Below are 144,179 nucleotides of genomic sequence, written 5' to 3'. Positions count from 1 at the left end.
ATCCCACCAAAACCCAAAAAAGACAACAAACCACTCCTCCTTTTTCTAGGTTTGCTAAAGATAATTCCCTTCTCCTATCTGGTTTAGCCGATCAAAATAATTTTACTATAGCAGCAGCGCTGTTTCCTAAGAATCATGGTATCAAAATTGTTTGAGTTGGAAGGGACCTCAAAGCTTATCTTCTTCCAGGGACACTTTCCACTGTCCCAGATTGCTTCAAGACCAGTCCAGCCTTGAACACTTCCAGGGATGGGGCAGCCACAGCTTCTCTGGGCAGCCTGTGCCAGTGCCTCACCACCCTCACAGTAAAGAATTTCTTTCTGACATCTAATCTAAACTGTCCTCTTTCAGTTTAAAACCATTGCACCTTGTCCTACCACTGTCTGTCCATATAAAAAGCCCCTCTCTCTCCTTTTTATGTCTGGATTTAAACCACACTCTGCTGTTGCTGTTGGACATTTGTTGGCAAATGTCTTTGAATATTCTAATGTGCTTCATGTCTTTTGTGCTAAAGAGGGCTCTAGTCTAAACACTCAAAACATTGTCTGCTCCAGTGGAAGCAAGGGTTTTTTAAAAGAATTCTTTCAATGATTACAGTTTTAACCTTTTTCCAGGTTGCATTGAAGATTTAGGGACAGTTTCTGTTATTAAGGGATGATGTTTCTCTTGAAAGAAGCAGTAGGGTTTTTTCCTAGAAAGTTACTGCATGCATTTTGCATTGTGAAAATGTTCACATGGAGAAGCAATTCATAGAACTGAGAACTAGGTAAGAACTTAAGTCCCGAACTGGCAAAAAATGAGGTGCTCACCAAAGCATTGTTCTGCTCTGGGCTTGGGTGAATGATAGCACAGTCTGATAGCTGAATATTTTTGCATCAGGTATTCACTGAAATGTTCATACACTTAAGAAATATAGTTAATTTCCTTACTATAAATTAAATATGCTTCATAGATGTTGCCTCGCAGAGGTAAGGTTATCAGTCATATATTTTGATGATAACTGTAGTTCCACTGGGATGATATTTTCCTACATTTGTCTTTTTATCATATAATCTTTTCTTCTTCTCCTCCACAGAGCAGAAGCACCTCTGTGAACTTCAGCCAGTTACAACTATGACGTGGTTTTGGTTCTCATTATCTAGTCATCCTCTGATTGTTTAATTACTTTAGGCACCAGTGCTGTGGAAATAGCTTCTTAAATCTTCTACTCTACTAGATCCACTTTCTTAGTACCATATTTTTATTTGTTCTTCGCCATTTCCATTAGGCATGGTGCTTGGAGATGTGATATTTGCAGAGAAAAGAGCTAGGTGGCTCAGCCTGATTTCTGTTCACAATAATTTTTTATCAATTTCCTGGCTGATTCTTGTTGATTTTTTTTTAGGGGACATAGGCATGGCATGAGTGCTTGCTATAATTGTTTTAATTGTTTTAAGATTTGGTAACATCATCCATTGTAGTCCAAAATGAGAAAAAAATTCCAAAATTCCAGGCCACCTGATATTTTTTCCTTGCAGGCTTTTCTCTGAAAACAAAAACCATAAAAACTAAAAAAACAAAACAACAACAACAACAGAAAAACACAAAACACCTTCCCCCCTCAAAAAAAAAAAAAAACAACCAAACAATTTCTTCTCCACCTGATAAACCTCCCAAAACTAAAAACAAAGCATGAAAGATCTTGCAAAGGTCCATGTGTGTATTCTAACTTTTGTATATATTGGGCAAAATAAGTCTCAGATGAATTCAAAACTGAGCAAAGGATATCTGTACTTTCAGCAGTGTCCTTCACTTGAAATTAAACAAGAGCCTCTCACTCTTCTGTTCTCTTCTTACAGGGACATCTCGTACCTTGTATTTTCACATGATGGGGTTCTTATTAGTTTGACACAGATGGACTAACATATAGTGTTAGGAGGTTCTCTGTGTGACATATATTTTTCTATTTTTAACAAAATAATCTGGTTTATAGACATTTTTACAAAGCTATAGCATCTCTGGTTTTGGGACTTAGACATTATTCCTTATATTAAAGCTTGATTTGACTCTTTGCATCTTAAGGAGCTTTATTGATATTTCTTAGTGGATACTAGACCGATTACTAAGACATGGTACAAAAAAAGTATTATTTGTGAAAACTGATTCTAGACATAGATTTAATCCTGTAGCTTCCATTTATATTCTTCCCTTAGAGACAGCATATGCAACATAAACTATTGTTCATCAAAAAGAGAGTGCTTTCATGCTACTCAGATATTATTTTTTATATGAGGTTTTACAGCCAAACTATGTGGTTGCAATAATACTCTTTCACTGCTTGGATAAGTTTCTAAGTGATGATGTCAGATGCTATGACTATTTCTCATAAATCTGAGTATTTATTATAGACCCAGTTTCAAACTGAAACTGCATGAGTTATTGTCTGAGAATATTCCGGAAAACTCCAAAGTGTCTCTATGCCTTTTTCTTCTGTTTTCTGTCAAAGAGAACTAAAATAGTCATATTTTTTCCCACTTGAAGGGCCTTTATTGCATAACATCCTGACAAGACATCCTTTTCTGTAGCAGAATTTTTTCCTGCAGTTCCCTGAGTTCCTGCTTCAAAACCTGCATTTCAGAACCTCTTTATTTTATAAACATGAAAACCTTCCTAACAGACTGTTTTGTCCTGTCAGCTGTGAAAATTCCTCCTCTGTCATGCCAAAGGTCTGATGCTTTCCCTTGCACTGAGATGGGGAGGCTAGCAGGTGTTTTTTCAGTGTCTTTAGTTTCAAGTGGCAGTTTGGGGTACAGAGTGCTATTTTTTTCTCTCTCCCAAATGTGCTGCTCAAACCAAAGTAATATATGGGTATATATGACAATAAATACCTTTGCATTTGTCATATTACCAGGCTGGCTCTACAGCTAGGTTTGATCATAATTTGTACAGGCAAAGACAATTTTGTTCAAACTGGTTATGTGTCTTGGGATGTGCAAGAGTTCCTCCATACTTGACCTGTAGGCATTGCCTATATATATATATATCAGAATGTGCTTTTGTTAGATCACTTCTTCTGCATCTACCTGCTTAGACCAGGCTTTTGCGGAAATACCTTTAGTTGTTCTGTACTGACTTAAAGCCAAGTTCTTCTTCTGTCAAATTAAGTTCATTTATTGGACCTCCACTTCCTTCTGAGAGATGTTAGGGTTCATCCACATCTTATGTTTTCTGATTCCTGCACTCTTCTGCCTGCACCCAAATCTCCCTGGACATCGTGCACTTTCAAAGTGGTTGCTGTAAGCTCTTCATGACTAGATTGACCAGTAACTTCCCCAGACAGCTTAGTACAGATACCCAAGTTTCATTTTTCTGCTAGTGATAAGTTACATTCCTTCCTCTTCCCCTTCCAGATCATGATGATTGTGCTGCGTCTGACAAATCATTTGTCAGATAGATTGTGTGACTCCATCATTGCAGTTAGTTGTCTTTTGAATTCAGTCGCTCTTTAGGGACAGAAACTGTCCCTAAACTCCAGGCAAGAAAATATGATTTCTTATGGCTGAAAACGGATGGTGGTTTGCCACAGAACAAGCAAACAGACATTACTTCCTATTCTATCTGGATAGTCAGTCTTTCATTCTGATTTTTCCTTTAGTTCTCCTCACTTTAGTGAATGATCTGAAACGACACTGCATTTTTACTTGGATTTTTTTCCAAAGCTGTGCTCAGTGTTTCTCTTTTGTGTTACCCAATTCAGAGACAGACCATGAGTTTCCTCACAGCTTAACTTCATATCTTGTGCAATTACCTCTGCAAAGGCTAAAATTTAATCATACAGAGGTGTATATGTGCAAAGGTGGAGCCTTTCCTCTACATTTACATAATGTATTCCCATTTATTCATTGCTATTATCCTGCTAACACTCACTGAAAGGTGTCCTGCATCTGTAGGAAAAAGTGGGATCTGCAATGTTTTCTATGACTTTACCTTCCCTACAAGGATTTTAAATGGGCTACGTAATTCTGTGATGACAAATGAGGTAACAAAATCCAAATTTTACTTTAAAAAAATCAGGAGTTTTAGAAACAGAATAAAACATATTTCATCATTTTCAAGAAAAGATCAGGAAATGGGTTTAAAAGTCAACATGACAGTACCCAAAGCAACTTTTAGAAGTTCCTTTAATGCAGAATAGAAGTTTGCCTGGGCACACGGGAGAGTGAACATGCTTTTGTTAACCTCTTTTTGTTAAGTCTAGTTAAATCTTTTTGTTAACCTCTGACTCTCTCTAATCAAAACTTCCTTATCTGCAGTGAAACAGACAAATCTACTCAGGGACTTGCCTGAAACATGATCACTTTTCAAATCAGAAAATTGATAATTTCTTCAATGCCAAATTCCTGTGGGTAGGTGAAGATAAGGATGACATTCAGGCTGGTCAAGCTTCTATAAATCCTTGGGTTTTATTATCATCACCATGCACTGTCCAGCAAGAGCAGCTCAAGCTTGGACCTCATGAGCTTTCCACTTCTGTTCTGCTCCATTTCTGCAGCTGGGCTGAGAGATGTCCTATAGCTGTGGAGCCCTGCAACTGTAGCAGGATTTTTTTCTTTCCAGTGTTTGGGAAGAGTACAAGAAACCAACTGGAAGCTGCAGTTTCATGATGATTTCAAGCTGTTAGCCTTTGTAGCCTTTGCACAGTCAGAAATTCACTTAGTGCTTAAGGTTGTGTGTATAGGTGTGTTATCTATCTATCTATCTATCTATCTATCTATCTATCTATCTATCTATCTAATCTTAAGGTGTGTCTATATATAAGTGTGTATATATATGTATATATTGATATTCACAAGTTTTGTTAAGAATCCTTTAAATATCTCCTTTGGATATTTCTCACCTGAATTCCCTTCTGGAATTCAGATCTGCTGCATAGCAAATAAACTTCTAAACTAAAAAAAAAAAATAAAAAAAAAAAAAAAGGAAATATACATCCTGAAACTGCCAACACTGAACTCTAACGCCTTTAATCTTTGGGCCAGGATAGAAATTATCCATTATTCAGGATTCTGAAATGACTCTTTCTGGACCTTTGATACCTCTTAGGTCAGTGTCATGAGTGCCTGCCCAGATCTTTGTTGTGTTGTCTGTCACCTTCTTAACTTGCAGAATAAATATGGGATGGCACCCCAGGCAAAGGATGTGAAGATTTATAAAAAGCCACATAGTTTTTTTGTCGAAGATGTTGGCCGTTTCTTCCTCTGGCAGTTTCTATTTTTGTCCTGAATAACTTCCCATATCAATAAAAGAAATCAAAATTTCTGATGGCAATCCATTTACATACATATCAATATCTCCGAGAAACTTTATTTAATAAATGAAAACATTTGGGCTAGTAATTCAATGTCAGTAGGCTTGCAGTTCCCATGCATTAAAACAGGAATTTCTTCTGTAGAAAGAATATATTCTCTAGATATTCAAGTGAATGAATATGTCACTGTGTTTATAATTAGAAATTCTGGGTTGGTTTTGGATTTTTTTTCACAGTAAGAAGACTTTTAAAATATTTGTTTAATTCTGCTAATTTCCAAATTACTGAGTCCTTGTTGCATTTTGAAGTTGCATCTGAGTAATATCAAGTCTGTACTTCCAGAGGATTTATAGAGTTAAAACATATAGCAGAGTCTTAAAGCATATAGCAGAGTCTTGTTCTTATTAGACAACATATCTCTGCATCAGTCCAGTGTAAGGCCTGGTCACAAGAATGAGTTTAATTAGGCTACATCAGGCATGACACAGTTGCTATAAAGATAGCTGATGAACACAGGAGACTGAGAAATATGTGAGTAAATGGTTATGGAGATGCAATGATAATGCCAACAAAAAATAGTAATCTCATGTAATCAAATAGTCTGTGTTGTAGTAAGAGTACCAAACAATTTATTTATTTTATTTTATTTTTTAATTCGCAGTATCAATGTTTTATTGGTACCAGTTTGAATACAGAGACAAAAAAAAAAAAAAACAGAAAAAAAAAAAAAAAAGCCTTGAGATGGATGAACTAAATTTTGGAAGAACTTAGAGTGAATGAAAATCTGAAGAGTACCAGAGCATTGTTACAGGAGTGGGAACCTGTGTTGTGTGCATGTGCATTGTGTTTGAACATTTCCGGGTGTCTTCCCAAAAGAATGTCTTTGTGAAAAAAAGCCCTTAATAAAATTAGTGTAGCTAATTACAAAATGTCTTACAGCCCTTTTGGTCACAAAATTGGCCATATTCCCTGCTCATTGCAGGTGGCACTAAGTTCCTTCCAACTCAAAACTTCTATGATTCTATGACATACATATTTTTAAAAAATCCTATGCAGTTTAATTTAGAAAATTACTCTCAATGAATTTCTCACCATTTTCTGATGTGTGGTATAAGCAGGAACAGATGGACCTGTTGGGGAATTCATTTTTTTTTTCTCTCTTCCACCAGAACAAAATTAGTTGGCTTTTTTTTTGTTTTGTTTTTTTCTTTTTTTTTATAAGATTGGTAGATTTCTGTTTATGGTTTATTTAGAGAAAGCTATATGTTGCTACTGATAATATACTTGAACATTGATACTGGCATGGGGTACCGTGGTAGAGAAAGGAAATTTTAGACAGGGAAGAAATGAGAATTGTTAGAACTGAGACTCTGCCTTGTACTTGCAGGGTGAAAACTGATGTTTCACCTCTTGGTGTCACTGCAGCACTTGTTATTTGCAGTTACTAGCTCCTGTTACTGCTGGATTTGAGTTTGCTTTTTTTTCCCCTTTGGTTTCTTGTCATATTTGCTTTGGGGGCTTTTAAAAAAAAAAAAAAAAAGAGTGTAGTCACTGCAGGTGCTTTTTAATAAGTTAGAATGAAAGGTAACGATTAAACTGGGAGCTGCTAATAGCTCTCAGATCTGCCAGTGAATTTTGTCAAGCATTAAACCAGCAGTGTGAAGCCTCAGGCACCAAACTGGTTCAGAATGAACATGATTCAGAGATGGATAGGAATTACTCAGTTTGGGGGTTAGAAATATGTCAAATCTGTTGTAGTAATTTGTGAACTTGGTGAAGTCCATATTACTCTTCCTCTTACATCTATACCTTTTCCAATTCTTATTAAAAAGTGGGTGTCTTCTGATACTTCTACATCAATCTTCTCTCTATGATGTGGACAGCATTTCACATAGAACATGTTTTCTTTAAAATGCTATTCAGACTCTAAATTTATTTTAGGCAGTGATTTTTTCTGTGCTGTGTCCAATGCATGTCTTGCCCAATGACTCTGGGCATTAGAGCTAAATTTTCTCTGCATTGAAGAAAGAAATATAAGAATAAAAATATTCTACAAGGATTTTAATGTGTCACCTGAACCAAGAGCATCCTGAAATAGAGGTTGAATAGATGAATATGTGCTTTACCAGTGGCAGAGCAAATATATTCCTTAGTGTCCCTATGTAGCTGGCTGCAACAGATTTTTTAATTTGCTTCTGCTCCTTTCCTAGCTATTTTTTCTCACCTACTTTGTCTTACTGGCCTCATCTCTTTCTTGAATGTATATATTTTTGTACTTTTTCCTCACTGGCCTCAAAAATGAAAAGGAAGAATGAAGCATTTAGCTGAAATACAAGATTAATATTGTCTTGATCAGATTTTCTGACAAAGTGATTTCTTTGTTCTCAGCTGGAGAGGACATTGCCACCATGGACTTTAAAGCTTTGCAGTGTTCTGGTAGACTGTCAGTGCAGTGCTTGAAAGCACTGATGGAGGAGAATTTCTGCCATCCTCAGGGAAGGCTGAGGAGTGAGGGACTTAAAGCCCACTACAATTACCAGTGTTTGATGTAATGCAGTAATGAGAGAAACAAGGCAATGTACTGGTACTGGCAAAGGTGCTGTATCTGTGAAAAGGGAAAAGGAGATCACAAAAAGAATTTTTTTCTGCCTACATTCTCTCAAAGAAAGAGGCAAGCAGAAGAAGCACCCTTTACATGGTAAAATGTCAACTCGTTTCTCTTGAGTCAATCAAATCAATTTGATTCCTCTTCCTTTACAGCCCTAAAATAATGCAAGGTAATGTGGCTTTGGAGTGTTTAAAGATAATGCCAGTAGGGAAAATTGGTCTGTTGGGTCTTTATTCCCACCTCTGCAATCCCCTTCCCACCAAAAGGCTGTGAGGAAAATTAAAATCAGCTGAGGATTCATTATCCCCTGTCTCTGCATAGGCAAAATACACAAACACACATATAGAAATAACAAGAACCACTCTGATTTTCAGCAGCTTTAGTCAGAGTGACCTTGAAAGAGTCTGAATTATTTAATGTGTCATGAAACACATAAATATAAAAACAGGCACAGGTATTTTCCAATTCTGCTGCAAAGATAAATGAATGAAAGATGAATCTCATGAGAGTATTAGATTATGACTACTAAAAAGTGTTCAAAAGCCTTAAAGCATCTTTAAAATTGGAGGAAATGTGTCACCAGGAAAAATTAAAATTGAGCAGCTATGAAATCTCCATAAACATGTTGGTCGGTATTGGTCTTAATTACTCTAATTTAGAAATTACCTTGTCACACTGTACTTTGGGAATAGGTTTTAAAAATATCAGACTAAAGTTCCTTTCTGAAATTATTTAACACAGGAGATCATGAAGAATGTTACAATTGCCTTGTTAGCTTGTCTGAACTCTTGGGAAATGTAATTTAAAAGTATAGGTGCATTTGTGCTCAGTATATTTATATTGAACTTATCGTGGTGCTGTCATTGCTAAACCACGAAAATGGAATAAATTACTGGGATAAATATTCCCCTTTCTGTTTTCTTTTTTTTTTTTAAGAAATCATATGGTTCCCAATGGAAAAAAAAAAGTCAATAAGCACTATGCAATGTAATATTGCATTTCAACAAATGCAATTATTATTAAAAGATAACAAATTTTTTTTTGGTGGATTAGGTAACTGGAGACAGTAATTGCTTTCCCAAATTTCCTGTTCATGATACATATGGAAAAGTACTTTTCAGGGCTGGCTTTTTTTTTTCTTTTCCCCCATAGAACATTTCTATCTGTAGCTATACATTTGGTACAGTTCCAAACTGTGCCAAATATTTCACGTAGACTGAAGTGTTTAATTCTCTTAAATCCTCTAAGTGACAGTTTTTACCCCAAACAATCAATTCATTCATTCCTGGCACCCATGCACATACAGATTCTTCCCCTTGAAAGTGTTCTGCAGTATCTGATCCAGCAGAGACTTTCTTGTGGGAATAAATGTGGATAAGTGTGTGTGTATATATACATACCTAAAATATGAATATATTTAATATGCATATATTCATACACAAACAATATGTCTGTGTAGCTAAACAAATCAAGGAGTGTGGTTTTTTTCAGTCCTGAGAAAATTCAAAACCATTGATATGCCCAACAGCATATAAGTCATTTTCATTTCCTAAATTAGCCATGCACCTGGAGTGATCCCATTAACAAAGCCAGCATGCCTCTTAAATTAACTATTAATTTAACTTTAATTAAGTATTCATTTGAATCAACAAGGAACCACAGGACACATGAAACTTTGGAGGCTGTTTTGCTGAAAGGTGCAGATTGAAAGTTAGGAGCAGAAGTAAACACACCATTAACTGGACTTCGCAGAAGCCTCTGAGCCTGTCCACTGAAAGAGGTTTTCAAAAGACCACATTCACATGTGATGATTCCTTGCCTTTATCTGGCTTTCTAGCAAGTCAGCAATAGAGATAATATAGAATATTATAAAGCACTGTCAGCAGGGTAGAGTATAATTAGTGATTAAAGCATCGTACTGGTAACTCAGTTAAAGATCCAGGCCAAAGCACAGAAAGCTTTTATTGTGGGTGTTCTTGCATGAGTTGATATGCTGAGGCTGAGTGTGCTTTTGGGACACAGCTGGGATATCACCTCACCCACACAGCCAAGGGTATCTGTGGGGCAAAGGAGTAGATGACTTAATTTTTTGGAGTTCAAGGAACTAAAACCACTGTTTTCACATTGTAGCCAAGTCAGAACCTTATTGAAAGGTCTCGAAAAGGGCGTTGGGAAAGTCTTTGCCTGTAGCAAAGGAGGGGTACTGTCAAGTGTGTGAGGCTTTGAGGGTCAGGGAAAATATTGACACAATTGTAAGATGAGGGGCTTGGCTGCCTCATGCCTGATCTCCCAGCACACTCAGCAGAGGGCACAGACACAAATTAGGATGAGGAACATCTTCCAAGGCTGTACTACAGCCAGCCAGGCTTTGTGGGTTATGTAGGAAATGGAAATAAGTCCCAGCCCCTCATTTCTGTGGAAGTGCCCTTTAGCAGAACTGTGAGCACCTCAAATATTTTGGCTCTCTTTTCCTTTGCAGACTATGGTTTAAGATTCCAAAAGGAGGGGAGTAATGCTTTTCAAAGGGAAGCAAAATATATTAAATGATAGGGGATATGTTACTTAAGAGACTTGTGGAAGAAAATATATGGAGTTCAAAATCAAGTTTAATAAATATGTATTTCTTGCTGTCAGTGTGTGTATATAACAGCTCTGAGACAAGAAAAAAATGAGACTGCACGTCCAAGAGGAAAAAATGTGTTTGAAACACTAATGCTAGGGAAACAGACATAAGGAAAAAAGATTTTGCATAGACCATGCTCAGTCGTCCATTTCAGCCCACAGCTCAGATGAAGACAGCATTTTCAGTAATGAAACAAACAAAGCCCTCAGGTCTGGGTTTAGGAATGCCCTAGAGGTGCTCTAGAGCAGGGAAACCGTTTCTCCTCTCACAGCCCAGTGCTGCAACTGCTGCCAAGGGATCTGCAGCCCAGTCGGAGCTGCCCAGGCAATAAAGTCACCTGCATCTGGAGGCTGATGTGCTCCACCAGGTGCTGGCAGAGCTGTCATTGGGAAACTAATCTGAGGCTTGCCTTTCTGGCAAACGGGTTCAGTTTCAGTAAAATATTTTATGTCCCCTTCTTTTGGAGAAGAACCATAATTTCATATATTTTGCTTCACCTCAGCAATGACAGTTGCAGTCTGCAGGTCTCAAGAAAGGAAAGAGAAAAAGTAAAAGGAGAGAGAAGAAGACAGAGAAGTAAAGAGAGGAGAAAAAAATATTTTTGAATATTTACTGAATCTAGGTTCTTCCCCTATTCAACAGCTTTTTTCCAAGTGCTCCAGCAGCTCTTGTAGGCCGTATTCCCAATAGTTTTGCATTCTCTGAGTGTGGCTGCTCTGTGTTGCCTAAAGAAAAAAAAAAAAGAAAGAGAAAGAAGAACAAAAAAGCCTACACACTTCTCAGTAAAAAGCATCCAAGCTTTGTAAGTGTAATGAGAACCGTGGGTAAAACATATGGCATATCCTCAGATCTGAATGGAAATGTAGCAGAGCAGACAATACTAAATTAGATATGAGAGGTTCAGATAGCTATCAGGAAATGAAGAGTGGATTTTTTTTTTTACCTTGAACCAGATAAAATACATTTGTTTATCCATCTGTGGAATCTTAAATTATTTTCCAGCCAATCTGATCAGAATTTGTGCCTGGGCTATGTTACAGGAAGTTATGATTATTCGCTTTGCCTAGACTTCATCAGGACTCCTGATGTGTGATATTATCCATAATGGAGTCAAGTTTTCAATTTTTTTTTTCCTGATCTCCTAGAGACTTGCACCAAATGCAGGATTTTCAAATCCTAAATATAGATGAATTGGCCTTTGCCAAGGTAACAACCAAAATCACAAAAATTTCTATGTCCTAAACACATGATTTTCAAACTGGGTAAATCAAGGGATAGTTTTAATTTTTGGTGATGCCATTTGTCTTTAAGTGAAACCCACTTTCTAGCATGCTCTGAATGAGGGAGAAGAGACATCATAGATTATGTGGATGCTCTTGTTTTCACTGGAGCCAACCTCTGGCTGACTGAAAATCTGTATTAGCTGAGGCCTTCAGTGCAGCTTCAAATTGATTGTACTCATGAATCATAATTTCTTGGATTTTCTCATGGAAAAATTAGATAAATGGAAATAAAATTCCAATAAAACATATTTAAAATTAAAATAATTTCAATTGTTGAAAAGCTGAAGCTGACATTTGGTTTAATTGAAATAGAATTTAAAATAAATCCTCCACTTAAACTTCCCTAAAATGAGCTGTTCATTATTTCTTGATTTGAACTCAGGGCTTTACAAACACTTTTCTCATTATTAACAAAGAAAAAAAAAACCAACCAAAAAACCCCGAACTCGTACTCCAAACCCAACAGTTTTAATAGTTCCTCTGCTAATTAGGCAGTAATTCAGTTGTGTTTACACAATTTGCTGAGGTCAACCACTGTAGGAGATCTAGTGCAGTGTACAAGACAGATAATGAAAATAGAGACAAAACGTCTTAAATTACCTGAAAATTTAAAGGGCTTTCATCTATGGTGCTCAGAAATTCACTGATGGTAATAAAATAGTGAGAAAAATTTACTCATAGAAATTTAGGCACAACTCAGTTCCAGTTTAAAAAATAGTTTACTGTCAATAGCCAGAAACCAGATTTTTATTCTGTAGGCATGATACCATTTTTAAGCAAGGATTAAGTAAGTCATCAACCGGTTCTTGAGGCATTTTTTATTTGACACATGAAATGATTTAGAGAAAACCTCCTTGATCCCAGAAGATTTGTAAAAGTACATTTTCAATTATAGTCAAATCTCTCTTTTCATCTCTTCAACACTTTGTTTTATTGCACCACATAACCTCAACAGTCCCATTACATAATGCATTCATGTTTACAAGTTTGGTTTTTCATAATTATAATGGATCCCTTGTTGTCATGACCTTGTTCTTTATCTGAGCAAAATGCTGGAAAGAGATTGTTGCTGAAGACAACTTAGCTGCCTAATTGAGAAGAATCCAGACTTTACAATCCAATGGATTCCTTTAATTAAGAGGAGTGAAACCCATACATTATTCTCTAACGTAGCTGATTTAAAGTGCTTAAACAGACTGAAATTTAACTCTGAACTGTTTTATCTATTGATTAATACACACCAGTCCTCTTTATTTCCTTCAGCTGGGTGAGAGCATTTGTGGTTAATCACTGCAAGTATTGTGACTAAAAATCCCATGACTTTTCAAGCCCAAGAACTCAGTCATCTAGAAATTCCAGTATTATATTCTTACCAAATTTCATGGTCTCTACAGCTTAACATAATGATCATGAAAGGTCATAGCTGCTTTTTGTTTAGGAAAGCAGAGATCTGGGAGAACCAAGTGCAGACAAGCCTTCTGTGAAGATAAGCAAACACTTATGAGCGAGGAGCAGGTAAAAGGAAAGAGGGACTCTGTTCCTAAGTTGTTGAACTGGGCTGCAGCACTGCAGGATGCAGATCTTTCTTTTGTTTGTGATAAATATCAGTCTGTTTAGCAGCTTCTGAATTCATAGGCTAAAGTGCTGCCTTCACAGGAACTTCTACAGATGATTTTGAGTTAATCTGTCAAGTTAAGGACTGATTCAGACATCCTGTCTAACAAGACCAACAAATTTTATAAATAATGTTCACTTTCCATAAACAATTGCTGTTTCAGAAAAAATAAAAAAGCTGACATACTCTTCCTGAGGCTTACCTTACTATGTCTTATTTATTTCTGCCCTGAAGACACCTGCAGAATTTAGACAAAAAGCCAAACATGCTATTGGTAGCCTCATCACTAATTTTCAAGAAAGGAATCTCAATTGCAATCTTCTATCATAGGCCATAACAGTAACCATTCCCATCAACCCCAAATGTAGCTGTTTGCAGCACTTTTAAAGTAAGTGGCTTCTTAGGAAGGATTAGACTGGTGAGGGCACAAACATAGACAAGTGATATGGCACCTGGTTTAGGTAATAATAACCCAACATTTCTACATTTATAAAAAGTTCCCAGCTAGATTTCGTTGCTCAAATCAGGGCAGAGAGAGGAACTGGAGCCCTTGGGACAGGGTTTTGTCTGGTGTCTGATACCAAGAATCAGCCTGAAACCATGCTTAGACTAAGTATTTCCAACACTTTCTTTGCTCAGGCTAAGACCTGAAAAAGAGCAGTAACCGGTGTTCCATGTGTAATGCCATTCTGCAGTGACCACTCTAGTAAGGTCCAAACACAAAAACTTAATGTTTTCAAAGTGCTTTCACATTCTTTTTCACTCTTGTTGTGGTTTAACCCCAGCCAGCAGCCCAGCCCCTCACAGCTGCTCACTCACTCCCCCACCAGTGGGATCAGGGAGCGAATCAGAAGGGTAAAGCTCGTGGGTTGGGATAAAGACAGGTTAATAGGGGAAGGAAAAGCTGCTTGCACAGCAAAGCAGAGCAAGGAATGAATTTCCTGCTTCCCGTGGCTGGGCAGGTGTTCGGCCATTCCCAGGGTCCCTTCGCACATCACAGTGACCTGGGAGGACAAATGCCATCATTCCACGTGTCCCCCCTTCCTTGCACCCCCCACTGGTGACACTGGGGATTGAAAAAGGCGCAGTTAATTCAGAAAAGGTTTAGACGTGTTCACAGAAGGAATTGCATCATGGATGGGTGAATGCAACTGATCATGATGTCACATGGTCTGGAACATCCCTGGGATCAGATGGGGTCACCTGTTCCTGGCTGGGTCTCCTCAGCACGAGGAGCAGCAAAGGCCTTGGCTCTGTTCAATCCCTGCTCAACAAAAACGCTGTTGATACTTAATGGCTGTAAAAGAGTTTTTGTTTTTCCATAAAATGTTGGCTGCCTGCAGAGATTTAACAGGAAGGTAAAGAGGCAAATGAGATGTCTCTTTATTTATTTTTTTTTATTTTCTCATACAGCTGAACAAAATAGGCAAATTTTCATTAGCACAGACTCTAGAGTTGGAAGTAGATACAGAACATTTCTAAAGTCAATTGTGTTGAAGTAACATCCTTGCATTTATCAGTGTGATATGATATTTACTACAAGATGCATGAAAAGGTTTGCAAATGTTTACTACGGTATGCACAAAAGGTTTCATCAACAGAGAGAAACCCCTTCTTTTAATGTGTCGATAAAAAAGCCATGTGTTTTCTTTTACTGTTGATTTCTTGCATAAATTTTTTAAAGTTTTTACTCTTAATAAAACATTTTGGATGAAAATATAAAGCTAAAATGCAAAGTCTGTGAGATATAGAAGATGGTTTTTTTTTCCCTTTGTAATAATATAATCTTTCTGGTTTGAATGGGATATATGATTATCATTCATGGGAGTGAAAATACATATAAGAATAAATTTGTGGCACAATTACTCATTATCAAAATTAACAAAAAACACAGAAAGAGGAAACTGAGGAAACTTACATATTAGGTAAGTGTACAGTTTTTATTCTAAAGATTGTTTATCCCTTGACTGAGCATTTCCTTTACTATTGGAAGATTTACTGAAAAGTTAACTGAAAAGAAGTAAGAACCTGGGTGTTTTACCAATAACTACATGTGAGGTCTTTTTACTGTTCACCCAATTTCTTACAGGATCAGGACAGGCTGCAGTTTTCCTGAGCTACCAATATAGTATGGTACTAAAAGGATGCACAGGATATCTTTCTACACACTTAAATTTAGGAGTATAATTCATTGCTGCAGGATATTGGGGATTGAAAAAGGCGCAGTTAACTCAGAAAAGGTTTAGACGTGTTCACAGAAGGAATTGCATCATGGATGGGTGAATGCAACAGCTCAGATGCAACACCCAGTTCAGTAATCCCCTAGATGCCAGGATCAGGTGCAGGTTTCTGGAGGAAAGGTCATTCCATGTTTGATCTTTTGTTTCTGCTCTGTTCCTGAGGGCCATGCCATGGCAGCTGGCTGGTAATGAGCATGGATGAGCAAATGTTCAAATCCAGGGCCTCCTTGCATCATACCCAAATCTGACTTTTATACTGTGGAAGAATTAAAGTTGGTGAATTTTATTTTCAAGGCAAGTCTTACTGAGAGAGCAGTATTGCTAACTGTGGTCAATTATGCTGTGACTATAATTCTCAGAATATGAATTAAAGAAAGGAAAAGAAAGAACTAAACCTTTTTTTTGTTTGTTTTATTTATTTTGTTTTTGTTTTTCCCCTCATTCTTTCTTCATCCCTTGAAGATATTTTGAAAGCTCCTTGGGTAACAGGTGACTGCAAGATTAGCCTTCTCTCAGTGGTGCAGTGACAGATAGTTCAGTCAGACAAACTATTAATGCAGAGTAAAATATAAAGAGAACAAATAAAAGTTTTTTCCTCTGTAACAGGAGGAAAACTGCCAGATCTACAGACACAGAAACAGCCTGGATCTACAAAACAAGAGTGTCAGGGCTGTCTTCAGAAGTCTGCTCCTCTTGCAAGTCCTGCTAAATCAGAGCAACATTTCTGGGTTGTACCAGTTTAAGAAGTTATGGGAAAGTGGGGAAAACCATGGAAGCGAAAAATGAGCTGTGAACAAAATTGTCCATCCACACTGCTGTCCAAGGGAAGGCTGTGGCTTGCACAAGACTTAGTACCACTGTTATGCCTCCATTCACACAATTGCAGCCCCAGAAATATGACCTGACTGCCTGGGCTGCAGCAGGGCAGTGCAGGATTTCATCCTTTCTGTTGTTTTTAAGCCCATCCCATCACGATGATTTCTAAAGTGATGGAAGTGTAGCACTGACAAAGGAAGAAAAATAAAAGCTGCATTTTCTATCTAATCAAATTTGTAACAGACCTCTGGATAGTGGCTCTACATATTGCTTTTTCTCTTGTGCAATCAATACTCCTGCCTCACCACGGCTGCACCTCAGGTGCTCCGAGTAGGAAATTCAGCTATCAGATTGCTCCTGCTGTTTTACAAAAGGCCTGCTGCTCTTTACTGTTCCTTCCCAAGCTTTCTGTTCTCCTTGGGTTTGTGTTCCCATTCAATAAGTGTCAGAGTTTCTCGCACATTTGGGGTTATGGAGTTGTGCCACTGATGCCAGCATTCTATTCTGGCTGCTTCCTTCTGAAGGGTTTTGGGAGATGTTTGCAACACTGGCTAACAACTATTGCTAAAAATGCAACTAATACTGATGACATAAAATTAGGAGATGCAGAAATAGCACTGAAAATAGCTGAAGAGTTGAAGCAGGATGGTGGTTTTTTTACATCCTGCTGCCTATGAATATTTCCTTCTTGTTGTTAAATATCCTTGTCTAACAGGTGCTGACCACTGTTTTAAAAGTAGACCCAAACCCTTATTTATTTATATGTTTTATATATTTGCATATGTTTATATATATTTCTATATTTTGTGTCTATATGAGTAGAAAATTATTACTGATTGTTTTTTTCCCTTTTAAAAAAAAATCATAATTTAACAAAAAACCAAGGATTATATATGTGCAGAAAAAAACTATGTACTCCCTGAGAGAAATTTCAGGCAGAATACAGAGCAGGTTGAGGGCAGACATCACCTCACAATGAAGTGCTAAACAGTATATATTTTTGAGAGCCTGCAATAGAAACATTAAAAGATAGTAAGATAGCACTCTTTATTGTCTCCAGAGAATCTCATCTGAATGGAACAAAGAATAAGACAGCTTTTTATTATGTAGCCATTCAATTAGCATTGAGAGAAGCACAGCATCCCAGCTCTCCACCCATTACAAAGCACTTTCAGGATAATGGGCTTTTCAGACTGCCAAAGTCTTGGAGACAAAACATTTCACATCACACTGTTTGGACGAACTAGCAGTCTCCAAAATCCAGACAATTTTATACTCAGGGGGAACAAATATCTGAAATTTCCCCAAATAGCAGGAAGATATATTCTTGGCTGTAATAACTAAGTTTGCTTGTGGAAATCCCAGTATCCTAATTTTGGAAAAGCTAGATCTCATATGGAATTTGCCAAGCAAACGTCCTGAGTCAAGCTCCTCATTTATACAATTCCCTCAGATCCCTCTAAGTCTGGTTCACCAATTCAAATAAACAGATTTTCTGTTGAAATAGCAGAGGTAAAAGCCTGGACTCTAATGTTTCCCTAACATTCACCTCCTTTGTCCCCAAAAATTTTCTTTTATTTTCTCTTCTTGGTTAGTTTATCTTACAGGCAAAATGCTGCATGGGTGTCACATGCACAAGAAATCATCCTTTTACAGTAATTTACAGTAATTCATCTCAGATCTGCCTTGGACAAGTTCAACATCAGAGAAAAAACAATGAAATTTAACTCTTTTTATCCAGTAAACATGCAGCTGCAGCATGGAAGACGCTGACATTTTTAGGGTCTCAGAATATTTTACTCAGGATTAGGTAGTAGGCAGCTCTTCCCCCATGTAAATTAGGGTTAATTGCATTACTTTTAGTGCCTTGTCATGAACTATTGAGTGAGGTGGCCTGCATAATTTTATTTCCTTTGTTGTTTTCAAATCAACTCTATGGTAACAGCCAAGGCAGACTGAGACAGAGTATTAGTCAGAGAGTGATGAATAAATGAAAAGAGAGTCCAATAACCACTCCCTCCTCCTGCTCTCTCTTTCCCTGTCCATAAACTCCTAGAGTAAATATGTAGCTGCTCAGACTAGAGAAATGTCTCTCTAGTAAAAACAGAATCACAGGGGAAAAAAAATATTTTAAGAGACTTCTGGAAATTATCTCATCCTATCTCCTCCCTGGAGCTGCCTTAATCTCAGTGTTAGATTAAGCTGCCCAGTGGGGTTTGGGGGCTCTCTTGTGACAGAGGTTACATAATGGTCTTGGCAACAGAGACTAGAAAATTACCTGGTATGGATATCCAGTAGATGGGGTGGTATCCATTGCCATTTCTGTCAAGCCTAACCCTTTTCAACATAAAATTATCCTAAATTCCCTGATAGTCCTGAGGGAAAGAGCTTCAATCTAAAGGTGTGCATTTATGCACCCATCCCTGCACCACATCCACTCAGCTGTGCCATTTATGTCTAGTCTCAAGCCACTCTTATTTCAGTCCCCTGGGTTGAAAAATAGCATTTTCCATGCCCGGATCTACCAGTAATTATCATCAGCTGCTCTGAGACCAAAAGAACTGACTCTACATCATCTTTTCAAGAAAAGACAACCAGAAGATTTTGAGGAAAAGGATTAGAAATTTTTGTGTTGCAATTATCCCACTGTTATCACATATTGTACCCAGAAACTGTCAAATACACAGACTTATTAGAGGGGTTTTGTGCATCCTCTACAATGAGCTTTTCAATGGCCTATTACAAAAAAGCAGCTCATTTTCTGTCTCCCTGAGTTTCACTTCAAACAGCGTTGATCAGAAGATAACAAAATATCTCAGAGGAAAGCTGTTATTCATATTTTACAACCAGTTTCCGAACTGCAGCACTCTGAATGGTTTAATGATACTTTTTTTTCCATTACCTTGGGCATAGCATACCATAGAAGAAAATATTTCCACAAGGAAATCTGAAAATGGGAGACACATGGATTCCACTGTGGGAAAGAAGAATAGGGGAAAGCACATTTTTGAGGAGTGAGCAATTAGGGACTTTGGAAGCGAAATTGCAATAATACCATTTCTGTAAGAATAGAAAGACTTGTTTTTTTTCTTTTGAATATGTGATTTGGGCTCCCAGTACAAGACACTCGAATTTATGATCAGCGCAAGATCCAGACTCCTTAAAACGTGCCAACATTATACTGGTTTTTGGAAAATTAGGTGTACTTTTGGTTCTCAGCTAAATAAAGCTCACAAATAGTTCCTTCACTACCTTGAACCCATCACAAAGATTGGTCTTCTTGGCTTCTCTTTCAAATAGTCTTTTTAAAGATACGTGTTTCAATTCAAGAAAAAGACGAAAAAAGAATAAGCATTATGCAATGTCTTTTGGGAGGGAAAATGTAGGAGTTTTTCAATAAAATAATGCTAAAGCAGAGAGGAAAATTGCTACATTCAACTGTGGAGAAAAATGCAAAGAAATAATTTGATAAACGCATACAAAAGATGAAAGGAGTGATAAAAAATATACTACCATTCCAGCCAGATATGGCCTTTCATTTACTTAAAATGAATTTTATAAAATAATTTTAAATTAGGTTCATTTCAGCAATTCATTTCTTATGCAATATTATTCTTGTTTTTAAAGGGATAAAAACTTTAATTTGTATCTCCAAAGATATAATTTAACCATCTGTAATGTGGCTTCAGTAATGCACCCACTGCACTTCCTCACTCTCAAGGATCTATCTTTTAATGTGCAGCTATGTGCAATCTAGCAAAGTAAAATGAATTTTTTTATATAATTTTTTTAAAAATAGCTGATTTAAATGAACTTTTTTCACATGGTAATTAAAATTTGCCTATCTCCTAGTGGTCCCATGTAAATAGGTTGAGACTTTCAAAGCTGTCCAAAAGATACATAGATCCAATTCCCATCCAAAGAAATTTGATTTATCATTTAAAATATCTCCAATTGAATATCTTCCTCTTATATACTTTTGAATTAAAGCCAAGCTGCGTAAAGTACTTTAATAAGAAACTAATTTGAGATTTCAGTAATAATATATTTTCATACAGTTCAGTAGACTTGCAGATAGCTTTTAAGTCTGAGTTATCACTGCTTTGAACTCCTTTTGAAGATGACATGGAAAACAACCCTAATAGTTATTAGTATCCCAACCAGATTTAAAATATCTATTAATCCTTCATTAGCACTTCACATTTAAGATTATTAAATGATAAAGCTTTATCTGTCTCATCTTTTATATTCACTGGTAGACTTTAGACTGTGATAGAAGGGTTACCTTTCTTTAAGAAACGTGGGCAGGTCTTTTTGTCAATTTCTGTTCTTTGAGAGCAGAGACAAGTGTCCTTTGCTCCTATCAGACAGCATGGGAGGCCCTCTTGTTTCAGGAGAAATTAAAGTTTGAAGTTTTTGTTAACACCACATTATGGAATCTTTTCCATTGGTCTAACTGCTACTTCAATCCATACTGTTTTTACTTTGCTGCCGCAGTAAAGAAAAGTTATGCCTAATAAATAATCTTTTCTGGGATTATATTTCTTAGCAAAGTACCTTCTTATTGTGTAATGGTAGAAGATTTGGTACCAGCAGCATGTCTTCTTTACAGATTGTGGGTAGGAAGGACAAACACTTCAGAGAAGAATGATATTCCTGGTCTTTCAGTTCCCTCTATGCAAAGCTGCAGAAATTGATATAGTGCTAGTAGAAATGTAATATTAATGTAGAAACTCATTTTAAACTATTTTTTTTTTATCCAAAGTTCACCTTGCATTTGCATCTGTCAAGCTGTGAGCAATTAGATGCTGAGCTTAGTTGTGCTTAGGAATGCATGATATGAATATAAAAAGTTGTCTGAGAAAGTAAAACTTCTTTCATTCCATGGTTTAGCAATCCTAGAGCACGTTCCACATAAAGGGATTTTGGAAAGGTGATTTATGCTTTTGCTAAGTGCTTAGCGTTGGTTGGTTTTTGTTTTTCTTCTAAAAGATGGAGTTTTCAGCTTTCTTCTGTCCCCTATCATCATTCTTTTCCCCATGCCATCCCAGCAGCTCTGCCAAAACAAACGCTTGTGTAGCATGCAGTGGATCTAGCTATTATCTAGAGGAAAAGAAAAAAACCTAAAAAAAATAAAAGGAAAGGAGGAGGAGGTTCTTCAGAAAAAGGTCATGGGTTTGCCCTGTTTGAGAATAAAAATCACAGTTTTCTAACCATGAAAGGGAACTGAGCTATAAGAACACAATGCTGAGGGGAAGGTTATATCTGGACTTGTTTATGTTCTGCTTTCTGTATTTGCTTCACCTCCTCTATTTAAAACAATCAACAGCATCCCAGTCATGTCTGCTTCTCAGTTCTCTCTTGCAATCTTCTTTTGTGGAGCCTGTTATGTGTGAAGGGCCACTCCAGAGATCTGTCTCACTGCTTCCTGAAGCAAGAGTCAGCCGTAACAATGGAAGTGAGAGCACTACTCGCCCTGCTCATGATAATACTTGAAATAAGGGTGAAGTTTGGAAGAAAAGTGTCTTCACAACAGATCACCTGTTCAGTTACAGGAGGTGTCTCACCTGCTCCTGGAAATTCTCTTGATAAATAAGGGCTCCAGCCAACAAAAAAGCTTTTTATAGAGAATGAGCTTCCTGTCTGCATCAGCTTCATAGTTTCCAGGGGGAAATTACTGTCCTCTATCTGTGGCTGTATTGTAGCTTTCCATAGAGAATTTTGGAGAGGAGGTTTGTTATTTGTCTTGAAAATCAGGCCTGATGCCAGCTGAACTGTACAAGTCAATGTCTTCCCTTGCCTGAAACAGCTGTGTGTTGATTTGATTTGGGCCAGAACCACACTCCAGAGATAAGCAATGAGTTGTGAGGAGAGACAAACAAGGAGCTGAAGGGAAAACACCTTAGACTTTTTTGAGAAAATGGTGTTAGTGCAAATAAGGATCCCTCTTTCCTGCACATCCACCCCATGTTATACCCTGGGCAAGACTGCTAAGAGTGACTGCCTCAAAAAAACATCAGCTTCACAGTGACCATGCTCTGGTTTGCTGCTGTAGCCCCTGGGAATGGCAGTGGTAACAATTTCCCAAAAGGCACTGGGGAATATGCCTTGATCTGGTGTGCCTTCACTGTGGACCTCCTCTCCTTGTAGCTTCTTTAGACCTTTTTATCCCTCACTGAAGAGCTCTGTGCTGAGAGGGGGAGAAATAGTGTAGGGATGGAGATAAAGGACCAAGAGTACAAATTCTCCCTTAGGAGGCAAAATAGACAAATGTTGTAATGTAACAGCTAAAGGATTAAGCTTCTTCCCAATCCTTGGGACCCATGGCCTGCAGGTAGAAAAGAACTTCATGAAAATTCTTTAAACGGTGAAAGATTAATTCCATACCAGCATATTGGATCTGGGAGTCACATGAAACATCAAAGCCTCTCTATCACAAATGGGAGTTTCCAGCAGCTTACACCAGTTTAAGCAGGCAAATGGTCCAGCCTGAGGCTCCTTGCTCAACTCCCTGACTGTTTTCCAACAGGGAGAGGTGAACTTAAACTTTCTGCATTGATTCCCTTTTAGGCTGGAAGGTCATTGCTCCTGGAGTGTCCCACCTGACATCCTGTCTGTAACCAAAAATGCTTAATTTTCTGGCTACTGTAAAATGCTGATTTTTCAAACAACACCATCATTCACTCTGTTAGAAGGTCAGTCCCAAAGCTGAGTATTCTCACTGGCAACTGGATCATGTCTTCATCTGAAGATGTCTCAGATGCTACTGGGAAATAATATTTTTGGAAATTCATTGTAACTTGCTGTAACAGCCTGGAAAGTGGCCATAGCTGATTTTTTGGTATGTGTTTTGTTTTGTTTTGTTTCTAGGTTGGAGTTTGTTCATCTTTGGATTGACAAGTCAGAAATGAGGAATTTATTCCCTGTTCTTCAGGGCTACAGCCTCACTGGCAGAATTTCAGATAAACTTTTTTATTTTGGTGACCCAGGCAAGCAAAATGTGCAAGAACTCATCCTAGCCAAAACTAGGATGAGTTCAAATGGAATGGTAAAGTGCAAAGATATGTGAAAAGAAAGACCTGGTTGAATTACTGGGTGTGGGGAAATAAGAATATAAGGAGAAAATGTGATTGGTGTCTATTGTATATTCAAATATTGAATACTGTGTCCAATTCTAATCTTCCCTCTCAGAAAAGGTAAAAATTTATGAAAAACAGTGGTAAAGGGTGTCAGGCATTGTTTTCTGTTTAAGGAAACAGTAGATTAATCTCTTCAGGCTGGAAGATGATCAGCTGAGATAGGATGTTAGAGGGAATGATTGGGAATGATTGTTCACTATAAAAAAAAATCCAGGAGATGACAGGTAAAATGAACACATAGTGAGTTCAAACCAAACAAAAGGATGTATTTCAACACTGTATAGGTAGCTAATCACTGTTTTGCCTTCCTTACACCCACTTTCCAGGAACTACCTCAGTTCTGCTGGCACAAGCAGAGCCACGCTGAGGAGCAGCAGATGGGAGATGGTCCCTTTGTTTTCTTGTCATCAATTCTTCTCTGATACTTTTTCTGCCCTTGCTATTGCACCTGTCTGAATCCTTACATTTTCAACACAGGTAAAAACTGAGTCTCAAATGGACAAATATTCACATAGATAAAACAATTTCATTTTGATTAAAGGGTCTTGAAATTGCATTTATCTGATGCACAAGAAAAGTGACAGTTAAATAACAAGCTCATCCTTTCTTTTCATTTAGAGTTTACTAGGGACTTCTTTTACATTATAAATTGAGTTTTTCTGCATTTTGCTAGAGTGAAAGATCAGGTTGCTCACTGGATTAGACACTGCTTCAGAGTACCTTTCTTTCTGAGAGCACTTAAAAAAAAAAAATTCCTTTTAAACAATCAACCCAGGAGTCTGTCATTGACAGAACTTGACTGGAAGTGGTTCTGGACAGAAGCTGTGCTTCCATTAACAGGGCAGAAATCTGCTCTCAGCATAAAGGATCAGATGTGGAAAAGAAATATATGGTCAAATAAAATTATACTGCCCCAGAAAAGCCTCTGTAGCTGTGCTCTCAGTCTGCATCTCATAGCAACATTTTAGCTTTGGCTTCATGGGGGCACTAATTTATATTCTTGGGGGAAGGATGAAGCCAGAAACTCTAGCTAAATACATTTAACACAAGGCATAAATGGCTCTATGAAAATGACCATTTCCTCCAGACTTAGACACATTGTAATTCATGTCCTCCAGCTCACTGGGTTTTATGCAGCGCTGCTCTACCTACTCTGTTTCTTTCTAGGATTATTGGTTTTATTACATCCTTGCCTGGAAAAATAACATGTTAACCCCTTAGGTACTAAATATAAACGTCCCTATTAAATCTGATTCTTCTTTCTGTAGCCTGCTAGGTGGAGTAATGAGCTGAAATCTACTAATGAAGCAATATAAACCCAGGGAAAGTGCTCTTTTAGTTGAAAAGGCTCAGGAAGCACAGAACCAGATTTTCCAAATGCCTCAGCTGCTCCTTTTACTCTTTACTCTCATTGCTGTCAGCTTTACTGTGTCATGAATCTGGAGAGAGAAGCATGGCATGGGTTTCAATAATGTCAGAATTTCTCTTCCTTTCTCTCCTCCTTTCCTGGGTTCCTCACCAGAGAGGATGAAATTAGAACACGAATGGTGACTGGTAGGTATTAGTGATATCACTTAGTGTCTAATCAAAGACACAGGAAGGATTCATATGCCTAATTTCATTGCCTAAGGGAAGGGCAGATCAATCTGTTGCACACAATTTCCTTACAGGCACTGGGGAGCATCAGCTCAGGACTGGGTGCAGCTTATTTCACCCTGAAGTCTGCACATGATCAGAAAAATCCCTTCCAGAGTTTGTTGTCCAGATTTGTGCTGAGCCTGACTATGGAATGGCCTGAATGACTCCCACCTTCAGGCTCCTTGGAAGTAAGGGGTGTTGGAACCTGCCTGGAAAGGAGCAGCCAAAATGAGGGGGGTATCTCTGGGCTGGAAAAGGAGCTGTTATTCCAGAATATGACTGTAAGCAGGACCCTCACTGCCCCCTCTGCCTGGGATTGTCCACTGAGGAGGAATATCCAGGCAGTCAAAGAAGGTGGGCTACGATAATTATTTGCAGATAGGTAACTAAATACAGCTTAAATTACACTCTGATATTTCTCTCACTGATATTTCACTTTCTTCACAGAACTAGTGCCATCACGTTTGTTTCAGAGCAGAATTCTTTTTAAAATCTCTTTATAGGCTCCTCTGGAAGGCCTCATAGTGTTGTCACAATGCTATGGTGCACCACAGCACGCAAACATTAATAATTTCTCTCTCCATAAATATGTGATAGTAGTTCAGTGGCCCTTGGGATGGGCACCTGCAGCATATATTTCTAATAAAAATAGAACAATTTTTAAAGCAAAGAGATATTTGAAATAATTCAGGGCCAAGTTCAGTTTTAAGAATGTGCCTTTTGCAGTAAAAAATTAAAAAAATATTTTTCTTAGAACAATACATTTATAATTTTAAAATTAAAAAAAAAAAATTTAGATTTTCTTTTCCTGAAAGTATAGTACAGAAAGAAACACATGAAAGAGGAGATAGACACATTCTGAGTCTTTAGAGCTGGAGTAAAATTCTCAGTTTAAAATGCCAGGCAGATTTTCAAGCTAAATTTGAAGAAAACAGTCTGTATCCAACATACAATTAGAGCTACAGTCAACACTGTAAGGAGCAAAGGTCCAGACATAAAATAATTTGGTTTTGTTGTTACTCTAGTTATGTTGTCTTCTCTTCCAGAAAACAGGATAAGGGAAACAAGACAATTTACTAATGAGAATCTTGTTAACATTCTGGTAGAATTTAAAGTAAAAAAAATAACGTGGGTTTTGTGACAAAAGCTGTGATATCAAAGTCATTGAGAGAACTAAATAATTTGGACTGTGACGTATCCTGAGTACTCACCTCCTGGACTAGTTCCACTAGATTACTGATGATATTTTATGCCTGCTAACAAAACAGCAGATCTCTGACCCTCTGTGTGTTGCTTCCAGTATCAACCCCCAGCTCTGAGGTCCCCAGCATGGGAGGACATGGATCTGACTGAGCAGACAAGAGTGATGGAACATCTCTTCTACAGGGGACGTCTGAGACAGCTGGGATTGCTCATCCTGGCCAAGAAAAGGCTCCAAGGACCCCTTATTGCCATGTTTCCAGGCCTAAAGGGGCCTTTATGGATAATGTGGACTGCCTTTTAATAGGGCACGCAGCAATAGGACAGGGATAACAGTGTTACGTTAAAGAGGGGTAAATTCAGACTAGAAGGAAGGAAGGAATTGTTTATTAGGAGAGGGTGGAACTCTGGCACAGGTTGCCCAAAGCATTGGTGGATGCCCCAGCTTGAAAACATTTGGTGCTGGACTGGGTCCTGAGCAACCTGGTCTGGTGGAAGGTGGCCCTGCTTGTTGCAAGGATTTTGGACGAGATGAGCTTTGAAGATGCTTTTGAACCCAAATCATTCTGTCATTCTGTAAATGCCCTGTCTGATTTGAGGTGGTGGTCTGGGATCAGCCGCACGGTTGGTAGCAATTCCTTTTCTTTCTGACTGGGGTGAGTCTGTAAGTACAAAGGTATTTAATGAAATCTGAAGTATGAAGGAATACTGCAGTTTGTTTTCAGAGCTTTGGAACACTGCTGCACTCCCCAAAAACACCGAATGAAGTGCAATTCAACAGGCTTGTCACTTCTGCGATATTTTGCTCTTGGCTTTAGTAGCTGCAATTCATAAATTTGATAGTTTTTGGTAAATTTGATAGGTTTTGGTAAGCTTTGGTCAGAGCTGTGTCCAGACAACACCTTTTACTACTCTGTGTGATGCAGCAAACCTTTTGTCTTCATGATGGCTCTCCCATCTTCCACGTTCCTTCAGATCAGCCACCTTGGCTATTCTGTGACTCTGTGTCTCTGTGACTCCATGATGTACTCTCATGGCAGAAAAACCAACATAGCTACAGTAAATCTGTGTAGGGATTAGGATTGCATGGCCCTTGTGCAAGTGACTAAAATACCCTTTAGAATCCACCAAACATGAGATTTGAGTTTTAATGGTAACTCCAACCAAAGAGCAAAGCTATAATGAGCGGCATTCAACTAGTAGACTTTGGCACTGGTTCAAAGTAATTTCCTCCAATTATATTTAGAGGAAGTTTTCCTTTTGAAATAGTGTTTAATCTAAACTGAAATTAGATTTCCCACTTAAATAGCTATTAGGAGCAACACAGTTCAGTTGACTGATTTTTTAATAGGCTTTTATGGTAACAGAATTAGTTCTTCAGTGTTATAGAATTTGCATTGAGATACATCTTTTAGCATCATGATGGTGGTGATGGCAGTTTCTAAATAAACTAGTTGAATGTTTATGCAGGAATGGCATCTAAATAAGTAATGCAAACCAGTAATTTCAAAATCTCTTCTCATCTGAATATTCTGTGAGCTTCTGTTATAAAGATTGTGATTATGAGGTCCTATAGCTGGAGACAAGCTTTCTGAGATTTATATGCAGATCCCTTAGGAATTTTTCTTTAAAAACAATTTCAGGCAGGCATGGATTTACAGTTCTGGATGGGATCCATCCCATGGAATAAGAGTTGAATAGCCTATTTTATCAGTGGATAATTTCTGCAGAAATAATGACCACAGTAATATGATGTGTGGAGATCAGGATTAATCTTCTAAATTTGGATTTTGAGGGGAAAGGAATGCTGTATCCTAAAAGAAAGACACCTTCTGTTGCACAATTAGCAAGCTGAAAGGGCTACCTTGCATTAAAACAAAACTTCCAATTTTCCTGATTAGGTGACAGAAGAAGTTGATGAAAAATGTTTTGAGATCATTGAAAGGTAGGAATTATTGTTGGTTATTTTCCAGGAGACATAAGTGACTTGGTGTGTTTTAATGGAATCCCTTTCTAAAATGTAATTTTTGTTCTAGTTGAGCTAGCACATAGGGGCAGAAAATCCTTGTGGGAAGTGGGTTTTTTTCCTGTGTTAACACATTTCGTGTCTTGGCTGTCTGGCTAATATTGGTCTGTAATTACGAAAAAAGATTTTATAAAGGACTGCTGATTAATTTATTAAAAAAAATACTCAGAGGTAAATGTTATATGGTAAGAATTTAGAGTGCTCTCACTGAGAACTGAAGTAGAGTACTAGGGTTGGAAGCCAGTGCATGTCTAAACAGTAATTCTCTTAGGCCCTGGGTGAGTGGTTTACCCTGTTGAGCAGGGGTTTAACCAGCTGGGGAGCTCCAGACAGACACCCACACCCTGCTGAATTTGATGGACATAAGCAGCCACTTGGAAGTTGAGCATGTGGTTAAGTGCTTTTCTCAGCAGGGGCTCTGGATGGGTTTTGAATGTCACTGTTATATGCTTTTCCAATATAAGAAAAATATGTTTTCTGCATCTCTTTATTACAGAATCTGTTCATTCTTTTGACACTCTTATGCTCCCTTTTCCCATAAGAAATTAAATTGCCTTTTCTACAACATCCTTTTCTACTACAGCCAGTAACTCCATATTTGAAGAGTCTCAGGGATGGAAAGCAGAAGAACAGATGAACTGTTAAAAAACTTTCATTCATATGTCCTTAGTAATAAAGTGCAAGGGGAAAGGAATTCAAACCGTGTGCAATGCATAAGTAGAATGATTTCTAAATAGGATTGTTTCCACATTTTCTATGAGCCATCAATATCTCTTTAATGGTCCATCCCCAAATCCTGAGAGATGGTAGAATGTGCATTGATGCCCATCTGGTGTTCTGATGGTGTCCCATGATAGAGAGAAGCATTTCTATTTTACTGAGGCTCTCCAAGAACATATTCTTTTTCTTTCAGCACAAAACCCTGATTGCAAAAAAATTACTCCCCCAAAAATATGAAAAGTATCTTAATAACTTTTTCTTTCAATCAAAAACCAGGTGAACTTCTTCATAAAGGGGGTGTGGATGCGCATAATTCAGATGCCAGATATTGCAAAACTGAAGAAAAATGTCTTTTAAATTTGCATGTAGAAACTTTAGGCTGTGAGACATCAAACAAGGTCAGTGTCTGCCAGTCAGCTGACATAGTCTGAATTATAACCTGACTCTGTGTACTAACACAGACCCAAACTCATTTCAGAAAAAAAATGAGTTTGCCTTTTTTTTTTTTTTTTTTGAGTCCTAAGATAATAGGTGCAGGTTACCTGTGAACATGGATTAGAATTTTCATAATTTTGCAAAGTGAGAGTTAAACATAAGTCTAGGTTTAATACTTTGCATTAGAAGTACACATAAGTGGCTTTTAAGAATGGAGGAATTTTGCCTTTGAAGCAGAATGATGACTGTTGCAGCACTATCTGTAATTTTGCAGTGTATCCTGTTTGTCTGTGTACAAATACCAAAGATTTGGCACCTTCTTCTTTTCAGAAGGTGAGAGGGATGATTCTGTGTGTCTGATGTCCAGGTTATTTGGTATTCTTTGATCTCAGTTTTGATGTTTTGGTCAACTCTTGCCAGGTTCCTGGCTTTTGTGTTTTGTGTGTGCTTGCCAAGGGGGGGTGGAAAAAAGTCCTGGTGACTGCTTAGACATTTATGGGCTGCTTCAGACACTTTGGAGGGAAGGAGGAATAACAGGTAGTTTGACATAGAAACTGCGGTGATTTGTGATTTCATGCTGTTTTGTTCCTGTCCCCCCCTCACCCCCCTCCCACCATTTCTAACCTTGCATATTCTTCCCCTTAATGAGGTTATTATTGCACCTTTTAAAGAAACTGAACCTCCCTCAGAGGAGGATAACAGAATCTCAAGCTTTAAGTCCAGTCAAGTGATTTACTTGAATTGCACAGCAGCAGGAAGAGCTGTAGCTGAGTACCTCTGGGGAAGCAACCCGAAAAAAAAAAAATTCCTGGGCCATTACACCTCTACAGTCAGAGTTTCCAAACACTTATGTAGCAGTTCAGACCAATAATATTGGGGTCTGGGGTCTTCTTGTTGCTCAGCGTGTCTGTCTGTTGTCTCTGGATGGTCGATTTTTCAGTGTTATCTCTGAGGCTGTGTCTTCTGCTGATAGCTGGAACTTCCTTATCTTCCAGCTCCAGCCATCTCTTGGGTCCCTCTTTCAGGGAAGTAGATAAAAGCTCTAAAGTTCAAGATATCTGCATGAAAGTTCACAGCTTACAGCCTAAGGCTTCAGAAGATTTAGTAACTAGTGATAAGCTGTTAATTCCAAACAGCTTCAGACCTGTATCCAATATTTCTTAACAGCATCCATCACAATCTTCTTACTCTTCACCAGTCTTGGTGGTCATCTGGCTGGAACTCCTCTAGCTTGTCATCCCATTGAAAGAAATGTCACTTAAATGGCTTGCCATGGAATGGGAAACAAGGTGCCAGAATAAAAACTTCATTACTTACATGAGAGTTGGGGAATTAAATGTTTCTTTACTGTTCACAAATCTGCTGGATATAGGACAAAAATGAATTATATTCCCACCTGGCAATGCTCTGCAGCAAAATTCTGCTAATACCCTGTGGAAATGTGAGTTTGGCCTTTAGATGGTTGTTGGCTCAAGTGCTGGGATTTTCACAACATATTTAGGTTATGTGTATGGTCGTCATAAATTGAATGCCCAAGACTTGTGGCTGAGGTCTGTTCTAATTCTTACTTGCTTCTGTTGTATTGTTTCTGTGTTTTTTGTTTGTTTGTTTGCTTGGGTTTTTTGTATGCTTTACAGTGAGTTATGCACACATCTGAAGGAAGATGGAAGTTTCTGCCCTTCTCTGCTGCTCCCTGCAGTCTTTATCTTCCCCCTGTGGATAGTCCATGCAGGGAGATGGCTGCAGACAAAGAGCAACCAGTACAGGTTCAGCTGTACAGAGAAAATACTCAGCTAATTGTAATCAAATAGGTCCCATCCTAAGAAGACTTCATGGTCTACTTCTCTGTAGAAAGCTTCTTGCCAACACTAGCTCTGCTGAAAGAAGAAGAGATCCTATGGGCAAATAGGGAGACAAGCACTGTGAAATACACGTGTGTGGGGACTCAGCGCATCGTCCAGAGCTACCGAGAGAACCCTTGGGGGGCTCGGGAGCCTTGGAATGTTGCCAAAAGTACCTGGTGGCTCAACTTTGACCCTTCAAGAGATGTACCACCTGTATATGGGGATATGAGAATCACTGGGGTTTAAAGGATATAGAAATAGTACAATTACAGGTCAAAACACAGATTTTAAGATTTTGGTACAGGGAGGGTTGGAAAAACAAGATGGAGGGAGTTGGGGCCTGCCACGTGGCTCTTCTTCCTTCTTCATGTCTTCCATTTTCTGTGTGACGTAGATATTTTTGATAGGTCCTTAGTAAAGGTACACTTGGTAATAAAAATGATAGGTATTGGGGACAAAAGATAAATATAGTTTACGTAGTCTTTGTTATAAAAAGATGCGACCACCCTGTGGGCAGTCAGAGGGCCTTTGGCTGCCTTGCTGGTCAGACCCCGGCTGGGCAACAGAAACACTTTTTAGATAAGAAATAATAAACAACCTTGAAGACCGAACCTGAGAGTCCAGCCTTGTCCTTTGAAGCCCGATAGGAGCGAACCCATCTCACGCGTGTCTGGGCAGAGACCAATAACAGCCAGCACGGACACATGTGGTAAAGTGAGCTCTAGTAGTTTGCATTTCGGAAACTCCATCCTTTTGCAGCAAGTGAAGCTGAAGGCTTCTTGTATTTGAGGACCCTCATTGACTGTGATGATTTCTGGCTTGAAGGAATTGTTTATTTTGGTATTCAAGAGATTGTCCCTCTTTGCTTTTTCTGTGTGGGTATTGCAGAAATACACTTCTGCCCTGCTCTGACCAAAGCTGAGTGCACCTCAAAACTTTTTGCAGAGCATGTTCACATATCATGTTGTATATTTTTTATTTAATTCATAACCACAACAACGACCACAAGACTTTGAGCAAAATCGTTGCCTGATTGTGTAGACAGGAGTAAAGTTTTGTGCTTAGGAGGCCAATCTTTCTCCCTATCCACCTTCCTTCCTTTTTCCACCTAAATCCCCAAAAATTAAATCACTTTAAATGTCTGAAACAGAGTTGGCAGACATGTTGCTGGGGTTTGCCCCTTGCCTTTGAGGCATGAGCAGAAAGCAAGCACAGGGGATACTCTGATGTCAGCCAAACCATGCTACAGCCCCTGAAGGAAACAACCAGTTGGAGGCACCTAAAGGAGGCACAACTGGAGTTACAAACAAAGCACCACTCTGTGTTTGGGGGTGGATTGAAGGGGTTGCTGCCCAGTGTTCCAATTTACTCTCCATAAGATGAAGTGGGAAGTAAGGAAGCACAAGACTCAGCAGATGGCTTCCCTTTGTCCTCTTACTGAGCACAGGAGCAGCTCTGACCACTGGGTAAATTGCTCCTGGCTTTTTGTTGATATGGCCCAGCAGTGCCCACCAGGTTTAGCTGCAGATTTAGCTTTGACTTTCCACTCAGAAACCTGTGAGCGACCCTGTCTCTGATGCTGAAGGAGAGGACATCATTAACCTCACCCAAAGCATTCAAGATCCTTGTAGGCTGAACTCCTTTTAGGCAGCTAAAGGCAGCTAAAGGCTCCAAACAAAACGAATATACTATTAATTAGGCAAGAGAGACAGTGAACTAAGGTTAAGAGAGAGCTTCACCACCTCAATGTTATTTCATTGATTGATCTTTAAAGCAACAGTAGTGCAGCAGAAAGGCACCTGATGGTTCCTGGTTGGAAAGTTGGGTCTGAGCCAGCAGTGTCCTGCAGCCAGGGGACTCATTATCCCTGTCCTGGGGGCACCAGGACCAGCACGGCAGGCTGGCCAGGGAGGGATTGTCCTGCTCTGCTCTGGGCTGGGGCGGCCTCACCTGGAATATTGTGTACAGTTTTGGATTTTTTCCTTTTGTTCCTAGCACCAGCAGGAATACAGATATCTTTATTCCTCTTTTCTTTCTCTCCCTCCCTCTTTTAATTTTTTTTTTCCTTTTTTTTTTCTTTTTTTTTGTGTGGTGGTAGTGATGGACTTAGATGTTGCACTGAATGCAACATCTGACATGGAGAGATCTATGCCTTCCACACCCTAAAAATTTTAATGCTCTCCATTAATGATCCCCCTTTGTAGAAGCCAGAAGTCACTGAAAATATTACTTTTGCTCTGAGAATAATGTTCAGGGGTGATGATGGGAGAAAGCAGATCACTCTCAGTTCCATCGTGGCCTTTGACTCCCTATTCCAAGAAAGGGTGTTAATGGCATGGAAGTACTTCAAGGGCTGAAAATACCAATGAGACAGTCACAATAACCCCCCTTTTTGGCCTACTATATCTATACTATATCTATAAAGAACTTCACTTCCCCACAGCATGAGTCCAAGCTGTCTTTTGTGCTCATTCCACTGAAACCAATGAGCTCCTCCATGAGACACGTAGGCATTCCCAGTTTTAAAATGAAGGGCACTGGTCAAAGAAAAAACACAACTTTTCTGAAGGTAAAAAAAACCAAAAAATGGAAAAAAAGGGAAAAAAAAAAGAGGCCATAAGCAAAATCATCAATAGAAGACAGATCTTTATTCTCAGGACACTTCTACGTCTTGAAATCCACACTGCCTCTCAGATGCTTCATTTGGTAATTTATATATGCCAAGGGGAAGGAATATGAGACAAGACAGGTGCTCTAAAAAGATGTGACTGTACCTGTGTGTTTAAAATAATTTCCATGTGGCTCAGTATCTGCTTAGGGCTTTATACCCTGATGATTGATAAACCTCTCAGCACTAGAAGGAAGAAAATAAAAGCTTTTACTGTTGCAGAAGGGTTTCTCTTACAAGTTCACAGTCCCATGGTCCTCACCCAGTGGTCCTCACCATTTCTTCCTCCACCCCATGTATTAATTTTTTCAAAAGCAAGAGCATGGGAAACAAAAATTGCAGTGATTTTAGTGATTGTTACTTTTAGGAAGGCAGACCAGCAATCTGGTTATCAGACATGCAAACAGAGGCTGCTGCAGGAATCCAGGAGACATTGCAAAGGCAGCCCTTCACTTTTCTGCCGAGATTATAAGTGCACAACTGAAATTTCACAGTGAAAAATCTCCTGGCTCATTCTTTTGAATTGTGAAGCACAGTTGTCTTTGCAGTAATTGAACACATGAGTTTTTGTGACATGATTACACCTGCATCCCACCCTTGAAAAAGCACTTCAAGTTTTCAACTGCTCCAAGGGCATTAGTAGAAAGTCCAGGCCTTACCAGGGGACTCATTATATTGGGAACAGACTTAATTTTTAATCTGAGTTGCAGAAATGTCCCTTAGTGTCCTGATATATTTAATATTTACTGCTTCAAGCATGCTGGTCTCAGGGGGGAGAGAAGAGTAATTTCGTTCTGCATTCCACGTCTGCTGGAGTTATTTTTAAATCTAGTTAGGGTGGTGAATTTCTTGCAGCTGCTTTACAAAAGGAAAAGTATGTGGTGTGTGAATCAATTTGAATCGGGTCCAGGGGGTTACAAAAGTATAATGTGCATAAAAGCTTGGCTTTCCACTTACTACTGTCTCACACAAATATACCTTCTTCATATAATTTACTCATTTGGATACAGCAGAACCAAACACTCTTTTTTGGCCCTAGGGAGTGCTAGAACCACTTTTGAAACCAGCAGCAGCAAGAAGAAATGTATTTGCCTCTCTGGTCCTGTGTATATGTATATATTCAAGAGACTAAAATAAAAAAGCCTCCGACTCTGCATCTTTACCTTTATCCATGCTCCTCATTGCAGTACCTGATTTCTCCCTGCTGCAGAAATCTTGTGAGCTTCCTTATCCAGAAAGCTGAAGTTTCATCTTTGTTACCTGTACAGCATAAACATGGTTGGTCTGGTTGTTTCCTTTCCCACTGCCATCAATGATTCAGCTACTTCAGATCATCTCTCCCCTTTGCCTTTACAAAGCCTGCTACTCCTCTTCCCTCTGCCTTTGTAACCTCTCAGTATTGCTTCTTTATTAAAACACACAAGAGACTGTGAAATTCTCTGTGCTATAGGATTTTTATAATGCAATCCCACATCACTCCCAGAAATGCCAGATGACAAACAAAGCAACTTAGATGGAAAAAGGGAAACTTTTGCCATTAGTCTGTGATGTTGGCTTGTGAGCTGTAAGATTTTATGTCATCCAATCAGCCTTTTTTATCCCTTCATTTTGACTGCTTGGTGTTGGAATGAGGAAAGCAAAATGCTGTAATAGAGCAGCTGTGTGAGATGTATCCATATGTCTGTGGTCCTCTGCCACTTGAATGGGTTGACCTTATTTTCTAAACTAGGTCTCTGAAGCAAGTGAAGGATAAGAGGATGAGAAAATGGATTTTACCCTTTGTAGAAGCTGATATGTGTAACCATCAACAACAGTAAGGAAATTACTTTCATATCTTACTTTAATAATTGATCTGCTTAGCTATTTGCAGACCTCCTTGCAGGGTCATCACCCATGGGATCTGTCTGCTGTACTGATCCAGCCACCAGAAAACAGAGTTCATCTGACCTCTGTGTGGAAAAAAAAAATGGAAAAGGCTGCGCCTTTCATGGCTTCTGCTGATCTCCTGTGCTCAGTCCTGCAGTCAGAGCCATCCCAGGAGATGAACCTGAGAGTGAACAAAAGGACCTCCCTCCCCAGCACAGACTTTTTGCCAGCATTGAGCAATTTGCAACTTGTGCTTCATCCTAAGGAGCAAATCCTGCCCCACTGAGTCCATGTGTTCTGAGATCTAAGAACCAAACAAAATTAGGTGTAGCACCTCCAGACTCTAGAGCTCCTACATTTGGAGACTCTGTGCCAGGGGTTAAAGCCAGCCAAATTCAAAGCCAGCCAAATTCTTTCCTCTGCAGGATTTTTTGAGTCTTTAGGGTATTAAGTATAAGTTAAAACACCTGGGGGGTTTATCTTCCTCTCTTTCCCCCTCTTCTTCCCTGATTCATCTAGTTAAATTGATCTCTGCATTAGGAAGATAAAGTCCAGCTCACAGGAGTCTACCTGAGTGAGGTTTTCCATCTCATTCACCCTGTAAAACTTCTCCTGGATTTCAGCTCTTTTTCAGAACCTCATTTCTCTGTCTTTGCTTTTGTGTGCTCAGGATGTCTTCTCTTCTCTTAAACTTTTTGCTTATTAGCTGAAGCCATAATTCTTATGAAAGTGTCTATAGGAATGAAAATGGTACAAGGCAAATGCATCCTTAATTTAAGAATGTCGTGTCAGGGAAACAGGAGAAGGTCATAAATCCTAGAAGGGATTTCTGACTCCACAGACTAGGAGAACAGTCTGTGGGAAAACAAGCCCTCTCTGCACCCAGCTGTGGCCTCTGACAGCAACCTGCTGAATCCTGCAGAGCTCCTGCTGTGGTGAGGTTTCTCTGTAAGGAAACACACACTGTTTAAGTTCCTTATGGGTTTCTAATCCTCACTTAGGAATAATTCCAGAATAGTCTCTGAAATTATGTTTGGAGTGTTGGAGTATCTTTCTTTTCCTGACCCCTCTTCAAGACAGATTTTTAGGGTTAAAAATGTGTCACTGAAATTAATGAGCAGATCTGGGACTTCTTCTGAAGAAAGATGATGCCCCTTCACTAACTGCTATGTAGAAAATCATGCTTATTGTTGTGTGTTCACTATTCTCTCACACACCAGAGTGGAGGCATGTGCTTGTATAGGTCTAGATCAAGTTTTTGTGCATGACTTCTTGTAAGCTGATTGCCTTCTGTGTCCCTCTGATCTGGAAAAGGTTGCTGATATGATCCCTTGTGGATTCAGACTTGGAGTATTGAATGTAAAACCCCTTTCTTTTTTTATCTTCCATGAAAATTTTTGCCCTGCTTGGCTTTTCTGTGAATCACAAATGGTAGTAACTGGAGAACAGGCAGGATTTTTTTTTTTTAAGATGAAATTTAATTTGTTCCTTTCAGGGTATGAGGAACCATCCATTTTTGGAGCCCTCACATTCTTCTAGTCCAGGCAGAAATGACACCCTGAACTCACACAGATGCTTTTTGGCAGCAGCTGACTTGCAAGCAGGAATGTGTGCTGCAGCTGAGTTTGAGGCCTGATATTCTGACCTGATGCAGAGGAAATGTGGCTGTGACTGCTGCTCAGTGAGGGGGAAGAAGCAGGAAGAAAAATGGCATTCAGATGTGAATTTCTTGAATGTGGATAATAAATTAGGATCCTGGGATTTGTGCGAAAACTAGAAACACCAAAAAAGTGCTATAAAAAGTTAATTATTTGTTTCTGTTGATAAAGAAGTATATTTTTTATTTATTAATAGAAGATACGAGGCAGTCTGGCTAAAAACATCAATGTTAAAACCACAATATGCTTCATATTGGACTCCTGTTCACCCACCTCCACCTACACACACACACACAGAACTTGACACCAAGATATAGAAATTTGGATTCCTCAAAAAACTTTGAAGTCTCAGCTTGATATGCAGAAATCCTTAAGGATATATTTGAGATGTGCTCTGCTTTGAAGAAGACTGTGAAATGTTTGCTGAAACTACTCGGCCAAACTCTACTCTCAATCCAACCAGGTACCCAGCAGTGTGTCACAGAATCACAGAAGATTTCTGCTTCTGTGCAGGAAATCAGGAGCTCAGTATGGCTTCATGATCTAAAGAGGTTAAATTCAAAATCCATCTTCGCAAAATTTCATCTATATTGTAACTAAAAACCATGGATTTTCAGCCATTTCCTTGTCAAGTGAGATTTGTGTGGCTTGAAACAAAATAGTGTCTTTGTTATAAACATTTCTGCAAGAAGAGATGTGAGTGAACATTTTGATGCTTAGGGTGGAGCTTGGGGATTTGCTGTGTGCATAATATACTTTTAAAATACCCACAGACTTGATGTAATTTATATTCTTTATCAGTACCAAACTCTATGTCCCCTCTTCCTCCCTTGCTTGAAAGTTTTGGAACTCTATCTGCTCCAAAACTTGCATTTCTTCCAGCACCTGGAAAGTGACATTTTACAGCAAAATTGCCAGGGGTGTGAGTGTTACATGAAATGCAATATCATCACATCCCATCTTTCCACCCTAGTGTTTTGATGTGCTTATCATGAGGTCTTCTTCAAGTCCCAGATACTTCTTGTTTTGTACACATCACCTTGTGTTCTGCTGCCTTGCTTTATATTTTTTCTTTCTTCCCAAGATGAGGGCTTGAATATTTTTGAGAATTGAAGTTGTTAGAATTTGCGGGTTTTTTTGTATTTTTTCTTTCCTGTAGGGGTGGAGAGAATGGCATGAGGACATTTAATTTGCTTATTTGATTGTTTTGGTAAAGTACTAGTCAATTTTTTTAAGTATAAAACCAAACCAAAGAAGATAGGCTTTCTTCATGGGCAGCAAAAATCCACCATGGTCACAGACTTACCTATAAAATTATTACAGCACTTTAAGACAACACACTTAATTATCAAAATGGTGCTTTTCTGCTCCCTCCACCCAATGTGCGAAGGTTCTCAGTTTGTTCATTGATCATCCCTGGTGTTCTGCTGTGACTTGGGGCTTCAGGGTTACAACTCCAGCCACCATTCCCACCCAGATTCTGCTTTTGATGCTACATGTTACACTCTGCTAGTTATTTAGATGTACAGACACTGAGAGCAGTCTGCTGGTTTGGTAATCAGCAAAAGATTGCTTCAAGTGCCTACTTTTCCAAAAGATTCCATAAGCTTACATGTGAATCTACTAAATTGTTTTTTCTGTGCTAAATTCCTTGAAACTGCTTCCTGAACTGTAGCATTAGTGCATGTCAGGTAAAATAAGGAGGGGTTTGGCCTTAAAGCTGCATGCTTGCTAGTATTACCACAAAAAAAGATTTAAAAGTGTAACTGCCCTGCAGCAACATGGACAGTATTTGCACAGAGTGCAAAAGTTTTATGCTGCAAAAAGCTAAGCTCTACACTGCACTTTTACTTAAAGCACAGAGCAGCAGCTGTTAAAAATTAATATGTTTTCTGGCTTGCCATTCTGTATCATAAATCATGGTTAATGGAGTCTTACAGGCAAAGTCACTTGGGGATTAGTCTTGGTACAGGGAGCAGGAGCCTCTTGATCCATTGCTTCTGCTGAAGCAGTGAAAACCATGAAAAACTGATCAGGAAAAAGTGGATTTGGGTCTCACATCCCCAGTGATACTTAGTCCATCTGTGTGAGAGAATGTATGTACATGTTTGCCATAAGCAAAAGAAATGTACTTACCTTAGAGGTTCAGTCTGTTGTCAGGATCAAGGTGAAGCTCTGGGGATCCCACTCCACTGACAAATTTTTATCCTCTATATGATGGTAGCATTTGTGGGATGCTGCATGTCAAGCTGGGCATGAGAACAGGAATATGTCTAATTCCTGATGAATCTCTTTGGTGCAGCCATTGGCGGTATAAGACTCTGAGAGATGCTTTCATCCTGATGGAAGTGTTTCCATGGCCCAGCAATTAATACCTCATATAATTGCAGGAGCACCAGACCAGAAGACTGTTCCAGAAAATACATGGGAAGAAGGGAAAATGGTGTAGCAGAAAATAAAGTGCTTTTATTCTTCAGGCTCAAGTGATGATTTCAAGTCATGATGATTGATAACTTCAGTAACATTCTTACAGCTTTACCATACAAATATGCTTTCTTCCCATTTTTTTACCTTGGGCTGGTGTAATAATTTTTCATGGAGAGGCCAAAGGAAAAATATACAGAGTATTTGTCAAAGTCAGTAGAATACTTCCTTCCTTCCAAATGAGTCTGCTCACAGGCCTTGCATTTCCTCGGTGTGATCTGCTTAGAGAGGCCTTGGGAAGTAAAAGGACTTTGGATTCAATATATTGTAGCAAAAGTCGAATTTTGTTAGCTGAGTTGTACGCTTTTGTCCAACAACTAAGATCAGTTTTGGAGAGGTAAATTAGAGGTTGTGAACTGTTATGAATATAATCAGCCTTAGGGGTTTGTTCTGTTTATTCTTGTATTTTTTTGTTTGGTTATTTTATTTTATTTTATTTTATTTTATTTTATTTTATTTTATTTTATTTTCATTTGGAGGTTTTGGTTTTGGTTTTGTTTTTTTTTTTCTTATGGGAGCCCGCAGAAAGTGTGACAAACTTTAAATATGAAAGGAGTAAGACCGATGTAAAAACACTTACTGCAGGAAAAAGGCTATGGTAGGTTAATTACCTCATGAGTTATTGTAAGAAACAGCTACTGGCCTGTGAAAAGAAATGCTGCCCAACCAAAAATGGGGAATAATTAACACCTTTCCCTGCGTGGTAACAGATAACTTATCAAAGGGAAAGCAGACGGAAGGGAAATCGCATATTTTAATTGTCATGTTTAAATGAGACTTAATGAAACAGGTGTCCTTCAGATTTCCTCCCAAATTCATCCATCACTGTAAGTTTTTGCTATTTTTAACGGTCTTCTCCCAAAATTAAGAAAAGGAGACAGCATGGGACTCTGGAAATGTGAGAACTTTAGGAGGAGAAGCAGTCATCCGGATCACCGAGATGCTGAGAACGCTTTATCAATACTTCACTGAAATTAGGATTAAATGTATGTTTTGTTCTGTCATGGTCTCAGCATAACCCTTTTCCCCTGTCTCCCTCCTTCTCCCTTAGAACCTGATTTGGTTAAATATCTGTTGTATTTGGTTACAGGGCATGGCTGCTGAGGCTGGCAGCGCTGCCTGGGGCTGAGAAGGGTGTAGGTGACGCCTGCCAGGGGCTGGAAAAGCGTCCAGTGCACCAGGGGCTCCACACCACTCACCACACAGCTCCATTACACCTGATGCAAACCTGCCTCTCCCAAAACTTGCAGAAATGAGGTTTCAGATGGTGACAATTTGTCTAGAACAAAATCACTTGAGCACAGACCATATTGCTGCTTATAGAGATACTTGCATGCGTTGAAGATGCTCCTCTGACGCTCGCCCTGAAGAATCATCTTGTTATTGTGAGGGATGGGGAATGGCAACAAGGCTGCAGTTCATTTGGCAGGTTCTGAGGACAGCATCCATCTCTCTGAGCTCAGATCAACTAGCACAGGAATGGCAGGCTGATTCAGCAACACATTAACTTCAGAGCTATAAAATTATTTATAATGGATGAGTAACTTTAGAAATAATGGAAACCATGAAGATAATTCACAATGCAAGCAAATAGAAGTCTGCCACTTTTCTGTGAAGTCCTACCTTTAATGGAAGAGTAGAATTTCAGATTCTGCAGAAGTCAGATTATTACAAAGACAATGTTTCACCTGGTCACAGTTAATAGTGATGTAGTGGCCAACTCTCCTGGGGAACCCAAGAGTTTGGAAGTAATATCCCATGTCCTGTTAGACTAAGGCCTCACATTTGAACTGCCTGTAGATCCTGTTAATGCTTATGTTGGGAGTAGTGTGCATGCACCAACGGGGGTGATGAGTTTAAGTGCTTGCTCTCCAAAGATATCTCTAGGGAAATGCATGCCGACTCCTACAGCTGCTCTTAGTCTTTTAAGAATGACTAAGCCAATTTGAACATCAAGCTTTCTGGTCCCCAGCATTTCAAAAAATACATTTCTGCTACAGGAATTGTTTTAACTAACTCTGTCTGGAGGATAGCACATGCTCACTCAAAGTATTTCTCCGAAAATGTTTCCTCTCTCCCTATTCTTCTGACATATTTTAGATTACTGTTTGCCACAGTACCCTGACCTTCAACTCTTCTGACTTCTATAACAGCATGACCATATCTAACAGGATGATGATATGCAGGGTCTCATCCTGGAGGAAATGCAGTTTGGATTCTTCTCTACTCTACTCTGACTCGGAGCTGTTGTTAATGGTTTTTTTAAGGAACATATTTATTTGCAAATGCTTGTGCTGGTCAGTATAGTCCTGTTCTGCCTGGCAGAAGGCATGTAAAACAAATACTGAAAGAATTTCAGATTTATCTGACAAGAAAGTGGTGCAATATCAATGAAATCTGAACAACCAATATTCTTCAGAACTCATCTATATCTCAAACTTATATCTCAATGGAAAAGAGTCAAGGTCTATAAAAGAGATCATGGGCTGCATCTTGTGCTCCTTTTGCTATCTCATGAAGTGTAGGAAAGATTCTTAAATTTGTGTCTTAAATTTGATGATTCCCTTCAAACATCTCACACACATCTAATCCACTGACACTTTTGATGTCTTGCACTTAATCCCTTTTATAAAAGTAGCTCTTCTTTGAAGCAGCTTGAGCAATTTGGGCTCTGCTTCCATAGGTCAACTTATAAATAAGTGTTGGAAGGAAATGGAGCCTACAGAATAGATTTGACTTTTTAAATTATACTGATGACTTAAATTGTACCTTCTGTCTTTGATGCAATCACATTCTCACATCCCTCACACTCACAACTAGTCTGCATTAAAACTGCCCATGAAATGGCTGTGCTTGTAGGAAAGGATTCTTCTCTCACTGAAATATTTCAGTTTCTTAATTCGCTGTAATGAGCAGCTGCTTCCAAGCTGTCTGCAGTTGTTCTTCACAGTCAGTCAGAACTGTTGTCTTATAGTGTCTGCATAATGTAAAGTTTTCATTTTTCTTCTACGTCTAACTCAATCACAGTTTGCTGGAATTTTATAAGTGTATGCTGATGGGATTTAAATAAGTTCCAGGAAATGTAATGATTTATTAGCTGATGGTGTCCAGACTACTGGAAGTATGGTACAGAGGAAATGTTTTTTTTTTCTTTGCTTTGATGTGGCCTTTGTTTTGCCACTGTTTTTTTTTTAATGGAAAGTACAAGCAGCAACCCTCTTTTTCAAATATTATACCAATCAAGGAAGGCAAGTTCAGAAGCACAAAGAACACTTAGAACACTCCAGTATTGCAACTGCTTGAGTTGCTTCCCAAAACCCATGGATTCAAATATCTCAATTATGTACAAATCAGGTTAGGTCTTAGATGTTTGTTTTCCTATATATTTAGCTTGAAGTTGAAATTTAAGTATTGTTCTTGACCTAAAGACCTAAGTTCTACCTTAAGAAAAGACTTGTAAGATTAATTTCCTTGGAGGAGACCAAATCAGTGTCTTCTAGTGCCATGCTCCAGTCACCTATGAGAAAAGCATAATAAGCCAATTTATGTAGGATTTTTGTGCTTATTCTTTGGTAATTTCCACTAAGAAAACTTCTGAACTGTACAGAGGGTTTATTTCTGAGATGGTGAATGTGCTTCTGAAATGTAGGCACTTGGATGTGATTCTGCAAATGGTAATGAATTTTTTGGAGCTGCTTTCTGATTATTGCAATTGTGCATGCAATAATTAGGTCATTAGATGACAAGATAATTAAACCTCGATTAGAAAATGAAACATAGCTGCCTATAATTCTATTCCAGCAAACCATACTATTAAAAAAGAAATTAGCATTAAAGTGATGGATTAATCACGAAGTTTTCACACTATAGATGTTTTGCAGATTAACATGCATTTTGCAGGAAACCTTCCATAATGTAACATAATAGTACAATATTTTTGAAACACAGCCATCAATTATAAAGGGATTATTCTCTTTTTTAAAATTAAATGTACTAATATCCACTATTTCTCAAAAGGAGTAGGGAGATATAGGCCCACAATGTAGTTTCGAACTACAGCCTCTGACAGTATTACACATTTTTATTTTTGTTTCTTAACCTGACATAGAAAAAATATCAGGTTGCTTACAAGCAGCAGTCTGACTCAGAAACAAAATGAATCCTTTCATAGAAGACTGATTAAAATTTCCCTTTAAAATGAAAATTTTGGTTGTTCTTTTTTGGTTGTTCTTTAATTTTCTTTTAAAATTAAAATTTTGGTTGTTCCCTTATTTACTGTGTTGTGAAAGACAGTATAGCCCTGTTAATGGATCATGAGAACTACTCAGTCTGATAAATGCCATGAAAGGGTACCACAAAAATACCAAAATAAAACAATAATGACAAAAGAGTGAAAAAACCCTCAAAAAACAAACACAAGAACTGCCCCCAACTTAACTACTCTTTCTTTCATTAACTTGAGATCTTCTGCAGTTTTTTCATCTTTTGATTTCAATCTCCTCATGATGTATCTGCTGATACCATCTTAGTACTAACTCTGCTATAATACAGCCTGTGTTCAAATCTCTTCCCTCTGATTACTGATAAATAGCAGAGCCTTTCACTAATTTAGCCTACAAACAAGCCATTAATTCACTTTACTTAAGAAATTACTCTGTTTGAGCCTAGATGGTGGTTGGTATACAGACTAATGGACACCTCGCTTTTATCCCATTTGGATTCCAGCAAACTGTAAATAATTTTTTAAAAATCATCTGTGTGCAAGTGATGGATTATCTTCTGTGAAAATGAATGGGAGAGCTGCATTTGATTGAGGGAACAATGCTAAATTTTACTGGGAGAAGATTTTTGCCCCTGCTGAGTTTGCTTACCTGCTGTTAAGGAGTGCTTTGTTCTTTATTCCACTTGAAGAAGTTCTAGATAGAGAACAGCAAACTGCTTGCCAAATGTTCCTCTATAGTCCAAAATATTGAAATTTTTGTAGACTGCTCCTAAAAAATTACTTTTTTTAGTGATTTAGGCATCGCTAAAAAATAACTTAAGTTCTGTGCTGAGAGCTTGTTGTCTCAGAAATAGACTGTTTTGCTTCTTAAAGAAGAAAATTTTTCAGTTTTAATATGAGTTTTTTCAGCAATTTCAGTTTTAATATGAATTTTTTCTGCTTAGTCTAGGTTTTTATTCCTAGCTATTTTTCTGGCTCTCTATCACCAGATGCATATCAAGAAAACACATTACTCCTCAGCCCTACCATTTGCTTTGTGTCAGTACCCCAAAAAACAAACTAAAACTACACACCTGCTTTGATTTTGGTTATAAGAAGGAAGTGTATAAAAATCAGAGAACGTAAATATAACATGACTGAAAAAAATCTGGTTTAGCCTGCTTGCTTTTCAAGCATGTTTACTAGTGGAGCAGGCTACTGAGGGCCATAGCATGGTCTGCTTATTTGCAAGGTTTTCCTTTCTTTGAAAAATGGTAGTTTATCCTTTGTACCTGAAAATATTCATATTTTAATATCCTGGTTTGAATTTTCATTTTTCACCAGTCAGCAAGCGCTGGGCAATTGTATTGTGTGTCACGTGTGGGTTTTGGGTTTTATTTCTCTCTTTTTGTTGTCTCTTTGTTCATTACATGAAGTTGCTGCTCTTGTTGGTTCATTTTCTTTCTGTTATTAAACTGTTCAACTTTTCTTATCCCAACCCAACCCAAAAGAATTTACCTTTTTTTCCAGTTCTCCTTCTCAACCCATGGGCAGATGTGTGTGAATGAGCATGGTGCTTAGTTTCTGGCTGGAGTTAAACCACAGCAGTATTATAAAGGATTGTTTTATCTTTGTATCTCCTAAAAAGTTATTGCCAGATTATGCATACTGCTCTTTTGCTGTATGAAGCTTGTTTTGTGCTTAATCAGCAAATGCTTAAGCTACTAAGCATTACTAAGAAAATTATTCTGAATTACACTTATCGCAACACTTTGCAGGGGTCTTTTTTAATATTATCATCATTATTATTATTATAATCAGAAGATTCTTCTAGTTCTATCTCCAGGCTGCTGTTACAAGAGAGCCAGCCTATTTAGAGAGATCACAATTTGGTTTCTGTGGTATCTGAAGTGATTTTCCCACTAGGACAAAATGTACTTAACTAAAAAGGACAGACATTCATTAACACATTTTTAGATGACTGTATTCTCTTTGTCCCGTTGTGCCAAATCCACAACACCTAGATTGAGGGCAGTGATGGAAGGTACTTGCAGAATTGTTCATGTTCACCTGAATTTACCTATTTTATTATAAAACTCAGATGGCAGAGTCACAAACCCACAAATCCATAGAGTGGCTGAGGTTGGAAGGAACCTCTGGAAGCCGCCTGGTCCAACCCCCTGCTCAAGCAAAGTCACCTGTGGGAGGCTGCCTTCAACCACATTTAGACATTTAGGCTTTTGAATAACTCCAAATATTGGAACCTTCATGTCCTATCTGAGTGATCTGTGCCACTGCTTGGTACCCTGTAGAGTGGAAAAGGTTTTCCTGGGGTTCAGACAGCACCTCCTGTGTTTCAGCTTGTGCCCAGACCTTTCATTCACATGTGTGGATCACCTGATCCACAGTCCTGGATCAGAATGGAGCTGTAGTTGAAAGCACCATAAACACCCTCTTGTTTAAACACTGTTCTAAACCAAGGAGGAATAATGCTGCTGCTGATTTGGCTGTTTTCTGCTCTAATCCTTGTCTCTGTATCTGCACATCCAAATCCAAACACTTAAGGGCTTTAATTCCCTATTTCTGAATGCTACAAAATCATTTGGCTCCTTCCAGCTAGCAAAAGCCTGGAAAGTGAGAATCTTTTCATGCAGAAAACTTGAGAAACTTTACCATGGAAAATGAAAATGTGAATTCATGAAGAATTAATACTGTTTCCCTGTGCTTCTCCTGTGCCCATCAGTATGCTGTAGGAATAGACAATGGTTAAACTGGTTGCCTTTTCTGGCTTGGCAGCTCAGTGTTTAGGAGCACAAACCAGATGGGTTCAGAGACTGTGTTGCATGTTTCCAAAGAGCTGTCACTGCTAAAAAAATCAAGAGTTAGAAATACTATATTGTACTGGGAAAGGCCTTAAAGCAAAAGTTGAAGTTTTATGTCAGCTGCTTTGCCCGTCTCAAGTAATTGAAAAAAATAAAAGCACACAAACAAAAAAAACCCTCAAACCCAACAAACCCAAAATCCAACAAAACCCCAACAAGGGCTGAGTACATGAAAAGGACAAGAACAAGTTTTTTTCTATCCCAAAGATAAACACCTATCATTGGCTGTGTTTCATCCTAATCATTGAGCCCTGTTCACTGGACACCATAGCAAACCCTATGAGAGATAGTTTTTTGCTTGCATTTGAAATGTCATTGTTGGTCATTCAGATGTTTGAAAAAAAAATATGCTGCTTTGCTGCAAAAGTGTGGAAGAGGCTGTCCAGTGTGACTGGACAGTCTCTTCCAGCTCATTTATCAAAGCTCTCTTTGCTCTCAATTTGAGGCCAGCTTTGAACAATATACAGTTCTGACAATGCCAGCAGCACTCAGGGGACCAAAGAGCTTTGCATGAATAAAACTCTCGTGGTTTTGTTTTTTGTTTTTAGTTCTGATATATACTGCTCTGCACAGGGAGCCTTTCCTTCCAGCATCACTGAGAAGAAGAAAGCTGAAATAAGCAGCCCTACTCATTCGGAGAGCCTGTCACAACAAGGTGCAGAAGAAATCAGAGAAGCTGAATGCTAATGTTTTCATCATGAAGAGGAAAATATGGTGAAAACAGCAAAGCCTTGAAAGTACAGAAAATACAGCTCTTAAGACAACTGTTGCCAATCAGATAACTTTGTGAAGCCTGTTTCTGAGGTGCTGTCATTACAACTGCATGAGGAAAAACCAAGTTAGGACTAGATACTGATCTTTGATGCACCAGTGTTACTGCAGCCATGAGCAGTTCACTTGCAATTCCTTGCAAGGTTGCATGGGTTCACAGCACTAAAACAGAGAGCTTCCCTTGGTAAACCACAAACTTGTGGAAGCCAGGAGATTTCGTTTACTTATATTACACTGATATATAAGTAAAAATTTAGGTTGGATATTAGGAATAAATTCTTTTCTGCGGGGGTTGGGAGGCCCTGGCACAGGGTGCCCAGAGAAGCTGTGGCTGCCCCTGGATCCCTGAAAGTGTCCAAGGCCAGGCTGGGCAGGCTTTGGAGCACCTTGGGATAGTAGATGCTCCTGCCCATGGAAGTGTGTACAACTGGATGAACTTTAAGGTCCCTTCCAACCCAGACCATTCTTTCATTCTATGACATATATATGCTTAAACATCACTGTAGATGCAGTGGTGGAAACCTTTGGGGTATCCAGGGGTTTTTCTTGGCAGTCATCTAAACCTGAAGAGGTTGGTGAACAACTTTTCTGAGTTGTTTTCCTGGTGCTAAAGTCTGAGCATTCACATCAGCACAGGTGCAATAATTTCTACTGGAAAATAATTTAGATTTTCTTGCTCATCCTGCAAGGCATGCTCTATTGAAGGCTTTAATATAAGCTTGAAGAAGATATTATTTTCCTGACTTTCAGTGTGCTCATCTTGGCTTCTTGTTTAGAATAACGGTGTATGGAAATGGATTAATCATCTGCAGCTCACCCTGCTCCCTCATTTCACCGCCAGCATCATCAGCAAGCAGCTGCCATGTACAAAGCCTGCCTGACAGGCTGGGGTAGGTAGGTTTGAAAGAAAGATCTGACACCTGGGACAGGAGGGGCACATCACACACTTTTGTGATTCTTCACAGTAAACCTATGCAACATTACCACTAAATGCTTCTATGGAGAGCAGAGGGAAAGAGAATTCAATCTTGTATGCACCAATTTCCTTCTTTCAGTATACAGTGCTACATAATGGAATGAAGAAAGATGAGGTTGGGTGTAACTGCTGAGCCAAGACTATAGAAATTGCTGTCTGATGTTTAAGAAAGCTAAAATTCCCCAAATCCTCAGTGTAAGTGTTCAACCTACAACAACTGGAGGGTACACTTCACCTGCAACGGTGCAAGTTTTATGAAAAGTGAGACAAAGGCAGTTGCATGACCTTAATGTCTTTAGATGAATTTTTCATTATTTTCTTTTCTTTTTCTCTGTGAATGCCAGACATTTCCCACCCATAATGACTCAATTTTCCTTCTTATAGATATTCCCCTCAAGAGCAGAACCCCTCACCTAAGCCTTTTTTCCTTTCTCACCAGTCAGTGGATCAACAGGAATTAATTTTTCAAAGGTCAGGTGGCAGAATTCTCTTCCTACTTCAGCTGGCTTTCCATTTCTTCCCATTGTGTTCATAACACTTTACAACTGATATAGGTCAGGGCTTATTTGATGATTTGGCTGTCAGTTCAAGCCAGAGAAGGTCTAGGTTAGTTGTAGCTTGAGCAGGAGTCGCAACATCACTGTAAGGATGTGAACTTTGTTAAAATGCCAGAATCCAGTTTAACATTTCCCATTTCCCATTTGAGTGGTACTTTGCAGGGTAAAATAATCAGCTGCAATAATCAAGCAGAGGGAAGTGAGTGCCATTTTCTCAGATGTCAATTTTTCCCTTTCTATTTTTAACTGGACAGTCTTACATGCAATCTTTTATTTTAAGAATAATTTAAGAAGGAGAGCCTGTAGCCTGCACAATCAGAAAGAGCTGGGAGAGTGGTTTTACCTCTTACAGTCTTATTTCTCTTCATCTCTTCCTCATGCTTAAGGCTACCAAACTGTAACTACCCAGGTTCTTTGGATCAGTGAGCAAGTACTGTCCTGAGGTGGGATATTAAAGGGAATTTTGAAGAGGGATCATGTTTTTCCAGCTGTGCTTCTGTCTCTGGGTATATGTACTGGTTCATGTAATAGGAAACTGAGCGAATCAGATTTAAATTATGTCAACAGCTCAACATACGCTATGCTAAGACTCTGCTTTCACAAAAAATAATGCTTTTCTAATGGTTTGAGCAAAAATCTCATTAAAAGAGTACGAAAAGCTGCTATCCTTCAGTTTTATTCTTTCTCCCTCTCCATTCATAGTCATGTTGTATAGGATCTTGAAGAAAGTCATTAGGGATATCCAGCCCCTTAAATAGAAAGTGTCTTGTTATTATGTGGACCAAGGTGTGGGTCATCTGGTCTTTCATAGCACAGACAGCATTAGAGCTGCCAGGCAGAATGCTCAAAGCAAAAATACTAATTGAGAAAGAAACAGATATTCTTAAACTAGATCATTGCTAGCAATTACTAAGTAAAATAATCAAACTTTTCATTACCCAAAACTGAATTGTGTGAGCTGGAGTGCAAACTTTAAGAAGTTTTCTGCCAGTGTATGGAGCTCTTTTCTAACAATTTCTTTTTTTTGCTGGCTTCTCTCTCTATACCTTTTCTTTCACTTGTTCAGTGGATCATCAGAGTCCTAATAAAGTAGTAACAATTGTAAGTTTCTTTCTTCTTTGTAACAAAATTGATGAAGAGGTTTTAACTTCTTTAAAATAGGTTTTAACTTGTGTGGTTTTTTTGCTTATCCTCTGTCTGACATGGTATCCAAAGTCAGAGGCCATCATGTCAAGACCTTGAGGAGAGTGATTGCTCTCTAGCTATTTTCTGTTATGCTCTGCACAAAGTCAGTAAGCCTTTAGCAGATTGAAGACATTCCTCAGAAGAAAACTGGGTATTTTGAAGAGGCAATTTGTGAAATATTCTGTAAGACTGATGTATAATTCTGTCAGTCTAAAGCTGTTTTCTGACACTGAGGATTAGATAACTCAGAAAAGGCAATGCGATTCACTCTGGGTTTGTTTTCTCTTTGAAGGGGTACAGAATACTTATTTTTTTGTGTGTGCTAGTGACAGAAGTGTAATGATAAGCTGAAAGGTGGCGTGAGATATTAATGATGCTCACACACAGGGACAGAAGTGGTGGTGTCGATCAGTGGCATTTTTGTGAGGTGTTACTGTATGCCCTGTAGTCATGCTTGCCCTGCACAGAAAGATGTGATATTTCTAAAAAGGAACTACATCTTTTGCTCAGATTTTACCACCTTTATACTGTATACAGCAGTTCAGGTTTGGCTTTTTTTTTTTTTTGTTTGTTTGTTTGTTTTGCTTTGTTTAGTTTTGTTTCAGTTTGGTTTGGTTTGGTTTATTTTACACTAGATTTGCCCCAAAACAAAGGTTCTCCTGTGCAGGTTCATAGAGTAGCCTGTGGTTTCCATGAGATTCTTTGGTCTAGAGGGGAGTTTTAGTGTATTTTCCCGCAAATACACTAAAAATTCAGATGCAAAGACAACAGGATAGTAAAAAGTGTTACTGTCTCTGACTCTGCAGCCTGAATGTGCCGTGGAAGACACCAGGAAGTGAAATCTGTCCTGGTCAACATGGTGATGGATGGCCTTGCAAAGCTTTGCTGACAGTGACAGGACAGACCAGCAGCAAAGAGCTGCCCAAAACAGTTACAGGAAAAGCATTTTACATAGAATTCAATGTAGATGAAGTACAGCAATGACAGCATGAGAAGAACAACTCTGAATGAAACCACGGAGGTGCAACAGCTGCTGGCACAAAATAACTGCCCTCAGAAAATATCAGAAAAAATGAATTAATTAGAAGTTATGAGGAGAGGGAGAATAAAATAGTGCTGCTATTTCATGTATGACATGCCCAGATCTTGGATACTTCAAGCCACTCCCTTCCCTCCCACCTCAAAAGGGATCTATTTTAACAGAAAAAGATTGTGATAATGGCAGCAGTCAAGATCAGAAACAAAGAGCTGTTGTTGAATGGACTCGGACTATCCAGCCTGGAGAGGGCAGCAGAAAATCACCAACTTTAACAAAGGGCTGCCCTGTGCCCCTCTCAGAGGAGAGAGCTCAGGAGGGAAGGATGGAAGCTAAGCCTGGGAGAGGGGGAAGGAGAGAAGGTTTAGTGCTTGCTTTTCGCTGCCCAAATCTGTACTTTTTTGGCAGTAGATTAAACTAATGCTTCTCAACCTGAGTCAGTTGTGCTCATAACATTACAAATATCCCTGTCTTTATTGTGGTGCATGAGCTTTATAATCTGGTTTTAGTCTGTATTTTCTGCCTAGGACTCACTGAGCAGGGGTAGTCTGGCCATTAGCTAAGGCTGACACACCAAAGGTGCTTCTGCATTTCTTGAATCAGCACCACTTAAAAAGTCAAGGCACTACAGAGGAAAAGGGAAGATCTATCTCTATTATACTGTCAGGGCTGACAGTTGCTCCACTGGGTCTTGTACTCTTAAAATCAATTATGCTAACACAAAATAGTTGTGTAACTGCATATCCTGAAACTCTCTAGGAGAGGTTTGTCAGTAAGCAATGGGATGGATTTCACCCACAAAAAGTTTTCATGATAGTTTGAAAGTTTGTCTTTGTTAGGTAAAAATCCCCTGCAAATGAAAATCAGGTCCTTTACTTTTTCAATACTTAAAATGTGATTTTTATGCTACATCGAGCTTCTCCAGTAATTGGCACACTTTGCAAGATAAAGTATTCAGAATGGATTTTCAGGTGGGCTACTTTAAACAAATAATTATCCTCCATAATGCTAGTTTTATGAAAATATTATTAACTTTACGTATTGTTCATAATGAATAACTAATTCAGGCCTCCCTTCAGAACCGAGGAATTAATTGTAAGTTTATCATTATATAAATGAAGCAAAGTAGTGTGGCTTTGTGGCTTAGTTGCTTTTCTGAAATATCTGTTTTAAGAGGCCTTGGGCAAAGAAATGTTCAAACATTTATCCTTTCATTATAAAAAATAAAGCACAAAGAGGAATGCATAGCTAATTTTATAGTCTTGAATTAACTAAAAATAATTTGTGTGGGAACTGATAGCCTTGGCAAACAGCTAAAAAAACCAATGGGAGCCATCTTGTATATTGCTATTTACATTTACTTGGAAACATGTAATTATTACTCTCTTCTTAATGGAGTTCTCTTCTTAATGGAGCCAGGATTTAGGCTGGGACAATCTCATAGAAAATATTTAAATAACCTGAAGTCTTCCTCAATTTCAGGTAGCATGACTGTGAGGATTCCATGGATTGGTCCCCTTATTTTAAGCAGAAAATTTTTTTTTGCTTCAAGTTTACAATATTAGTGGGGTTTTATTTTGTTGAGTTTTGGGTTTTTTTGTTTTGTTTTTTTTTTTTGGTGTCTTGGGTGTTTTTTTTTGGGGTTTTTTTTGGGGTTTTTTTTTTTGGTTGGGCTTTGGTTTTTCTTTTTTCCACTGTCTCATGGCTTTCTAGAACTGTGCAGCACTAGTAGGTCCAGCTTGGGAAGTCACTGAGGCAATTCAGTTTGCATGTGGTCTTTTACAGTTAAAACTATCCACAAAATAAATTTCACCCCTGTAACTGACAAGTACTTCGATTAAAGCTTCACACACAGATATTAGGTTTTAAAAAAAGGCTGATACCACAAATGGCTGATACTACTTTCCAGCAGAAACTCTAATGGAGCTACTTCAAAGGAATGTTCTTGTTTCACTGTGGTTTTTTTGAGGAAATGGGATTTTATTTGAGTGATGTTATTTTATACTTGCTCTCTGTATGTGTTATATACAAAGATAATATCTGTGCCAGCTGCTGTCGGATACTTAGAAGAGGCGGGAAGAACACAGAAGGAGAAAAGATATCTGTTAACATCTCATGGATAAAAGGCTCACAGAGTAGCCTGTGGTTTCCATGAGATAAAAGGGGCTTTTGAATGAAACCTAATTAATTTCTGCATCAATCATATTTTCCTGCATTCTTTTCACACATCCTTAATATATGAAACTGGCTCCACAGTTCTGCATGTGGCATGGGTGGCCTCATTCTAATCAGCAGCTTTATATAATGGGTGTATTAATTTCCAAAAAGATTTTAAGAAGTTGTGCATGTTTTAGTTGCTATATGTAGTCTTCCTATAGTGCAGACCTAACGTGGGAGATAAAATTAGCTGCAGCTGAGACCTGTCTGTGACTGGGGAGGTAAGAGTGGCCGAAAGGAGCAGATCTTTGGCTTGGATGGGAGATTTCTCCTTGCACAATGTGCTGCAGAGCCCTGGGACACAGTAAATTGTGACATTGGATGACATCCACTTACAGGTAATGAAAGCAACCAACAACCCTTGCATGGTCCTCAGGGAAGTCTGAGGGAAACTTGGGAAAGCTTTACTTCACTTGAGAAAGCAGTAATCAGGTATTGTAGATGTTTATTTTCTTGTAATTTGAGCTTTGCCCTATTGTTTTAAGTATGGGGAGTTTAGCTGTGTGATTCATTGTTCATGGGTGGGAAGAGTACCAGAGAGATGTGTTTAGCTCAGTTTCCCTCCACTTCTTGCCAGAAGGCAGGTGCCTGAGACTGCCCTCACAATTCCCACTTCACTGCCATCACTGCCAGGAAGCTCCCTCCAGAAAACACAGTGTATGACCAGCACGTAAATGTGCAAAATGCAGGCCAGTCTCCTTGGATAGGTATTGATACTTAGTGTAGGTAAAGTCGAAATGGCTTAAATATTGAAAGATTAATATTAAAAGAATAATATAAAAAGATTCCACAGCTTCTGCTCTTTTAACTTTTGCAATAGCTGACATAAGTGAATTTCCTATAAGGTCAAACTTCTGTAGCAGAGCAGCCTCTAGAGGGTGAAGTAATGGGCGAGGGCATGCATGTGATTTTAAGTGGGGAAAAAAACCAGCAAACATAAACCTAAGAAACCCCACTGAGGCCTTCCCAGATCTATTTCTCAGGCTAGATGGCATAACCTTTCACACATGCTTGTGTTCAATCAGTATAATTTTGAGCCTTGTCTTTTTTTTTTTTTTGTGGATTATTAATTTGTGTAAAAAATCTTGATAAAATTTACATAATTAAAATGTTTAAGTTGCGAGGAGCTGTCCGGGCCGGCTGTTGTTTGTCTCTGCCCAGACAAGGGTGAGATGGGTTCGCTCCCCGGGCTTCAAAGGACAAGGCTGGACTCTCAGGTTCGGTCTTCAAGGTTGTTTATTATTTCTGATCTACAAAGTGTTTCTGTTGCCCAGCCGGGGTCTGACCAGCAAGGCAGCCAAAGGCCCTCTGACCGCCTACAGGGCAGTCGCAACTTTTTATAACAAAGACTATGTAAACTATATTTATCTTTTGTCCCCAATACTAATCATTTTTATTACCAAGTGTACCTTTACTAAGAACCTATCAAAAATATCTATGTCACACAGAAAATGGAAGACATGAAGAAGGAAGAAGAGCCACGTGGCAGGCCCCAACTCCCTCCATCTTGTTTTTCCAACCCCCATGTACCAAAATCTTAAAATCTGTGTTTTGCCCAGTAATTGTACTATTTCTATATCCTTTAAACACCAGTGATTCTCATATCCCCATATACAGGTAGTACATCTCTTGAAAGGTCAAAATTGAGCCACCAGGCAATTTTGGCAACATTCTAAGGCTCCCGAGCCCCCAAGGGTTCTCTCAGTAGCTCTGGGCGTCAGGAGAGGTGCGCTGAGTTCCCACAAGGAGCTGCAAACAAAAATGATAGAAGAATGACATTTGTTTAAGACTCAGGTATCCTAAGACTCCTTTATTCTGGAAGACAAGACAACCTAAGAATAGGAGCATAGAGCCTTCTGTTGGACCATAGAAGAATATGAAACAACCTTTGCTCCAAATTGCTAACCAAATTAGCCAGGTTAGAGGGCTCAAAAGAAACTCAAGTATTCACCAAATCACAAGGTCTAATAGAGTGGATTTCTCAGCCACATTAGGTTTCTAAGCTTTGTGTCCAGTCCATGAGAAAACGTAAAGTGTCTGAGAGGAGTCCGTCCTGAGCTGACCCCTCAGGTTTTGACTGGAGGTCTCCTCCAATTCCAGTGATGCAAAAGACCAAGGGGTTTTTTATTGCTCTGTTGCGTTGCTTTTATGTTGAGAAAAACTTTATGAAAGACATGAAGTGTTTTGAAATTAAGACTCTCCAATGTTAGTGGAAGATGGACATTTACGTGCTTTGCTAACATTACTGAAGTTGTCTTGCAGTCAGAACATTTTTAACCACCAAAAACTTGATCCCAGGTTAACATGACTGTGTTGAAAATATGGAATGCCTTGAATTAGGCATTCAGCATCAGAAAATGTTGAACATCTTTCTCATTTTCAAACTCTGCTCAGGACATTCCAAAAGCTGAGGTGTGTCCAGAACTTGACTGCTTTAATGAAGTTACAGATATAACAGCATTTATAGGTCTCTAATATTCTAGCACATGAGTGAGTTTCTGTTCTTAATGTTTGTTACCAGACATGTCCTGTGCATTAGCAAACTGCATTTTCATAAATGGTGAACTCAGGCCTAGCATTTTAGTTGAGGTCATTATGGTTTGGGATCTGAATTCAGGTTTGCAGTCACAGGTTATTGCTCACATGGCTCACATGGCAATCCTCTATCCTGAGAAAATACTTACTTTAGCTTAGTTAAGAAATAAGTGAATACAATATTAAACCAACTTTCTGAGCTAGACCTCAGGAGAGACTTTATTATAACCCTAATAAATAAGATAAGCTCAATTCTAATGCATCCTTATTTTGAAGGAGCTGTTTATATGCTGAACAAGTACGGTAAATCCTATCCCCTTAGGGTTTTTAACTCTGTACCTGTCAGCACAATTTGATAGGTGTTTCCCAGAGGAGTTAAAAACATCAGCGTGCAGGAAGGGAGATTATCTGGAGTGTAATGAATCTGTCAACTGCAACAAGCACCATCCATCACTGTCATACAGAGAAGTTGGCATGATCTGAAGATCTGCCATCCTCTGAAGCAGACCTTCCAGCCCCCCGAGTTCACCCTGTTTGTTCTCACATGCTTTTAGAAAAGGTTATCTTTGATTTTGGCAGGCCTACCTCTCTGTTCTGTTTACTTACATCTGACTAGTGAAATTACAGCATAGCAGGAGGTCCTTTACATGAGTAGGCATAAAATGAGAAGAGCAAACACTCTCCCAGCAGTATTTTGGAGACTACTTAATGCTGTTTTCTGCACATTAATTTATGGAAACACAAACAGCAGTAGCAGCAAACAAATACCTTTGAAAAACAACCCCTGTGCTGTGTCAATACCCTGCTTGCCTTCACTGGAAGAATGTCTAGGTAAATTTGACCACCTAGAAGAGAGTGAAATAAAAATTCAGGTTACTTACATTTTAATGTGTCCTAGACCAGCTTCTCCCACACATTAATTGCAGGGTTGGAGAGGTTTGTGTTCCATTACCAGGAGCAGATTTAAAAAGTGATGTGTGGGCATACTCTCTGCTTCATCTAGAGATTAGAATTTTTTACTGAAACCTTTAAAAAATCTCTTAGTAAACACTGACAAATATATAGTGACTTTAGTAAAGACTAATTCTTGCTCCTGTGCAGGGGGAAGGAGAGCCTTCTTTAGCTGATGGGAAAGCAGAACTACATCCTGCTGGGTAGCTTAAGCTGCTCAATTGGGCAGGCTGTAATACCAACGTGTGGCTAAGAGCTTGTAACAGATGCCATTTAGTCTTGACTTTTAAAGAAATGAGCTTTCACCTCTAATTTTCTTCTCCCTGTAGAGCTGCACAGAGGAGTTTTGCTTTACAGAGCAATTAGGCACTATAATTACTCTGAACTATGCTTCAGTGGCATCCACAGACTGGTTTTGCACTGTGATTTGATTTTTTTATTATTTATTTTTACATCAGGGTTCTATCTTCCAGCTGGCCTGTGCCCTTAGATTTGAATACACATTCCCTGCAATTTCAAAAAATTCCTTTGTACCTTTCAGAGCATAAAAACCTCTAAAGGTTGAAAAGCAAGGCATTGTGTTGTTGAAGTCTTGGCTGAATGGCTCACTTCTGGGGAATACTGGCTTTCCAGTTGCTGATGTAAGGAGTCCCAGGTTTCTGTATCATGGCAAATAATTATAATAATGAGGTCACATGATCATCAGCATTTTTCAAACACACCCATTTATTTCCCGCTTCGAAAGACCTTTGTCAGGTGAAAATTCGCTTTTCACTTCTATTGAGTTATTGCATCTGATGGGATCAGAATTTCTCTTGATATCTGAAAAAAAAATTGCTCTAGGTTGCAATGCACAGCAATGATGGAATTGATCCAGGGGCTTGCTAAATTCTTTCTTTTTAGAGCTGGCTGGCTGCATTCTCCTCTTGAAGTGGTCTAGGGTGGCTTTTCTCACTCTTCTGAAGAACTGGATTAACACACCCCTGTTGGATCCATGCATGGTGCCTTTTGCACTGTCATGATGGTGTTTCCATCCAAAATTTGGCCATAGTCTTTGCAAAGGAGGAAATAGAAAATACTAAGCTTGCTTTGCTCAAAAGAGGCAGCAAAGCAGGAAGAGCTGTTCATCCTCTACTTTGTATATTTCCTTTATTTTTTTAAATGCCTCCTCTTTCTGCAGCATAAGTGGCAAGAATAAAAAGAGGATTTATTCTAATTACACTGAAAACATATGTATGTAGCACTATTATCATTTCCCTGATGGTATGAGGGCACTGGAGCCTTCAGACAGAGATAAAACTTGTGCTCAGAACCTGAAAAAAGCCCTTCTTGTGCTGCAGGAGCATCTTAAGCAAAGCTGTTATCAATTGTCACCACCAGTATGTTCCTTCCTCCTGAGAATACCACAGCAGCTGTGCCTTTGGGACTGCAATGCACTTACATGGCCTTGTGGTATCCTAAATTCCCTGCTCAGGAACCTCCTTCAGCTTGAACTATCCCGGACAAGCATTCCAGTCATATCTGGGAGGTGACTCTATCACTGGCTGGGGGCAATGTACAAATCACAAACGGGACAGGGCTGCTGTGGACGTGCCTTGAGCTGTTTATTTTTCAGTGTCAGTGTCATTACATGGTTATGACAATGGGAAGATGCCAGCAGCTCACATCCCAGGCAGCAGACCAAGAACCTAATGTCACACCTTACTTTATAAGTTTTTTGACCAATCACACAAAGCAGAAGCATATTGACAGTAGTTCCATCCAACCACTATAAGCACACGTACCTTTGGTTAAAACACTGCTTGATTATTTCGAATACAATACCTGCTTGTAAGCCTTAAAACACAATGCACAGAGCTCCATTATTATGCTTCAAACTTCTTACATCTTGTTAGATAAACTTTTCTACAGCTTAGGGAGTTATTCTAGACAAGCGGTAATACACAGACCATTGTTCTATTTGTCTTTGCTTTTCTACTTTTTAAATAATTTTTCTGCTGACCTATCTCATGGCTATGCTTAGCTCTAATCACGGTTCGGCTGTATCTGAGGCCTGCCTTTTGCAGCTTTCCCAAAACCATCTGATTTTGTGGGCTCCCACATGACTCCAGCTGTTCCATGTGGTGGTAGAAGGGTGCAGTGATGGTGGGATACGTGGGTTTGTGTCGGTGGGTTTTTGGTTGCTCTATTAGTTGGGTGGTTTTTATTTCAAAGACAAAAGAAACACAAGCTTTCCTTTCTTGAAGGCAGGCAAAAAAATGCCTCTTGGATTCTTCCTTCAAATAGTGCACAAATAATTCAAAGTAGAACAAATCATGGGCAAGGAGTAAGGATCATTTCTTTATACACAGGACTTAAATTTATGCCAAGACTTAATCCTTTCTTGCTGACAAGACTAGGACTGCAGGTGTCCTTCATACCACCAGGAGAAGAAACAAATGAGAAGAATTCATCATGATAATTTAGATTATGCAAGACCTGGCTAGTGGGGCAGGAGAGGGGAAAAAGGTGTGCTGACCACAGGAAGAGCTATGCCTGTTTGAAACTATCTGGTGATACCTGCAGGCAGCAGGATAGAGATGTCTGCAGCATTGCTTCCTCTGGAGCTCACTGTTGGGGAGACTTTTGATTCAAGCAACATGGGAGCCTACATCCTCATTTTGGGGAGTGTCCTATATCAGCTGTGTTGGTGAAAAACAAATATAATTGGGGTGCAGGTGTTTCCCCAGGTGCATTCCTACTAGTGAGCAGCTCTCAGGGGAGCTATCAGGCTCCTGTCTTTGGGAAAATCTGTGACAACCCAGGCACAGCAGCAGAAATGGAAAACCTTCAATTCTGGGAGTTCTGTGAGAAAAGTATTTTTAGGGTTTTGGTTTGGTTTGGTGGTGTTTTTTTGGGTTTTTTGGGGTTTGTTTTTTGGGTAAGTGGTTTAAAAGAGCACCAGCTGGTGAGTTGGAGACCAAGGCAGAACCTAAAATCAAATCTTTCCTTTCACCTCCTCCCTTTAGTCCAAGCGCCTTCTAACCTCCTAAAAGAAAATGCATTACACAAAGCTGTGGTTTCATCTTTGCAGCAGGATCAGTGCAACCAGATTTTCCTCTAAGAAAAAACTCGGACCTTTTCTTTGTATGAATCATGAAAACTGCACACTTTTGTCACTCCTGAAACAGGGCAGGAGGTAATATCTAGGTGTGCAAAGAATTAATCAGCCCCACTCAGTGAACAAAGCCAAGCCCAGCCTTTTCTTGCCCCTCCTTCATTCCCCAGAGAGCTGCACAAGGTGTGGGCTGGGAAACAGAACTGCCAAAACTGCACATCTGGCAGCGCCAGTAACAGAACTCCTTTTCTACCTGTGCCAAAGAGATGGCAGCAAATTGGTCAGTCCAGAGCAGAGCATGGGGGCTTGAGGCAGGGAGGAGGAGAGAAGGAGATGTGCTTTGGGAAGAAAACAAACCTGGAGGATCGTAACAGGAAGGGGTGGGAGACCAGAAGGAAAGAATCTCATTTTAGAGACTTACAGGGTCATTTAGGTTGGAAAAGGCCTCTGAGACATATGGCCTCATTATTACAATTCATGTGATTACTAATTTTTCTTCTGTTTTATAGAAACCAGGAGAATACAACTCCCTTAAGTCAAGAATATTGGATACATAGTTAAGACTGGTCTGTTTTTTGGATATCACAGATTTAATCTGTCTAGATGCTTTCACCTGTGGACAGGACCACATACCTCTCTCAAAAGTGGTGGTATCTGACCATTGAATGGTCTTTTAACAAAACTTGTGGCTCATTTTAAATGTCTAAGTTATTACTATAGGCTAGGAAATATTAGCAGTATACATTTCAGGCTTTTACATTCAGTAATCCTCTGTGACCTTTAGATCTTGATCATCTTTAAAATCTTTTATAAGAGATTGGTCTTAAAACCTGTCATGACATTAGAGCTCAGCAGAAGTATTTAAACTGATCTAAATAATATAATGCAGAAAATATTTAAGCAATTATTGAATTATCAGGCTTTATGAATGGATGCTAATCCTAATGATTCAGAAAAATTTCATTTGTAGAATTGGTGTAGGAAGTGAATTTCTATTTAATTTTTAATTTTATTTTCTCCATGCTTTTTGGCTGAACTCTCCACACCTAATCCAGTATTGAAAGAGGTCTAACCTGAAACCTTACAATGTAACAGAACACATTCTTATTCTTAGTACGACCCGAAAGAAGGATCATGAAATTGTCCAGAAGTCCTACTTATAGAGTCACCCAATTTAGGAACCTGTGGTTCTTAAAAACTGTTCCCCCTCATCATTTATTTGCCCTTGTCAAAATATTAATACATTTTTATGCATACTAGAGTTTTTTTGTTTTTTTGTTTTTTTTTTTTTTAAATGGGAGGCTGGGAGTGAATTTATTTCAAAATAATTGTCTGTTTTAATTCCTTCAGAAAAATTTTTAACACAGATCCATTTCTTTCATTTTTTTTTATCTAATTAAAAGCAATGTGTCCTTATGATTTTATGCATTATGATACTTTTAATTGACATTACATCTGTTGCTGCTTTTTTTTAAGGACTCTGTTCTTGACAATTTGGAAATTAGAAAATTTGGATTAGTAGAAGAGAATCTGGAATGCAAGCGAGGCATTTTAGAAATACAATCTTTTTCCTCACAAATATATGTGTTATTGCTTAGCAGCTAAGAAACAAGTACTCTTTTTGTTGTAGTTTTTCTTTCCCCAGCTGTATATAGGCTAAAGGATGAGTGTGGGATAAATCTACCTGACAGAGGGTCTTTGCCAGTTCCCTGCAAGGGGCAGCAGTAAAATGACCTGCAGCTGAGTACAATTAGCACTGGCTGTTAATTGCAGGAACAGGCGGTCAAGACAGGATGCAAAGAGGCAACTTTGTAGCAAAAGCAGCTGGTATGGGAGAGTGACATTGAAGGGATTAAGTGATAAGGACTGGGTGCTGAAAGGAATACAGATGGAAATGTGCACTGGGGTTTTAGTCATTGGCTTCTTAATGCTCTTTCTTGTAGGTGGCCATCGGTGACCTTTGTCTTCTCAACATGTGAATCACAGCAAGAGTTTTTGGTCAGTACTTACAGTGGCTTCTGCAGTTTGCAAGACACTTAAGTTATTTAGCTGGTGGAAGTTTGACTTTAATAAATAAAAATGGGGGCTGTAAGAGCCATGAAAAGATCCCTTTCTTCCCTGTCTCTTTGCTTGGAAGAAAAAATAATAAATATTAATCAAAATACAAGAAGAGTTCTCCTGTATGTTCCTCCTTTTTGTGGGGAATGTTGAATTTTTCTGCTTGTAATGTAAATGCCCAGGATATTTAATGAAGAAAATCCAGTGTTACAGGTCTTCATCTCTTTTTCCTTTTTGCCCTCTCTGAATATCCAGGTATTTCATTCTAATTTGCTTTATTTAGCAAAGGCTAAGCCTTTCAGAAGAGTCTAACAACTTAAAGTGCCTTGTTGAAAATATTCCAAAAACCAAGAAACTTTCAAAGGGCTTGGTTTTCAGAAAGATGTTAAGACAAGTTAATGTAGGTTCAACACTTTCTAAAATTTCAGTCTTTTGAGCATGAACATCAAGAAGTCCAGGTAGGACCAACTAATTTCAGCTATCCACACTCTACAAATAGCCCTACTATAGGGCTAATCTTACCATTTTATTGGTAGAACAAAACCTTTCAAACACATCTGAAGATCCCCTTGATAATGTCACCAGAGGATCTGAACAATGCAGAAACCAAAAGGAATTGTTGGGGCAGCTGGTGTTGCACCAGCTCTTCCACCAGTAGGAAACACGCCCACGCCAAGTAACAATTGTCTTCAGAGCAGCTCTGCATCCCTCAGGAATCTGCGTGCAAAATCTCCAAGCTGAAGGCTTCTACAGAAATGTTTCAGTGCTTTTCTTTCACCAAGAGCCCAGACACTGTCAGAAAACAACTCCTTGTTGCAAGTCTGAGCTCATATTTGGCTCTGTGGCTGTTGTCTCTCCTTGGTTAATCACACAGAGAATCCACCCTGTGCTGCCACGTTGGATGACTGGCATTTGAAACAATTTTTCAACCTTATTTGCTTTGCTAGAACAATCACATTTTGCAAGAGTACATCGATTTTGCAAGATTTTAATTCAATATTAGATTCTATGAATGGTGAATTACTTATGCTGTTCCATCTTCCCTGCAAGAGGGAGGCCACTCATCTAATTCTTTTTCCTTTCCCTGCAGGGAACGAATCTTTCACGAACCTGCAAATGGTGAAGAATCAGCACTCAGCTCCACTGAAGAAGTTTAGGATCATTTAGTTGCCTTCCAGCTTAAATCAAGACAGCTATAAGATTCCTAATTTCAAGTCTTCTGGTGGTGAATTCGTCATGCAATAGAATTTTCAGAATTGTTTCCTATGAATACAGAGTCAGGTGGCTGCAGTAACAACCCACTTTGGAATTGTGCCTGGGCCTGTCAAAAAAGAGCTAGTTGCTTTCATCTGAATTACAGGAAAGACTTTGAAAAAGCGAAGGGAAGGGGACAAAACCACAAAGTAATGTGAGTTTTTGGGATACTGACAACAGCTTTATTTTTTTTTCTTTTTTCTTCTTTTAAATTTATTCTATTTACTAGAAAATAAAGTACTAGGGAAACAGGAGAAAGAAAACTCAGATTTTCAGGGACCCTGGCACTCTTTCTGGATGTTAGAATCCATCTTGAGTAGCTGCACAGGCATTTCAGGATGTACATTATATAGGAACTGGGAAAATAATACTTCTCAGTGACAAAGTCACAAGAGTCAATTATTCATTGTTATTAATTGCATTGAGAAAATGTAAATATTTCTGTCCCTTCTGGCACCGGGAGAAAAAATTAATATGGGTATAGTATTTCACCTTTGACAAATTGTGGTCTTTCACATAGATCAGAGAGAACAAAGGCAACTTTTGTGGATTTTTTAGACTTTTTTCAACTTTAATGAGTTTTCTGCTGGGCCTGTTCTGTGCCATGTCCATATTAAGGTGATACAACTTAATCTCAGTGAGCATTATTGTAAGGTCTGTCCAGAGAATTAAAGCTTATCCTTTTATTTCCAAGTGCTATCATGAAATTAAAAAAACCCAAAAACAAACAAAACCCAAAAACATTAAAAGGACTTCATAATTTTATTGCATGTTTAACTTTTAGATAAGAGTAGATTGACTAGATTCATATTTCCCTCCCACTGACCAAAGCAAGTACTTTTATCAGTTAGCAATTAACCTTTAATAGATGGTTTATTAAAATCAAACACTTATTTCTAACAGATCATTTGAAATGTAAATACTTTGTGTGTCAGGCAGTTGGTTTCACAGAACTTTCAGATTAAAACTTTTATCATGCAGCCTTAAGGGCTACAGCCACAAAGGGCAGCAAAGCCATGAAAACTAGCAAAAGAAGTACTAGAATGGAAATGTTTCACTGAAACAGAAAACTTGCTGATTACTTGTTAAATGAGGGCAGACAGTGAGATCAGGATCTAAATTTAGTTTTTGTGCTCTTAATCTCTGTAGGAAATGGCTCCTTTTTCCTCTTTGAAATGTTTCAGCCTGGCTCCAGTTCAAAACAACCCGTTTCTCATGGGTGTGATGTATGTTTATGGCTTTTAGTTTATAAATGCTGCAAAGGTTTTAATTTTTACCACAATTCCACAACTGCCTTTAGCAAATGCATTGGAATATTTTTTTGCCCACTATGTGGCACCATTAAAGACCTCTCTGAATTCATGCTATTCATGTCATAGCCTTGTTTGTTTGTTTTTCAATGTTTTATATTAATTTTATTAGTCATGTGGTATTTAATTAAATGAATTCTTCTCGAATAGAAAATACTGTCGAGGAAAGCTGGTCAGAATTTGTTTTATTGCTTTGTTTTTTAATGCCTCTGAGAATGGAACACCCTGTTTCATCACTGCCTGCCTTTGAAGCTCTGTGCTGCCCAGGCCCTTTGTGTTGGGAGTGCCCACACTTAGTTTCAGTGCTGCCACTTCTCATGGCTGTATTGACAGCCTGATAATAGTTCTCTAAAGTCACAGGTTCTGGGATAATTCGAGATTCTTGAATTTTAAATAACAAAAATGTGAAGTTTCTGTGTCATTAATGTCCTCAGTTAAAATAAGAATCTAAGCAAGTGCAACCCAGATGTGCACAAAGTAACTCAGATGGCTCTTCCAATTTTCATAAATTTTGAGTTAATGATTTTTAAACAGGAACCTTCAGTGTTGAATTTAGAGTTTCGTGATGGATGCTCGCTATCATATAGTGCTGCAATTCATAGGAATATTTTTTCACTTTGTCAGTGAAACTAAACCCAGATTAGAAATACTAACATATGTCAGCTGATGCAAAAACAGGTAAAAAAACCAGGAGAATACAACTCCCTTAAGTCATGCAACGCCATCATAATACTGAGCAAAAGTGCTTCTGAATTATGCCTTTCCCAGATTAACTCTCTTTTAGACTGCTTTAGACTGTTCTTGTGAACAGATTGTTTTGCTTCAAGTCCAAATATCTAACTACTTCAAAAAGATCCTAGAGAAATTAAATGCTTTTTCTGTTGTGAATTCAATTTATGCTGAGCCATGAAAGTTGTGGTTATTTTAATTTGACGTGTCTCAAAATATATTTTCTCCATCTGTTTGATATGCTGATTACCGTAGTAAAAATAGAATAAATTTCAGAAATTTATCCTCTAATAGGTAACAATATTTGAAACTTTTGCCCACAATTTAAGCAGCAAAAGAATTAAAACAGACTGTGAGGAGGGATTGATATTGAGAACTTTAGACAGTCACTTGCCTTATTCCTGCAAGTACAGATACAGCATTTGGATCATGGGAGGACTAATTTTCATGTTTTACTTAAAAAATTAAAATTATTATGTGTGTGTATATATATATACACACACACATATATATGGAATTTAAGGTAATACTGATGTCCTTAGTATGTATGAAAATATATTTCCTAGAAATCCAGAGGGATTCCATCTTCATATAATACACCTTCTACAACCAGAAATGGTTCTTAATACTGTGCCTTAGCTGGAGCTACAAATCAGAGACTCCTTTCGCAACAGAGAGAGAGGAGCTTCTCTTTGAAGGTGACAGGATTTTATTTTGTTCTACTTGGTTAAGAGCTTTGAGCATACTTACAGGTAATATTTTGAACTTGCTGGTTCAATTGGTAGCCTCTTTTTATCTTTCTTTGTTATTTCAATTGTTTTTGGCAGAGGGAAAAATTAGGAAGTTATACAAGGACAGGTATCAGACCAAGCATCACTGAGATTGATGTTTAAGCATGGCCTTCTCTGTTGAACCTCTGCTAGGGACTTGTACATGATGCTTCACTTGGTAAAAAACATCCCTTATAGCTCAACCTTCATTAAAGGTGTCAGTGGAAAGAGAAATTACCAGGGAGAAAACCCATCTAGAAAGTCCTCAGAATGGGTTGTCAATAAACTGTCCCTTTCTTATTTTCAGTCTGGCAAGCTCTACAGCTTTTTATTTGTGGTCTTGAGTCAGTTTCTGGAAGGTTTAGGAAGTATCCTAAGAAGTAATCTTTCTGATGGACTTAAAAAGCTGGGTGGTGTTTTTTTTTGTTTGTTTGTTTGTTTGGGTTTGTTTGGGTTTTTTGGGTTTTTTTGTTTGTTTGTTTTGTTTTTTGGTTTGTTTTGTTTTGGTCTGGTTTGGTTTTGGGTTTTTTTTTGTTTGTTTGTTTTTGGGGTGTTTTTTGGGGTTTTTTTTGGTGGTTTTTTTTTGTCTGTAATGAAATACAGAGAGAAGAATTTCATGTGAGTGACGGGAGGGTTAAGTCTCTCCTCTGCCATATTTTGAGACTCTACTCCAGTCCAGCTGGAGTATTTCTCTGCTGCAACACCAGAGATATGACTGAATACCCTTGAAAACATAATGTAAAAACATGGTTCTCTTTTTTCCGCTCCCAAAGAATGATTTTAGTAAATACTATGTATCACAGTGATCATATGGGGCTGGATAGGATCTGCAAAAGGATGCTGAGGGAGCTGGCAGAAGACCTAAACAAGCAGCTTTTGATAATTTTTTGGTTAACCAGGGAGGTCTCAGTTAACTGGAGGTTGGCAAACGTGATGACACTCTACCAGTGGGACTGGGAAAAGGATCCAGGGAATGACAGGCCTGTCACCTGCCCTTAGTGCCAGGGAGGCCGTGGAGCAGATCACCTTGGGCGCCATCAGGAACAGGAGCAGGACAACCATGGCATCAGGCCTGGCCAGCCGGGGTTTAGGAGGGGCAGGTCCTGCCTGACCAACCTGATCTGCTCCTGGGCAAGGTGACCTGCTCAGGGCTGAGGGAAAGGCTGTGGGTGTGTCTGCCTGGCCTTTACAGAGCCTTTGGCACCTTCTCCCACAGCATCTCCTGGAGAAACCGGCTGCTCACGGCCAGGTCCTGTGCCCAGGGGGAAGAAGGGGCTGAGGGCAGGGCCGGGAGCGCTGGGACACGGAGGGACACCCGGCTGGGCCGGCACCGGGGGGCTCCCATGGGATCAGAGCTGGGGCCAGGCCTGTCTGCCATCCTCACCAAAGCTCTGCAGGGCGGCATCGAGGGCTCCCTCAGGCAGCTCCTGCCAGCCCCAGGCTGGGTGGGACGTGGATCTGCTGGGGGCAGGAGGCTCTGCAGAGGGTCTGGCCAGGCTGGATCCATGGGGTGAGGTATGGCCAGGGGAAGTGCTGGGTCCTGCCCTCGCGTCACAGCAAATCCCTGCAGCTCCAGGCTGGGGGAAAAGTGGCTGGAAAAGGCCCTGGGGGTGCTGGTGACAGCAGCTGGACAGGGGCCCAGGGGTGCCCAGGTGGCCAAGAAGGGCAATGGCCCCTGGGCTGTGCCAGCCATGGTGTGGGACCAGGGTGGTGACTGTCCCCTCGCTGGCACTGCTGAGACCACACCTCAAATCCTGGGGCTGCTCTGGGCCCCCCATGGTAAGAAGAACCTTGAGGGGCTGGATCATGTCCAGAGAAGGGAACAGAGGTGGGGCAGGGTTTGGAGAACAAGGAGGGGCTGAGGGAAAGGGGCTCAACCTGGAGAAAAGGAGGCTCAGGGGGAACCTTCTGCCTTTGCCCAGCCCCCTGACAGAATGTTGTGATTAGGTAGGTGTTCATTTCTTGTCTAAAGTACCAAGTAATAGGACAAGAGAAAATCAACACAAGTTGTGCCAGGGTAGGTTTAGGTTGGATATTAGGAAAAATTTCTTCCCCCAGAGGGTTGTTAAGCTCTGCACAGGCTGCCCAGGGCTGGGTTACTATCCCTAAAGAGATTAAAAAAAAATGTAGATATGGCACTCAGGGACATGGTTTAGTGATGGGCTTGGCAGTGCTGGGTTAGTGGCTGAACTCAGCACCCTTTCCTTTCCTTTAGTGAGCCTATGATTTCTTGTTTAGCCTTAATGTGTTATGAGGTCAGAACAATAGAGAGAAGATGACAATATAACTGATTTAATTTACTGATTTACGGAAGTTCTTGAATAGTGCTGAAGCACCGAAATAAGAATCGTTTGAGGTGACAAACTGAGTAAGGATGTAAATACAGGGAAGTTTTGACCATTTCTGATGTCTCTTGATCTTCATGTTATTTATTGTTCAAGACAAAACATCAAGAAAATTACTGCAAACAGCCAAAGTTTAAAGAAAATTAGCTTTTCAAGCATGCAATAAGATGTCAAGTAGGGCTATCAAAAGCCTAATTGGATAGTAGATAATGAGAACAGCTGGTCAAAAATGAGAACTAGCTTCTAATGATTTTCATTGGAGCTCTATCTAAGCACTGGAAATCCAATTAGGCCACAAAGGGGATTTAGAATGAGGCACTCCAGCACTAAGCCTCAGCAGTGGTCTGGAAAAACAATCTAAAATGCACAGAGAAAGAAGACTGGGTTTTGAATGGGCTTATTAAGGAAGAAGTGGAAGACTTCTCCTCCTGAATGTGTTGGATTTCCAGGTCCATGTCACTCAGAGCTTAAGTGCTTAGCTCTAATCTGGGTGAAGGTATTTCTCTTTTCAGGAAAATGACAGCTATGTTGGTTTTCCTGGAGTTAAATGCATAAAGCAGCTTAGCCAAATGATAGTGATGTGTCTCCTGTGATCAGTCAGTTTTTTTCTCTTTCTACATCACATTCAATAACCAAAAGGTCGGAGCCCCTCAGCAAGATGTAAAACACCAGCACTTGTATTTGTATGCTGAAACTGACTTGAAGAAAAAGCTGCAGCTGCCTCTCACCAGGGCTATGAACCCTGAGTAAAGAAAAGGAGAAAAAACTTTTTCTGAGATCCCAAGGAGGAGTTCTTCTAAGTGTCAGATCTCTGTTATGATTAACACAACATTAACAGAGGGTGAGTGACTAACCTTTCTTGGATGCAGTTTGGAGATATTATTTCCTCTTTTGCATAAATCTCTAAGTAAAAGAAATAAAAGCTAGTTAGATGATGTACTCTCAACAATAAAATGTACCCTAGCATGAAAAAAAAATTTAAACCTAAACTTTTAGTCTTCTACCCATCTAACAATAGACATGGATTTTGATTAAAACATTTGATTTGGAGAGGCTATTAACGGAATAAGAAATGAATCATTAAAAAGGATTAAATGTACTCATAAAGAATATCAACAAATCTATTCCACGAATGCTTAATCTCAAAATTATGATGAATTTACTTCATTGCAATGTAGATTTCCAGAGCAAATCCCTTTTTCTCCTTGTTGACAACAAAAGCAGCATAAACAAGTCAGTCAGGTTCTGGTGTTTGTCTTATAACAGTGTAGAGCCTGATTCTGTGCAGAAAACACATTTTAGATATAAAGATAGTTGCAAAATTAATAAGAAATTCCTGGGAAAATTACAGTAGACACTTGTAAATAATAAGGTGTTTCCTGCAAGTCTTTTGCCTCTAATGTGACCATAAATTTTTTTCAGCATCCTATTTTGTAGACATTTCAAACAAGCCCATTCTAACTTATCTGTTGCTGAGGAGATGCATAGCCCTCTCTCGCAAACACACACACACATTTACTTATGTTCACTGGGGAAGAAAAGCTCTGGAAGAAAATTTCTGCTTAGGCATATTGTGGGAGTTTATTCTAGCTGAACAAATTCCACTTCCACAGGGATATTTAGTAGTGATATTTCCTGCCTTCACCTGCTCATATTGGGTTATCTGCTGTCAGTAAATCAGAGTTGTCTTGCTTTATATTCCTATCTTACTGTAGAAATTGACAGAACTTTACCTGATTACTTGTATACACTTCTGTGTATGACAATAAGAAGAATTTGTTTCATTAATTAATGCCTTCTAGTAATAGATGAAGGATAATTCTGCATTAAACTGTAGTTGCCATTGTTTGTGAACCTAAATTCCTTTCCTCTCTATTTTTTTCCTTTGAGGTTTGAGTGACAGAATGGAGGACAGGGAGACAGTCCATAAAAGCTGAAGGTTTTCTGCTGAGGACTCAGGAGAAACATCAGTTCAGAGGCAGTTTGACAGAAGACTTTCTGCTTTTTCTCCTGCTAGAGTTATATCTAAGATGGAGTCAGAAGTCCTGTTTTAGTGAAGAGATTGTATCCCCAAATGACCATTCCAGCTGAAAGCTGCTGTCCTCTCATATGTGCAGGATGACCTGCTCTGACCCACATTCAGCACCAATTTGGTGAGATGCATGAAATGCCTGGCTCTAACAGTTTGAACATTTCAGGTTTGCAAACAATGTCAATCTTTATTTAAATGGGTATGAAAGTGCACTTATAAGTCATTGAGTGTATTGATTTGACAAAGCAATGGTTTCCCTGAGTTTAAAAAAACTGACTGTGGCCTCTTCATGTACCACTCCTGCTTCCAATGTTCAGTTTTTTGCCTGAAGCTTCAAAGCAGCAAAGTGAACTGTGTGCAGCAGCTGTAGCCTGTGGGGGACAAAGAAAAGTTCCTGGTGCTCTGTTCCCTGAGTTTTGGACCTGAATTTTTATACCATGACATAAAGGAATCGGGGTTGACATTGCTTCCTTTATGGAAAAGAGATTAAGGTATACAAGTGCAGGGAATTGGTGATATTATTCCTGTCCTGGATAGAAAGCAGCTCTTGTTTTTCTATATTCTCATCCAAAATTTGCTGTTACTTCTGAATTGAAAGGAAATACTTCAAGAAATTCTGGATGACCCTAATTAATTTTAAATTTCAGATTCATAGGCTTTGTAACTATTTATATTCAGTCCTATGTTGGCAGTAAATTTATCCAAAAGGTTAAGGTCGTGATTCATGACCGAACTTAGCAAAATAGTTTGTCATGTAGAATTTCTGCTTTAGTTTGTCTCTGAATCTCCCTACTATTCTTGCATGCAGTGTCACAATTAACAGCTAAACCTTTAGTTCAGAGGATTTGTGTAAGTGAAGCTATTTTTTAATGAGAATACCTAAAAAACAAGTCTGCATATCATTTTTTTAAGCAGGTTTATTGCTTTTGTCAGCGCATATTTATGAAGCAGTTTGTGAGGGCAAAGAAGCCATACTGTGAGTACAAGCAGCCTTGAATTACATGAGAATGGGATTTTCCAAAAGTCTGTGTCTTTCCAAACCAGAGGAAACAAACAGGGGAGTAAATGTAATGACAAAAGCAATGTCATTTAACATCTGGCAGTAGCATAATGTGCATTATGGCAACATGTTTACACTTGGGAGCCAAAAAATCCACAGTTGCCACAAGCATTTATGCATGGATTTACAATCACTGTTGGAAATCATTCCATGAAAGCTGGTTAGTGCTTGTAGAAAGGGGATCTTAGTTGCCTTTTCATAATTTTGCTTCTGGAATAATAAGGGAGGTGCTTTCAGTCTGGAGTTTCTTTTACTTTGTAATTAGGTGGATAAAGAGGGAAAAAAAGGACAAAATTATCACCTTTCCTTTGCTTACAGCATTGTATTTTCTCCTGATCACAACAGGGTGCTTTTCAGAACAGCCAATTCTCTTCTGGAAAAATAAACAGTCTCATATAGAATATTTTAAAAAGTGAGATGTGCAGCCTGTCAGTTATCAGAAGAACAACTAAAAACACTGTGAGGGAGAGATATGAAGCTAGCAGCAAAGAAAGGATATAGCAACCAGTTTACCTTGGCTAATGAATTCTGAACAATACGTTTCTGTCTACTATAAGATGGTGCTGTTAGGTATACACAGTGTTATAAGGAAACACACAGTGTTATAAGGAAAATTCTTGTTCCTCCCCTGCTGATATTTTATACCTTACAGATCTACAGATATCATGCTTTTTGACTCAAAAAAATCAATTTCAACTTTTTTATGCCTGTAATATTTGAATTTTTGGAGGAGTAGTGAGCAGATTTTTGCCACGTTTGTATTTAATACTGAGTGGGATAGGCAAGGTAGATCATAGAATCATAGATGGAAAGGACCTAAAGATCATCTTATTCCACTTGAAAATGTTTCCTGTAGATGTGATTCATCAAACATGATATTGTATTTTTTAGTAAAATGTTCCAATTCAGCAGTTATTATCATCTGCTTGGATTTTTTTTTTCCAAGCTGTAATTAATATTAAGGAACTGTGTGTTTATGTGTATCACACTCTCATGTGTATGTTCAAAACTTACTTCATATGTGCACTAAGTTTTTTTCAAAGAAATGAGAGAAAATTACATTACTGCACTGCCCATTTTTTTCCTTTTATCTCAGGAACTGGACTAACATCTCTACCAGCATTTCATTGATGATACATGTATCTCTGGTATTATTTATATATATTTTTTCAAAACTTGACTTTTTGCATCAAATGTGAACTGACACATATTTGGTTTCTTTAAACAGTGGCAAGAAGCTTCAACAAAGACTAGGAAAAATAATTTTTCAGTGCAATGGGAACACCTCAGTGAGTTAGAGTTTTGCCTGAAGACCATGAAAAAGTGCCAGGTAATTCCAAGCAAAATTATTGTGCTAAGGATGCCTGCTGCTCATTGTTCAAAGATTTGTGAGTAGGATTGCCAGTCTGTTTGGTTTTGTTGTGTTGCCACTTAATTTAAAACTTAACCTTTTAAGGAAGAAAGATGGAGCCACTTTGGCAGAATCACGTCTTTAGTACCTTATCTGCATTCTAGCGTGTGATGCAGACTAATTTTATTCTCAGAAAACATTTTCCATCATTGTTTTACTGTTTTTATCTTGTCTTTGTGGAGGTGGTTTTTTCATTGTTGTTGTTGTTGTTTTGTTTGGTTTTTAGTGGATTTTTTTTTTTTTAATGTATAACATTGGTCTTGAATATATGTCCCTGTATTCTCCTTGTATGAATCCTGATCCTTTTATTAAGAACTCCATGTTTCATCAGCCTAAGCTGCTGATGCTTAAAAAGGCCCATAATATTTACCTCCCAAGATATTCCCCAGGCTTGTCAATGAGCTGTCTTCTCTCTGTGTGAAAACTGTTCCTTTTAGGATGTTCCTAATGTCATGAATGTATGGGGAGATTTTTACAGAGAACATATTCTAAAAGGTGTCATTGGCAATTGCTTTTCATTTACCAGCACAAGAAAAATTAGGTGGAAATTCACAGTTTCTGGTTTCTGATGATGACTAAGACTGTTACAGAGCTATGAAAATATATTTCTTTGTCCTAGAGCATTAGTAAAAGGCTTCAAACACATCTCTAACAGAGAAAGCCTTTCTAGAGTCTTCATCTAATTAGGGAGGGCTTCTGCATGTTACTCCATTTACTTTCTTCAGTCATTGTCCTAAAATGTCTTCTTTATAAGATTTTAGTTCTGCCTTTAATTGCTGTTGATATGATAGCAGTGTGTTCCAAGCCAGCTCAGGAATCTTAATGCTCACTTTGTTTCCTTAGGGCGTTTTCCCCCTTTTAGTTTATCAAGTTTGCCTGTTAATTTTCAGTTAAAATCCACATTTCTGATGCTTGAAACCTTCTGAAGCAAGGAAAAATAGTAAAAACTCTTAAAGTCTTTTAGGTAACTATTAATATTAAAGTATGTCACAACAGAAAGAACAAATCACGGTCCTGCTGAAGAAATGTAGCAGTTAGACAGGTTTGGGTAACACAACTTTCTTCAGCAGGACTCCAGTAATGGGTGTGTTGAAAAGGTTATTTCTTTGTCCATAACTTTGTTTCAGATATGGTTTCCTTTTGTGATATTTCTACCAGTGCACAGGAACATGTACTAAGAGACGAGATCTTTAAAGCCAATTTATAAATAACTCTAACACTTGCAAGCTTTCTGTCAGTCACAAAGATTGTTCCTTGGCATTACCTTCTGTTTTCAGGGATGTCTGGGACAGTTTGCTCTTTCTTTCTTTCTGCATTTTCAGAAGCTGACCTTTAGGCTGTCAAGTGCTGAACTTCTTGAGCAGTTTTAATCTTGGAAATGCTCTTTTAGGCAAATATACCATTGACCCTTTGCAGCCTGGTCTCTCCCCATCGACAAAGAACATAAGGTTATAGAGGAATTGTTATAGAACTGGGCAACAAAAATGAAGCCCTCATGTCTTTTTCAAATAGCCCTGATTGTGAAGACAAAGAAACTATTGCTTATGTTATTTTAGTGTTTGTTTTATATTTGAGGAGAGGCGTTTTTGTTGCTGTTATTAAGCATGGTTTCACATTTCAATCAAAAAACTCTTGGTAAAATCCCTTCTCTACTGCATGCAAAATGAATCATAGAATCATGCTGGGTTGGAAGGTACACACCAGGTTCATCAAATTCTGGCCCTGTGCAGGTGCAGGACACCCCAAAAAACACAATTTGACAATTTGTGCCTGGGAGCATTGTCCAAACATTTCTGGAACTCAATTCTGTATGACAGTGCTATAAGATTTGGGTTCGCATTTTAACACGGGTGTGTGTAGTGTGTTATTGCAAGTATGTGTTTGCATTTGTATAGGTATATATATTTTTTTATGTATAAGCTTGTATATGTACATATATTCCTCATAAATGCAGATGAGGACAGAATTAGTGTTAGCATTCTTATGCTTTGAATCTAGTTTTATAATACTGAAATATCTTGCAGGAATGGGAAAATATCCCTTTTCTAGGCTGATGATCCATGCATTATCAGGATATTTATTCCCCTGAGCCCAAAAAGCCTGGATTATGTCTGTTCTTTATGAATTTTCATGCAATTGAGCTTGGTCTGCCAGGTGGGATATTGATTGCAGGGAAATTTATGCTCTGGCTGGTGATGTTCCTGTTTACAGGGAGCTCTTTTACCTGTTACTTCTAGGTTGCATCTCAGTAGCTTTCTGCCAAAGAGGAATCTGATACTGCTATTTCTATTTGGTATTTTAAGGAATAGTGTTTTACAATTTTCCATGTAGGAATTTAGACCTGTAATAGCTCTAAGCCTATTTCTCAGAGGATCCTGGCTCTCATCAGCTTTTTTTTAATCTCTGTTAGTGGTTTTTGTACTTGCACATCCATTTTTTGCGTGATTGTCTGCCTTTCTAATATCCTTACGTGCTTGGAGATGCTGTCACCAGCCTACCTCCAGGCTGTGGGCTAACAGTGGCAGTTCAACCACAGTGAAAGGCCAGGGACATATATATCCAAGTCACCAGCCTGTTTCTGTGTGGAAGGGAAAACAGGCAGAACGTGTGAGAACTCTGCCTTCAGGCAGTAGCTTTTTAAATTTTGTTTTTTTAATTTTTCCTCAAGCAAATACAGAGCTCTCTGCCAGAATCACTGACATCAGCCCGGAAGGGCAGCACAGACCAGACCCCTGCTCTGAGAATCCACTGGAGTACACTCTCTGTGGATTTAGGTTTGATGAGGCTTTGCCCAAAATTTCTGCAAAAGCAAGACTTTCCACAAGTCAGGTTATTCAGAACTGAAAATGGGGGAGAAAAGTAGAGGCTATGTCTTTGCAACAGCCTTTCTGCAGAATTTCAGCTGTGATTTGCTGTGTTTCATTGCAAGACTTCTCTTGGCATGGCTCAAAATTTTGTGTGCAAAAAGACCCTAGACTTTGAGTCTTTACATAGAATCTGAAGTCTGTCTTTGGGCTTAAGGCATATAAGGAGAATATCAGAGTGAATTTGCATTCTTCTGAAGATATTATTTTTGATGTAATTCCTTCCTATTCTTTTCCTTGCCCTTAGCTTGGGATGAGACAGCCAAGCTGCCTGAAAAGTACAGATAATTCCTATTAATTAAAGAAACAGAGCATCCATGCTTATCTTTGGAAGGGATCTACAGTGTGAATAATCAGTTTGGTTTTCTGCTCCAGATTTGGATAACCCCTGCCACTGAAATATGCAATATTTGGAAGACCAGGCTGGCGAGTGAGCATGAATTTCTTACTAAACTGCTTCTCTGAAGGTCATCTAAAACAGAAGATACAGCATCTCCACAAGAAATATCTTGGCATTTCTTATTTTTTGCTTTCTCTCCCTTGACTTTGTTTTCCTTTTTTGTGGCCAAGGATCTTAAAGGACTCTATATATGACAGCTTTTTTCAGTGTCAGGCTGTCAACTTCAACTCCCACAGCTTGTGCCCACAGTTTATGCACACAGCTTTTGCCCCTGTCAATCCTACATGGTCTTGAAGAATCATCACATGAAAATATAATCCCAGTTTTTTCCATCCCTGAGCAAAATCAAACTTCACAAGAAGCAAGGCTTTAAGCATCCACAAACAGCAGCAGCTCAGCAAGGAAAATCTTTACTTATCAAAGTATTAAATGAGGAGTAATTGCTTGTCCCAAACTGTCCATTACTGCACAGATACTATGCAGGATGTTGGTTTGGTTTTGGTATTTGGTTGTGGTTTTGGGTTTTTTAAATTTGGTTGTTTGGGTTTTTTGTGCTTTTTTCTTTGTTTGGTTTTGTTGTTGTTGTGGCTTTTTTGTTGTTTTGTTTTGTTTTGTTTTGTTTTGTTTGTTTGTTGTAATGCTACATGTCCTGAAAACAAAATTCTCTGAATGTGCATGTTATTTCCTAAAGCTACTAAACTGTGCAGAGTGGAAATGAGGATTTTTCTCGCATGGTATGATGAGGCTGACTATAGCTGTGTTGTTCAGGACCACGAAGATCTTCATCTACCTAAAATTTTATCTCTTTTATTGGTACCAACCAATAACAGGAGCTTATCAGGAGCTTTTTAGTGAAACCAAAATCAGACCAAAAAAAAAAAAGAAAAAAAAAAAAAAGGTGATTTGTATCACATGCAATCCCAGCATTTTGGATTATGGTAGTTCTCCGTAGCTGCTTGGTGAAACTGATAACTTTCTTTTGACAGCCAGCTTCTGGTACTAAGTGTGGAGAAGAGGGTATCACTTTCTCTCAACATGTCTGTTTTAAGCAAGTTTGACAGGAACGAGAAAAATTATTAAAGAAAGCAAAAGAAGCATGTCTTGCGTTAAGTTTTGGGCAATTCTCTTGCTAATGTGACACATAATTAGTAGTTTTTAAAGAGGCTCAGAGTATGTGAAATTGCTGTTGGTTCTGCGCCACCAGAATAATGTGTCACTTGGGTGGAAAATCGAGGCTTTCAGACTCAATTCAAATTAACCTCAACTGTCTACAGAAATCTGACCAAAAAAAGTGCAGGCTGGACTGTGCAGTCATGAGGCTGCTACAATCCATTGGTTTCTGGTTACCCTTTAAGGCTTGTCACTTGAAAACCTGTGCTAGCAATGAAAGGATGTCTGATTTCATATCACTCTCACACAAACAGATAAAATTTCACTTGAACCGTTTAGGGCACTGCCCACTTCAGACTTTGTGGTTGCTTTTTTACTTGATGGGCTATTTCGTGGTGTAGGTGAATGAGGCTTGGCATTACTCATTTCAGAAATGGTATCTGTATGGGGGCACTTCTTGAGACTGGGAGGAGTTTCAAGGATGAGCTTCCATTTGCAAAAACATACATGTTTGAAGATATTAGTAAATTTGGGAGTGCTTTCTAAACCACATGGCTTTTATGCTGTTTTGAGAACACTGATTTCTAAAGGAATAAAATAAAGGGGTATGTGTAGTGGAAATATTTGTGTTAGAAGTAATTTCACTTTCAAAGTAATATGTAAGTTTTCATTCCCAGAAGTTTATACTTCAATAATTTATTTTAAAATCAATTTAAATTATTTTTTTATTGGTGATGTCTCTTCCATCATATTAAAAAGGCAAACAATATAATAACAAAAGACAATAGATTTATTGGCATTTATTCCAGAGGCTGTATTAAAAGTAAAAATCAATTATGACAGGTATTTAAGGAGGGTGATGGCAGTCTGTACTGCTTCTGCTAAAGGTTTCTTTAAATTGGATTCATTTTCCTGTTTCTCAAAATCTGGATGCCATTTCCACCTTGAAACCCAAGCAGAAGTTTGTAGGTTGCGGTTTGGATGCTTGAGAGGATCACTTGCAGTTTCTCTCAACTCTATACAGAATGTACCTAAAAAGGGAAAGAGGGTGAGGATTCCTGAGATAATGTGATAATATGTGATTCATGCTGCACAGACCACTTCTTAGCTTGCAATGACTGACTGCTTGGTATTTTTTGATCATGCTTGTTTCTTGTTCTTCCTTTATTAAATTTGTTTTATTTTTTGTATTTATTTTTCTGGTGAAGAACTGCCAAGCCTATGGAAGTAGCCAAGGGAAAGGAAGCCGTTTTTGGTTCTCTGCGGACTATAACAGCTTGATTGGGGGGGGGGGGTTTGAAAGAAAATTTCTCTGGAAAACACGGAAAAAGAAAGCTCAAACACAAAAACACAAAAAAGAGATGTCATACATTGGAAATATGGCAGCAGTTTGGATAATGTTCAGAGTCTGGATACTGGGCTGTCTGGATGTGTCTAAAGCTGGGTGTTTTGAATATTGGAAATTCTGGTAAGACCTAAATTTTTTATGAAAACATGGACTCTGACTCAAAATTCCAGCCCAGTTTAAATTTTGAAATGGCTAAGGCAAACCTAGCTGTGTGATCCCCACAGAAACTTCTGAGACTCCTCAACCCTGGCTTTACTTTGCTTCTCCTGCAGCCCAGTATGACAATCCCATTGTCACCAGAGTTTGGGTCCTTTCAGGGGCTTCCTGAGCAGCCTTTCCTCACCATGCAGTGTGGGAATGTTGCTGGCAGAGGTGAGAGTCAGCACTGGGTTGATCATGTGCAAGCCCATGAGGTGGTGGAGATGGCGCTGTGAAAATATATCAAGATCTCCTCTCCTGTGAACCTGCAGGGACCCAAGAGTATATGACTACAAGTAATAAAAGCTTTACTGCCAGACTTTTCCCCCAATTACCCCTGGGTACTGAAGCTGAGCCTTAACTCATTAGTATTCATATAAAAATTTCAAATGCAGGGTCTGCCATTATTAAAACCTGATGCCCAGGTTGTTGTTCATTAATCCTTGAGACTGCAGTTTTCTGGGGCTTCATTTTTTAAGACTATTTATGAAACATCACAATGTTGTCAATGTATTAATTGGCTCATGCAAGAATAGGCTCCAAAGATTAATAACTTCATGGTAAATGTAGTTCTGGGAGGAGAGTTATTGCAATATTCTTATTCTAATTACCAAAGTTAATTATAGTTTTTGCTTCTCAAGCAGTGTAGGAAATTATATAAAATAGAGTTTTGAGCATGAGTCAGTTCTGAGAAAGCTCTGCTGAGGAACTAAGGTACCTTGGGGTCTCTAATGCTCTAGGAGCTGTTACAGCAAAACCACAGAAATTAGGAAGTGGGGTTACAAAACAGCTGTAGCATGGCAATAAGCTAGGGAAAAATAGTATGATTTCCTGGCTTTATTATTTGAGTTATCTGAATAAAATACTCAGCTTCCTTCCTCCTTAGTGGTGACTGTAGCCTCCACTTTATGATGCTGATTATTCTTTCTCTGAGAGGGGGTTGTATGGCACTGCTGTCTTGCATGCTCCTCTTTTTCTATCCTTTGTCATAGATAAGCTAAAGCCTGTGCAAGAACACATTCTCTATAATTACCTCTGCTGTTCACCTACTTGGGAGATATTTATTGGTTTCTGATGCTTTCAGGTCTCTGTGCAATACCTTGTGATGGTCTCTGGACTATTACAATGCAAAGTCATGGTTTTACTTCTCTAAGGGAGAATTGCTCCTGAGCATGTTTCCCTCAGAAACGGTTTTAGCTTTGGGCTACTTCAACATTATTAGTCAGTAAGCATATTGTGAGGGCTGGCTGCTTCCCCACATCCACAGCTGTAAAATGAATGGAATCATTCTGATGTTGTTGAAAGCCACACCTGCAGGGAAAGCCTTATCTCATGAGCATTTTGCATATACAAATGACACCTTTCCCTTTCTGAGTTTGTGCATTTCTCTGGAGATAGAAGAGAAATTGCTTTTTAGTGATGAAATCGGATTTTTCAGGTTTTTCAAGAGATTGCTCTTTTTATGATCATCCAACTCAGATGAAATCACACTTGAAAATTTCCCCAGGACCTTTCTGTTACAACTCTGCCCCATTTTAGAGAAGAAATTGCTACAATACATTGCCATGCAATCGTTTCTGTCTTTGCGAGTTCAAGTGCTTCAGCTGAGATTTAATTTTCTACCATCATGCTTGCAATTTGGAACTGGCATTATCACAGTGTTTGCAGTAGTATCTACAGTCCCAGAGAACAGGGAAGAAACACACAGAAGCCAAACCTTTCCTGTCTCCTCTGGGTTTCCATTATGTAAGCATCACCAATCTGCAAAACACAGGGAAACTGTTTAAAATCTGGTTTGCAAAGTCAACAGTGAAGGCAAGGCTACATCTAAGAGGTTAATAAAGTCCAAATTACACATAGAGAACAGTGAGAATCCTCTTAGAAATTGATGATACAGCACATAAGCTGGTTTACTGGAAGGACACAACATAAGAATATCAGTTTTATTATTCTTACCTGCCCACTTGATGAATCTGAGAGGACACAGCAAATGTAAGAATGATTCATAATTTAGACCCAAACTAAAATACATTTGATTTCTCTTTGATTGACTTTCAATCTAAACAATGCTAATATTAGTATGGTCATCATCTAACATGTCTAATATGTTCAGGAGGGTTTTAAGGCTTTCAGAACTCTGTTCCTCTGTTTCAATTTTTCATTGGGCTGAAAAAATTTTGTGATCAGCCAATTGACTCTCTTTTATATTAATCTAGTTATTATATTTCCATTTACAAAGATTATGTATGATTTGGATCAGCTTGTCCAATGATTATATAAGGCAGCATAGATGAAAAGTGGGTGAAAAGAACTTGATGACATCCCTGGGACCTTGAATCAGTTCTGCTGTGCAAAGAATCCTGGTGCATTGACAAGGCTACATGTTACTTATTTTAAATATGCAGCACTATGAATTTTCAAAAAATGGAGATATTTGTCCTTGAGACACCTGGAGATGTCCTTTTGACTACACAGGTAGCTGAACGCGTGATCATTTTCTCCGAGTTAAAAAAAAAGAAAAGGTTTAAAATCTTAAACAGGTTTGAATATATTTGCAGATCTGCTGGAGTAGTATAAAGTTACTGCAAAATCCATGGGTTGTAATTGAAACTTAGCAAATACAGGCAGAAAATGAAGAATATTCTTGCCTTTTGTTCTCAAAAGGAATTAAGCCATTAGAGTTAAGGCACTGGTCAGGACAGTACCCAAGGTAGCTCTTTGAAGTTGGGATCCCTCAGCTTGGTGTTTAAGGGTTTGTGCATTCTGGCTTATCCTTCTAAATCCCTAACATTTCTCCAAATGGTCATGTACTGCCAATTCCATTTGACATGACAAATTTCTATTCCAGTGTTGGTGGAGCTTTAATCAGTTTGTTTGGTTTTTCACTTAATTTTTAAAGTTTCTGTGATAGAAAAAAATCCCAATTTCAGTGAAGCTACTGTGTCCTGAGCATGAGACTCTGTGTTATATACTGCCATAGAAAAGATCAAACCCAGGATTTCTGTTTTCAAGAAAAACAGTAAAAAAATGTAGGGGGAATAGAGGACTTTATTGCATACTTGCAAAAGGAAGAGAAAAGGAAGACAGGGATTTGTGCAGTACTGCTGAAACTCCATGACAGTTCAAAAAGCTGTTAAGCTCTTAGGAAAATTTCCCAGTGATTCACCTGAGGCCTGCACCAATTCCTCTAGAAAGCTGTTGAGGAGATCAGGCCTTTTTCTAGGTGTGTGTAAAGGAACAGGACTATTGTCTGCTGGGGATGTGTCCTGGTATGACAGTGGTGAATTTTCATATATACTGACATTTAAACAGTAAACTCTTTCAGCAATGGATAAAATCAGCAAAATCTATACAGCCATAGCATTTCCAGATAGGAGCAATGGAATGCTGTAAAAATATACACGTTCTTACAACAAAGAAGGAGTTCTTTGTGTTCATGGAAATCAGCATCCTTATGGGAATAAATCACACCAGACTAGAAATTTGAATAAGGGCTCTGGAACCAGGAACTTCAGGGAAATCATATAACTTGAAATGCTTTTTAAAATTTGGGTAAATTTACTAATCTGCCAGTAGAAAGAGCAAAGTGCCTCTATAGATTTAAACCCTCTAGTCTCAATCGTGTAAATATCACTGCACAGAGGTGGGATTGTATTGCATTTGAGCATAAATGAGTAGACTTTTCCTAATTATCTGTTTGGCTTGGCTACTGATGACAGTTTGTCATGCTTGCTTGTCAGCCTGGCTCAGCTTTTTGCCTGTGATTAAAATCTGTGTCCCTGGACAGTCCTATATACTAAATCCAGCCCATTTTCTGATCCAGCTTATCAACTGAAATGATGTCTTCAGAATATCACTGACATTTCCTTACAGAGTATCTGGGTCTTACTTTGGCTTTGGAGGAACGGGAGAACACCAGTCCCAAGATAAGAGCTCTGGTTTTAGTGCAGCTGGAAAAGCTAAACAGATTGCTTTAGTAATTAGGCTGATACAAAGCCTTCAGAGAAATGAAAACTGTTTGTTCTTTTCAATAACTATGAGCTCAGAATAAGACCAGATGTACTAAATTCCCTGTTCAGCTCTCATAATAGCGTAATAAGTTAGGATTATGAATTGCCTTGTTCTAATCATATTACAAGGGTGACATTTATAAGATGCCAAGAGATGAAATGCATAGTTCTGCAAGATCAATTAATTTTCACTGGTGTTGCTTTTGCTGCAGGATTTTCTGACCCAAGGATTCTAGAGGGGGATCTTTCTCCTTTGTCTCCAGCAAAAATAGTATGTGATGACAGGCAACACCTGTAGGTGCTGGATATTGACTGGATGTTACCAGAATTTGGGAATAAGCCTTAAAAACAGCTTTGAAGGCCACAATATCTTCAGGCGCGCTTAGCGATCCCCTTTTTTTTTTTTTTTTTTTTTTTTGAGAGTGAGCCTAACCACAAGCTTCTAACAAACTGCTCATCTTTTGTCTAAGCTTAAAGAGCTTAGACACCCCAAAGGATTCAAACACCCCTTTAGAGAGGAGATCTCTTTGGTCCTAATCCTGTTATGGATCACTTATGAATCTCTGGGAAGGTCTTAAAGGGCAACACCCAATTTGTTGTTCTCTCTCTCACTTTTAAATGTTTTGGCTGCAACCATGGCTTGTAGAATTCAACAAAAAGGTGCTAAAAAAGTACCTAAGACAATAAACCAGCCCATTTTTGTGGGGTGGTCATACAAATATGTTTTCCAATCTTAGTGGCTGCAGTACTCTGTTTTAATTTTTCCTTCCTTCCTGAACTTCCTTCCTGAACTTCCTTCCTGAACTTCCTTCCTTCCTGAACTTCCTTCCTTCCTGAACTTCCCTGAACTTCCCTTCTCTTCTTTTTCTCTTTTCTACCCTTTCTCCTTTTATGTCTTTTCTTGCCTTTTCTTTTCAGACTCTTTGGCAACAAGTAACTTTCATGCAGTCATAGTATGCTTGGGGCTGGCAGATACTGACCCACCTGTTCCAGCACAATTAGAGCAGGTTGCCCCAGAATTGTCTCCAGTCAACTTTTCAAAGCCTCCAAGGGCAAAGACTCCACAACTTCTTTGGGTGTCCTGTTTTAATACTCAGTGTTTCTCTCAGTGAAAGAAATATGGTTTCTGTAGAATTTCTTGTACTTTCATTTGTGCCCATTGACCCTGGTCCCGTCCCTGGGTGACCCTGAGAAACATCTCACTCCATCTTCCTTAACATCCTCCACCAGGTATCTGAACACTTGGATGAGATCCCCCATCTCTGCATCATATTTGAGGCTCTAAAACACATTTTCTGCTCAGGCATGCTAGAACAGAAGCACTGATGGGATGGCTATTTTGCCATAACCAGCAGCCTCAATGATGTCATCTTCCTGAATAATAACAAATCATTAACCACCCTCAGTTGGGTCGTATGCCCTAATGAATGTAGAAGTAAATGGCTCACAAATGCGGAGCTTGGACAGGCACCATTGACCTAGGTAAATAAGGTACTGTGCAGAAACCCTCTGGGCCCTCATAATTATTGCAATTTCTCCTTAAATGATAGACCAAGTATCATGGTCCCAGAACTGTTACTATGATTAATGACCTCAACTTCTTTTTTTTTTTCCTTTCCCTTCCTGTTTATGAAATAGTTCCAGTTTTTTAGCTGCATACTTCTTAAGAATTATTGCTCTGTATTTTAAGATTTGAAAAATAATATTGTGGTCATTAGACATGGAGGGAATTCTTTAAAAACAGCTGCAAACTAACATGAAGATTGTTGTCCTTTTTTATCTGAACAAAATGAAGAAAAAGAGAATTATTTTTGTAAAGAAATAAGGAGAATCTTCCAGCATGCCTATCTCTGGAGGCTAATTCTTTAATTTTGTAAACCCAGATTTCAGAAACATAGCTACATGAATTTTTAACTTTTAGGCAGATACATTTGTAATATGTTGATTCATATATTGCACCAGATGATTTAAGATGACATGTAAGCACTGTACTTATATAAGCAGGGACTTAAATTTGCAGTCTGGTGCAAGCTGGTCTGATCTGAATTTATTTTTGGAAAGTATGAAGGTACCTTCTGGTGCAGTTAAAAACAAAGTGAAATAATAGGAAAGCATAAGGGGCAGGTATTATTCAAGTCAATATGGGATTAGAAGGCACAAGCCTTTCAAAAAAATCCCATTGCTTTCATTCAATATTTTGTTTGCAGAAAGGTCTTACAGACTGCACGTCCTTTTCTGCAAATTCCTGAATGATAATCTGTTAGAAGTTCTGCTCTAAGTTCAGCCAGCTCCTCTGTTGCCAAATACAGCTTGGGTTTTGTCTCTGGAACATCAAACATCTGGTAAACAGCAGCTGTTTACCTGCTACCCATATGTGTTTCCCACGCAACCAAGAATTACAGTAAAAATATATTTTTAGGGCTAAGAGCCAACAAATACACAGCCACCAGCATCCTTCTTGTCAGAACCTGGGGTCTGGATCTGGTTTTGCTCCCCTTAAATTGTCTCAAACGCAGTTAAGGCAACGTTGGGCATTTTCCAGTGTATGCCTCATTTTTTTAGTGTGCTAAGCACTTGCTAATAGAGGTGAAACTTGCAGGTTCTGGCTTCCATCAGCACTTTTGCCAGCTTAGGCTGATTAAAAAAAAAATCATGAGACTGATATTAAAGTCAAACAATTTAATTTGCTTGCTGACTCTGGAAACTAAATGCATCATGATCATGAGGTCTTCTGTACAAATGCAACTGCTGGAAATGTGTTTTATCAATTTTTTCTCCAATGACAGGCAAGGTAATAATTTTGTGGGTTTGGGACATGTGGTTTTCAGATGGATGAGGGAAAAAAATTAAACCTCGCACAGCTTTTCAAATGTTTTTAAGATGGTGATATTTTGATACTATTATAGTTATTCACTTTCTATGTAAGCAATGCTCCAAGATAAGAAAGCATCTGTCTTCACTTCCCTGAGGGCGCTGCAGCACTTGGAAAATAAAATTTTGTTCCTCTACATCTGGCTAAATATGGTGCATTTTAAGAATTTTATTCCAAGTGAGTATATAAACTTTGGGTATCTGATTATTCTGGTTTCCATGTAACACAGAAAAATAATCAGTTTTCATAACCAAATTTCCCAGATGTAAACTACTCAAAGAGGCAGAAGAGCAAATCCCCAATTTTCCAGATTGCTTTTGCCTGTTTTTATTAGCTATTTTATTGACTATTAAATGTCTGTTTCCTGCTGGTCTGCCTCCATGCTCATCTTGAGATCCACACATTAGCTCATGGCCTTTAGTGATCAGGCACTGCCAAACTGCTTCAAACTGAAATGGAGATGAATCATGTTACCTGTGTGTACTGAGGTTATTTGTTGTGCTAGGTGCCATCTGCTTTATTGCCAAGGACCACATAATCTGGGAAGGTCAGATGGCACCACTGAAAGTGTATCATAATGCAGTTAAACATCTTTGGATGCATCAGCATATTAGTCACAATGAAATATGTGTATTAATAAAAAATACTTGTTATTTTATTCTTGTTTTGTTGCAAAGTCAAAATCATTCCTACAGAAGCTTGAAATAATGCAGATGAGTACCTGAAGAACTCCCCAAACTCTCTCCTTTTTGTAGTGGACCCTTCAAAGGATGCAGAATCAGAAAGCAGGGGCAAAGGTATATTTTGTAGGCTGTTGTGATAAAAAAGATAAAAAAGGATAAAGCAAGACCAATGTATGCTGCTGAGAGAAAGGAGAGCTGTGCAATGAAAGAGACTGACAGAAGCAGTCTGAATTTTATGGGGTGTGTATGGGAAAAGCCACAACATATTCCACTGTTTTGGTTTTTGATTCGGTGGGATTTTTTTGCTGTTGTTTTGGGGTTTTTTTAGTTGGTTTGGTTTGGATTTTTTGTTTCTTTTTTTTGGTGCTATGGTAAGGGAAACCAGATAGATAAAATCTTGGCAAAATCTAGGTTTTCTGACAATTAGCACTAGAACTGAGACTTTTATGGAAAGTCTATGAGAATATTATAGCTTTGTGGTGTGACCAAAATAATGTTACTAAACTTGTGAGCATGAAGAAACAGAGAGCAGGTATAAGGACATGAGTTATTGACATGGTTTTATTTCTTCATAAGAAGCCGGTCCTCACTCTTAATATTGTTTACTGGTTTTAATTTAATTTATTTTAACTCGCTGAATTTTTTATGATTAGGTGGGATAATGTGAAATGAAACTAGAGTATGTTTGGGGAATTAATCATTCGGCTGTTACTACTGCTTTGGTAAAGTAAACTGCTCACATAAACACAGGGCTGGCCATTAGCCACACAGCTTGGAAGCCATAAATATGTGAAAGCTAAAGCTCACCTTGATTTCAGGGGTTATATAAATTTGGCACAGAAAGACAGAAAAGAAATTGAAATGCAAGACAAGTGGCACTGAGGCCTATCATTCAGGAATCTATCTACTCTACACTCAGATTTCTCCATCTATTGGAAAATGCGGATGAGAAAAGAATAAAAAGCTGATGTATCATGCTCATAGAACTAAAGCATTAACATATTTTTGAGTGTGAACATCCTTAAAATTGAATGAAATAAGGAATCTAAATTGATTGTACACAGTAATGTTTTCTTAATTTAATACTCAGAGATTGAAAGCTGGTGTCCATGTAGTTTTGTGACTTCCTAGTTTTCATGTGCTAAATCTTCCTGGAGTGCCTGCTCTCTATTATAGTGACCCACTGTAATTGCATGGAGAGGAAAAAACAGGGTCTAAAATTACACTAAGGTTGATTTACAGCCCAGTGAATCAAAACAAGCACCCTGGAGGTGTTTCAATGCAAATGGAAGTTGTCACAGGCGTGTATTCTGCTGAGGATGATAAACCAGCTCCACATGGAGCTAATGAGCAACTTGCCTTCCCTTCACCTCCTCCTTTCCACAGAAAGGCACAATCCAATAATCCTCATGTCCCCATGGGACACAAGGATGTGGTTCAGACAGGACTGCTCCTGGCACATGCTGGTGGTGTGTGACTGGTCCTCTTCTGTCTAGACTGCAGCAATAACAAGGTTTTCCATCTTGCAATGCACAAATAGCAATTGTCTCTTGGACAAAGATAGGAGGAAGACGTATCCCAAGTGTTTTCCCATAGTAATCTGTAGTTCCCAAATATTTTCCCATTGCTTTTAATTGTAAAGAATGTTTATTCTCCTTGTAGTACGATTCTCATATCAGCCTTAAAACCAATCTTCTACAAGAAATACAAATGGGAGGTCTTAAAAGGCTTCACTTCCTGTTTAGTGGTCAGGGCTTTGGTTGCTCTGTAAAAGCTGATAATTGCCATCAAATGGGAGTGTTGTGTCTGCATCAGTTAAAACATTTTTTGAAAACTCAGCATGAAAGCTATCTGTTTGAAAATACTTACAAACATGCAACCATGCATAGTCCATTCTTGCACAGACCATTGTAAAAAAAAGTGAATGGTTGAAACAATTTTTTGCTACAAACCACTAGAGTACAGAGGCATTTATCAGAGTAGAAATCAATTGCAAACAAACAGCCAGATCTTGGTATTAATTCAGTGGCTTGTTCTTTACAATGTATCCAAAGCTAAATTAAAAAGATATTTCAACATAGTCAGGATCACATTTTAGGGATTTTATGATAATGAGGAAGGTCCTTAGTTGGCAACTTTATCTAATTGAAAAAACTTAATTTCAACTCTAGAGATAAAAATTAATTTGCATATTTCCCTTCTCCTTTAGACCCATTTGCAAAACATGAAGTGTTGCAGTGCTTCTAAATCAGAGTCTATTTTTTTTATTACTGCTTTCAGAAATGAGAGTGGAAGTAATAGACCTGGCAGAGCTACCAAGAAGTGTTATGCCTTTGCTGTTCACTGCATCTATATAAATTACTGGTAGCTGGGAGGCAGCAGGAATGGAGCTACAGTTGTGACCCAATAAAGATGAGGTGCAGAAATTCTTGATATAACTACAGAGATTTAGCTAGCCAAATTCCTTAGGACTCCAACCCTTCAATTAGAAGCTTCATCTCCACTTCTTCCCAGTTATTACAACCTTCCATGAACATTAGTTAGAGCCTAGTTGAGACTGGATAAGCTGCATCTCTGCAGGAGTATTGCCTTTATTCAGCACCTATACAGATGATGATAACTTTTCTTTTCCTCTAGTAGCTTAAGCTAAGACTGTGAATCTTACTGTCTCCTAAAGTTTTCTCTATATTTAAAATAAATTTTTATTTTAGAAAATGTACACAAAAATAACTTTATTACTAAGATTTTAAGGAAGACCATTTATTTTTTAATCTGTGCAAAACCCCCTGAACTTTCTTTCCCGAGTTTGTTTTTATGCCTTTAGGAATGCCTTTAGGAATGCCTTGTTTTTATGCCTTTAGGAATGGAAGGTTTTATTAACCTGAGGCAGATCCCTGCCTGTGCTACACCACAGCTATGTAAGTAGATGTGTGGGCACAAAGTTCTCATCCTGAACCAGACCTCCTGGCTCGACCTTTTAATGCCTTTTAACTGGTCTGTGTCTGACCCTGATCACTGTCTCTGGCCCCGAGCCTGACCTGGGATTGTCACTCTTTATCCTGACTCATCACTGCTCATGTCAGCCAAAACAGGGCTCCTGGCTTTCCTGCCCTCATGGGGCTGCTGGCCCCTTCCCCAGCACCCTTCTGTAGGGCTGTGGAGAGAACCCTTCTAAAAGTGGGGCCACGAGCCAAGAGAGAAATTGTGGAGCTGAAAAAGTTATGTACATTTTGCCAAAAAAAGTGTAGGGCTCCTTCATTCTGACTCCTACCATTTCTACTATTTAGAAAGCTTTGGGATAATTTAAGTGCCAAGAAATTATGTTGGAATTAGACTGAAGATGTTTAGAAATGAAATAAGCTGTATTTATGACAAAATACTGAAATGCTTCAACTACATCTTCCTTGCATTAAATTAACTTTGTCCATTGAGAGTAAAATGTTATCTTATTTGGGCTGTGGGGTTTTGGAGATTTTTTGCCTTCTTTTCATTTGGCTTAGTTTGGTTTTGGACAAAGGAAAATTCTGTGAAAAGCAGTGAGTTGTAGTCAACTTTTCTGCAGGTCCAACTGAACATAAAAATGCCATATAAATAATAAATCTTGCTAGTTTTCCACAGCTGAAGAAGATTTTGGACAGGCTACAGATAAGCTAGAAACTGATCCATGCATTTTTAATCTGTACACTTTTGTTTCCTTTATCTAAAACATCGTTTGTTTGCTTTATTCACAAAAGAGCTTGAAGATTGGAGCAACAAACTCCACTGCAATCCTAATGAGTTCAGTGAGGCTAAATGTTGCAAGATAACACAATCTAAGGAGATGTTTTTTCATCTTTATGTTTTGGTGGTGTTCAGAAAAGGCCATAAAAAATACTCTCAAAGAAAAATGCTTCAGACCTGTGTCGTCATGATGTGGAAAGATTATGAAAACTTCAATTTATTCTTTCTTTGGTAGGCAAAGCTGAGAGAAAATTTCTGAAAATTTGTCCCAGATTCATAAGAGTTCTACAGTTCTCCAAAGCACACTTTGGTGAATATGTATTTTGACTAGGAGGCACATCTTAACACCCACTGATCTGGTGGGAGCTTGTGACAGCTTCAGTCATCACAGCTATTCCTCTTCCCTGAAAGTGGCTGATGAGTTTTTTGAGGGGATCATGTCTCTCTGCCCACCCAGAGGTCTGCGTGCTGTAATTCTGAGTAAGGCACCATTACCCTTTCCATCTTTTTAAATTTTTCCTGGTCTCTGTAGGCAACTCAGAACTCCCTATCTGAAACATCCATATAGTAACTGGACATCTGCTTTACTACTAGAAATCTGTCAAATATCCTTCTGAACTCAATGAACTTAATTTGCTGCTAAATTATTCATTTAGTTCACATTTCCAGTGCCTTTTACTTCTCAGTTTGGTAGTTTAATTTTAATACCTACAGTACCTTAACCTTTTTGAGTTCACTGCTAGGCTTTCAAATAATGTGTTCAATCAACATTTTTGCTCTCTTTTCACAGGATATTTTTGAACTCCAGCTCTTCTACAGTCTCATATATCTGTTCACACTATTATCCTCCAAGGCCAGTCTTCTAGTCTATCTCAGTGTCAAAAATGCCAATCTCTTTTGCATTCCATAAATTATCACCAGAATACTTTGCTTATTCCTTGCCATTACTATGCTTTGAGCTTTTTTAAGATGACTCCCTTACATAACTGTGCTGCAAGGTGCTATCCAGGATTACTCATGCCTGAGCTTAATTTTCTCCTTCAATTAAAACCATTAAATTGGTCCATCAGGAAATCTACTAATTATTTTTCCTAAACTCCAGCCAAGCTAGAAAAGACTCTGAATAGCAGTCAGAAAATATGTTAACTCCTGAATCTGCTGGAACTGTAACTTGCAAGGTTAGTAGTTATGTCATATGCCATCACTGCCTTTAGAATGGACATTAAAATTAACCACACCTGAAAAGCTGGCCATGGATTTGGACAATACAGTATTTTCTGATGCTGAAGCCAGTATGACACTTGTGTTTTAGTGTATGTAAGCTCACTGACGAGAGAGAGTTTGCCTTCTCTCTTGGGAAAGCTCACTCTGAGACTCTGAAAAACACATTAATACATAACAGAATTGTTAATGAAAAAATGGAGGAAAATATGAGGAAAGGCAGAAAAGTCTGTCCTGGAAGAGAAAGATTTTGAGCAATTTGGGTCTCAGTAAAGACAAACATCAACACACTAGAGAATGAGAGCTGGACCTATGAGAGATTCAGTCACTGAAGTTTGAATGGAAGGGAACAGGACTTTGTACTGATAACATTTAAATAAGGCTCCACAGAATGAAAGGATGATGGTGTTTGCTTCAAATTATGAGTTTCCTATCAGAGACTGACATAAAACATTTTAAAATTACACCAGTCGGGTTCTGTACTCTTAAGTGGTGCCTCTCAGAGCCAGCAAACTCTCGAGTTTGCTACATGAGGAGGACCAGCAAATAAAAATGGATCCTGGCCTGATACACTCCACTCCTTGAGGCTCAGCCCTTTTCCTATTGAGAAGATGCAAAGGCATCTGAAGTGAGTATTTCACTGAATTTAGTGGGATTTTTCACAGGTATAACTTGCACAGACTCTCTATGTTTGTGTGCATACAAGTGCAAATTCCATGTTCTTAGGTATGTTAGATTTGCATTCAAGTTAGACCTGAAGTGACTTACTGTCATGCTTATAGCAAACTACATAGAACATACTGCTAAATTTTTTAAATTAGGCTTTCAATTTAAGTGTTGTTAAAACCTTTAGGCCTGAACTGTTTGTCAAGTCCAGGGCTAGGTTTGGCAAGGAAGTCCACTCTGAATCTTATGAGTTGAGGGCATCCCTTCATCCTTTTTGTCCTTACCCATTTACATTCTTCCATTGTTGGCATCCCCAACCTCCTCCCAGATAATTTTTGGTTGATTTTAGATTTCAGTCTGATTTATTTTAGATTTTTAGTCCTAGTTTTTTGCATGCGTTAACCATCCAGTAAGTAGTAGGGTGAGCCTTGACAACAGAGTTTGTTATTGCTTTTACTTTTATATTAATTCTTCTTTTGCCAATACTTTTGCTGTTTTTTCCTTGAGTGACATAAATCATTCATTTGCAACAGCTTGTAAAAAATTTTAAGGGTGGATGACAGATGTAGAAAGAAAAAGCAGCTTCTCCACTTCCTCTTGGGAAAAAAAGGAAAAGTAAGTTTGTTTTCATTTACATACAGAACATTTTCCCACATAATTTCTGCTTTTTTATTATGAATGTTGCACACAGTGCACTTAAGTTTTCAGAATGCTACACTGCATAAACAGGCTTTGTTTTAGGAAATTTCATTTCCACAGGAGAGGACACTATGCCTACAACTTTTCCTCATGGCACTTTCAATGACTTTCACTGCTTACCTGGCTCACAGCTGTCAAATCTGGCACAGACTTGTCTCTAATGATCGGATTATCTGCAGCAGACTGCAGAGGATCCTTTTTCATCTTCATACATTGTCTCAGAAATTGAAGAATGGTTCATTTCCAATGTCTGATCTGTGGGTGCTTTCCAGAGACTTGCCTGAAGATGTAGCAGAATACAAAACTGAAGATACATCAATAAACTCCCTACTTTAAAAAATAAACTGGCGACAGATGCACCACTGGGTGTGTAATGCACAGGAAGTGTAAATGGCAAACCCAGTTATTTGTAGGGATTTTGACTGGAGGTTATTTGTCTTTCTGTTGTCCTAAGTGACAGTAGGGACAGACAAGACCTCCTGGACTGATGCTCATGGAGGTAATTTTTGTTGAACTTAATAATGGTTACTGCAGCACTGTAGACATGGATTGCCCAAGGAAATGGCCGTGCATTGCAAGAACCATATAACTAAATTTTTCATTAATTTAGTTCTGTGTCTTCTTGTTACAGCCAGATTTCCCTCTGACAGTGGTATAGTCTGGTCTTTAAGTAGGTGGAGACAGAGAGATTCTGCTGGCATTTGGCTGATCTGCCATGGCAGGGGTCAGGACTTTGCTCACAGCTCTATTGCCCTTTCACTAACCTACTGTCCCTTGTTCAGAGATACCTAATCTTAGAGTATTGCCCCTGCTTTGAAACTCTTTTCAAGCCTTTTCTGGTTTGACACAGATATTTTTTTCTTCTGATCCTTGCAGCCAGAGTTATAATCTCAGTCTCAGATGTTAGCCTCACTGTAGATGTGGGCTGCTCCAAACTGGATTCACTGGAACATTCTACTGAGAAACTCATTAATTGTTAGTGTGTGTTAAACAGACAGGAAGCCTGCTGTCAGAGAATCACCAGTAATAAATTCCTTCACACACTATTAGGAATAAAGGGAAACCTTTGGAACAGGCATATCAACATTTGTCACAGTGCTAGAGTCCTCCTGCTATTATTTTCCTTTTCTGCAGTCTCATTTGACCCAACAAGACAGATGTGCTTTTATTAGAGACACTCACATATCACCTGGCAGCCATCCTCCTTTTGATTTTATGTGTGTCAATAAAGTACTGCAGAGTTGCCTGGTATAACAGTGTCAAAGAAAGAATGTCATCTCTCTCTATGTTTAGAGTGATTTTAAAGGACTCTGTCCTTATGTGTAAGTCAATATAGTGAGGTATGGAAGATATTCTTCAAACACAGAACTGGCCTATTGTAACATTTTTCTTTGGGAGAGCATCTGTGAGATGAATTTTAAGTGAAATTTCAGTCTGCGACATCTTCGACATATATTTTCTACAAAGTCCTTTCCTTTTCCATTTCACTATTTTTTAAAAATCTGCTTACTAGATGTTATATGGATTGCTTAAAAATGCTTTATTTTATTTTATATGCTTTGTAGGGACTACAGAACTCTGGAGCCAAAGAAGAATACTTTGATTTCTGCATTGCTCATTCCACATTATCCCTGTGTGTGCAACCCAAAACCATAAATATTGTGTGAAACCTGATAGTTTTATTGAAGCAGCGTGTTATGTGCCTTCTCCTTTGATTGTAGCACATCACATGGGGAAAGGACTGGAAAATGGCCTCAGTAGTGTTAGATTTCAAGGTCTTTATGGGCCCAGAATGGAATGACGCTCTAGAAAGCCACAAGCTTATGTTGTCTTGAAGGTGTATTGGTATGCTACTGAGATGACGTAATTCTTATGCTACTCACTCATTCAGTTTATAACTTCTTGTACTCTGAGCTGGCCTTTTTAAGTGTTTCTTTTGCCTAGGATACCAAAAGAGCACAGACTAATAGGTGTTAATCTCCATGGCACTGGTCAATTCATGTGTCCTTTGGACTGTTTGGTTTCAAAGAAATTTCATATCTCTCAACTCTTGTTGAAGCTGAGGAAAACACAGCATTCTCTGAATTCGATGCAGTCAAAATGGGGGAAGGAAGAATGAAAAATCAATATGAAAAATTATTTTCATTTAACACCTCAGTTGTCTGACAAGATCATTACACTTTCTGTTTTCATTTCTCCCTTAATCTATTGAATGCTGAATTGTCAATTTATAGCTGGAGTGGTGGTAGATTTATTCCCTCCCTGCATCATATAATTCACAGTGAAATCCATTTCTGAAATAAAAAAATGCTGAGGGTGTGATATGAATAAGACTGGATTTAACAATTAAAATCCCTCCAAAGAATGAGTTTTGACTTCTATTGCAGCCTTGTGAATGAGAGTGGAAATGCTACTAATTTAATATCTTGCCAATCCTATGAATTTTAATAGTGTATTATCATGTCAGTCATTTTATATCCGAGTCTAACTAGCAGTTGGATAGAATTATTATAATGATTTCCTATAATTGGTAAGCTGGAAGGGGAGTACTTAACAGCTGGATAGAATACATAAGGCTTGAGAATAAGTGTTTGTTAAAGAGTTGTTCTCTTCAACTTTTAGATTACAGCCCAGCATTTCCTGATGGTATGTCTTGAACCAGTCATGAATCACCAGGCCATCACTATGTCATTTTCTTCCACTTCATCACTGGAAAAGATTAATTATTTGGGCAGACAGCAATGCTTAAAAACCTTTGGATATTATACTTGAAAATTGTGCCTGGCCAGCCAAATGCCTAGAAGAGTTAACTTTGTAAATTCCAGAAAAAGTGGAAGGTGAAGTGGTTCGTAATATGACTCAGTAGAGAGAACATACTGATGTGTGATTTTTTTATCTTACAGGAAGAAAACTATTGTTATGGTTCTTTCTGGTTTTAATTTTTTTTTCTTTTTTAGAGGAACCCTCAAGTATCGAAGTGTTGTGGCTCGAATTGTGATGGAGACTAATAGTTATAGACTCATTTTCCTGGCATATAGACAACTCAACCAAACTAAATGATGTGATGTTTTCCACTGGTTTGTTTTCCTTTGGCTAGACCATGTGAAACTTGATGACAGCCTGTCTTTCCTCCTCTTGTCCCTCAGTGAATATAGAATAGAGGGAAATTGTATTTTTTTCTAATGCATTTTACTCTTTTGCGCATAATTTTCACAGCTATGTGTATGTTCATTATACACACCTACCTATACACACATGAATATTTGATCAGCATTTTGACTCAGAAGATTAATCACTACCAGAAATTAATCAGAAAATTAATTTCTAGTAATGATACTTATCAAGAGAATTTGTGTCATTGTTGGCATCACAAACTTATTGAACTGTGAAGAAAAAGAACAGGATGATATTAAAAAGCATGAACATATGGGGTGCTGAAGGGATTACAAGCAGTCTGTAATGGAGTCACAGTGTAGAATTTACAGCCAAGAAAACATATCAAAGACTCGGCAACTCATATGAAAAGGTGATGTGTGCCTTAACAAGCTGGAGGAGTATCTGAACTTTTTTACAGAGATAAGTTGCAAATGGAAAAAAGAAAGCTCAAGCAGATAGAAACCTTTAATGGAAGGGACTGCTCCTCCACAAGTAGCTACAGGATTTTAATGAAAAATTCAAGAAGGAACATATTTTTTTTCTTATTCATTTGTTTTTAAAGTTTAGCTGCCCTATTTCTTTATTGACAGAATATGAAATCTATCTTGAAGTATTAAATCCATACTGTTGTGGCATTTATTAACTTGACTAGAAGAAGGAAAATAGACTGCATTGCTACACCAAGATTTTAGTGATTTTCTGTCTTTTATTATCCTCTTGCTGTTATGGTGACTAATTACTGAGAACATGCTGCTTTTACTGGGCTCTCTCAAGGCAAGCTAATTACATGGCTCTAATTAAGTGATTTGTTTTGCAGACTTAACTTTCCCCATTTCATTTAAAGTGGCTTTATACTGTGTTGAGAAAGGGAAAAGGGGTACTTCTAACATAAGTAGCAAAAAACTCCAAATTTTGATTTTGCCTCCAGAGGGAAAAAATGGGAATATAAGATACTCCACTGAAATTTTTCTTCCTGAAGAGAGTAGAATGCTGACAGTATCCTGATGTTCTCTTTTCACATTTTCCACTTACTAAATTCTAATCTCTTTAAATGAAGGAGCTTGCAGGAACACAACATGGTAGGAGATATTTAAATGACCTTTAAACCAGATAGCATTCTTAAGAATGAGCTATTTGGGCAGTCTTCAAGAAATAACCTATTAATCTCAAATTATTTTCTAGTAGATGGACTTGGAAAACACAACTGCATTTGATATCATGTGCAAGGATTACTCCTAAAAAAGACTGGGATGTATAATAATGTTATTATGCATTGCATTTACTCCGCATTTTGAAGACCTGGGGAAAATTAAAATACATTGTTGTTTGTTTTATTTAAAAAGCTTTAGGATGACTGACAAATATGTAAAGAGTGGGTATGAAATGATGTTATCATTGCTGTAAGCAACTTATTCAAATCCATTTCTATAATTAACAAGGTTTATAGTGAAACTGTGTTTTTTAGAAATGGATGATATGATAGGATATAGCTACAGCTTCCACATCAACACATATCCCTGCAATGCTTTTAATAACGCATTCATAATTTACTTATGTGTTTGCAATATAGCTGGCCTTGTCTCAGATTATTGCACACTGATGTTGCAATAAATAAATTAAGGTATAGGCTCGAATTTATGGTTAATCTAAGTATTCAATGAGTTAACTCCATTAAAGTGATCCATACATAACATAAGGACAGTTTTTTCCTTGTAGAAAAGATCTCAGCTCACATGTTTCTGAATGCCTCAGATGTTCAGTTCTTAGTGTACAATCTTCTCTTAAAGTATACATAAAAGATGCCTCACAAAATTACATGTAATGATACATATCCTTGGTATAAAAAAATCACTATCAGTATGTCTTTATCAATACTTCCTTGGAACTAGAGAGAAAAATAAAGAAATATTCTGGAATAACAATGGTTTATGCTGGCTGACATATGATCTGTGACATGAGCACTGTCACTCAGACTTTTTAAAATACTCAGGATTTTTTTTCTTTAAAGACAGGTCTGATAGGAAAAATGGGAAAGAATGCTTTGATGTTTTAGTAAGTTCATATAATTTATATCCTTCTGTTCTCTTTTTCCATTTATACATCATATTCTTTCTTTCCCAAACTAAAAAATGTCCTGCTTTTTGACCTATTTGGTATTAAAGTAGAGGCATTTCAACATCTAGATAAAGATCTATAAATATGTGTTATAGCTAATGATAGTATTTACCAGGTACTTATCATCATTTTTTCCTGATGTAAAAGAGTAATCAAAATGTTTTAACAGCCCACTTTTTTTTTTTAATCTAATATTACACTGACTCCTCAAATCAAAAATTTGATGAATGATGTCATCTAAATTCAATGGGCATCCATAAAAACAGAAGCGATTTTAGGAAAAGAGGGGACAGATAAAAATGTACCTTAAAATTTGAAAATTATGAGGAAAACTGCAATAGAAATATAGGCTGTAAATGATAATGTTTTAAATATTGTGCTAAACTGGCATCTTCTTAAACACACCTTCAGGGAAATTCTACCTGAACTTTTAATCTGGAGTTCGATCCCATTAGTTCATTACGTTTAGAGACATGAAACATAAATTCATTTTTGTTGTCAGTTTTTTTGAAAGCTTTTTGTTTCTGAAAAACCTTTAAACCTTGCTACCCTTAACAGGTCTCCTTCACACCTCTAGAGTTCAGATGGTTTTAGAAAAATTGTATTGTACAAGTCCTAAATTTTTTCATATATTATGCTACTGAATCCTTCTAGATAATGGAGTGAAAATCTTGATGCTACAGCTCTGTGAAGCTTTGAAATCCCTCTCATTGGAGTGGATAATATCTGAGCCCTTCTGCTTTTTTGATTTAATAATCCAAACATAGCATTGGTAAGGTTTCATAAATGGTACTTGGATACCTAACCTCAAGCATTTAACATCCAATGGGACCAATGCAGAACCATTCTTACTGTCACTTTTCATTCTCAACTAGGTCAGCAGATACATTGAGACGATTAGAAATAACAAATTAGGTAAACTTTATATATATTTTCACCAGAAATCAGAACTCTAATGTTATGACCCACTCCACAAAAGCAATTTTATTGCAAATGATTATGATCTACAGACAGTATTTTGTACCTTCTCCTTCCAATTTATGTTGCCTTAAATTATTATGTAATATGATTGCAGGTGTTGAATTTCCACTGGTATTGGATGAAAAGAAATACTTTTTTTCTTGGAGTATTCCTTCAGAAATTTTTTGTTTCAGCCATTAGAACAAAACTGATATTACTTATGTAGGGAAAGATGGTTCTCTGAAATGATACTGCTCTGCTGGGAAATCTGAAATAAGGTCATTGATGAACTGCTCATCTTTCCACACATGTGCTCTGGTGCAAGAAAGCCTGGTGGCATTTGTAGCAATTTATCTGTGTTTACATGCTAATTCTCTCAAGCTCTTATACCATCTGTTTCTTGCAAGAAATGAGGCTGACTGGTCCTGGGTTTTTTTTCCACACTTGCTAAAACAGTAAATCTTGGCACTTCAAATGCTTTTGTTCTCTGGTAGCTTTCCATTTCACATGGCTACACCCATGACTTGCAAACCACAGCATGGCAGTTGTGACCATCAGCTGGCTGCTTCATTTATGGCAACTTTTATCTCATCTCTTGGAATGAGGGTTAATATATCATGCATGAGGTCCAGCCAACTAGCTGACAAAAACTAAGATGCTTTTACCTCATATATTGATATAATTTTGTAATTCATAGAAAACATAACTTACAGGAACCACAGTTCATATGTACAGTATTCTGCCTGAAATATCTACAGAAATTGCAATGTAAATGTCAGATGACTTTTTTTCTTATTATAATAAACTGCTTTAACAAGTGTGTTTGTGCATTTTGAGGCTTTTTTTCCTTGACTTTTTTGCTGTGAGGAAATGAAACCAAATAAATTGGTCTCAACATCCCTTCTGGGACTGCAGGGATCCCCGCACATGAAACCCCAAATGTACTTTTATCCTTACTAATTAGACCAATCTTGGATTTATCCCTCACTTACAAACTATATGAAAACTGTGAAGCAAAGATTTGGGGATGCTAGTTGTGAGTAACAGCCTCATTCTAGTGACTGCATCTCTGTGCACTTTGCAAATTTGCATAATTATTCATGGGAACTTAAAGTTTGCAACAGATTTTGTCTCTCCTATCTCCTCCCTCAAAATCCCTGATGTTTCTGGTCGTTCAGTGTCTTTTCTTTATGGTAAGGAAAAGAGCATGCCTAATCAACAGCACATTGCTATGGCATTTTTCCAACAGGCAAAAATATTCCTGTCTTCTGCTCACAGATGCTAAAGAACAAATAAAATCAGAAAAAAATAGAGGTTTTCACAGGTGTTAGGAGGAAAAACAAATTTGTGAGAGTACAAACTCAGTCTTATCACTTGATCCTACATGGGTTTTGCCGGACCATCTGCTCGGAGAAAGATTCCCTTTGGGAGGTAGTTTTCAAAAGTATTCCTTGGAAAAAAGATGTGATTTACAAGCTGAAGGTTTCAATGGAATATTAAAGGCTCTTTGTTTTCTTCCCTCATGCAGTCTTGGTGAAATTGTAGCAGGAGATGAAATGGAAATGTTTTGCACTTCCTCAGAATTTAAGGGGCTGCTGTGCCTGAAACTCTTAGAGTGAGGAGGAGAGAAGTTCAAAAGCTTTTGTACAGACTTTCTGAAAGAATGTATCTTAAAAATCACAATGTATTGAACCAATATTTAATATAATGATCTTGGAGTTCTTAGGCAATAGAGTGGATCAATAAGGAGCATGAGGAAACCACAGATATGGGAATTCTGCTGTTTTGAGTTAAAAAGACACCCTCCTCACTCCAAAGGGTCCAGCAAAGGAGGTCTGACTACAGCTGCTCTGGAGTGGATGGGATTTCAACTGCAAGATGTAGAAACAGTTTTGAAACTCTTACCCCCCATCTTCATCCTGAAAAGAACAGACTTCACCCTTTTAAGGGTACAGAAGAGGTGAAAGGTCTGACTGTGGAGGCAAATCAAGGTGACTCAGCCAAAGTGGCTGCTTGTCTCAATTGTTGTTATGATTATTTGCTGGTTTTTATTTAGAAATTCACTGCAGCCTGTATAGAGAAGTAGATATTTTTTAGGCACTTGAGGAACTCCACTTAGTGCCTCTGAATTGCATTAACTGCAGAGGGCATCTCAGCAAATTACCTTCACTAGGAGGAATTTGGGCTTTGTCATAAATGATAACTGTGCTTGAAGAGAGATTACTGTAAGCAGCTTACTGCTGACTGTGGTATGGTTAAGCAGAAGAAAACAAATTCACCAAGTAAAAATAAGTTTGATAAAGTAAAATCCACATACAAATGGCTGGATTTGTGTGCAGGTGTGACCTCAGCTTCAAAAATAAGGGTTGTACCAACCAGGGCAGCTCATAAAACACTGCATCCTTCTCAAGTTGTTGGATCTGTGTTTGTGTCCTCTCTTCTCCAGCCAAGAGATGCAGAAAAATAGTAGCCAAGCATAACTTCCAAGTCAACAGGAAGGAAACCAACAGTGAAAATATAAGCAATTTTATAATTCCACTAGTAAGATAACTAAAATGTGGGAGATAAGAAGTTGGATAGCTGACATTATCACTCAAACAGCTTAATACAATTTTTAAAAAAAGTAAGAAAAAAAAGCAAGAAGGCATGTTTTCTGCACTTGGGAAGCACTGTATTCAGCTATTCTAAAATTTTGACTATATGAGATTCTCAAGGCAGTTGATTTTATATTCTCTCAGTCCTTGTCTCTGCAAGCAAAATAAGTGAAGCACCTGGGCTTATTTAGTAATAAATTGAAACTTGCTTGGTTTAACATGAACTAGTGTGGCAGAGAACAGCTAAATATTGTTGTGGGGGAATGAGAAATCTGGGCAAGGAAGTCACTCATTCCTCAAATATTAATAACTATTGAGAGTGAGACTTTTCAGTAGAGAAATATGCATCCGTAAAATGCTCCTGCTCTCATCATAGATCTTGCCACCTACTCTTCTGGAACTGTATTATGTTTAGTAAAGTTATTGTTTTTCTCTCTCTTAGGTTATTTATTTGTGCAGTTCAGGCAAACCTATCAAAAGTTAACATTGAATGTTAAACCAAAATTTTAAAATTATAAATTAATTTTAAATTTAAATTTTAAAAGAAATTTAAAATTGTCTTTGAATTTTGCCCATCTATTTCTACAAGAAATTGAAATACTTTACAAGAAATATTTTAGTTCTGCAAGAGTACAGTTCCCCCTTTTTTCTTTTAAGGGGAAGGTTCAAAGACTTTTTTTCAGGGTTTTCCATTTTGTTTTACTTTGGTTGGCTAGTTGTTTTGTGACAAGATTTTGAAAAATAAAACTTTAAAAGTAGTCCATTACTTGTACAGAAAATACTACAGATTTTGTTTGAATATCATAGGATCATTTTGATCAGTTTCATAAAGTCCTTGATTAGGAATTAAAAGAGTAATTCTCTCTTGTGAAAGGGAGTTAAATTGCTGTTATCTCATTAAGAAGTTGATGAAGGTTTTCTGAGTATTTCAAAGTTAATTGTGTCTTAAAACCTTACATGCTTCACTACAAGGAGAATACGAATTCAAACTTATCTGTTTGACTGAAATTTTATAAAAACAACATTAGTGGTGTTCAGCAAATATGACAATTAATTTCAAATAAAAATTTAATTTCGGAGAAATAGCAAGAAAATAAATATATTATATAGGCAGTACTCTGCAGGAAAGAAAATAAGAAAAAATGAAATCCAAAAGCAATGCAGGTTTTTAAATTTTAACTATTTCAATGGTGGTTTTAAATATTTGTTTTAATTAAGTTTCCCTTTTGAAAATGTGCATTTTCCTTCCCTGGAGTTTCTTCTTTTGTGTGGAACTGATTTCACTTCATTTGAACATGTCTAATGAGGAGGAATCACACAGATATTCTAAAATCAAAGTTTACCTTGAGCTCCACACTCAAAGATTCCGCCTTGCAGTGAGGTTTGTGTGTGTGTGCATGTCTTTGTTAGTTCCTTTAGAGAAAATAGGGAGCATGTCAAGGGTCCCCACGGCAGAAAGAAGAGACCATTGCATTACTTTTGAGTTTCTGGTTTGATTCAGCAGATATCCATTGCTGTATATTGGATTTAGATTAATGCAAGTGTTTCTATCCCAGATACCTACCCTGTCACTGAATTTAAATGGAAAAGAACCACTGGTGATTTGTAACTCAGAGTGATCATTGTATTGTACTCATAACACGATTGTCTTACACTGCTCCAGCTGGTTCCTCCAGTCCCCAGCATCACTGCAAATGTCCAAATACCCCTTTGCATCCTGTCAATAAAACCTTTTCCTCTCTCTGTTCTTCTTTCCTGTGGCAAGTCCAGGTATCCACTAATTTGGAGAGAGGTTGTTCTTGCAGTAGTCAGCCAATGTGCAGAACAAAGGATCTGAATGACAAATGTCCAAAGGCATCTGAATAACAAATGTCCAGAAGTTCTTTCCAATCTAAATTATTCTATGATTCTGTGACTTATTTAAAAGCCTTTCATTAAAACTTTATGATACCTCATTGGTACTTGGGTAGAAAAGATATTACAGATTCCAGATTAATCAAGCAACCAACACGACATCTCTGTAGAAGGAGAAAAGTGGAAAAAGACAGAGTAAAGAGCTGTCACAAATCTCTGAGATTCTGAGATGACTGCTTTATGTCTTAGAAGTAGGGAAAAGAGGTTCTAGCAATGAGATTTCATGTTTTGTTTTAGGGGATGTGTTTTATTCTCAGTTCTTTTAAACAATTGAAAAAATAGAAAAGAAATGGAAGATTTCTAAGAAACTTTGATTTAGTTTAAACCCCATTGCTGGCTCATATTTTTCCAGTTGGGCCCTTTCTTTTTCACTGTTGACAGTAGCATTGGGGTGCTTAGCAGTGGCAGCCATCCATAAAGAACAGATGACAATGTCTGCTGTGGCAAAATGTAAATAACATGAAAGAAGGATGAACCAGTTTGGAAAAATGGACTCCAAGAGCAAGACCTGATGGCCACTCATCAAGAGCAGTTCACAGGCAGTCCAGTGTATCTGAGCTCAGAGGGGGACGAAGAAAACATCTCAAGACATTTTTTATATAGGTAGTACTATGCAAACATGTTGTACTGTGGAGCACATAACAACCTTGTTATTTCTTGAGAGATGCAGTGGACCTCAAAAAGAACATACCTAACACTGGTGATCTGAAGGTGGAAGAGAAGGTGAAAGGAAGCACTGAGCCAAACATGAATATGTTCATCCAGCTGTCTCCATGGCTGCAGCTGGGATCAAAGCAACCTTGCTTAGAGTCTGTCCGGGTGGAACAATGCTCACTCACACTAACTGAATGACAGAAAGCACTTTGTCCAAAGCCTTCTTTGGCAGCTTCCCGAGCCTCTGACATGGCTAAAGGCTATTCTGAACAAGAGTCTAGAAAGCAAGGCAAGGACAATGAGATTTACAGAATGGAACCCACTGGGAGACAGTGGAAATAGAGCTGATAACATTTCTGCAGTATTTCTAAGATGCATATAGAGAATGAAAACCTGAAATCTAGAGCTGGAGGCTTAGCAGAATGTCAAAACTACCAGCCTACTCTTAAAATGGCTTTGCATTTGAAAGCCTATCACTTATCTACTTAAAGTGTCTGACTTGGACAGTTGTTTGAAATTAATCCCAGCTAAAGCTGTCCCTTATACTGTGCAGATTTATCACTGTGGTTGGAGAGCTCATCTGTACTTCAGGGATCTGTCACCAGGGTCAGTTGTATTTTGCTTTTCCAGCCATTCTTGTATCTGTTTATCTCTCCCAGGCATTTCCCTTTTTATATTATTATTTATTTTGTAGGAGTTCTGGTTTATTTCTGTTTGACATTTACATCTGTTGGCCAGGATGAAAGCTGCTTTCTAAAGCCATCAGGAAGGCAGAGCCTATGCCCAGTCCTTCTCCAGGAAGAGGTACAACATGTGCAGGAAAACCTAGAACACCAATGATATCCTGGACTGCATGAAAAGAAGGCTGTCCAGGAAGTCAAGGGAGGTATGCATCCAACTCTGGGGTCCTCAGCACAAAAACAACATGGGTCTGCTGCAGAGACTGACTGAAAGAAGTGAAAAAGAGAAAAAAAAACTATTCGGCAATTGAGTTGTCGGTTATCCATCTCCTGGTTGGCTTTTCTTTACTGAATTAAAACAGTTGCTGCTCTTCTTTTAGTTTTATTTTAAAATACTTTAAAATAATAAGATTTGAAAATTAACTATACTTCCTCCTTTCTGTAAAGGTGATTTTCTATTTCTCATTAAAAGGCAATGTAGCTTCTAAACTTTCTTTTCTTATAAACTGATCTGTCTGCTGTTAAATCTCTAGGTCCCCATTAATCTCAGTCATGCGTTACCCATGAGATGTATGATTCTCATCCAGCACTATTATATCGGTTTATTTTTCTACAAGTAATTTTTATTTTACTCTCCCAGGATGGTGTATCTACTTGACATATAATTTCAGTAAATTCCTTCAAACTGGGCAACTCCAGCTTTTTTATTAATAGGAAATGAAGACTATTGCTTTATAAAGTATTTTTCCCAGATTTAATAATGGCTGGAGTCAAATTTATTACTTTATCCTTCAATAATATTATCAGTAACAATGAATCTCTGCTGAAACAACTTTATTTGATTGGGACATTGAGATAAAATTGATTCAGGATCAGATTTGCACTAGACCTTTCTTGCCTGCCAGAAAACTTACTCTCAGCATGTTGCCCTGGTGGGCACCAGGCAGCGCAGAGAAGCCAGAGCAGATGTGCCAGTGGCTGGGCAGAGAGGAACACCAGAGGCAGGCTGAGGGCATGGTCCTGCACCAAGCCCAGCTGCCTCTTCTGTCCACTCTGCCTTTTGCTTCTGCTGCTCTGCAGGGAAGAAGCATTGCCCAAAGACTGTGTGAGGGAAATAACAATTTATTTCCTTTTCCTTCAATGAAGATTTGTGAGAGCCCTGCTAGAGTTGCCAGTGGTTTGGCCTCTTGCAGGTTTGCGATGAGTCCTGGGGGCTGGGGACCCTTCTCTTAACGGGGTGCAAGGGTCCCCATGGCAATTGGTCCCAGCCCAGGACAGGGGTGGAGGGGCTGAAGCTGCTGCCCTGGGCAGAGGGATCTGCCCCTGTCACCACCTCCTGCCGTGGCTCCTCCTGAGGCCAGTCCCACTCCATTGGGCCAGGCAGTGGTGGGGGCTGGCTGGGACCCCCAGGGAAGGCAGCCTGCGATGTGCCAGCTTCCTCCTCCACATCAGAGAGTTTGGGGCCATGGGCAGGAGCCCCCCTGCACAAGCTGCTGGTCTGGGAGCTGCTGGAGCTGCTGGAGCTGGAGCTGGCACTGGCCACAGGGCCGTTGTTCTCGTCCCTGATGGCACCTGAGCGCAGCAGCCTCTGGGCCTCCTCGCTGCACTGGCCCACGATGATGCTGATGATGCTGTGCACCAGTGGGGCCGTGTGCTGCTCGAGGACGGGCTGCAGCCCCTGGACCAAGGCCTCGGCGTTCAGCCCCTTGAGGCACAGGTCGTGCAGGATGGAGCTCTCTGCGGCCTCAACCAGCCACCACCAGCGCCGGAATATCCCCTCCAGCCTCCGGCGCAGCCAGGGCCGCACGGGCTCCAGCAGCCGCGGCTGTCCACGGAAAAGTCCGGCCCACACCTCGGGCAGGAGGCCGCCCGGGAACTCCGGCCCTGAGGGGCCCTGCTCGGCTGGGGACAGTGTCCCCTGTGGAGCAGCTGGACAGGACGCCACAGGGCCCTGGGGGCTGTTCTCGTCCCGGCGGCCGGGAGCTCTCCCTGCCTGGCCGGGGGCCGCCGGCAGCTGCTCGGGGGCGGTGCTGGCTGTGTCCAGATGCTCGTCCGCGTGCTCAGAAAGCCTGACGGTCTCTATCGGTGTCCTGCAGAGTGGGCACGAGGGATTTCTGTGTGCCCACCGCAGGATGCAGCCCAGGCAGAAGCGGTGGTGACAGGGCAGAGCAGAAGTCACGTCCTTCCGAGAGTCCTGGCAGATGGGGCAGTCGCCGTCTGTCTCTGTGGCCATAGCAGGAGCGATGGCTCCAGGACTGGCACCGAGATCTGCCAGGAACAGGCCCTGCCCAGCACCAGAGAGGCCTGGCTTGATCCTCTCGGCCTTGCCCGCTCGCTCAGTAGAGTTCAGGCTGGATCCAGAGTGGCCCTGCCAGTGTCTGAATGGAAGCAGTGAGGGGCACGATGTCACAATCCATCCCCCTGTGATGTCACACCCACTGCTCTCTGACACCAGCTGCCACCCCCTGTGACAGCACAAAAGGCATTCCAAGTCCTTGGAATCTCAAGATAAGCAGTGAGGAAACATGAGGTCACAATCCAGCACTGCCTCATGTCACCATCCACAGTTCGGTGACATCAGAGTCTTCTACCTGTTCTAAGAGATAAGGTAATATTTTGCTTAAGGTTATTAGGTAAAAAACTGAGAGATGTTGTTTCTATGTGTTGTTATTTCTGGTTTGGATTTGCTGCACTTAATTTGTTGGGTGTTGCTGTGAGCTGGGAAAGCAGCCAGGTTGAAGACCTGACCAAAAAGGAAGTAGCATTGTCATCTTAGATAACATGAGTGCTAACATCGTTATAGTGCAAGGATTTTGTATAGCCAGAGCTTCATACCTCCTCAATGTTTCCCACAAGCAGCTCCTCTATGCACTGCCTGTTCCCAGTCATCTGACTCCTCTTACTCCAGATCCCAGCAATCCACTCTTTTATACCACTTGTTCTTATTGGCTACAGGTGTGGCCTGTTAAAATCAGGCCTGCTTCTAATCTGTAGTAATTGGTCCAGCTGCAACTCATTGGGGGATAAGATAACCTTCTATACCACTTTCATTTACCCATACTGTATTCCCCTATATAGGATGAGAGGGGAAGGGACAGAAAAGTAGGTGATTAGGAGAGAATAGAAATTCCCAAGTACCCAGCAAATGGAAAACCCCATCCAGGAAAGGGGATAAAATGTAGTCCTTTTTTTGGAGGGTGTGTGTGTTCAGCTCTTGGGGAAAAGAGGGCATACCTGAAGCTCTGGTGAATTGTTACTAATAAACAGATTTCTTTTGCTACCATGACTTTGTTCCCATTTAATTGTATCTAAAAGTTAGTTCATTTCTAACACTGTGATGACACAGCAAGCCTTCCATCCCTGCAGGCACATGTTAGGAGAACAAAGGAAATACTGTTTCCTACTTTCAATTTCTATTTCTCTGTGATGCTGTCCCTCAGCCACCTGCATCACAGGTGTCCTTGGTCCTGTCTCTAATCCCTGCTCCTGACACCTCGCCATGGTTTCCTGGGGACAGTCCTGGTCTCTATTCACTGGGCCTCTCATCTCTCTCCCTGGGAGAGCCCATCACATCCAGGCCTTCCAGGCCAGGCCCTGTACAAGGTTTTGTCCCTTTTGGTTTAAAGGTCAGAGTTTGTCCTCTCTGCAGCCCTGATGGAGTGAGGGTGATGGGCACAAGGACACTTAGCGCCTGTGTTTAGGGCTGTGGGACTGCTCAGCTTTGCTTGCTCTGTAGAATGGCTCCTGTCTAGGGGGGCTCCAAACCCAGGAAGGAATTCTCTCTGCCTTTTGTTTCAGCAGCAGTTCTTTCATTTGCACAATGACAAGGCCAGGCCTCCATGCTGGGAGCACTCCTGAGGTGACAAGGACAGCATGTAGGCCCCTGAACAGAGGAAATCAAACAGTGCCCCAGGGGTGCAGCTCCTTTTCTCCTTCTGCCTTCGCTGAGTTGTCCTCCCCACCTGAATCCTGAAGAGTGGGAAGGGCACTGTGCCAGCAAGGTGCAGTCTGACACTTCACTGCTGACCAAACAAGGTCTGTTCTGTTGTTCAAACTGCAGAAGTGTGGGAATAAAGGAAAATGTATCTGAATCAGGGCAGCCAGGCTGCCAACAGGGCCTTCCACAGGTTGTGGGACACCTCATGACCAGATGAGGGACAGCTGGAAGCTCGGCTGGCGGAGAAGGTTGGGATTTTTAAAGATTTGGATGCTGCAGGCAAATGTCCCAATTCAAGGCTGCTGCTGATCTCACACTGGGAGGGGCTGTTGACTCTCTTGAGGGACAGGACGCCATGCAGAGAGATCCAGAGAGATTGGAGCCTTGGATTTCCTGTGGGAAAAGGTGCTGCCCCCATGGCCCTGGGCCAAGGGCTGTGCCCCACAGGACATGGGCGCCGCCCAAGGTGAGGCACAAGGGAAAGGCTGAGGAAGCAGAGCACAAGGACAGTGCGAGGAAAATAAGCACTGTTTATTTCTTTTTTCTTAAATAAGGGGTTGAATGGGCCTTGCTAGTGCTACTGGCGGGGGGATCTCTTGCAGGGGCGGGGAGAGTCCTCAGAGTCTGGGGCCTTTCTCTTTAGAGACTGCTGGGGCCGCCCAGGTGAGCAGTGCCCGCCGTGGGTGGGAGCACAGGGGCTGGGGCTGGGGCCCTGGACAGAGGGACCTGCCTCCTCCTGGGGCTGGTCCTGCTCTGGGGACACCGGCACAGCTGGGGGGTGGCTCTGACTGCCGGTGGAGGTGGCCTCTATTGTGGTAGCTTCCTCTTCTTCCCCTACAGAGGCTTCAGGGCTACTGGCTAGAGTCCACGTCCACGAGCTGGAGCTGAGGCTGTTGGGGCTGGGGGAGCTGGGACTGTTAGGACTGGAGGAGTCAGGGTTGTTTGGGCTAGGGAAGCTGGGGGAGTTGGGGCTACTGGATCTGGAGGAGTTGGGGTTGTTGGGGCTGGAGAAGCTGGAGAAGATGGAACTGGAGGAGCTGGAGGTGCTGCTGGCTGCTGGGCTGTCATCCTCATCTGCGGCAGGGTGGGAGCGCAGCAGCCTCTGGGCCCCTGAGCTGCAGTGTCTCACAATGATGTCAATGGTGTCCTGGACCAGTGGCACTGTGTGTTCCTCCAGGACGCCCTGCAAACTCTGGATCATGAGCTCCTGGTCTGGCCCATACACACAGAGAGCATGCAGAATGGCACTCTGTGTGCTCCTTGCGATCCACCACCGGTCCCTTTGGATGGTCTCCGTCCTTTGGCGCAGCCAAGTCAGCACAGGACCCAGAAGTTCCCGTCGCCGACGGAAAAGCTGTGCCCAGACCTCGGGCAGGACACCGCCAACAGCTCTGGCTGCTGTGTCCTGAGGAGAAGAGGGATGGGCTGGCACAGAGCCATGGCGGCTGTTCTCGTCCTGGCCTCCGGGAGCTCTCCCTGCTGAGCTTGTGGCTGCTGGCAGCTGCTCAGGGGCTGTGATGACAATTTCTAGATAGTCACCGGCATCATCAGAAAACCTGACAGTCTCTATGACTCCTCTGCACAGTGGGCATGATGGATTTGTCTGTGCCCACCGCAGGATGCAGCCCCGGCAGAAATGGTGGCCACAGGGCAGAATAGAAGCCACATCATCCCAGGTGTCCTGGCAGATGGCACAGCTGCCATCTGTCTCAGTGGCCATATTTGGCTTCTGTAGCAGGCTGAGGTGGGCTGAGGATCAGGAGCTGTTCTCTCTTGCCAGTGTCACACCCTTCAGGAGAGGGGAGGAAGGAGGACAGCCTCCTACCTCCCTAAAGCCCCGTCACCTGCCCATGTCTGACTGGGGAACGTTTCCTGTCAGTGTTGCAAGTACGCTCTGCGCCAGCCAAGTAGGGCTGGGGAAACCCTGCTCTGGCACTGGGACCTGCCAAGAACAGGCACCACTGAGCACCAGAGAAACCTGGATCAATCCTCCACACCTCACAGTCACACAGTTTCACCTTGCTCGGTAGGAATTCAGGCCAGAGCCAGACTGGCAGCAGCTCTGCCTGCGTCTGTATTTAAGCAGTGAGGAGGGAGATGTCACAATCAAGCGCTTGGTGATGTCACAATCTGCCTCTCGCTGATGTCACCCTCCGTCAGCAGGCGATGTACCCACCAGTGCATGTTGTCAAGAGAAAGATGAAAATATTTTTTCTTGCTTTCAGCTTGTCCATGTTGCTCTGCCTTGGCCGCTGGCATCATGTGTCCAAGGCCCCGTGGCTCATCCCCGCTCCTGACACCTCGCCAAGGTTTTCTGTGAGGAGCGGAGTGCTGGGACCAGTCAGCATGGACTGCCTGTGGCTGGATGATGCCTCCTCCTGTCACTGCCTTTCCCTGGGTAATGCTGGGATTGGGGGAGCCTGGGTGCTGGTGGCCAGCCCTAGGTTGAGAGTCTCCCACCCCTGTGGATTGTGTCCCTGCTCCAGGGAGAAGTAGGAAGGGATGTTTTGCTCCAGCCCCATCCACTCCCACTGGCACTTGCCCACAGTGCCAGATCCCTCGCCACTTCCCAAGTGTCTGTGTTTCTGGAATCCAGTGCCTTTGTGCTCCTCCCCACAGCCTCAGGAAGGAGCTGGAGTTACTGTCCCAGCAGAGTGGGGTGCAAGGGCCAGAGGAACCCTGTCATGACTCTGGAGAGCCCAGGACCCATCACCACGTGGGCCATGCTTGCCATCATCCCCTCTTGTCTCTGTCTGTCGTCATCCCTGAGAGTCATCAGCCCAAGCAGTTCTTTCTTCACTTGGAACCAATTTCTCCTGGTTTGAGGCTTGGCTGGTGTGAGGCAAGGATGCTTTGTGCAACCACCACATGGCTCTGCATCAGGGTGCAGAGATCTCTCTTCCAACCTGTGCAAATGGAGGGATGTCCATTGCCATACTTTGGTGCTTCACAATCCACATGGAAAAAGATGGAAATTTGTTCATCAGGACTTCTTTGTGTTGTTATTGGGAGGGGCGTTTCTCCTTGCTTGATTAAGTGCCTGGTAAAGTATGCAGTTATATTCCTTTTCATTTGGAACTGGACTTTTAAATGGTCTAAATATGCAGGAAGCAGATAGAATTTCAGAGTACCAAGATATTCCCTCTTTCCTGGAGAAACTAAGGCCACAGATATTCCAGGAGATACATTTCATGCTTTACAGGGACTCTTGCCCAAGGTGTGATTTCATCTTGAGTTCCTTCCACATCTGTGGCCCAGAATATCCCCCCATTAACTCGCTGCCATGGTCACATTTAATTTCTTTTTCTCTCCTGTCCCATGTGCCCTGAAATGATGAAATGGCAGACAGGGTGGGGATGGAAGGGACTTTTAGAGATCATCTGGTCCAAGCTCCCTGCCATGGTCAGGGACATTTTCCACTAGACCAGGTTCCTGAGTCCCTCAGCCAACCTGACCCTGAACCAATGATGAGACATCCACAACATCCACGGGCATCCTGCTCCTGGCTCTCACTCAAGCAGAGGGACAGAATTCCCTCCCTTGACCTGTTGGACATCCCTCTTTAGACACAGGTACAGAGGGGTTTCAGGGCTGCGAGCACACAGTGCCAGCTCATACCCAATGTTTCCTTCTCAAGGATCTCCCAGTCCTTCCCCACAGGGCTGCTCTCAATCCATTCATCACCCCTGCTGTTTTGTTGTTTTCCCTCCAGATTCATTGGTGTGGAAGGAAAGCCCAGGGAATATGATAAAATTCACTTGTTTCTGGATGGACTTTCAAAACATGGTCTTCGTTGTGACCCAGCACCTGTAGCCCAACACCTGCCAGAAAAAACAGAAATAAGGAATAATTCATGTAAGGGGAATGGTTGGAAATTCCTGAAACTATGTCAAAAGAGAATACTTGTGAAAGCAAGTAGTTCTTCGACGGAAATACCTAACAGGAAAGCATCCTATCAGGTGCTGAGTACTTGCAGGGGACCAGTGCAGACAGCAGAGGGAAGGAGATTTGTAAATGCAGGGTACTCAAAATCATCCCCAGGTAACCTTTGAAAAGTGGTCCTTTCACATGGCAGAAACTCAAAAGCAGCTGTGACTAACCTTCACCTGTTGGGAGAAGATGGAGAAAGATCAAAGACATCCTTTGAAAGATCAAAGACATCCTTTCGGAAATCAACCACACTAAAGCACTTTCATGTGGACAAATCACAATTTGAAGATTCAGTTGGAATTCCACTCTATATATTTGTGTTTTCCAGGTGCTATTCCTGGAATGCTGCAACTCTACTCAGAAGGAGCATGCAAGAGGGAAACTAGAATAATAGAAGGGAGAAGCTGAGCCCTCAACAGCAATTTCTACACTGTTAGCTCCTGACCACTATCTGAGGACTGTGACATAAGCCCCGGCATTGGACAGAGTCTTCCAGGTTCAGTTGCTTTACAGGATTAGCTGTGGCAGCCAGCCCTGTCCTGAGTGCTTTGGGTGATACTGGACAATCCATCAAACACAGCTGTTGGGCACTTGATTGCAATAAGGATGTAAAGAGACACAAATATTACCATGCCTTGTGCAAGAAGTTATGAAGTAGACTCTGGGTCCGGCAGAGGCCAACAAAGGTGAAGAAGGGACTGGAGCACCTCTCTTACAAGGAATGGTTGAGGGAGCATTTCAGCCTCAAGGAGAAACTTCTAAGAAGGGACCTTATCCCTGTCTGTCAGTGTCTGCAGGGAGGGCTCAGAACATGGATTAGGCTCTGCTCCAGCACCCAGCAGTGGCACCAGAGGAACGGGCAGGAACTGATGCCCAAGAAGTTCCACCTGAATGTGAGGAAGAACTTTTTCCCTGTGCAGTGACTGGAACTGAACAGATTGCCCAGAGAGGCTGTGGAGGCTCTCTCACAGGAGATATTCCAGACCCATTTGGATGCAGTCCTGTGCCACCTGCTCTGGAATGACCCTGCTGGAGCAGGAAGGTGGGACCAGATGACCCACAGTGGTCCCTTCCAACCTGACCCCTCTTGTGATTCTACGATTCTGTAAACTGTGGAATTCTAATGCACTTTGAATGGCAAAATTGGAGTGAATGTGAAACGGCACTTTGTAGATGAAAAAAGACCACAGGCACTGGCTTAACTTTGTCTTAGTTTTCTGTTCTTCATCTCTACTTTTAGGTGACTGGAAGGCTTGTGCAATAAAACAAGCAGGATAAGAGGATACTTTTGTTGCTGAGGGCTAAGCAGGTGTTTGACTCATGAGAAAGGAAGATTCAGTTGACCATTTTGAATAATGAAAGTGAATTATTAGAAGTGATCAGGAGGGGGATATATCTGGCTCCAAGTGTTACAAAAGTTTGAGTTTTCTGCCTTGCTCTTTTTTGTGCTCTTTTTTTTCACACAGATTTCAGGGAATTGTCTTGGAGCCACTGATTTCTGTGTCAGCCTTTTCAATGCATCCTCAGGGACTGAAACCTGACATTTTAATAAAATGCTTGTTTACAGCAAATGTTGTTTGAAGTCAATGTATGTCAAAAAGTGGAGGTTTCTATATAATTGTAAGAAGAGTCTATAATGTCATGTGGTGTAGTAACGATCTCAATTACTGCTCAGGCAAAGACTGCCTTCCAGTTCTGTGCGTAGAGCCACAGCCCGATGGACCTGCCTGACTCTGTCTGTCCTTCCCTGTGCAGCCTTCTTGTCTTCCTGGGGCCTCCTTTGGAAGCTGCTTCTGCTTTGTCCTCACTCAGCCTTGGGGAGAGGTGGTCATCCCCCTACGGGGCAGGACTTGGGGCATCCCTGGACACCTGTAAAACACCCTTCAGAGAGAGCCTTGGAACTGGCACTCCTCGTGCCTCTTTCCCCATATACTGAGGAGGGGGTGAGACTTTCCAGATGCTGGCAGAGCTCAAACCATGGCACTCATTATTTCATCTGTGGAGATGACCAAAGGAGAATGAGGGTCACAGGTAATAAATATCAAGGAGGAGAATAGATGCCCTTCAACACCTTGGCCATTTCATTGGGCGCACACCTACAAGATGTGCAACACAACATTAATTTCACAGTTACCCAGGGAGGGATGTCTGAATTTCTGACATTACCTGGTTAAGAATACTCAAGGCATCTGAACTTCCCTTTTTCTGGAGTTCCACTTTTCTAATTAGACCGGTGATTTTGAATTCATTTGCAAAAGGAGTTATTGTCAAAAAAATAAATCTGTTAGATTTTTGAAATATTAGATCCTATTTTTTTTTTCTGTGAATTGGACAGTGTTTTCTAAAAGGTTTTGGGAGAAAAAATCCAGAGAGATGATGACTTCTATTTCTGACTTTGACTGTAATAGTGAGGAGAATTTTACTTTTTTATTGTGAATCTTCTCTGCTAAAAAATGACTCTCTTTATAGTTTGTATTGCAACCATACAAGCCTTAATTTCAGGTTCTCGGAAAGCCAGTAAACTTCCTTAGGAGCACTGCTGTCATTTGTTTGATCCAAGAGTATTCTGCCTCAGATCTTGACAAAAGAATTATTGAAACAGTCTCTGTACAAACAAAAGGGACAGGAGCACAACTTCTCATCTGTTTTTAGTCTGTTGAGAGCTGTCATGAGGTAGCAGAGAGGAAGACGCAACAACCACCTACTACAGCTCAGACAGCTGAAAGAGACCCATATGGAAATAGCAAATAATGTTGACCTCTTTCTACCCTGCATGTTGAAACTTCTGTTCTCTCCCAAGACTTTATATTATTAAATTGCAACAAAGTAGGGGCACTACCACTGATTAAATTCAACCCCCAGCTAAGTGTTGGCTTACACTAAAAACACTTTTATGGAACTATACCAGACTTGCAATGACACAAACAGCAGAATCTTTTCACTCAGCTGGTGTTTACTAAAATGCCACCTCAAATTTTTGAAGGCAGAATGAGATTGAATCTCTTCACCGACTTGCAACCTGAACTGCACTGAAATGTATGAAAATAGTTTTTAAAAGAAAATTATTTTTAAAAGCCCATTTCAAAGAAAGAAAAGAAATCCCTCCCATGGCACTGGATTGCGCTCCAGCCAGGAGAAACACATGTGCCTTCTGAAAAGACAATGTGCATAGGAAATAGGCTTCCATTGGCATCCCAAGACATACCAGATGCTTTTATGAGCAAAATTTTCACAAGTAATAGTTACTTGGACAGGTTGCAGGATTAAGTTTCCCAGTTTGAGGTACAGCAGGGCAGCCTGAATTTTGAACTTGTCCCTTTCAAAGCCAGGAATTACCAACCAAAACTGAGTCCCTCAGGCTTCAGTTTTACCTCTAACTTGTGAGTGGCAGCTTAGTGAATGCTCTTCCTTTGGTCTCTTTTGGAAATTGATTGTTTGTAGTCTAGATGTCAAAATTAATTTGTATTTCTGGCTCTAGTTTTTGTCCTTCCAGACCTTTCTAACATGTAATTCGCATCTCACTGTGTGGTGCATCATATTTGCCTCTGGATTCATGGACAGGAAAATGTGACAAAGCAACGGATGGAATTCATTAATAAAGAGCACAGATTAGGCACCTTGCAGCCTGTTACAGTTTGGAATCTGTATGTGAGAGAGGCTTCATTAAATCAATACACTATGTATTATTTAAATGTGAAAATAAATCAATGAGAGCAGTGATCCAGATGAAACTGACATGATCTGTCCTTTTACTTCCAGTTCCTATCTCAGAGATTTAACACCTGATGTTATCTTTCAGAATATCTTTTACGTCTGTTCTGTTAAAACATGACTTTAAATGTAGTTTTGTCTAGTGTTTCTGCTTGACATTGCCTCATTTTCCATGTCTCTGTTATTTTTGTACTCGTTGGGTGGCTCACATCCCTGGAACCTGTCCCTGTGGGACCCGTCTTTCCTTGTTTAGGCATCCAGAACACATTTTCAGTGTCACTGGGGTGGTGCCTGAAGCTGTTTTGAGGAGCAGCACACGGTGGCTGGTGCCTCCTGGTCACCCAGGTGATACAGGTGCTGCCAGCCAGAGAACAGCACAGGGCTTTCTGTCTAACCCTGTCTTCCTCAGGTTGTAGAGAAATGATCCATAAAAACAGAACAGAAAAAAACCAAGTCATTGGCCAAGCTCTGAGCTTGACTTCAGACACCCTCCAGGAGTAGGTGGGGTCTCCATGTGTCCTGCACACTGCTCAGGTTAGCACTGTAAGGATAGAGCTTGAAATTTGTGGTGGGACTGCCTGGATTATTTTATTTTTAAAAGCAAAGTTTGAGATATATCAGGGATTTGAATGAGTGCTCTATCATCTATTACATAATTAATGCAGCCTTAAAAGATCATTTTCCATCACAAAGGTGAGTTGTGAAATGTGAAAAATTTCCTACACACTCAATTCCAAATTAACTTAAACAATTTTAAATTACATTACAAATGAATTCTGTACAACTTAAATGGACAGACTATTTTAGAGCTTCACCTGTAAGTTGTATTTTCACCTCTTTGCTTTACACGATCTTGCTTCCTTAGGACAGAATTACAAATGTAAAATGGCAGTTGGATTTATCTAGGAAATGCAGATATAAATCTTCAGAGCTCAGAGGCACAGATATTTAAAATATACAACTTACTTTAAATGACCAATAAAGTAATAGTGTTATTAGGGTGAAAAGGAGTCTTCTGTGGGATTCATATTACATTCCAGTTTGGCATAAATGCCTGAATGAAAAACAAGTGAGCAGATTTAAATTTGCAAAATCTCATTTGGAGATAAATATTGTGTTTATTTTGAATTTTGCACTTAGTGTGACTACAGTAAGTTAATGTGATGGTTGCACAGCAGCTCTGCTATCCCTGACTGTTCTCATCATGATGAGGTGACCAGTAGTGACAGTTTTCCTTTTTCTACAGACCAAGGCTGTCAGTGTTTCTGTGTTTGTATTAATGAGAAGAGTAGAGTGCAGTTTTGTGGCTTAATGGAGGGCAAAGCAATGCCTGAATTCAAATGATTTCATTTTTTTCTTTGATTATGTATTTTCTCTTATGAGTCTGAAAGTAAAGGAAGCACGTTTTGGAAATGCTCAGAATTCTCTGTGTCCACAGTAGTAGCCAAGTGACCCCTCAAACCAGTTCCGCTTGAGCAAACTAACTAAAAGTGTGAGGTCTTTTCACTTCTTTTATAAACAGAAACCTCCCTTAACAAACCAAACAAACCCAAACCAGCTTTCTGAATCCTCTGGAAAACATGAGTTATTCAAGAAAGTATTATTTTGAATGTGCAGATTTTCTGCTTACCATTCATTCAGATTCTTCTTAAGCCAGACCAGTGGTGGTCTTTACAATGGTTTAACACAGCTGATTGAAATAAAGTCACTTGAAATTTGGCCTCATTTTTCAATTATGTTTCAAATATGAGAATATCTGTCTGGGGGAGAAACAGAATGAATTTTCACAGTTCCACTATGGCTTTATGTTCAACAAACAGGCCCTCTCCTTCTACCTTTTCTGACCTTAAGCATTAAGTAAAACCCTAGCTTTGGAAAAGTAGCGCCAATGCAGCTGTTTCTGCTATTTTGCTTAATGCTTTTTTGCAGGAACTGAAAATATTCAGTTGCAATTTGCTTTATAGCGTGCTTTGTAACTGAGGGACTTAACCCCACCACATGAATTTCTACCACCAAGGAAAAATATGTAGAATAGCATTGCAAAGACTCTTTGTCAATATTCATTATATATATATATATATATATATATATATATATATATATATATATATATATATAAAATTTATTATAATTTACATATAATTTTATTAAACTTATACTTTGGAATAAAATTTACCTAGCAGCCTTTCAGTTCAATTACAGCAATTGTTTTTCAGCAGGATAATTTTTCGGTAGAATTAGACAAGAAAAGTCATCACTTCAGAAAATCCACACACATGTGCAGTATTCTCACAGCTGTTTTCATCTTGAGGAGTTCTGGAATGGCTGCATCTTTATTGAATGAGATGATGAGAAACTTAATCTTTCAGGACAATGAATTCAGCTGAACCATTAAATTACAAAATGACCCTCTGAAAATCAGAGCAAGGTCATTTAGACCAAACAATGTGCAAATACTATAGTCCAGTGTGTTCTTTGCAAGGCTGTCTTATTTATAGGTTGGATTAACATCAGCACCTCCAAAACCCACAGGTCTTCTTGGGAATGTTACAGTAAGGTGAGGAAGTCATGGGCAAGGAAGAACAGAAGGATGTGATTTGAGCAGCTAAAAAAGGACGGGCAGTGTCATCTTTCTGGGGCAATTCTTGAAAGCAACCAATCAAAAGGAACAGAGAATGGGCTTTGGGGAGTCTTTGCAGAGAAAGGTTCAAGGTTTGTAGAGAGGCAAAGCAGTTAATTTTTTGGTAAAAACTTTCCATGTGATCTTCCACTTCCCTTCACCTAATTTCCAAATTAAATACAAAATTTTTCCCCTGTGCCTCTGTGATGCTTACAAACACAAATGCATCCTTCTTCCAGAAGACAGGAACAGGATCACACACTGAAATATTCTCTGAGCTTCATGAGCATATGTCCCTTGTGCATGTCCACTGCACCTCCTTCCATTTCAGAGGTTCACTGGTCACTCACAGTAAGCTGGTCCAGTGAGTGACAAGAGAACTTTGGGGACAAATACCTGTTGCTCTCTGTGGAGCTTGATGGGATTGTTACAGAGATCCCGAGGCCAAATGGCTGAGGGGAGAAGACAGATGGGAACTGCCATGATGACAAGGGGCTGGCGCTTGCTTCAAGGCTTTAAGGAAAGGACTATAGCAAAGCTTTCTCTCTGGATGCTGGCTTCAAGCCAGGGGAATAGTCAGTAAAATCCAAATTCCAAGAGGAATGGATCAAACTGAACATAGAAAAAAGCTGTCTTTTAAAAATTTAGAATATACCTCAAGAACTGCTATCACAAAGATGCTCATGTTATTGTTTTTCCCTTATGCCAACTTTTGCCAAATCTTCTTTCACCGCTCAGGTGATTTGTGGCTAAGAACCTGGTGCCCTGAAACACATTTAATGCTCCATCTGATATAGCACAAATCATATATCCAGCATACAGCTGGATTAACTATGTTTGCTAGTTTCTGACAAAAGCCCCTCTAGGGTAAAAGAATTGCTTGGTTTTCTTTAAATGTTGCAAGGATGGAAGCCATTTATCTAAGTGGTTTGCAAGCTGCCCATAGTTTGACAGATGATGAGACCCTGCCACTGGCTCTCAGGGAGCTTCCAGCTGGAATGGGGCTTTAGTCAGCGCAGCAAAGTTTGTCTAAAGGCTTCCATTATAATTCTTTATCCGTCATTTCTTAAACCTCTACAACACAGAGATTTTTACTTTTATGTTTTCCTTTTTGTCTAGCTTTTCTTATCTTTTGGAGCTCTTTCTCACAAAAGGACCAGTTCTCTTCCAGCTATTTTGAGTCTTGCAGAAAACACTTTCATTTGGGATGCCAAGAAACTGGAAAGCATTTCATTGCCTAAAATTCTATGCTCTTGTAGATTTTGTTCTGGTGCTTTCAACTAAGGCCCTGAGTCCTGGTAAGGTTTTGCACTTACAGAACTGTGTGTCCCTAACAGGCAATCCCAAAGCAGAGTCAATATGAATGGGCAATGGCAACAGAAGATGTCTCTGGTACAGTTAACCCCCCAGTTCCAAAACAGAATGCAAAAAAAAAAAAAAAAGAATTGTTTTCCTGTGTCAGACCAAATATTTACTAAACCTTGTAATTCAAAAAAAGAGAAACGACAGATAGAGAGTGACAAACTGAAGAGAAAAACAAGCACAAAGGGTGGTTATCCTGTGTTTTTTCCTTTATCTAATCATTTGCAGGTCAGTTATCTCTTCAGTCAGGTAGGATTTTTTTTTTATTTAAAGAAAAAAATCAGCAAAGTTGTTTTAAAAAATTTGTGAAACCTCCATGTATATAAAAAGCATTCTAGAATTGATCTTTGCTGAGGAAAAAAGACTGGAAATGAGTGAAAATAACTTTAAGACACATGTTGTTCAAGCCATAATGCTGGCATGTACTGCTGGTAACTGATTTTTAATATGGACTGCCTTTTGAAGCCAAAAGACAATTTCAGCAAGAACTGAAGCTCATGAGATTTTCAAAAAACAAATAACAAACTGTAGCCTGACTGTCACTTGAGGTCATTGGAGGCTGACAGATGGAGAAGCTGGGAGTCTGGGGATCCCAACCCCTGCAACACTGCTCCAAGGCACTATGCACTTCAGGACCAACACCTCTAGGGTAGATCCATGCTGTGAAGGAATTCCTCAGAATTAGAATGAGGTATCCTGGAGTTTGACTCCAGAGACATTTTGGTCAAAAGTCACATGTGGAATTGTAGCTCCCACTGGTTTCAAGATAAAATAAAAGCCTTCTTTCCTATACGTGCACTTCCCTTTAATCGCAAGCTGCTTTAAGTGTAAGTTTTTCACCATGACTTTTTTTTCCAAATTGTGTCGTGGTATCCTGTGCCTGTTAGGTGCAACAAAAATAAGCAACCAGTATCTGCAAAGCTAAACATTAAAACAAGGTTTACAGGACCTGAAAACACACCTGTGCATGACAAAGGAGAGAAGGGTGGGAGGAAGTGTTCAAAAAGACTGAGAGGAGGAGAGAAGAAAGATTAAAAAACTGCTCATCCTTGTCCATTATTGCACCTGAGTGAACAGCTTGCTGTGCAATAATTACAGCTATGCAATAATAGAACAAAATTATCAGCCACAGCACTTGGGATTAAAAGGTTACTTTATTTTAACAACTGTACCACTGCTGGGGGGATGGGGCACATTGTCATTCATTACTAATACTGTAGATAATATATTATTTCAAGTGGATTCTGTCCAGTTGTGTGTAGTGTGCGCTGTTCTGTGTGAGATAAATTGGGTTGCCATTGGAACTTTAAGTAACTTCTAGTGTCAAGAATAACAGTAAACTTCTGGTCACCATTTTTATTAATCTTTAATTTCACCTTGTCTGTCAGATATTGGCCTTCTAGCCCCAGAGACCATTGAAAAACACCTTTTGTACTGATTGGAGCCGAACAACTGACTCAACTATTGTAAGAGTGTTTGCCCTTGACCTCACATTCACAGCAGAGTCTTTACAGACCAAAGGCACTGCTGCCTAGCAACTACTGGGTTCTGGTTTAGGCACTTAAAGACTTCAACAATCTATTTCAAATTAGCTCATAAAACTACAAGAACTTTATTGAAATCCTATTTCACCACAGTTTTTTTGCTTCTTGATTCAGACTTTTCTTTCACAAGCCAAATCATGTATGAAGCCAGATCTTCAAATATGCTCGCATTTAAGGATGTCAGACTCTCTCACTTACTGAGGAATTCCCAAATTTATAGATTTATTCAGACCCTTGTCTTTGTGGGACAGACTGAATGGAGACCTCACAAATGCCTTCTGGAAGTCGAACCTGGGAAGGTGAAGTCACTTCCCAAATGCATCGCAGACACATTGCCATTGGATGGGAAATGGCAAATGAAGGTAGGGATGAAGTTTCATCATTCATTCAGAAATGATGACAAGGTTCACTTAGGGCTGCAGGGGTCAAGTCAGTCCCATCACGGCCTCTTGTTGGGCTGGGGAGAATCCAGAGGCCTGGGGGCCTTCCTCTTTTGGGCACACCGGGTCACCCCAGGCAAGCAGCCTCTGCCCTGGTCGGGAGCAGAGGGGCTGCAGACGCTGCCCTGGACAGAGGGACCTGCCACTGCTGGCTGCTCTGGCTGCTCTGGCTCCTTCTGGGGCTGGTCCCACCCTGCAGGGCTGGGCACAGCTGCGGGGCGGCTGGGAATCCCATGGGGAGTGACCTCTGAGGTTCCAGCTTCTTCTTCCACGCTGGAGCCACTGGCGGGACTGCCCTCCTGGGAGCTGCTGGAGCCGAACCTGCTGGACTTGGATCTGCTGGAGCTGCTGCTCTCTGCTTGGCTGTTGTCCTCTTCCCCAGCAGCGTAGGACTGTAGAAGCCTCTGGGCCTCCTCGCGGCACTGGGCTACAACAACCTCGATGAGGCCATGGACCAGCGGCGCCGTGCACCCCTCAAGGAAGACCAGCAGCCTCTGGGCCAAGGCCTCTGCGTCCAGACCGCAGATGCAGAGGTAGCGCAGGATGCAGCTCTCTGTGGCCTCCACCAGCCACCACCGGCCCCGGTAGATTCGCTCCAGCCTCTCGCACAGCCAGGGCCGCACGGGCTCCAGGAGAAACTGGTTGTCTTGGAATAGTCCGGCCCACTCCTCGGGCAGGAGGCCACCCACAGGCTCCGGCCCTGCAGCCCCCTGCTCAGCTGGGGACAGTGTTCCCTGTGGGGAAGCCGGGGGGGACACCTCCGGGCCATGGGGGCTGTTTTCATCCAGGTGGTCAGGAGTCCTCCCTGCTGGGCTACGGGCTTCTGGTGACTCTGCAGGGGAGGTGATGACCAACTGCACGTAGTCCCATTCATCCTGCTCAGAAAACCTGACGGTCTCTATCGGTGTCCTGCAGAGTGGGCACGAGGGATTTCTGTGTGTCCACCGCAGGATGCAGCCCAGGCAGAAGCGGTGGTGACAGGGCAGAGCAGAAGCCACGTCTTTCCAAGAGTCCTGGCAGATGGGGCAGTTGCCATCTCTCTCAGTGGCCATTTTCGTCTCAAGCCAGACTGGCCCAGTGTCTGCTGACATCCAGCTATGAGCAGTGACATGTGACAGTAAATCCCCTGGAGATGTCACAATCTGATACTCAGTGATGTCACCATCCATGAGTCAGTGAAATCACAATGAGATGTCCGCCCCTGCAGACACACAGCATCAGGAGAAAGTGAAAACACCAGTCCCTTTTTTCAGTTTTACATTTGCATGTTGCTCTACCTCAGCCACCAGCATCGCATTCCTTGGCCTTGTGTCTCATCCCCACTCCTGACACCTTGCCAAGGTTTTCTGGGAGGTGGTGGGGTCACTCTGCAAGGGTAGATCTGTCGTTTCTTGTTGTGCTCCCAAATCCATTCACCTGAATTGTGCAGGCAGCTGTAAATTAGTGCAGCCAGGCTCCCAAGAGGGTCATCTCCGCCTCCCTGGTTTGCTGAGTTTTCCCACAGCTCATGGGAAGTGACCAAGTAAGTGACAACTAGAAGCCTGGCTTGAGGGCAAGGGAGTGTTTTAAGCAACAGGAGAGTTTTTCTACATCTCCATTACCATCTTTGCCATATCTTCTCAGGAGAAAGGTCTGGGCACATCATAGCAGTCTGAACAATCCCACCCTACTCAGCCCTAAATACCAGATTTCTACCAGTGCTGGCCAACCAGGTCCTTCCTGAGGTCAGTATGAGCTGAAAATTCTAAATCAGAGCTCCTGCTGCTTTGGAGAATGAGCCTGTAATCTCAGGTTCTGCAGCAGTGGTGTGGTCAGTCTGTCTGAACATCACCTCTACTCCTTCTCTGCACCGACCCCACTCAGTGCCAAGGGCAGCACTGAAAGTGTCACCTGGCTGATCCTGGATCATTCTCATTCCTAAGGGCAGGAACTTTTAAGGATCCCTAGAGGGTTCTGGCTCTTTAGGGGAGAAAAAAAATTTAAAAATACCCAACCATTTTCTGCTTGTCAGGAAATTGTCTGAGCATCCTTGGAGATGAGAACCTTGACTGCCAGATCCTGGGTTGTCCTGTCCAGCCACCCATTGTTTACAAGCAGGATGGGATTCATTTGTCTGGGGAAATTTGCATTTGCAGTATGATATTTTTTATTGAGTTCTGTAGCCCTTGGTTCTTCTACTTGTGTCTGTCAGATTTACATCTACATCAGGTGAGGGTACCCCTTTTCAGCTTTCCTTCCCTATGTCATTCTTCACAAATTTGAAAATTCAGTTTGTAGAGAATTTTGAACCACAGAATAAAGTAGGAATAGAATCAGATTGCCAAAGACCTCTAAGACCATCAAGTCCAAGCACTAACCCAAACAGTGCCAAGCCCACCACCCAAACACATTCCCAAGTGCCATACTTACACATCTTTAAATCCTTTCAGGGATGGTGACTCTATCAGTGCCCTGGGCAGCCTGTGGCAGGGTGTGAAGTAACTTTCCTGCTTTTTTGCTCTGGTGCTGGGAGGACATAATAGCACCGAGTGTCAAGGAAGTTTCTCAATGAGGACAGGAACTAAAATACCACTTGCATTTCAGAATATAATCACAATCCTTAAAAATCACTGGAAAAGGACATTTTTAGAGAAAGTATGTGACATGTCAGTCAAAACACTGCTGTAGAGCTCCTGTTACAGACTGTTGTTTACAAGACACTGCAGCAGAGCCCATGACAAGATGTCTGAAACATTACATTAAAATGAAGTTTTTCCATGCCAGAATTTGTTTCTGGAAAACACCTTATTGCAGATTATGATACTCACATGTAAGAGCAATAGAAACCTAAAATCTGTCCTTAGTTATACTGTAAAACCTCAAGACCTGAAGGTTAAGCCCATGGGCAGTCAAGAGCCCTACACTCACTGCAGTCAGCAGGAGAGGGGAAACAGTTGTGAGGGAAACAGTTGGGAGTTCTGAACACTTTCTGGAAAATTTTAACAAAAAATTAAAAAAAAAAAATTCACTACAGGTAGTGTTACTTCAGGGATACTTGGGGATAAACCTGCTATTTCTTCTGCTTTTGGGGATCTTTGGATTATATACTTAATTGTGCTTGTTTGGGGAAGAGAAGAATTTTCCTAAAGTGTGTAAGAGTGCAGAAGGATGTGAGGAATTTTCTCTCTTAATCCCATTATATGTGCTCATACTCACTGATCTAAAATAAATTGAAACTTTCATCCTTTATTGCCATGTGTCACTTAGGTTTCAATGTTTTGCGACGTTTATTGTAAGCATGCTGCTGCTTTTGTGGGAGCTCAGGGGAAATTAGATGCTTTTTAGAGCGCCTGGGACTAATACCAGCAGCATGGCACTGAATATTTCACTGTATATGATTACTGGTAGTGTCTGCAACTCATATTGTACCTGCTGACAGCAGGCAAGCCTAAGAGAATGAAGTGGGAACAGATGCAGAAATTTCCTCCTGTGGTGGTGAGAGTCACCCCCTTGGCCTGGTTACAGGGGATAAGTAGATTTAACTCTCTCAAAAAGCCTCCACCTTGCATGAGATCCCTCTTATCATTAAAGGATTAATGTTCATCTGTAAGCAAAAAACACATGTGCTCTGCTGGTTAAAGGTAGCTATGAAATGAAAACACATGCTGGTTAAAATCCTTTCCAGCTCCCCTTATTATATGTCCTACACATCCTATGCAAGGACTTCTACAGTAGAGAGAGTGTCAACCCCTGGTGGCACATCTGCTCTCTTTCCCACTAGAAGCTATAAGAGTTTGCCAAAATATCCTTATATTACTTTTTTTCCACTTTTTTCTTTTTTTTTCTTTTATCAGAGCCAAGCTGAGCATGGCATGCGGAAAGAAATTAATTCAAAATTCAGAATAGTCTCCTTGAGAATCGAGTCAAATTCTTCATTAAATTGGATTCTTTTCCACATCTGAGGCTTCAGACATAGGAGTTTTGGCTCCTACAAAACAAAGCATTGTCTAGCCCAGAGTCACATTCTGCCAGCAGAGAGCATCAACAAAATGCTTCTGGAAAGGTAAAAAAAAACTTGTAATAGAAACTGCTGCTTGACTTGGGCTTGAGTTTTGCTCTAGGTCACACCAGATCTTCCTGTGGGGTGCCCTGACCCTTCCTCTGATTCTGATAATATCTGGTGAAATACATTTTCAGCTGGTGATGATACATTGACCAAGCCCTCTGAACGGTTCTGAGTGGTGCCATCTGTCTTTCCATGCTGGATTTCCATAGGAGAGCTGGTTTGCAGTCCTTTATGATCACAGCAGCAGACAGCTGGTCCAGCAGTCCTCGGGAGGAAATCTGTCTCTGCAGCCATCTACAATCTTGGGAAAGTAAACGATCATGGCAGCAAGCTACTAATGCTTGGTAGCCTGGAAAAATACACGGGTGTGCAAAAAAATGGTGTGGTAATACCCAGATGTTACCAGAATTTTGATAGTCAAGATTGTGGGATTATGATGACTTTCTTCCCTGTGAATAAACCACTTCTGTTGCTGTTAAGTAAAACTGCTAAGGACATATGAGCTAGAGACATAAAGCAAGATTAAAGTAACACAGATTGTGTGATAAAAGACTCTCAAGAACTGCAATAGCTGATTACGGCGAAAATATGCTTTTGTAGTCTAAATGAGTATAATTTCTGCATGATCACATTCTGTAACTGGTCACATAAACTGCTCAAATTGCTCTTCTTCTTTCTGGTAGTTGGATCTTTTAAAGCCACTTACGGTGCAACTTTCTCCATGTTCTGTGTAATACCACAGCAGTCTTATTTGGTGTTGAAATCAATGAAAATTAAATTTTTTACATTTGTTTTCATTTCTTAAAAAAACCCCCAAAACCTCTTTCTGGCTAATTATTTAGGAACAAAAAAATCAAATTAATGTACTTCAGGATGTATTTTTTTACATACTGAAGAAAAATGTTCCTACAATGTCTCTTTAGGTCTTAGCATAATTTGATAAGCTATTTTCTTTGTCTTTGCTTGCAAGGCAAACATACCATTTCCTTTTGGTTATCGGTAGTCTTGAGAATATATTACCTTGAACTAACAAGATATTGCCTTGAACTGTAGCATGACCTGTGATTGTTTTAATTTCTCAAGTTTAATGATTTCTTAGAGGACTGATTCTCATTGTCAGTGTCTTTGACAATTACCCACTCAAGATATAAGTAAATATAGCTTTCCCTAACACTGAATCTTACAATGTGATATTCGTTCAAGCTGAGGGAGAGTTTAATGCATTTGGCTGACATCTATTCACCCAAATGCACTGATCTGCCTTGTAAAGAAGTAAGGATATTTGAGCCATCTCATAGGCTCAATGGCAATGCCAGTCAGACTGGGATGCTTAGGAAAATGTGTCTGTCACTTATGTGTGTCAGTCTCATTATGCTCTGAGGGGCCATTCTAGCATCTGTTCTGTAATGTAACCATAACTCAGGTCTACTGGCAACTGAACAAGAATATCAGAATAGCACTGAAGCCAGTGGAATTAAATGTGTGCTTTATTTCATGCAGTGTACAGTGATCCCACAGAGTTAATTTAGCCTCTTAGTGCATGAATCTGTAGAAGTTTGGTGTTTGTTTTCAGGATTTAAGGACTAGAACTACTTGGGTGTCAGCTGTTGAGGTGTGGGAGGCAGGATCCCAACTCTTTGGCATTCCGACCTGTGGAAGGGGTTCTCCAACACATTCCCAAGCCAAACACTGGTACTCCTGGATAACAATGCTGCACAAAAGGCTGCTTGCCAAACTGCTCAGGACATGAAGATAAGTATCCTGTTGTTGGACAAAGGACTCTTTGTGAGGGAGGTTTCTCCAAATGCACAGCGCAGTCATAAGCTACTGGCTTTCTATTTGGCAAAGGCTCTCCCATGGAGTGCTGGAGCTGCTGCATTTGGTGAGGATGAAGAAGAATAATGCCTGGATCCACAATTACAGTTAGTTTCCCTAAATTCAGTGCCTGATCTCTCTGCTGAGATTCAGCAAATAAAACAGTCCCTGAAACATTCTCTCTAAGCAGAATATTCAGTGACAGATTTGTTGGGCTGAAGGCTCAAAATTCTTGCCAGTATAAGGAAGAATCAGTGAGGTTCATTGACCAAAAGAGCAGTGCTGAGATACTCTCATTGCAGGACTCTCATTCCTGCATTGCCAGGGACAGAAATTGGTCACAGAGGGGCCAGTTTTGTCCTATCACCTTCATGTACAGCACATATGTGTAAGTGTATTAGGACACAGCCCATAAAACCAGAAAAAGTTAAAACAAGCAAAATAGAATGTCACTGGCAAGTATTATTAACTGCAAGCAACAAACAAATAAACAGAACCTGATGTAATCTAAGTGGCTTTAGGTTGATTTTGTATTACTTCCCTTCAGTAGTGGTTATTTTGTGGGAATGTATTGATTCCCCTGGAGGAAAGACCAGGATGTGTCTTTGGTGATTTTTTTTCCTTCTCTCCCAGCACAGCCATGGTTAAGATGTGATCTCAGAACATTGAGGGTATGAGGATTTTGTACTCTACCACGACTAACTGTTGTGGGGTGACAGCCTTTATCCCAATATCGTGTGTTATGTCTGGCATCTGCGCCTTTCCCCCTCCCTCCCCCGGCCGTCTTGCTGCTGCGGGGCGGGGAGGGAGGGGGTGAGGGTGACCGGGCACCTTGGCTTTGGCTTGCTTGGCTGCTTGCTTGCTTGCTGCTGCTGCTTGCCTTGGCCTGCCGCTGCTTGCTTGCTTTCTGCGCTGTCCTTTTTTTTTCTTTTTTCTTCCTTTTCTTTCGTTCCCTCTTTCTTACCCTCCCCTGAAGATACTGTACCGGCTCCGGACCTGACCTGGGACGTCCAGGACCCCCGGAGTCTGCGAGAGAAGCTCAGCGCCCTCCACAGCACCGCCTGGTTTCTTTTTCTTTTCTTGTGTTGGGGAGTGTTCCTTTCTTATTTGTCAATAAATAGGTTTTGTTTTCCACTTTGCTCCTCCGAGGAATTCCTTCCCGAACCCGGTATTGGGGGAGGGGTGGTTGGAGGTTTGTTTTTTTTTTTTTTAGGGGACTCCCTTTTGGAGATTTCCCCTAATTTGTCCTAAACCAGGACACTAACACATCTGACCTCCAATAAATCATTAGTTGTCTTGGGCACCACTTATCCAGGGATAAACTACCTGTATCTCATAAATACTCTTAGCATAAGTGTGTTAATTACAGGATATGCTCAGATACAGGAGAGAAATATTTGGCACACGTAAACATCATTCCTTTGTAGGACTCAATTCCTCCTTCCATAGCTTGGCTTTACACCAGTGATGACCATAAAGAAACACCCGGTTTTATGACCTATTCACTGTAAGCATATCAGAAAATAATGCACAAATTAAAATAGGACCTCTTGGACTTCAGCTTTCCTGTATCATGCTGCAGTCTCCCATTTATGTCTTCATTACAAAAGACTGTAGCAGGTAAGTGAGCCAGAAATGCTACAAGAAGATGTCTTGCGCAATTAAATACTTCCTCTTCTTCCTTGCATCCTGGCAGAAGACACATGAATTTAAAGTAGAAGTGTTTTTTCAAGGTATCTAACTTGATACATGCCTTGCAGTAAAATTTTTGTGATGAAAAACACAGGATGATGTGATGTAAAGTGAAGCAGCACTGGAAGTGGATGCTTAAACAGGTCTGTCCAGACAGGAATAATTTCAGTCTAAACATTTACACTGTGCTTTGTGCTGTCTCCAGCTTTCCTTCAGTCACAAATTACAAAAATTACAAGTGAGGGGTATTTAGTGGAATTACGTGACACTTTAGTCATTCATTTCTTGATCCCAAATTAACCAAGGATCAATATGATTCTGGCAAATGTTGGGTGTCATGTACATGTTGCTGTGCCTTGAGCTGATTTTGGACAGTTGTATCCCAAAATCACAACTTTTCTGTTTATAGAAAATATTAGGTATATGTAACAAAGCTGAAATAATTATTGGCAATTCATTGCAGCACCTCACTCCTGCCTTTTTCCAAGGCCCCTTTGCTAAGGTGATGCCACAAATGGTAAGATAGAAACAATTATTTGTTCTTGTCTCTTCCATTAAAAGAGATGTAAACTCATAAAGCAAAATAATTGCTCAAGAAAAAATACATTGCTGCTGCAGGAATGTGTTGGTAAATCAATCTTTCTTGTCTCCAAACCACTGCTTTGAGAGAAAAAGAGGAAACCAATGAAGTGTTTTTGATTTCAGAAGAAGCACATTGAAAGAAAAATGTTCATTATGTATTATAAGGGCTGTGAGAGTGTGACTCAGAGGCAGGAATCAAAATCAGTGGCCTGTCTGACCTGCTTGAAAAGTTATTTTTTCAGGCTCTCTTGTCAAGAAGCAGAGTGTAATTTGGGCATGAGCCTTACATTATGGAAGTCTTAGGTAAGAAGTCAAGGCAAAGGAGAAATTTTTTCTGCCCACTCTTCCTCCTGACCCCCCACTAACAGTGCAGAAGCTTCACTGCTGCACATTCCTCTAGCTGCACATTCCTCCCTTTGTGTATAATAAGTACAGCTCTGTCACACACTTCTCATTCTTCCATGGATAACAGGACTTAGGGGAAACCTTTTCTTTTAGAGTCACTTAGGTCATGATTAAGAAACCTCTTTCCTCTCTGGGTCTTTAAAACACTAACCAGCTTGTCAGTCATGTTTTTGGGCCTCAGTGTCTAGGCATAGCTCCTAAAAATCCGAGAGGTTTGTTCAATACAGCTTTGCTTTATGCCTTGTTTTCCCATGCTGAATTCCTGATGAATTATGGAGCTCAGGGAGCAGAGATGTAGGGGATAATTTGGTGTAGCTTGGCAAGCCATGTTTCAGCTCCACTGTTTCAGTGATTGGGAATCTCAGACCTACACTTAGTTTTACCTGGTGAATTTTTCTAGCTGAGATATTTTTCTGTGATGCTGAAATGCTGCTTGAAGAGTAAAGCCTTTTCCTATCCACCCATACATCAGGACCAAGAGAAAAAATGTGCTGTCTTCATATAAGGGGATTGGTCAGGGTTTGCAACTCCTGATACCCACAATCTGTTTGACTGGTTTGGGATTTTAGATACTTAAGTGCAATGACAAGTTATGACTGCAGTTATGAGGAACTCAAATTATTCAAGATCTCTGGTGACAATTAACCAGAATGACATTAGCAGGGGAATGTGCAAATTTGGGTAATGGAAATTAGACTGCAAAAACCTGAAGAATTAGCACAGTGGTGATGCAGTCAAAGGTTTAATTGCAAAGTTTTATTTCTTTTGATTGGAAATTCCATGTGCAGATCTTGGAGGAATTGAGACCAGCAAGGTAGAGTGCTGTTCTCACAAAAAGTCTGTGCAAAAAGATTGCAATTTGTAAGGACCTGGAGAATTATCTTACTCGATGGTGGTGTGCAGTGGGTTCTGTAAGCAAGTAACATGCCTCATACAGATGGAGACCTGCTGATTCTTTTGTCCTCAATGACATCCTTTAATAACCTAAAACTTTGGATACCTTAATGTATGCCCCAGATCTGCTAATGGAACATTAAGATATTCTGAATAAAAGAGATGAAATGGCCTGCTGTTAAAAACAAGGGCCTTCTTGTTCCTGATCAAAACATTAGTTGTTTTAATGAATGCTTTTATTTATTATTAAAATAATACAAACATTGCTTTTACATTGTATTTTTCTTTTCCTAAGACACCTCATGGTATTCAATCACATCAAAATAGAGGAATGATACCTGCTGCTCTTTTTTCCTTTCCTATTTAATCAGATCTTCACCAATAATATGCTAACTGTAGAATTCCAGTTTTTCTGCTGAAAAAAATGCCAAAATCCCAAAATGTCATAGGTAGCACATAACCATAGTTTCAATGACAGCTAAAATGTTTAAAATATTTCTGAGTTTAGGAAAATTTTCTGTTTAAAAACTGCAAATAAGAGATGAGAAGAAACTTTTAAATATTTTGAAAGCCAAACATAGTCACATCAAAAGAATATTCAGTAAGAAAGCCTGACTGCATAAAAATTAAACTGTTCCCTCCACTGCCATAAAAATAATATTCTAGACAGTTTCTGCTCCTCTAAAAGGGCTACAAAATCTTAAATTTTCTTCATTAAGTCTGAAATTTTAAAGCAGAAAATTATCAGAAGCTACTGCTTGCTTCTGAGTGTAGCTTGCTGATCTCTAATTGCAGCAGTTATTGGAAAAGGGGCTGAAGAAACTGATGCTGTTCTAATTAAATGCAAAGTTTACATATTTCAAGGCATTAAGCCTTAAATTAAATCTTTCAAACAGAGAAACAAACAGTAATGAACTCAGAGATTATCCCCCTCAGACTATTGTGAGTTCCAGTTAGAAAATGAGAAATATTTAGAGTAAAACACTTCAATATGGCAAATTTGGAAGCTTTTTGATAATTCATGCTTGTGTATAAGCATACATGCTCGAATTTCTTTTTTTGTTTTTTGGAGTTTTTCAGATCTCAAGGGGAGCTTGAGTGCTTTTGCAATGTTGATGGCTTGGTTTTAATTGTACTGTTGAGCACAGCATGGAGCTGATCTCAGAGTGCAGCCAGTGGACATCACAGCACCCAACATGTTTGTCCCTGTCCCAAGGTGACCAAAGCCGCTCCCACAGGTTGGTGCAGGTTGATACAAATGAACTCCCAAATGTCCAAAGAAGTGCTGCATTTCACATGTGTCTGTAACCCTTGTCATTGTAGGTCTTGCAGAACTTGGCAGATTGAGGGTTTATAACTTTCTGGCTCCTGGAGCTGTACACGTCCAATATCTGTTTCTTAAACAATAGCTCTTCCTGCATCTACAAGTGCCAGAGGAAAGTAAAACCCTGGAACACCAGAAGAACACAGAATTGCATGTACTGCCTGGTATTTCACTGGAAATCCTAAATGGGGTAAGGGCAAGTTGAAATACTGAGTAATTTGAGACTGCTGGAGTAGGTTTTCCATGGCATTAGGTTGCCTGTAGCACCTGTAACACATGAGATTGGTTTCATCAGTGCAGGCTTCATCATTTCTGCAAGAGTCCTATACAGCAAAATACAAATTAATTCTACATTTCCTTTGTATTGTACACTGTACAGAGAGTAAGGCAAAAAGAAGTGCATTTAAGCATCATTTTTGAAAGACGATGAGATTAAATTTATTAAATTTATTTTTATTTGATGAAACTTTATTTGATGAAACTTTATTTGATGAAACCACTTTGGGAATACAAATGCCAGGGAGACTGGCCATTGTAAAAAGCCAGGTACTGCATTTATTGTTAAATTTCAAGTTGTTAGGCACTACTCTGCCAAACTTAATGGCAGGATGTGCAGTGCCCTGTTGGATGTGTGCTGCAGCATCACTGTTTTGAATAAAGAGCCTCTTAGAGGCATCAGTGAAAAGTGATGAAAAGGGCAGTTCCTTCAGCTGGCTCTTCCCTGGAACCTCAGCTGTTGATACCTGTGCTGCAGATCCCTGTCTTGAACAGGGATTGCAGCCTTTTAAGGTCTTTATAAAAACACAGGGCCACCCAAACAGGCAGGTGTTCCAGGACCTCTGTTCTGCAGAGGAGTTTCAGAGTTACCTCTCACCACCCTGCCAGATTCTGAGCTACTGAAAAGGATCTGGAAAAACTCTGATATTGCTGGCCAGTGACCAGAAGAAGGAGCAAGGCATTACTGGTTTTGCCTTGGGCAGGGTTTCACAAATACCTATTTGTGTGTTTTTCCTCCAAATGCTAAGCACTCTAAAGTCTCTGTGAATGTTGTCTGTCAGGACAGGAGCCAGGCAGAAAGTTGAAGAAGAGCTGTCTGGAGCTCATTTCTTCTGTTAGTAAGTGAATGATTATTTTGGGATAGGTTGAACATCTGCCTGGATAGGTTTTTATTAGTGCATGGACTCACCACTGCTCTTAGTGAAGTGCCTGCTTTTCCATGGATAAAAGAGAGGGAATAAAAGCTCTCCCTTGACTTTGTGCCACTCAGCCAGAAAGATCTGCCTGGCCTTTGTACCTTGGGAATTGGGCAGAAGTCTGAGGATAATGTATTTTGCTGTAGGTCTCTAGGATCTTTTGATTTACAAGACATGGCTTAGCTGAGCTCACTGTGTTTGCAGGCCTGGGGAATTCTTGAATGTTGTTAATTGAGATCTGCAGTAACACTGAGTTAAAGATCTCATGCACGACATCTGCCAGGCTGGAAAGACAAATAAATATATGCAAGACACAGAGATAACTGGGAAGATGTGCAGAAGGGCATGATTGCCTTTTTTCAAGCACCTTCAGGCTGCCAAAAATGAAGGCAAATCCTTACTATTCTTATGGCAGTTTCTGGAGTCCTGAACAGGGTGAGAATTTGGAGTTAGCTCGCAGAGGTAACCTTTGTGCACTTGCACAGAGAATTGTTGGGGTGGAGGTGGGCAGATGAGGAGACTGAAAAAAAGTGCTGACAGTGACTGACTCAAGATCATGGGGAAAGTCAGTAGCACAACTTCCCCCACCGCTAACATGAGATTTCTCCACTTTGCTGGAGGGTTTTGAAGCTACTTTGTCACAGCAGCATTTACATTACTTTACTAGACAAATGACCTCATGTTCAGGGAGTGGAAAAAGGCAAGTTCCTGTCAGTTAGAAGATCACTGACGAGGGACACGGCTATCATCTCCAGGTAAAGCAACATCATGCAGGAAACATTTCTCAGTGGCCCATCTGCAGTGATAAGAACCTCAGCAGCTTTTCATCTCTGCAATTGATGAGTAACTGTCATTGCCTGAGACATTGTGAATTTTTAACCCTTGAACATTCTGCTGCAATGTGAGATAAATGCTGGGGTGGGCACAGGTGGGACCCACATTGTGTCGGGTGTGCTGTCTGCAGCTGTTCAGCCCAGCCTGGCCTCCTCTTTACACACAGAGATTGTGTCCCTTGATGTTTTAATCACCCTTTATCTCCTTGATTAATGACAACTGTGTGTGCTCTGTAAAACAGCCAAGAGATTGGTTTAAAGTCTGCTTCTAATTTACCAGAAGTCAATCTTGTAGAGTATTAAGGAAACAAAAGGAACGGTGAAAGCAAAGGGGAAAATGGTAAAACGGGACCAACAAAAGAGTTAATATTTTGAGAGCTCATTCTCTTGTCTCATGTGCAATGGACAGTTCCCTGCTGGGGCTTTGGAACTGGAATTTAATTTGTGCTGTCAGAGTTGTTGCAGATACCAGAAATGATTCTTTAACAAGTCTGAATTCATTTCCCCTCATTTTTAAACCCCACTTTCACTGGCAGGAACATAGGAGAGGCCATAGTAATGCTCATGGTGCCCCAATAATTTCTCTTTACCATCCAGGTCTGAACCTGAGCAGGGTCTGGAGCAACCACCGAGCCCTTTGGGCCAAGCCCACAGGGAAAGTGATACTGCTGACTTAGGTGTGGGGGAAAAGAAATATTTTAAAATTCACTTGGCTTTTTCATTACTGCGAATTATTTGGGTTTGGATGAGATTCCCTCCAGCAAAATAAAATAATTTATTGCTCTGCAGGCTTTTTAAGCATTTTTTCTTTTTTTTCCTTTTTTTTTTTTCCTCCAGAAATGTAATGATTTCTTGGGTTTGGTTATTGTATGCTGGTGCATGATGAATAGACACATGTACAAATTGTTGAACATGACTATTTTGACTATTACTGAGCACTACAAACTGTAATACACCTTTCCTCTCTATGTCACTGCTATATCCAGTCCAGCAGGATGAAACAACAGCAGCAGGTGTTGGGAAGCCGATTATCAATTTCCCTAATGCTTCCACACTGCAATCACTCTTCTGTCTCCTCATCAGCCAGATATTAATGTGACATCTGTTCTACCTAATTCCCACCCCCATCCATATTCCCTGCATGTGAACAATGCATCCTGCTTACAGTGTCAGTTTCACAGAGAATGTGCCATTTCTGTCAGCATAATGGCATTATTTATTAGAAGAAAAACTTTAAAAGGTTAAGGATGACATCCTTAGGGGCTTCCAGCAGGATTTCAAACATATGAGGCCACTTTAACAGAATCATTGAAACACAGAATCCCAGAATGATCTGGGTTGGAGGGGACCTTAAAGATCATCTTGTTCCACCCCTTGCCATGGGCTTCCTTCTACTCCTTCCACTAGCCCAGGTTGCTCCAAACCCCATCCAACCTGGCCCTGAACAGTTCCACAGAAAGGCCAACATGGCACTGAACACAGCCACAGCTTCTCTGGGCAACCTGCTTATCCAAATGTATTTTTCTAAATGCATTTATCATCTCTCCCATGTATCTATCTAAATAGTTGCCACAAATATTCAACGAGATCCCTGACCACAGCTGTAGTGGTGAGCTTTGATGAGTCTCTAAATCAGCATCAGGCAGATGGAATTACAGTTATATCTTACCAACACATTAGTTTGCTATATCTGATTACAGCAAAAAACATTATCTGTGGTCACTAGGAGACCAGCCATTCCGCTTCAGCTGATTTTCCTCATTATATGTTATAACTAATGGTAGGTATTGGTAGAATACTTCATCACCAGCCCTTCCAGATGAGGTTCTGTCTGGACTGAAACAGTGTCACATAACTTCATGCAACATCTTCTCTGCATAAACATGCAAAAACTCTTGACCCAGGTCAGCAGCATGCCAGAGCAAAAAAAGAGAGATGGTTTTCCAACCTTCATGTTTTGTTTTCTTATTTTACTGCTTTCTTATCCCACAGAAAATAAGTGTAGGGGAGTGCATCAAGTATGTTTTCTGGTAAAGTGAGATTTTTTTCACATAAGCATGTTTTGTCTGGGTGGCAGCACACTGAAAAGAGGGAGTTACAGAATTCAGCATATGACAGGTCTTTCACCCCAGTTTTCTTTCAGTGTTGTTCATTTTAGAATAACAGACAAAGCCTCTGCCTAGACCAGCATCAAAACTGAAGCAAATATTTTAAAAAGAGCATCATAAGGTTTTATTATTTTTCTTTCTCAAGTTTGCATGGTATATATAAAAAGCTGGGATGATAATGCTAAATATTCAACCTAACATTAAAAGATTCTTATGCAATAATTAAAAACTATTGAAGTTGTTATTATTTTCCTCCGTTTAAAAACTGTCATTTCAGGTGATGCAGAGTAGGCTTTTTAGTTTCAAGTTATCTACATTTTTAATAGAAATTGCTCCATCAAACTGAACTGCAGACCCTATTAGACTTGTCTCCTCAGAAGAATGCACAGAAAATTAAAAAAATCTATTTGAAAATAAACTCTTTGAAAGCTTCCTTATTCAAAACATCTTATTTAATCTGCAAATAAATGTATTTACAAAAACTTATTTGCAAATCTGGTGGGTTTTCATCTAGATCAAAGATAATAAGCAGGATGTTGCCTACCACATTGTGAAATTTTTGTCACTTATAATATTGGGTGCAGGAAGTGGCTGTCTCCTTGAGGCCATGGCTATGTAATCAATTAAATTCTTACTCATTTTCTTCTGTGAGACAAAGGTTTCCACCGTGGTCACTTATCTTTTTGCAGCACTTTTCTTCCAGGCAATAATCAGTAATCAGAAGTTCATTTAAGTTTTCATGGCAGTTTAATGACAAGCAAGAGGGTTCATTCATTTATTCTGATTTTAATATCGAGTAATGGAGGGATTTATTAAATCATCCCAGAGGTTAACCAGTTAACAGATCTCCAAGTGGTAACTTCTCATTTCTACTTCTACCTTTAGTTTCAGCCTGTAACTTGTACTTAAAATAACCTTAAGCCAGAAATGGGCTGACCCAAAGCCTCTTGAAACAGGTAGAAAGTTTATATCACCTATTCTTTTACAGGGGAAAGAACAGCTCTGGGGACTGAAGACTTTGTTGTACTTTGCTGTTAGAACCACATTTATCACTTACACTTCATCAGGGAAAATGATTTAAGGTGAGTCTCATTGTGGTTGTGTATAAACAACTGTCAAATGGTGCTTGTATTCTGTTATTAGGCAAAGTTCTGCACCAGACATGGCTCCTCTTGGTCTGGGAAGAAGTAATGGGAGAAAATGAAGGATGGATCTGCAAAAGCTGAGGCCTACAGCTCTACAAATCTTTCAAGGTAGGCAGCTCTGCACTGGGTCAGTGTTTAAATATGAGTTAGTGCTAGCAACAGAGCCCTGGATGTGTTGTTTGCATTCTTCATTACTTACATTAACTGTGATTTTCATGAAAAAAACCCAAACTGGGAGGGGTTTCATCCCTCATGACTAATAATAATAATTAAAAAAACTAATAATTGCCTTCATGAGAGCCAGTCACTGAGCCTTGTTGGATCACGGCCTTTCTTTTCCATGGGTTACTTCAGCTCTGCAGCTTCATTTGAGGCATGTCTGTTTGTCAAAGGCTTTTCTTTTTGAGCCCACATTTTAATCCTGGCCCTTGTTTGCACAGTGACGTGGTTTTAACTCAGATAGCCATGTGAAGGGCAGAAGACAAATGCTTCCACAAATTGATTTCCTGCATTAATTAGACTGTTAGTGCTTCAGCACAAACCTCAAAGATGATAGTGGTAGAAGGGGATGCCAAAGCAGAAATTGAAGGATGGGAATAGGAGGAATTTCATGACTCTCTTAAGTGATTTGTAGGTAGCCCCAACTTAACTTAAGTGAATTAGTTAAGCCCCCAGTCACTGATTTGCAGGAAGCTGGAGGCTTCTGAAGGAATGATGTATTCTTGCATTCTAAATGCCGATAGCTCCTTGTTCACTCTTGTTACATGATATAGAGCAGGAACACACTTGAGGTTCCTTCCTAGACCCTCTTTATTTTGCAGAAGTATAGGAACAACTGTAATTTCAACCTGGGTGACAACTAGCCAGAGATTCATTAGCAAAGTGCATCATTTAGCTGGGAAAAACCTGGCACTTACAGTGAACTTTGAATTGGCCTGCTGAGCCAGCAGGGTCACCCCAGCACTTTGGAATGGGAAGGTCAGAAACCATTCAACTGGAGGTGTCAGCTGAGTGAGCAGGGGCAAAGGATTTAAAGGAAGATGGGGAGCAATTTCAGAGAGTCTGTGGATGCGCAAAAAGCAGAGATTGTTTCATTGACAAAAAACCAGCATTGTGGAGGCAGGAAAACAATCAAATGTTTAGAAGGCTGCTAAAAATGGGGATGAAGCTGATTGTCCTTTGTGCCTCATGGGTGTGATAGGAAGCAGTCAGTTTGCATAGCAAGGGAAGTTACAGGTGGTGAGACTGGAACAAGGGGACTGTTCTGGAGCAGACTGGGGACTGAGCAGAATCTGTTAGTGCCAGGGGTTCAAAGGAAAAGATCAGGTAAACACCTGTGCTTTTTCCTTACTTATGGCACTGAGCAGCCTCCCTGTTATGTTTTCTTCTCACCCAGAGATGACACAGACATTACTGCTTTGTGAAAGTAAAGAATGGTTAAATAGGTGAATCTGCTGGCTCTTGTCTTGTGCCTTTACATTCTGCCCTTACTTTGTGCTTGTGGTGACTCAGAGACAGCCTGAGGGAGAGTTGTGCTACTGACTTTCCCCATGATTTTGACCCCAGGCTCAGAACTGCTGGCTGCCAGCTCTCCTCTGCATCATCACACATATTTGGAGGGGTCTGTGGGTTCGCAGGAGAGGGGAACAAACACACCATAATTCCTCTAAGGGAGACAAGAGGAAAGAGCCATCATAGGGCTCTTACTGACCAAGCCCATGGGCATTGGGAGATGCCAACACTGCTGCTCTGCTTCTTGGGGAACAGGGAGACAAAAGGAATGGTGTTGGAAGGGTCAAATACAGAGCAGGGTGGTAACTTACAGTTTATGTTCTGTTCTGAGGCTCTCATTTCTCATTCTGATCAGCTCTGTGGTAATGAGAATAAGAGGAGGTAAAACACAATTGCTGCTATGAAATGGCAAAACTTTATGGAGTCAGAATGAATGGCAGAATTTTTATGTCTGCACTTCAATTTTATAGCTGAAACACTGCCATCCTAGGAAGACATGGCAATTTGTCATTCTGTTGTCTATATCAGACTTTACTGCAGCATTTCCCCTCCCTGTACAGTTATACAGAACCAAACCTGAGGAAAGAGAAGGACACAGTGCAAATGTTCCTAAATATTCTCAGGTTTTGGAGAAGAATAGAAGATTAAAAAATACCTACTATTATCTTTTGTTTCTTTCCCTCCACACTGTTGCTGCAAGAAACCTCTCGCAGTGAAAAGTGTAATTTCAAGTCCGTCTTCTCTGGAAATAAAAGAAACTGTTTAAAGCCTGGTTTGCAAGAGTCACATAGAGGCACCACTTCGTTAAGGCATTGGCTGTGCCAATGTGTGGAGCACCCTGCTTTAGATGGGGCACAGCAGCTCTGGTTTATCTTGAACAACCTTGTATGCAGTGCTGGTGCCTATTTTCTATTCAGGGTGGTTTCTAGGAAAGGACAAGAGAAAAATTTCAGTGTGTGTATCAGTAACAGAGATAGTCCTGCTCTTAAACAGTGCCTGGAGAAAATATCTCCTGGAGTCAAAGGATTGGACATCCCATGGGAATCAGCACTGCTTAAAAGCATTTTTAAGCTTTTATAGAGAATGCCCAGAGGGAAAAAAAAAATGACTTTGTCATTAATCACCGTCTGGGTTCATGTAGAGAGAAATTCAGACTCGAGCTGCTGTTTGGACAGCAGAAGGAAGTAAGGTTAGGAAATCCTGAACAGAAAAGTAGGTTCTGGGGAAGCTGTGAGAAGCCATGATTGGAGTGGGAGCAGTTTCTTGAGCTGGTAGGAGCTGAGCAAGATCTAATGAGACACTTTTCAGGGATGCAAAGTGGAAATTCTGCATTTGGTCGAGGGAGTTGAGGAGGTGTTTGCAGCCAGAGCAGCTTTAGCAGTTGGCTGGTGGGATGGGACAGACTGTGGCACTGCAGGGACAGACAGCCTGCTCCGCTCAGCATGGACCACCTCACTCTGGGGGTACCTTACAGAGCTGTTGCTGTTGCTACAGGATTGTTGTTGCTCCTATTTATCCCTTAAAGGAATATTTGCCCATGTACCACTGTAGGTCTTACCTTAATTAATTTTATGAACAATTTGGAGACTACGGGCATCTAACACCAAATTTACATATGCCTTGGCCCTGCTGTTGTAAAGCTGCATTTTATAAACTGCCTCTATTAGTTTAATGCTGCAAAAAGCAAGCATTAATGGCAAAATTAATGGCAAAAAGCAAGCTCACAGGTCTCAGGAATATGGCACTCTGAAGATTTTCCTGCCTGTCTCCTTCCTAAAAGTAGATCCTACATTTGTAAGGGGAAATGAAACTTCCAGCTGAAAATCTGCTCCTTGGAGACAGTTGGGAGATCTGTCCCAAGAAGTCATTCAGGAGCAGCTAGGCTGCACATCTCTGAATGGTGGCTGCTGGAAAATACAGCTGATAGAAAGCTGTGCTAAGTGTGCCCAAAATTTTATCACTTGTGGCCTGGCTAAAAGAATTGCTCAGCTCTAAACAAACCACACCTCAGCAGTCAACTAATTAACTGCGCCACCAGCAGCTTGGGAAGGATGTTAGTAGAAGCTCACACAGACAAGTACCACAGTATTTTGGCACTGGTCTCTCTGGGTAATAGTGCACTTGTCATCTGACTCTGGAGAGAGCTCCCACTTCCCCTGGAGGAACTTAGACATGAGGCTTCCTCTCTGAAAAAAACTGATTTTACATTATGAGGCAAATATTTTTTCATTCTTTCGTTCTGGCCTGAATGGCTGCAGCTCAGGGGACCAGAAGGGGAAAACTGTTTTTCCTTCTTGGAGTGCTCAGAAGCCCCTTTAAGAGCTTTGCTTCAGTGGGTGACTGAACTCTGTCATGCTCTGTTGTTCATATGGCCTTGTGAGAATGCTCCAACACCTCCTGAGGGTCTTGTTCCCTCACGTGCCATTGCAGTTCAGTGAAATTTGCATTGGTCTCTGGGTGAACAGAATGTGACATCAAACACGCTGCAACAGCAGCATGAAGATGTGTGTGACAAATGGAGCAAGGAAAATAAGAAGTACCATTTAAGGAGGAATGAAGCAAGAATTAAGGAAAAAGGAAGAAAAATTCACAAAGCAAAACATTAATTAAGCAGTCTAGGAGCAGGAGCACGTAAGACAAAGTCAGTTTGTCTAAAAACCAGGTCTTGAAATTGGATTGAGTTTGGAATTTAGATGAAGGTGATCTAACTATTGTAGAGGACTTTTCTTCCATTTCACCTGAAGAGCTGGCCAACAAACTATTCCCTACTCTTGCTAATTAATTTACCTACTTGAACGTGCATGGCAGTGTGTTTTTATAAGTTCTGCTGTTGTTTTATTGTAAAAATTAGTTATTCAATGTTAGTTAAGAAAAACGGTTCAGCCCATGTACCTCCGTTCTATCCCCTCATGATGGCCTCTCCCAAGTTGTTTACTCCTATGTTTTCCCGCCGCTTGGCTGTCACTCAGTGCGTCCATCTCCCTGTTCCTCCCCTCCTTTCCTTGTAGGGCCCTGTCAATCGCCCCACCCTGCCCCCAACCCAGATCCACCCATTTCATTCCAGAATGTTCTATGTCAATCACCCTGGTTCTAACAGTTGATTTGTCCCCAAGGCTCCTCCCCTCCCCTGTGTTGCCCTCATTGGTTTGTCAGCCTCCATACACTTCCCCATTGGCTGTGTGATGTTCCCACCCCTTAGCGCAGCTCCCTTTAGGAGCCCTGGCCAAAGCCCTTTGCTTTGTCGCTTGTCCCTGACTCATCTCTGCAGTAAGTTTTCCTTGGACTGCACAAGAGTGTCCTCTCCTTCGGCTCTTTCCCTCGGGATCCTGGCGGTGTCCTGCTGCAGTGTCACCCACGCCGCTGTGCCCACTCCCACCTGGAAGGCCTGGGTAGAAGCTCAGGGGTGGCCTCTCTTGTGTGTCCCTCCGGTCACTCAGGGAGCTTGCTAGCCAGCATTCCAATGCTCCGTGACCGCAGGAGAGCCACAAATGTGTTCCTGGGAATTGATAAGCAGGGATTTTCTACTTTTACCTGTGGAGAAGAATTTAATTTTCAGTAATCACCAAATGCTTGAATGCTTAATTTCTGCTCTGACAGCCTTACCAAAAAAAAAAAAAAATTAGGAATTTGCAGCTCAAGATTTTATAATAAAAGCGTGTAGAAAATTAATACTGTAGAGCGTGATCCTGTTCCATG

Source organism: Fringilla coelebs (assembly GCF_963513975.1).
Source record: "Fringilla coelebs genome assembly, chromosome: Z".
NCBI classification, from domain to species: domain Eukaryota; kingdom Metazoa; phylum Chordata; class Aves; order Passeriformes; family Fringillidae; genus Fringilla; species Fringilla coelebs.
Note: the sequence above shows the minus strand (reverse complement) of the source record.